Here is a 144,179-nt window from a genome sequence, read left to right on the forward strand (position 1 = left end):
ATATATGTGATTTCATTTATGGGAAGGAGGAAGGAGAGAGAGAAAAGTGACAGGGAGAGAGAGAGAGAAAGAAAGAGTTTTTCAATAGTTTAGAAGACACTTTCTACTGCTTCCCCCAGTGAGTATCTGAGTTGGAGCAGTGGTTATCCACGTGCTGTGTCTTCTGCTGATCAGCAGCATCAGCATCACCCAGGAGATGAAATGCAAATTCTCAGGACCCACCTACATCCACCAATTCAGAAATTCTGTGAATGGGGTCCAGTAATCTGGGTTTTAACAAGCCCTCCAAAATGATTCTGACCCACAAATAGCTGTCTCCCTTGGTGCCATTATGGGATGAGTCTAACGCCATTTCCACATCACATCCTATAAAACATTAATATCCTCATGAATTTTCTCTTTTTCCAGTTAAATATCTTCCATTTAAAATTAACAGTTTTCAAAGGCCTTTTCTCTTCTGGCTAGTAACTTAAAATATAACCAATTGCCTTCTCTCTCTTTAAAAAAAAAAAAAGACACCCAAAACTAAAACAGCTCTGGAAGTATGTTCTATCCGGTACAATTGAAAAAAACATTACTTTCCTCACACTTCCATTTAATAAAGTTTAAAGTCACATTATTATTATTATCATCATCATTTTTTGGCAGCCACTGTTTCCTGATTATTTCTGTGAGCTCACTGTTCTTATAAATTCATCATTGATAGAAACTCCTAAATACATATGGTCCCCGACTTATGATGTCTTGATATACAGTCTTTCAATTTTACAATGGTCCAAAGTGATATCTATTTAGTAGAAACTACTTTGAGTACCCATAGTATCATCTGTTTTTTTTTTTTTTGTTTCCATATAATGTTCAATAAATTACATGAGATATTCAACACTTCATAAAAAAATAGGCTTTATGTTGGATGATTTTTCCCAACTATAGGCTAATGTAAATTTCTGAGCATGTTTAAGGTAGGCCGTGTTAAGCTATAGTGTTTGGTAGGTTGTGTATATTAAATGCATTTTTAACTTAGGATATTTTCAAGTTACAAAGGATTTATTGGGGGTATAATCCCATTGTAAGTTAAGGAACATCTGCATGCATCAAATATTCCACTAAGACAGACTAAATCAATCCTAATTCCCTTTTTTTCTTTTGTTCAGTTTTCCCTTTAGCTCAGTTTTTCTTCCATATTTATATGTGTATGCTTTTTCATGTGTTCATGTTTCCAACAAAATCAATGTACTCTTGACTCATATAGGTATACATACAACTTTCGTAGCTATCTTAGCACTAGAACAGGGGTGGAACACATTGACAAGCATTTATGAAGGCAACTATATACACACTTCACTATATATATTTTTTGTTTCCTTAAGTGATGAACTGATTTCTAATTCTCAAAAAATTGACACAAATCTCCCAACCTTTTCATCAAAACATGCCCAACTTTGGAAGTTGCAATCTGTTTCTAAAACCAGGTGGGTTTTAAAAACTCTCCTAATTAACAGTTCCAGGAACCATGTCATTAAATGTATTTATAAGCAGAAAGCTTTTTCTCATGATATGAACCAGGATGAGAAGAGATGAAGCCCTGGTGTCTATTTCTGTCTCTGTCACTGACTCACCCTTCATTGCAGTGGAAAGCCAATTAACCTCCCCCAGTTTCTCCATTTGTGAAATTTAAAAAACATCACTGGAAGGCTGAGAAAATGAAGGTTGTGGAAACTTTAAATATGTGTAGATAAAGGGTTTTGTATTAATGTAAATTCTAATATTTAAAATAATAGACTAAATTTGGGTAGGAATTACTTATAACTCTCCAAACCATCTTATCAGCACTAGTATTTGTTTGGACTTCTATTAAACCTTTAAACTGAAAACCTTCAAACAAGTTGTATTTATGTAATTACATACCTAACTCTTACTTAACTCTTTAATGAAACAATGAAACTGTGGTAAAAATGTATTGAGCATGACTAGTAGGTGATGTAACAGCATAAAGCTTAAAACTTGGTGAAATTCAGATTGGAATACTTTATTGGCCATCCCTCAATCTACTAAATTCAAAATCATGAGAGTTCTGGCAATGAACTGGCAATTTAACTTACTTAGCATAAATTAAAACGATATTATGATCAAAATATCATCAGAAGACATGCATAGAGCTGTTTGTGTAAAAAAATTTGGTTAAATTTCTCTCTTGCATTTTATTCTTACTAGAATTACATTTTCAAGATGTCTTTGTAGTCTTAGGCCAATGTAGATTCTTTCATAGCATTCTATTTCATTATTTTAATTATTTTCATGATCTGTATGCTTTAATATCTAGATTTATACACATTCGACTAAGTAATCAAGCCCTCATCAAGGGTATCTTCTTTCTGAATATTTCTTCACCCTTTCAAAAATAAACCAAACAAACTCTTTGATCCCTTTATTTCAAGTTAGAGTGATTCTGTGTAAGAATGTGTCTCTTTAAAACACTGCTTTAAAACACTAAGCAACACTTAAAATGTTCATCTGCCTCTAAATTGAAGAAAAAAGTTATAAAATCAAATTCTATGAATAAATAAACGGTAAAGTGGTAAACTAAAAGATTTATCTAAGACCATTAATATGGTGATTTTTTTAAATGAGTCTTTTCAGTTCTAGGGTTTTTGTGTAGCTTCACATAAAAGTTCTAATAAGCTCAATAATTAGCCAATTTCTAAAGGAAAACTATTGCAAACTTATGATAGCTCCTTCTCTTACTGAAAGCAGATTTTTTAAAAAAACAGATGTAATCAATAATATATTTGATTAAATAAATTTCTCCTGGGTCAGCACTCATTTCTCTCTTTCTCTGACACTCCCTTCCTCTCTCCCACTCACACAGGCACGCACAGCTAAAAATGAAAAGGCTGGACAAGCCCTGGGAATAAAAGTCACAGCATGTATGAAACCCAAAGCAATAGCTAATTGAAAATACATATTACTTAATCCTTTGTTCTGAGTAAACTGAATTAGAATAGTTTAAGGATTCAGATCCAAATGGCCTAGGAAAATTTCCCAATGCAGGAAACCCAATTTCCGCCTTGTCTCTTTGAAAGCTCACATAATGGTCTACCAACTCTGGGAAGATTTTCTTGATCAATTTAGCGTGCGAATATTAATAAAATTTGCATCATATTGACTCATAAATAATCACTATTGCCAAACACTACAAAATAAGAAACTCATCTGAACATTGAATAGTCATGGTTTCCGAGCACGTACACTTTTTTTTTTAATTATGTATGTCTTTCAGGTAGAGTGTAGAATAGCATCACATACATTTTAGAAACATTGTAGGTGCTTCCTGTCACAATTTATTTAAACTTTAATTTTAACTTTTGTGAGTCATGGGAATTCTACTCTCATTCAAGATAAGCAATGCATAGGTGAGTACAGTTAAGGTAAGCCAGAGAGATGACAGTATGTATTGTTTTTTGTTTTTGTTTTTGTTTTTAACTTGTTTGTTTTTGGATTTGGAATGAGCAGGAATGATGGCAGGATAAAGTGGAAAGGGATTTGAGAGTAAGAAACAGTTGGACTGATGGATTATTCAGATTCTAGGTTGAGTATGAAATTAAGTGAGGCAGAGATTAAGATACTGGAATGACATATTAAAAAATGAAAAGTTAGGAAAGTATGCTGCAATTTTTTTAAAAAAAGGAGCTAGGGGGCTGAATGCTAGAAGAGTTAGAGATCCTCGTTTTTGCTGAGCCTGGCACACACTTAAAATCCTTCTTTGAAGAGTATTCCAGGCAACCACATCTGATTGATACAAGTGTGCAATTGAAATGAAAAAACAAAACAAAACAAAACTATTTGGTTTCCATGTTTTGATTTAGATCCTTGGATGGCTAAGTCTGCTGCCTTTGAAGGCAATCTGTTGAGTCATTTCTCAGCAATGCATGTCAAGCAGTGGCATATAAGAACTTGAGTGATTATATCTGTATCAACAGCCTTATATGAGGGAAAACAATCTCACTATGAGATCAGCGAAAATCAAGACTGTGGCATTTACGGAGCAGCAGGAACCTACGAGTTTGTGACAACATTTCATTCTGCTGACAAGAACATGCTTAGTTGTGTGTCTTAGACACTTAAATGCCAGCTTATTTATCTTCCTGAAGAAAAAAAAATGTTTCGGGCTGATGATATGAGGTGACATCTACGTTATTGTATCCCACCTTAGTTGTGTCAGCTAAGATGAAATGGTTTTCTACATCACAGCATGGGTCACCATCAGCACCACAAACCACAAAGAAAATGCCAATGCTAATTAGAAACAGGTGCTGTTGTCATAGCATGTGGAACCTCTTATCTGCATGGGCTGGCGTACTTTCATCTGGGGCCACCCTTCACATGGTGCTCGCTCCAAAATGATAGTTTCCGGTGTGACAGGATTATGTACTAGGGTAATATTTCGATGCTTTCATTCAACAAGTATTTCTTGTTTATCATGTGAAAATCCAAGCTAGAAGCTAATATAGGAGACTAAAAGGCAAAGCACATAAAGTTCTTGCCTGAACAAAGTCTATCAGAGGAAATACTTGTATTTATCCATCCTTCATATCTCAACAAAAACGTAATTTCTTCTAGTTTCCTCATTAGTTATCATATGCATTTGTTGCTCTGAGAACTTTTGACAGTCAGAATATCTCCCTCCCACTGGCCCTTGAAACTTATGTGGCTATACTCTCAGCCTGTTTGTTTCACCATTATAACCTGAAACCTAGTAGACGCTCCATAAATAATTTTGAATAAATAAATAAAATCATTACAAAAAGAATAAGTATTTATACTCATTATGTTGGCACAATTCAATGTGCCATTGAAGTTGGAGAAGAAAGGAGTTGTTTCTGACTGCATAGATCATAAAAATTTTTATGAAATATTTTCAAAACATATTTATTGAGGTAGAATTGCTATACAAAGAACTATACATGTTTGATGTGTACAATTTGGTGAGTTTGGACATAGGCAGACATCTCTGATTCTATCACCACAGTCTAGGTAATATCTAATGAAGTGTTGGATATGCTGTGAAGCATTTTAATTGGGCTTTAAAGGTGGAGGTCATGGAATGTGTAGAGATGAGATGACGTGACATGACAGAAAGTGGTAAACAGCGGGTGCAAAGGCAGAAAGAAGGCAAAAGGACCGTTCTATCTATCTGTCTGTCTGTCATCTACCTGTCTCTTTCTATTTATCTGTCTATCTATCATCTATCTGTTTGAATATAGGCTGAATAAGTCTAATGGAGATAGAAACGTGGAAATGTGTATTTGGTCCAGGACATGAACATATGTGGTGGAATGATCAAAGGAAAATTTTGGGCCGAGGAGAAGACATTGTCAGAGCTATGCTTTAGTTGCATTAACCATCGATGGTATCTAATAGGTGAAGACACTAAAGACAATGAAATCAGGTAGAAAGCTATTGCAATATAGACAATGGGTGTCTGGCAATGGCAATAGGGAGAAAGAAATCTCCAGTTCAAAAGATACTGTGGAGGGACTTTGAATTAGTTGAATATGGAAGTGGTGATATAAAGAACAGGGAGGGCTTTAAAAGTATTAGTATATATATATATTTTGTAAAAAAATGAGCAGTTACCATTTGACAAACAACAGAGATTTTAAGCAAGAGCAATGATGTTTACGGTGGAACATTTATAGAAATGGAATACAATAGGGTTAGGAGTGAGGTTTGTAATTGAAACTATAACTTTGTTTAAGATGATGAGGGAGTATTCCAATTGAGATATCACCTGAAAAGGTAGAATGGGATGCCAGGAGAGGTCACAACTAGATAGACTGAAGTGTTAGAGAGAAATTAGTTGTTAGAGAAAAAAGGCAAATAATAAGACATGTTTAAAGTCAAAAGAGGCAACAGAAGAGGATTTAGTGAAAAGATACAAGTTTAGACAGTGACATACTGATTTTCAGGTTCAAAAGAACTACCAGAACGGAGGCTCACATTAGGCTGAATTGGAGTTCAGCAGAGCAGTGGGACAAAGATACGGTCATTGTTGCAGAACATCTGTTACAGAGGAATGTATAGAATCTAAGAAGGGAAGTCAAGAAAGACACACTCCAGAGGATCACCGCCATTTGAAAAGAATACAACAAAGGGGAATGTGGAGAGGTAAATGTGATGGGCTATTCCAAAAAGTGAGGTAACAAAGGGAAAAAATGCATGTTCAAGCAAAAGGAGATGATAATTTCAAGAAAAAATAAGTTGTCATCAAAAGCTTTATTTGATATTTATTTGATATTTGCCATAATAATGTCTACTAAACTAAGGACTCTTCAGTTTCCATTTTAATTGGAGAGTCAAAAGGTCATTGGTATCCTTAGAAGACCATTTTTAAAGGGGTTGTTATTAGCTATTTTTTTGCCCTTTCTTTTTTATTATTATTTTAATTGAAAAATCATAATTGTGTATGTTTTATGAGGTACAATGTGATAGTTTGACTATAGTCACCCTGTTATGCAACAGATATCAAAACTTGTTGTATCTGTCTGAAACTTAGTACCCTTTGACCAATAACTGCTCATTCGCTTCCTTTGCCACCATCCTTTCTTAACAGAGCTCTTGCTGACTAGATACATGATCTTGGGTTTAGGAGAAAGAAGTCACTTTAAAAAAATTTAAAAGGCTAGTGTTTCTTTATTGAGTGTGGTCGTGATGGAAAAACTGATGGCCAGATCGGAAAAGGTTGTGTTTCCCTAGATAGAGCAAGAGTTCACTTTTAATGATGAGGTAAATTAGTCATAACAGAGGGAGAAGTCAGAGCACTGGAGATAGGCAGAGAGACAGACTGAGAGAGAGAACAGTGGCTAATGATGTAAAAAGATGTCTGGAAAGTCAAAATCACTGGCCTCAAGATAGCGGTAAGAGAATTATTTGGAAGAACTTCTATTCTCTCTGTACTCAACTGTATTTCCTTCATTATTGTCTTCAGGAGGAAAAAATGCACATCTCAGAGTTTTTAATCCAAACTCTCAATTTCCTTTGTTAGAAGAAGATAATGTCATCTGCTAGAGAAGAGGCCTGAGGAAACAGAAAGGTCTGAAATAACCTGTCATCTAAAATGTATGTTAGTGCAGTGGTTCAGAGCATGAGCCTCTCAATAATGAAAAGAAAGAGCTCCTCCCTCACCCCCGACATACTGCTTACTTGCTATGAAGTCCTCAGAAAGTTACTTCCCAAACTAAAGCAGTTCTGTTTACAAAACAGGGGTAACAATCACACCGTGTAATATGGTTTCTGTGAGAATTCATTGAATTAAGAGTTAAATTTTATTGAGTAATTTCAATATTTCAGGTTGTATGGCAATATCTTTAAATGTATTTTCATTTATATTTCCATATTTTAATTTCCTAACTTGATTTTAAGCATCTATAAAGGTAGGCACTGTACCTTATATCTCTTTGTATGCTTAATTGTGCTCAGCATGGAGTACTGCACAGAACATATGCTTTAAATATAAAATCATAATAACTTTGAAAATATATCTTTCAGTCTATGAGTTAGTAATACCAAGGAATTCTTATTATAAGAAAGAGGCCAGAGTTGAACCACATATCTCATGACCGTATTTATTTTTAAAGCAATGTCAAAAAATGCTAACTTACCTTTGTCCTCTATTGCAGTTTTATCATGAGCTTATAGTTTAAACTTATGTTACCTTTGCAAAATTTGTAAGGCTTAAAGGCATGTATTTCGACTTAATTTTTATCTGCATAAGATACATATCTTATTTGCCTTGAATCTAAGTTTCCTTGTTTCTATACTTCAACGGTCCTCTTTCTATTAATCCTTGTCCTAATTTTATGAATTCTAATCTTATTCACTCTTGGTCAAAATATATAAACTTAGGCATCCTAACCACTTTAGTCTATCCCCTATGGAATATATTCCATCCGCTTGGATGTTTTTTAGCTACTCTCCCCTAGGTAAGGAAATGAATCATAACTTATGTTGCAATCACAAGAATTGGAGTTGTCCTCCCTCAGAATCCACTGACATTTCTAACAATAAGTTTTTAAAAATAAGTAAGAATTCAGATCCAAATGGCATATGATTCAGTTCTACGGTTTTCTGGGATATTTTCATGTCAAACACAATTAGAATTAGAAGTCTTTGGGTTTGGTGGGAGATACATAGTTTCATTTCTCTTCTAATTTATATATTAAAACATGGCCTATTAAACATATTATAGATGGAGAAGGCCGAAGAGAGCCTCTTTCCCAGTGATTTTTAAAACATTTTAAATAAAATACAACATTTTGGCAAATGAAACATTGGTGGAATCTCAACAAATAAGTCAAAGCAATTCCTCCTTCATCTGTTTTAAGTGGGGGTCACGGCCCTTCCCTTTTAGATTCTCCTTACTCACATTTCCATGTGGAACACTCCATATTTCTGCAGAACTTCAGATGTGAAGAACATAGTTTGAAATCCCCTATCTTTTCCAACCATTTAAATTTTACAGATGAATTAACACGCCCTGAAAAAGGACTGATTTTGATGTACTAGCTCTTGAAATAGTTGGGACCAGAATCCAGATATCCTAACATCTATGTCAGTGTTTATTCCATCCTATCACATGATTCATTGGCTTGATCATCCCCAGTGACCTCTTCTGGTTTGGCTTAAGCACTGGACTCCTATGAACCAGTCCAAGGTTTTGTTAGGAATGAAAGAGAAAACAGGGAAAGATGTTGAGCAGACGACAACTGGCCATGTCTGCAATGAAAAACCCAGAACCCAGAGATGAATCACTCTTGCTCTAATCCATCATTCCAATCTTTTATTATTTTACAACATTTTAAGATTCTCTTCAGTAAAAATATACCTAAATAGCCTAATTGTTCAATTATAATATACGCAAACTAAGTAAAATTTGGTGCAGAGGTTTCTGAGAAATCTTTTGCACTCCTAAGCAAAGTGTATGAATGCAGTTGGCACTGCTGTTTTCTCCCGTACTTCTATCTTAAATATGTATAGGATGGCTATCACCATCACAGGTCTCCTGCAAATACCCTTGCAAGCATAAAGAAGTAGCAAAATAGAATATGTCTTGATCTTTGACATTATTGACAGACATAAGTAAATAATCCTCCTATTCATTTAAACTGTGATAATCCAAGTTTTAATTTTTATTGTTGTCGTTATTTGGATAACTGACAAGTAGCATCAATTCTACTGAATTTTCATTTTTCCAAAGGAAACCTGTACTATAAAAAGATGTTTTTGAATTATCGATTCCTTTCACACTAGTACGTTCTCTATTTAAAAAAAAGAAAAATATATATATGATGTATATTCCCTGCTATTGTTTTAAATTAAAACTTGGCACAGGCCAGACATGGTAGGTCATGCCTGTAATCTCAGCATTTGGAAGGCTGAGACAGGAGGATTGCTTGAGCTCAGGAGTTGTAGCTCAGTGAAGGCAACATAGTGGGACCCTAACTCTACAAACATAAAAATAAAAAACTTACAGCATGGTGGTGAACATCTATAGTCCCGGCTACTCAGGAGGCTGAAGCAGGAGGATCACTTGAGTCTTGGCATTCTACGCTGCAATGAGCCATAATTGCACCACTGCACTCTAGTCTGGGCAACAGAGCAAGACCTTGTCTCTAAAAACAAACAACAAACAAAATAAAACTTGGTATGTCATACATTTGTAACTTGCATCAACTCTGACAACCTCCTGTATTCAAAGCGTGTATGTATTCGTTTCAATATTTTCAAGTATTCTCTATGATCCAGAATCCAGGATACGTGCTGGGAACTTGTTACTGTGGTCAAGGGGGTCATGATCTAGTCAATAATAGATACAGAAAGACAGCATATTAGCTGCAATCTTTGGGAAAATCCACAAACAGTTTTTTAAAGAATAAACTTTAAAACTATAAATGCTAAACAAATATGTAGAGACAAAATAATTCATACTTTTTTTTTTTGAGACGGAGTCTGGCTCTGCCACCCAGGCTGGAGTGTAGTGGCGCGATCTCGGCTCACTGCAAGCTCCGCCTCCCGGGTTCACGCCATTCTCCTGCCTCAGCCTCCCAAGTAGCTGGGACTACAGGCGCCAGCCACCACGCCTGGCTGATTTTTTGCATTTTTAGTAGAGACGGGGTTTCACCGTGTTAGCCAGGATGGTCTCCATCTCCTGACCTAGTGATCCGCCTGCCTCGGCCTCCCAAAGTGCTGGGATTACAGGCGTGAGCCACCGTGCCCGACCTCATACTCCTATATTTTAATGGGTAAGTTAGTACCACCAAGTTTTCTGTACTTCATTGTCTTTGTCCATACATAGGTATTCCTAATTGCATCTAGATTGAGTATATAATTAAAATTTCCATATGTATGGTTTATTAAACTTTTCTTATCAGATAGAGATTTTTGGATCAATTGCAGATCTCTGCAATGGGAGCCTGGAAATTTATGTCTGTAACATCTCTTGGCCAAGTCATCATATTGTAAACCCATAAAATTGTAACAAACTCTTTATGCAGATTCTTCTTTCATTGTATCTAGGAGGTTTGTTATTAATCTATCTTCCTCTCTTAAAAAGTGTTCCTCAGGCACATTTCTGGTTAAGAAAAATTTGGGCACTTACTGAGTCAATTGTATTTCCATTCCCCATTAATCCATGATTAATATATAACAAGTAAAGTACTTTATTTGTTCAAGTGCTAATTTTGATATGGATGGCTCCCCATAGTCTACATACTTTTGCTAGTAGAAAGTCCAAAGCAAAAATAATTTAGCAATAATGAAGATAAACTATAAGTAGTTGTCTCAAAACTGACTGAATAAGGCTAACGGAAGAAAAATTATACATTTTTAACTTATTTATCTGATAGTGACTTCCTCTTATAAAGAATCATGAAAAGGCATATTGTTATGAATATTCAAAAGGATTTTTAATGGCTTAATAATTTTTCTTCCTTTGTTTCTAGGAAAAGTAGTCATAACACATGCCAAAATAGAGTATCACACTTGTCAGAAGCAGATAAAATAATGTATAACTTGACATGTCTATCTTTCATAGCATTGACTAAGGCAGACCAGCCATCAAAGAAAAGCATTACTCCCATCTGGATTTTAATATAGAAATATCATAGAACTTGCATAATATGGACTCCCCTGATTACAGTTAGAATGTCCAAAGTATAAATGTCACTTACCAGGAGTCATCACTATCAAAAGCTTGTCTTAAAATCTATTTGAAATAGATAATATATTAGCTCCAGATTTTCCCAGCATGATGTTAATACTCACTTATATTCTCTGAGTATATAGACATAAGTAGTTGACAAAGTCACCTGGAGGAAAGAGGAAAAAGCTGATTTTGCTCATTTTATTTTTGCTTCACATGGAACAAAGTGATCCTTTTGCTGGTGACACTCCTTTTTCCTCTCTGACACACCCTCTGGTCTTTTCCTGCTCTGTGCTCTAGAGTGCTGACCCCTATAGACATCATTTGGACTTTCTTCCTTGCATTTGGCCAATGGGAGACACTGGCAGGAATTGGAAGGCAGGAGACTGAGACTAGGGTATTTATTTCCTCTCCTTCTTTGTGTGTCATCTACAGCTTTTGGTGGATGCGCTCAACATTTACAGCTTCTAGAGAATGCTTCCTCTTCCATAGTTCAACATTTTCTGAAGGCTCCTGTTGTACAGTTGCCTTCTCTCCTTTCATCAGACTAGGGATGGAAATGACTTTCTTTTGTTGCTAGTCCCACGATGTCACCATTTCCTGTGGTTTAATTAACCATACCTACATCTCTGTAAAGTTATCTTAATAGTTCCCTTTAGAACCAGTAAATCAGTAAGGGTCCCAGCAGGAAGTAGCAAATTCTAAAGGTTCAACTAAATAGCCCCAAGAAAACATTGAAGCCTCTTAATTTTTGTTTATTTTTAAGATATAGTGCATTGTTTCCCTGGAAATAAACAGTAAAAGGATTTGTTACTAAACTAATTATCTTCCCCTTTGAATTTGCAGAAAGCAGAAATATTATATACAGGTAAATTATTTGTAGCCATTTTTTCTTGCCATGACATATACCTCACATAACTGTCACATGTTCAATTCAGAACTATACACTAGATAAGGATAATATTTATACAAATGAAGGATTTGCCCTTTCCTTTCCTGCTTAAAAAAGAGTATCATAGAGCAAATGTGTGAGAATAAGGTTGTCATAAGTACAATCTTGACACTGTACTTCTTTATTTTTAAAGAAAAGAATTTTCAAAGTTTATTAGCAGTATCCTGTGATTTTCAAAACACCACAGATTCTCTTGGTCACACATACCACAGCAAAGGACAAGTTTTCTAGAGACACAGAGGGAAAGATAACTTTTATTCCAAGAACTTCTACTGGGGGATGAGTGACAAATTGTCTTATTGCTTCCACTTGTTAAAATAATCCCTTAATTCCAAGTTAAAGCAATGTGAATTCAGCAACACTGACACGAAGGCAGCTATGATAGCCTTTTCAAAACTATTTTTGAACTATGTTGAGATGATTTAGTTACCTGGAATTAAATTGAAATTCAGAAATCATAAATATTGTTAGATATTTAAGAAGGCAAAAAAAAAACACAGAAAGTAGAAGTGATGTCTTTTTAACCAATCACCCTAAGATTCATCTCTTTAGATATTGATAGCTATCATAACATTCTTTAATTGAAAAGTGTCTATTGATCATCTACGAAAGCCAGGTTCGGAGTAAAATATGCATTCTAATGAGCGACTCATTAATGGCAGCCAGCAAATAATCCGAACATAAATCTTCATTCTCTAAACAGTTTTGGTTCTTAGTCAAGAAATAAGCAAATAAATTTGATTAGTATTATCTTTGTTAGTGAATACCCTCATAAATACAGTCACGTGCCACATAGTGACATTTTAGTCAATGAGAGACCACATATGGGATGGTGGCCCCATAAGACTGTAATGGAGCTGAAAAATTCCTATCACCTAGTAATGTAGCTGGCATAACATTGTAATAATTAGGTCGAGTATTTAGTATTTGATAATGATAATGAATGACTACCTTAGTGATTTATTTTTACCATACTATACTTTGTATCATTATTTCAGAATGTGATTGTTCTACTGATATATAAAAAATAACTATAAAACAACCTCACGAAGGTACTTCAGAAGGTATTTTCGAAGAAGGCATTGCTATCATAGGAGATAATAGCTCCAAGCATATTCTTGCCCTGGAAGGCCTTCTAGTGGGCTAAGAGATGGAGGTTGGGAGACAGTGACATGGGTGACTCTGACCTTATGTAGGCCTAAGCTAATATGTGTGTTTGTGTCTTAGTTTTTAACAAAAAAGTTTAAAAAGTTAATAAAAATAAAAATAAAAATATTTAAAGTAGAAAAAACTTACAGAATAAGGATACAAAGAAAGAAAATATTTTTGTATACTTGTAAAATGTATTTGTGTTTTAAGCTAAGTGTTATTACAAAAGAGCTAAAAAGTTTCAAAAATGTAAAACCTTATAAAGTAAAAAAGTTACAGTAAGTTAAGGTTAATTTATTATTGATGAATGAATAATTATTTTTTATAAATTTAGTATAGCCTAAGTGTACCATGTTTATAAAGTCTATAGTAGTTTACAGTTATGTCTCAGGCCTTTGCATTGACTCACCATTCACTTACTGATTCACCCAAAGCAACTTCGTTTTCCTGCAAGCTCTATTCATGGTAAGCGCCATATAAAAGTGTATCTTTTTAAAAAATCTTTTATACAATTTTTGCTGTACCCTTTCCATGTTTAGATATGTTTAGATAAATAAATACTTACCATTGTGTTATGATTGCCTAAAGTATTCAGCACAGTAACATGCTGTACAGTTTTGTAACACAGGGGCAATAGGCTACGCCTTATAGCCTAGGTGTATAGTAAGCTATAACATCTGGGTTTGTGTCAGTACACTCTCAATGTTTCCACAACACTGAAATCACCTTAAGACACGTTTCTCAGAATGTACCTCCATTGTTAGGCAATTCATGACTGTATATTGTAATTTTTATATTTCAACTTTATATGATATTTCTTTTCTTGATATCACGATACTCTGACATATTCACAAAAGGAACTGTACTTATATCTTTATGTCGTTAAAGGGTTCACATATAGCTCGAGGTAACCATATAGACTTGCACACACTTTTCCCCCACAAATTTAAATTTCACCATCTGTTAACCATATTAAGACTAATTAGCAAAAATCACTGCATGCTGCATCTTCAACAAGAGACACCATAGAGACATTCAGAGTTATTTTAAAGAATCAGCTCTGCAAATAAGACTTTAATGTGAAGGAGTGCATTTATTATAAAGTTTTACACACTACTCACAGTTTCAATATTTCTTGTTTGCTTCTACTTTGGAGAAAAATGAACGATTTTATGGAAAAATAAGTTGGATTGAACCTTCATTTTTCCCTGTATGTTTTCCTCAAAATAGCAGGCAAAGTAACTCAAATCCCAACATCATAAATGCTATAAAACAACCACTTTAAATAAAAGGTATTATTATTAATGAACCCCATTTTCAGCTAAATCAGCTGATGTTTCAAAAGTTTTTGTCTAGCTTATTCATTTACTGAACTAGTAAGTGAGAGAGTCAGGATTTTGAACACCAAATTCAATTCCCAATCTCCTTCAAATGTACTAGAAGCATCCCATCCAACATTATGTAAAAAAGAAAAAACTTTTGACCAATTAAATTGAACAATTTTTTTTTTTATTTTGAGCAAAGAATGATTCATCAATTGGGCAGCCCTCAGAACCAGAAGAGGTTGAAAGAGCTTCTCTCTGAAGGTAGGCAGAGAGTATTTATAGATAGAAAAGGAAGTGAGGTGCAAAAAATAGCATGGTCTGATCAGTTGACAGCCTGTGATTGGCTGAGACTCAACTATTTTTATTTAAAAAAATACTCCTAAATTAGGTTTTCAGTCTGTGTACATACCAAGTTAGGTTGCAGTTCCTTGAGCAGGGACTCAAGGTATGGAGGCAGCCTCAGGCCAAATTCAGTTTAACAATTACACAAGCAAAGGCATGGCAGCATTGAGAGCACTGGCAAATCCTAAAATTGATTTAATAGTCAGCATAACCATATGTTCAGAATAAAATGGGTTAAAGTATGATTTATTTTAGCGCCAGATAACTGCTTTGCTAATGTTAGTCAGCAAAATAATCACAAAAGAGGAATGTATATTAAATGCAGGTTAAAGGCAGATTTCTTCACCCCTTTCCCCATGAATCTGATTAAACGGGTCCGAAATGCAGTCTAAGAATCAGTTTTTAGTAATCACACTGGACAATAGCATGTAAGAATACAAAGACAACTCTGGGAAATATTGACATAGAAAATGAAAGGGTATGTCCTCAGATTTCCTACTGATCACCTAAATAATCACAGTATTTCCAATGCAAACAAATCAGCTCAATAAAAATTTATCATTGATAATGTTTATTACATCTAATCCTAAAATTATTCAATATAAAAATCATTAAATTGAGAAGAGATTGGAGATTTGCAGATTTAATAACCTGGCATTATAAATAATCTTAGATTTGTTACTAACTGAAGATATTACCAGTGAATATTGTCAAGATGATAAAGGAGTGCAGTGTCTGGCAGAGTGCTCCAGAATTCAATGAAAGAAAATTTCTTGTTTAACAAACGAGACATATACTCAAAACTAATCTCTCACTTAAAGAAAAAGTGGATAAAGGAAACTCAAAAAGGTTGGAAAATGTTCTTTGGGTTTCTTTTATCCTTATAAGCTGTAATTACAAATTTCAATAAGTAATCTTCAGGACCCCAGTCATACTTCCAAAAAGAGAGCAGCAGTATTTCCAATATTCTGCACCCCCCACCTCCCCACAGGTGCCATCTGGGGTTACACCCTAAGGGCAGAGGTGCTTCAGGCAATTACTTACTGCCTGTGGCTAGCAGCATAACTGGGAGAAGCTGATCTCATGTATATTACTTCGTATCTAGAAGTCTCTTGAACTACAAAAGAGATCACTAACACACACTAATTTCAGTTACTTTATTCTCCTGGCTTTAAGGACAGGTCATGAAATGCAGGTTATCACAGGATATGGAGGTTAAATAATGGAACTAAGTGATTTATTAAAAAGAAAACTCCTCAGCCTATAATCCCAGCACTTTGGGAGGCAGAGACAGTTGGATTACTTGAGGCCAGGAGTTTGAAACCAGCCTGGGCAACATGGTGAAACCTAGTCTCTAAGAGAAATACAAAAAATAGCCAGGCGTGATGGTGTGTGCCTATAGTCCCAGCTTCTTGGGAGGCTGAGGTGGGAGGATCACCTGAGTCCTGGAGGTTGAGTCTGTGGTGAGCCATGATTCCACCAATGGGCAACAGAGCAATACCCTGTCTCAAAAAACAAACACACAAACAAAAAAAAAAAAACCAAAGAAGAAGGGCCAGGCGCAGTCGCTCACACCTGTAATCCCAGCACTTTGGGAGGCCGAGGTGGGCTGATCACCTGAGGTCAGGATTTCGAGACCAGCCTGACCAACATGGAGAAACCCCATCTCTACTAAAAATACAAAATTAGCTGGGCGTGCTAGTGCATACCTGTAATCCCAGCTACTCGCGAGGCTGAGGCAGGAGAATCATTTGAATCCAGGAGACAGAGTTTGCGGTGAGCCAAGATCATGCCATTGCACTCCAACCTGGGCAATAAGAGCAAAACTCCATCTCAAAAAAAAAAAAAAAAAAAAAAAGAAGAAAAGTCCTTAATAGAGATTAATAGGGATATATTTAATCTGTGTATGTACATGTGTATCATGATGGGGCGGGGGCAGTGACTGGTGCATGTTGCTGACTTAAGGTATTATTAAATAAAACCTATGTCATTTGAGGATCATCAATGTGTAGGTTTGGTCTGAAAAATATTACTTAGCTGTACAGAGCATGAATAGTAAGTTCAGTAAAGCAAAATCCAAATAAATCTGTAAAATCTGTATAGCTAGGGACTATTAGGATTCAAATTGAGTTTGATACTCATTCCAGTGTTGCTGAAAGAGGACAGTTACAGTTGAACTCTCCTTCTCACTAAAAAGCTCCCAGCCTTCAGTAGCATCATCAAATCATCTAGAAACTTTTAATCTATGAAGTTTTGATAATCTAGACTATTTGATGTATAGCCTATTTCCTTACTCAATAAAGAATGTAAATTATAGATAGGGATCTCACCAAAAGTTGACCTAAGAAAGTTAAAAGCCCCTTATTCAACCAGTTTCTTTTAATTTCTGGCAATGTTATCCATACGCAGCTAAGATGAGTTTTAAAAAGTTTAAAAAGGCTTTACTTTAGTGATCAGTCTTTTCCTCATGCACATTCACATTATATCTGAATGAATTTCTAAGTGATACTGCTTTGATTTATTGTTACAAAATAAAAGCCAACATAGAGGGCTGACCATAAATATAAGGTAGAAACACTAAACCTTATTTTGCAGTCCTGTAAAGAGAGTCATGTGGTTTCACATCTATCATATCACAGTGCCTTAAATCCCACTATTGCTCTACCTTGTCACAGTGCCATGAAATCTCACCAGTTCTTATACTTAGGACATCTTCTCCAAAGCTCCTGGATAGAAATGCACATATGAATGGTAACTTATCCAGCTAGGAGCACCCAGTACTCCCCACTGTGAGTAACCAATTAGACTGGAATGAAGCAAAAGTGAATTCTGATTGACAGAATTTAAGGAGGAAGAACAATGAAAGCAGGGATGATCAGAGGCTGGAGTAGAGCAGCCTAAATGGCACACCAGAGCAATATCCTGTGGTGCAGGACAGACAATACAATGGTCCTGTGGATGAGGATAGGGTGTGCAGAGAAAGGGGCCCAGAAAGAACACAAGGTAAGAGATGGAACTAGAAGTACATATAAGTATAATGTAGAATGTTATAGGCAGCCAAATCATGTTGAAGAAGAACATCTAATAATGTGAGCTTGTAATTAAAATATATCAACTGCAAAAAGCTGGTACAAATGACAATGTATAGTCTGATTTTATATTTGTATAAAATAATAAGCAAATTTCTAGGAGATCTTTGGCCAATTAGAATAACAAATAATTGGGTAAGTACGTGTCTTGAGATTGAACTAGAAATAAATGCATATATATATATATATATATATAATACAAATATATATATATATATATATATATCTCATTCTGTTAATTTCTGAATATCTTTTTGGTTCTGATCCCACTATTTAGAAAATAACAAGAAAGAAAGTGTCCAATGGTAGAGTTTAATAATTTACTACTGCTGCAAAGGCAGTGAGAGCACTAGCTCTCAAAAGCAGTGCTGAATTCTGAATGATCATCCAGATCCCGAGGGATTTTTCAGGCTCTTAGGGGCTTTTGATGTCTGTTTTCCTGACATTGAAGCATTTCTTTTATTCTTGTATGGCTGAACCATAGTGTTCAGCGTTCTTAAGTTTACATAAACCCTCAAATGCCTTTTCCCACATACCTCCAATTTTTGATTTCTTGGGTAAATCCCTATTTCATGCACCACAAATTTCAACATAGGTGTGGAGTCAACTATAAATTTTCTCGTTATAGGTAGATAGATGTAGTTTAAAATTAATATACAAATAGAGATAGATGTAGATCTGTAGATCTATAGATATTTAAATAGATATCATATCTATATCTCTATATATCATCAGGTAGATAAGTAGATAGATAGATGTAAGGCAATTAAATAGCTCCAAATGTTGATAAAGATATAGTACAATGAGAACTATTACATGAATACATCTAAATCAGTACAAGGACTTTGAGAAATAATATGGCATATTTTGTAAAGTTGAAACTGCACATTCTCACCAATCATTATTTTCACTCTTAGGTATCTACACTCTGAAAAAACTCTTTCATCACTGCACCAAAAGACATAAAAAAAAATGTTTGTAGCAGCATTCCTTATAATAGCAAAAATCTGAAAACAAACTAAATGTCCACTGACAGAAGGGATAATAAATTACGGTATATTTTGATACAGCCTTGGAAATAAATGAGCCACCTGTATCAACATGAATGAATCACATCAACAATGTTGCTTCATAAAATAACGTCACAGTAGAAGAAACTCAGTCTAACACCATTTATATAAATTTCAAAATGTATAAAACTAAAGAGCACAGTGGCCTTCCCTTATCCACAATTTTGCATTTTACAGTTTCAGTTACCCTTGGTATAATGCAATAAGCTACTGTATAACAGAGAGAAATAAAGGCCTCATTCACATAACTTTTATTGCTGTATATAATTATTACAATTGCTCTATTTCATTAGTTATTGTTGATATCTTACTGGGCCTAATTTATAAATTAACCTTTATCATATGTATGTATGTGTGTGTAGGAAAAACATAGTATATGTAGAGTTCATTCAGTACTATCAGTGGTTTCAGGCACCTACTGGGGATCTTGGAAGCATGCCTCATGGATAATGGGGGCTTACGAGCCCCCATTTCATATGGGAATACTCGCCTATTTTATAATTATTCTTTAAGTAAAAGAATGATGATAATCATACACCCCATATAGTGGCTATCCTGATTGGGAAGGAAGGGAGGATGTGATCAGGGAAAAACACAAGGCTTCAATAGTGTTGTTTTATAAGCTGTGTGGTTGTTAAAAAAATACTTTAGACAAATTAAATTTAGCCAAGTTTATTTGAGCAAAGAAATGATTCATGAATCAGGCAGCAGTCCTGACCAAAAATGGTTTATAACGATCCATCCCACCCACCACATGTGCAGGCTATATTTATATCCAGAGAAAAGGTAGTGACATACAGAAATAATCTAAATGGTTACAGTCGGCATTTGTCTTATATGGTAATGTTTCGTTAGCCTTCAGCCTCTGATTGGCTGGGGGCTTAGCTGCTATGATTAGCTGAGACTTGGCTATTTGTTAGAAGAGTATACTTTCATGTTGCGTTACAGTCTGTTTATACATCAAGTTCACAGTTCACTACCTACAGAGAAACCTTTAGGCCAAACTTAAAATATGTGTGAAGGTAGGTTTAGGCCAAACATATTTCAATTTAACAGTGGTGAAACATATTTGACCATTTTATTATATTTTATAACATATATATTTCATTTATATATTGAATATTTCAGAATAAACAGATTTAAGACATGATAAAATGATTTTAAACCGAGTCAGAAATCTCTGTGCCTTCAAGAGGAAAAAGTACTATATAATGTGAATACTAATATGTATGTCATTTGATTAGGAGACAAATGGTACTATTGACAGATAAAAGTAGAAACTATTTAATATTGCTTATAATAATATGATATAATAATGAGATATATGTCAAATAATCATCATAGTTAATTGTTAATCTCTTAATGTGCCTAATTTATAAATTAACCTTTATCATATATATGTATGTATAGGAAAAAACATAGTATTTTAAACATTTAATGTATATTAACTATTCTCCTCTTGGTCATCATCACAAAATAAGCATTTGGCTTTTGGAATAATAATTATGAGGCCATAGAGCATATGATTAAGAGTGTTTGTGTGTGTGTGTGTGTTAGAGAACCTGGGTTTGAATCTCAGCTTCAGGTCACTAGCTATGTGACTTTTGCTAATTTTCTGCCATGTGACTCAGTTTCTTTATTTTTAAAATTAACATAAGAAATCTTAGTGTGATTGTGAAGGGTAAATGAGATAAAAATAGGCAAATAACATTTATTTAATAATTTTTATTTGCCAGGTACTGTGTTGAGTCTTCATATAAAGTAATACAAATAAGAAAATAACAGCACGACTAATTTCCTGGATTATTCTACTCATGTTTATAAGTAGCTGATCAAGGCATTAAGCTCCCGCAGGGAGATTGTAAAATCACTGCATCTAATATAAGTGACTCTGTGTCTTGAACTCTATTCCAGGCTTTAAAACAAAGCAAAATATACTTAAACCTAAAAGGTATTCACAATATTTTCATATAATCTAAGCAAGTTTTATCAGCTCCTTATCTCTAATTTTGATGTCATATTTCAATCACGCTGGTTCTTGGTATAGTTGCTTTGATACACTGAGGCAAATGCTTTTATGTTTACCAAGAGAAATATGTTAAAGTCACTTTTTAATGTTGTAACTTTTGCTTAAATATTTATAAGCTTGTTATGAGGCTTGTGGCAATATATTAGATATATTAGAATTGATATATTATGAGGTATGTGGCAATTTAGAATTGATATATTATTTTGGTGACTTGTTCATTTTATTGTTATGACATTGCTCTCAATCTATAGCAATATTTCTTACCTTGAAATCGGTTTTGTCTTTTGGTCAGTGTTTGAATGGTATGTTTTGTTCTTTTTCCATAGATTTTATTTCAAAACATTTCTGCCTTTTAATTAATGATGTCTCTTGTAAGCATCATATTGTTGAGTTTTATACTTTATGTAGTCTAATGATTTTCTTTTTAGTAAAATAGTTCGTATACATGTTATGTAATCATCGATCTATTTGGTTACATATCTACCATTTATTACTTTTTATTTGTCCCATTATTCCCCTTTTTGTCTCCTTTCTTGTCTCATATTAGATTAATGAAGTATTTTTTTTTTGCTAATCCATTATCTTTTCTATTTGCAGATTATTTATACTTTAAAAAAATTTCTTTCAAAAATACCCCAGAAATTATATCATTATGTTTCCCCAAGTGGAAACCTAAACTTTATTCTTTTATTACCTCAGGCAATACTGAGATACTAAAATATTTTTATTTCATTTCACCATCACCTGTGGTGTTCTTGTGACATATTTTATTTTTATGTGTATTTTAAACCTGATAGGACAGTAAGAGTATTTTGTACAGTCAACATTAATTTAGATTTACTTCATGTGGTGATATATAGATACTAATTATAATATTCAAGGCAGCCACTAAGATAATAATTAAAAATATGAATAAAAGAAACAATGAGATAATTTAATATAATTACTGATAAATTAGGACTCATGTCTTCTATTTTCCGATTGTTTTCTATATGTCCTGCCTTTTTTGTTTCTCCATTTCTACACTACTGAATTTTTGAATGTCAACTAGGTATGTTCTAGTTTACTATTTTAATTATGTTGTTGTTTCTTTAATTCTGTATATTTTAGTTATTTTCCTAGTCGTTGCCTTGGGTATTACAATTAGCATCTTAACAAAAAAAAATCTAGTTTTATTACTAATTTAATTTCAGTAGTATACAGAATTTTTTCCATATAGCCCCATTCCTTTCAATTTCCTTAGTGCTGTTTCTGTAATACATATTGCAATTTTATACAGTAGAACCCAACAGAGTTTTTATAGTTATTGCTTTATACAGCTACCTTTTAAATCGGACAGAAGAGTTACAAATATATATTTATACTTACTCTCCTTTATATTTATCTATATTGACCTGCAAGAAATTGCCACAAAGTTGGTGGCCTAAAACAACATACATTTGTTCTATCCCATTTCTGGAGATCAGAAGCTTGAAGTCAGTTTCCCTGGCCAAAGTACATTTCTTGGCAGGCCCAGTTCTTTCTAGTGGCTCTGAGGTGAGAATCTTTTTCCTTGAGTTTTTCAGCTTCTAGTGGCCCACCCTATTTCTTGGCTTGTGGCCTCTTCCTTTGTCTTCGTAGCGCATCATTCCAATCTGTTTTCCATCATCGCATTGCCTTCTCAGCCTATGTAGTCGAGTCTTCCTTATAAAATACTTGTGATTATAATTAGAGCCTCTTATAAAAATACTTGTGATTATAATTAGAGCCTACCTAGTAATCTAGTATACTTTTTCCATCTCAAGATTCTTTATTTAAACACATTGCAAAGTCCTTTTGTCAAATAGAGCGACATTTACAGGTTCTAGGGGTTAAGAAATTGATATCTTTAGGGGCTATTATTCAGCCTGCCACACTGATATGCTTAATTTTATCATTTGGATTCAGGCATACTTTCATGTTGGCTTGATGAGATCCCACTAGTATTTCCTGTAGGGAATATCTGTTAGTGGCAGGAATGTCTTAATTTCTGTTTCATTTTCCAAGGATAATTTTGTTTCATTTTCCAAGGATAATAGCTGAGTAGAGAATTCCTGATTTTTAAAATTTTTCTTCATTTTAAATATGTTTTCCCACTTCCTTACAGCCTTCATGGTTTCTGGTTATAAATACCTGCTAATCATATTAAGGATCTCTTGTCTGTGATGAGTCTCCACTTTTGCTGCTTTCAAAATCCTCTCTTTGTATTTGTCTTTGGATAGTGATGATTTTGATGTGTCATATTATTTTGTTATAATTCATTTTATTTTTATAAGATTGGTAATGCCTCATTTTTCAAGAATGCATATTTGGTTCTTTTACAAATTTCTGTCTCTTAACCAGGATTCTCTTTTTGGTGAGACATCATTGTCATATTTTAGGCAATGTTTTCTTAGCTCTTCAAACATATTTATAAGAGTCAAATGTAAAGTCTTGTATACTAAGTCCAGCATCTGGATGCCTGCTGAGACAGTGTCTATTGATTTTGTTTTTAATTTCCTGAGTTGTGAAAATTTTGATTTTGACAATGTTGCCAGAAATTTAATTGCTTTATGAGGAGCTGATTTATAAAGATTTTCATTCCACCATTCCAGAAGTTTTACACTAGGGCCTCATAACTTTTGTATGTGATTCTGAACTATATCAAATTTGGGACATTTTGCATATGCAAACCAAGGTTTTGATGCCTGAAGATATGGTACATGTGACTTCTGGAGACAAATACGCTAGGCAATCTCATTGTAACAATTACTCAAACTAGAAAAGGGAACGGGATTTAAAGGATGCTTCAATCTATCCATTGCTAAGGAACTTAGGGGGTAACTATATGAAGCTCAAGGTTGGTAATATCATCTATCATCATGAGGTTTGAATGTTTCTTCCCTTTTTTCTAATCAGCAATTGCTTTGATTTTACTGAAAATAAGGGTTGGATCTCTGTTCTGCCAACTTAATTTAAAAAAAAAAGAAAAAATCATGGAGAATTTTAAAGAAAGAGCCATCAGAATGATTGGATGCATATTCCTGAAATTAAACAATCTGATAAAATGTCAGGCTAAATTTGACTTGCAATACGTTAAAACAAGAAAAGAGTATTGTAAGGCCAGCTTAAGGTCCACATATTCTTTGCATCTTCAGAGTAGTATCCTTTATCTCAGACAGGACTCAGATATATTCTTGTGTAACAAACAGACCTAATGTCAAGTTCAAAGAGGAATGGCACGCATAAAAATTTCCTACCAGTCAGATTTTGTTTTCTCAAGTACATATGGTACCAAGTACCACCTTTGTTTAGCATTTCAATAATGTAACCCTTTCAATAATATCTTCTGGGAACTGGTGATTGAGTAAACTAATAATTGAAGCAACACATATAATTGTGATGTCATTATGGGTAGTTTTCTTAAGTTCTCAGCTTGGATGCAATATATCTTGCCACCTATTTAGAAAAAGAAAAGGGGAAAAATTAAAATGCTACAAACCAGCAAATAGCCATAAAAGGTTTCCACTTTTTAATAAGTTTTGCTGTTTAACTTTCACATTGACCTGGATATTACCACAATATGGTACATAAGACTTTTTAAATGAGGAAATTTTCACCAAAGTTCTATTGGAATACAGCACAGCTTGAGTGACCAGGCATGTCTCACAGCAGCTTAACATAGATTCACCTATCAAGGGCATCATTTTATGCATTTCCTGGGTCCACAGCCATAAAGACCCAGGGCAAAAAAGCCAATCAATCACATAACAAAATAAAGAAAGAAATAACATAAATAGAAAACAGCACCAGCCTTACTTTGTTTTAAAACTTGTACATTTGCTCCTTGAAGGGAAAATAGAATTGATATAATTGATATCTGATTATAAATTAGAAATAACTTATAACCTGTGAGTGACATATATATGCATTGTATGTACTGATTGTATTGATACATAGGCCCCAGAAGAAATAATCTATTTGCATACCAAATATACTTGCCTCCCAGTCCCTACTTGGTCATTAAGGAGACTCAGTTACTGCTGTTACATCACCTAATAGTCCCAGTTGGTTTTGATTTCTGAAGTTAGAGTCCTTTTCTGGCATGGTATCCATATGTCAACTCTGGTGGGAGCAAAAGTAGCATTAGTAATCAAGCCTGAAAGAACCAGACACACAGAAGCTCCTATTTGACTCAACTCCCAAGTCACTCAGATAAAGCACCATTCCATTAAGAACAGCATCTAGTTTCCACACTCATATCCAGAGAGGCCTGGTGACAACAGCTAGGAAATGCAGCAATTTAAAGCCTTGTGGGTAATTGGTGAGAGAAATGGAAGAAGAGAGCCAAAAAGTATCCCTCTACTTCTCCTCAGCAGATTCTTCAATGTACGGTAGTTGTCTGCTCCAAGTCATCTCACGTGACTGAGTAAACCAATAAGGTCTAATGTGTATGTTTTAATTTTCACTCTGTTTGCAAAGACCCTGATTAAGGCAGATCCAGAACCCTGTGTGTAAGCATATTAGTTTGTACACGATTTTGGTTTCTTGGGCCTATTTTGATTTTAGCCCCAACTGTGGTAGATAGTTTCATGCATATTGAAAGACTTCCATTTCAAATGATGAAAACGTCTCTCTCCTTTTCAACCTCAGAGCATTTTCCTAAAATTGAGAAATTCGTTCAGTTTACATATTTGTTTCAGTCCTAAAATGCAGAGGAGTTAATGCTTCCAGAAGCAACTCTCAGTAGGTGGGTGCTCTCATGCTTATTGGACATATAATACTGGGAGGTATTTTGTATGCTTCTCAGAAGGGCCAGTAGAATTGAGTCCCTGTTACCCTCAGACCTACTTTGAATACTTGTCCTTAATTTAAATTTTTCTTTTTCATTCTCTCTCTCAACTATTTTATAGTTCCCCTCACAAATTTTCTTTCAAGCTCTATAATTGAGCATGCCTAAACAAAGACAGTTGTCCCAGACGTGGTCCTGAAAAACTTATTCTTGAGGTGGGATTTTGGAACTGGATCTCTCACTGCTCAGATATGAGTTCTTACTGGAAATAAACAGAATGATGATAACCTCTGATGTGTAAAGCAATATCACAACCACCAAGAGCCTCACCTATGATGGACTAAAATTAAATACAATTGAAAGAGGACATATTAACTTATGCATTAGTTCTAGCCCTTGAATGGTGTGGGACAATGGCAATAAAAATTAGGAGGTGGGTGGTTTTTGTTAAATTTCTTAAAAGACTTTAAGAAAGAAAGAGAATGATAAGGTCTCAAGTATCAGAACATGATAAAGTCTGAAGATCTTCTTGGCATTGTTAGAGGTCTTTCCGTGAAGTCAGTGCTGTGCTGAAAATTAGGCTCAGAGTTTAATTGCTAGCAGAATAGCCAAATAAATAACGTAAAACCTCGACAGGCAGCCCAGGGTAAAGTCTGGACCTTTATTTGGGACCCTCAGATTTGTGAGTAAAGTAGAAATGCCTGGGTAATTTCTTGGGAACTGTCTAGGTTGTGAGAACTCCTGCTTGGTTTAGGGTGACTGTCCTCTGTACCGCAGGGTTGGTGGTGAGAGAGTTGCCTTGGAGCTTAGTTCCCTAGTGTCAATGGAAATAACAGAGACCATGTGGTGAAACTCAACCATAAAAGGCAAAGTGAACAGTTTTCTTCTAATGACAGCAAGACTAAAGCAAAAACCAAGGTGCTTTTTCATGCAGAGGTCTATGTTAATGGCTAAGAAAACATGGGGTTCTTGGGTAAGATAGAGAAGCAGCTGATGAGCGTATTGCTTGACTTGTAAAAACAGAAAAATGACAGAGCTTGTGAGAAGCCTGATGTCAGCAGTCTTAAGAGAAAAGTATTTCCATCTCCAGTTTTCAGATACAGATCCTGCCATTTGGATGGGAGGCCAATTTCTACTTGGGTAGTAGGGACCATGAAGTGCCATTGAAAGTCAACACAATAACCAACCTGCCAATCCTTCTGCAAGTGGACCTGCAGCCATTAATCACATAACTTATGAGAGGTGACAGATACAGGGTTTGATCTGACACTGACGCCAGGAGACTCAAAATACCATCATGGAGCTCTGATTTGGTGGGAGCTTATAAAATGACAGGTGATAAATATGGTCATGGCGAACTTCCATCTAACAGTGTGTGCAAAGGCCCCTCAGCTACACCCTATGGTTTTTTCTCCCCTACTTTGACTACAAAATTATAATTGAATAAGTATTTTATTGAATTTTTAGTAACTTTTAGTAATTTACTAAAATTTTTTAGTAATTTAGTAATTTACTAAAAATTTTTAGTAATTTTTATTGAATTTTAGTAATTTTTGTGTTGTCCTTTTAGTAGATATCCAAGATGTGTATATTTGTCTAATTATTGCCTTTTTATTAGTGTATTTACCACTTCCAGAACAATGCAAGAAACTTTAAAAGTTTAACTCTACCCCTCCTGATTTTGTGGTTTGGCTATCATATAGTTTTCTTCTATATCTGTTACACAAGACATAGCTATTATTATTGTTTTATACAGTTAGTGTTCTTTCACATTTACTCACATCTTTTTTTAATTTTACTTTATGATCTGGGATACATCATGTGCAGAACATGCAGGTTTGTTACATAGGTATACATGTGCCATGGTGGTTTGCTGCACCTACCAACCCATCATCTATGTTTTAAGCCCCACATGCATTAGGTATTTGTCCTAATGCTCTCTCTCCTTTTGCCCCCCACCCCCCAACAGGCCCGGGTGTGTGATGTTCCCCTCCCTGTGTCCATGTGTTCTCATTGTTAAACTCCCACTTATAAGTGAGAACATGCAGTGTTTGGTTTTCTGTTCCTCTGTTAGTTTGCTGAGAATAATGGCTTCCAGTTTCATTTATGTCCCTGCAAAGGACATGAACTCATTCTTTCCTATGGCTGCACAGTATTCCATGGTGTATATGTGCCACATTTTCTTTATTCAGTCTATCATTGATGGGCATTTGGGTTGGTTCCAAGTCTTTGCTATTGTAAATAGTGCTGCAATAAACATACCTGTGCCTATCTTTATAGTAGAGTGAATTATAATCCTTTGGGTATATACCCAGTAATGGGATTGCTGGGTCAAATGGTATTTCTGGTTATAGATCCTTGAGGAATCACCACACTGTCTTCCACAATGGTTGAACTAATTTGCACTCCCACCAACAATGTAAAAGCGTTCCTATTTCTCCACAACCTCGCCAGCATCTGTTGTTTCCTGACTTTTTAATAATCGCCATTTTAACTGGCGTGAGATGGTATCTCATTGTGGTTTTCATTTGAATTTCTCTAATGACCAGTGCTTTTGAGCTTTTTTTCATATGTTTTTGGCTGCATAAATGTCTTCTTTTGAGAATTATCTGTTCATACCCTTCAGCCACTTTTTGATGGGGTTGTTTTTTTCTTGTAAATTTGTTTAAGTTCCAAGTTCCTTGTAGATTCTGTATATTAGACTTTTGTCAGATGGGTAACTTGCAAAAATTTTCTCCCATTCTTTCTGTTTACTCTGATGATAGTTTCTTTTGCTGTGCAGAAGCTGTTTAGTTCGATTAGATCCCTTTTATCAATTTTTGCTTTTGTGGCAATGGCTTTTGGTGTTTTAGTCATGAAGTCTTTGTCACAACTTTATTCTTTCTGGAATCCTTCATTCTTTCATGTAGTTCAAAGCCTTTATCTGAAATTATTTTCTTTCAGCCTGAAAAACTTTCTTTAGGATTTCACTTATTTTATGCAGCATGGGTCTTCTGATGATCAATTTTCTCAGGTTTTGTCTGAAAAAGTCTTCATTTTGACTTCACTGTTGAAGAATATTTTCACTAGGTATGGAGTTTAAGATTAGAGTTCTTTTTTTGTTCAATGCTTTAAAAAATGTCATTTTATTGTTTTCAGATTCCATAGTTTCTGTTGAAAAGCCAGACACCAGTTTTACGATTGCTTCTCTGAAGATAATGTATCTATTTTCTCTAGCTCCTTTAAGGTTTTCTTTAACTTTGATGTTTAGCAATTTGGCTATGATGCGTCTAAGTGGGATTTTTCTTTGTATTTCTCCTGTTTTGGCTTCACTGATCTTCTGCAATGTGTGGGTTGAGATGTTTTGTCAAGTTTAGTGTATTTTCAGTCATTATTTCTTCAAATGTTGCTTCTTCCTCATTCCCTCTCTCCTCCCTTTATAGGCTGCCAATTATACACGTTAGGCCTTTGACTATGTATCACATACCTTTTACACTCTGTTCTATTCTTTACATTTTATTTTTCTCTGTGCTTCAGTCTAGATATGTTTCTATTGACCTGTCACTGAATTCACAAATCCTGTTTTCTACTGTGCCCAGACTTTTCAACTATCCATTCAATGGGCCTTTGATTCTGCATATATGCTTTAAGTTCTAAACCAGATTTTTTTATTTTGTTGTCTTCAATTTTGATAATCTTTTCCTCTATTTTAATACATTTTAATAGTTAAAATTCTGCTTCAACTCTAATATCTAAACAACTTGTTATTGAGTCACTTTTATTGCTTTTCTTAGTTTTAAAATAACTAATCCTTTTTAAAAAAGTAATCATACTTTTTTTTATTGAATTCCAGTAATGCACAAAATCTAGAGTCCATGAAAGATGACTCTTTCTTCTCTGTCCACTAAGACTGCAACATATTGTTTAAGGGGATTCCCTACTTTACCCCCAAACAGAAAGGCAGGTAAGTATGAAGCTTACCTAGTGCATCTCTTTTTCCAAGAATCGTATTCCTCAGATTTCTTCCTGCTTTGATTCTTCTCCAGTGTCTTCAAATACTTTTTAAATATTTTGTGCAGTATAGAGAGGAGCATAATTGGAGTTGATTTTTTAGCAGCTGCCAGGATTCTCACATTGGTTTCATGATCCCTATATTAATATTACGGTAGGTAGGGCCAAATGTAAGCCTCTAAAACAATCCTCATTCTCACAGTGAAACCTGAAGTATAATGGTACCCTGTAATCCATTACATGTTATAGATGAACACCATTTTCAAAAATTTAAAGAATGTATAACACTTACAAAAATTAGAGGATTGTTTTGGGTGACTAGTAATTACTATAAAAACTGAATAAACTGATATCCTACTTTTCTGATATAGAAGTGGTTTAACTTTTCTGATAGGGATGATTTATTTTTCGGAATACATCAACAATTTGGTATGGAATTGTTTACCTGATAGTATGGTCTTTTCAAACCCCATCAATAAGGAGGATACAATTCAGTTTGCTTTTATTATGTGGGAAAGACAGAAATATACATTCAGTTGACTCAGGGCTAAGGTAACTCTTCTGATCTCCATCATAATACAGACCACAGGAATGTTAATCATCTTCACATTCTGTAGAACACTGTATTTGAACTCTTTATTGATAACTTTATGCTAATAATGAGCAATCTATCATGTGATGAAAATAATACATTTCATTTAGAAACACACACAAGCAGGTCTAGAGACTGAAAGTCAGTTTCATGAACACATAGATCAGACACCCATACTGCTTCAGTAGGTTGCACCAGTGGTCATGGCTATGGCCTTGTGCAGCATTCCTTATAACCAGGTGAATGAGAAGAAAGCATTCAGGCTTGCTGGGTGATGCTTTGTCTAACTATATCAGTGCAAGCTGACAATGTTATTCTGCCCCTCTAAAGCTTGTTCCAGAAGTGGCCCTAAATAACACTAACTGTTTTTAGTGGACAACTTTAAACGTACATCTTTTTTTGCCAGTGTTTTTGGTAAGAGAATTGATATGAGGTTGGGATGCATACGGACTCCTGAAAAATTGCAAATAGCTTCGCTGTGGTCAGTGGACTGAAAAAAAAATACGGGAACATCATATCTAAGGAGCTTTGGGTAGATGTCTATGCATGAATTTACACAAATGGGCATAAAATATATGGGATATTTGTGTATCATATAAATAAACATCAGAGAAATACCACTGCAAAGAAGGTGCCCAATAGCAGGTATACAGAATTACTCATTCAGTGGACTCTAGCCAGCGTTTGTGTTCTGTCACTCTATTGCTTGTGCAATAGGCTTAGAAAAGGTATATTTATCTTGAATGAAGTCAGTGTATGGTCCCAAGAGCAAAGTCTCCTTCTTAAGTAAGCTGATCCAGCTACCGAAATGGCTGAACACCAGGCATATCAGAAGCACAATCCAAGTGTGAGACTTTGATGTGGCAAAATCCCTTGAGGAGACTAGCTTGGTACTTGGTGTGAAGCTGATATTAGATCCTTTGACTCTGGCAATTATGGATCCTTATTAGACTTGACACTTACTCTAGGCATAGGTTTTTCTTCTCAAAGAGATTTTACAGCAGCATGATCATAGTATTTACAGAATATTTGATAATTGACATGGAATATTGTATAACAAGGGTCCACAACCCCTAGGGAACATCATATGGACAGGTACCTGTCCATGGCCTGTTAGAAACAAGGCTTCACAGAAGGAGGTGAGAAGCGGGCAAATGAGCAAAGCTTCATCTGTATTTACAGCCATCCTCATGGCTTGCATTACCACCTGAGCTCCGCCTCCTGTCAGATCAGCAGTAGCATTAGATTCTCATAGGAGTGCAAACACTGTTGTGAACTATGCATGTGAGGGATCTAGGTTACACACTCCTTATGAGAATCTAATGCCTGCTGATCTATCACTGTCTCCCTTCACCCCCAGATGGGACCATCTAGGTGCAGGAAAACAAGCTCAGGGCTCCCACTGATTCTACACTATAGTAAGTTGTATAATTATTTCATTATATATTATGATGTAATAATAATAGAAATAAAGTGCACAATAAATGTAATGTGCTTGAATCATCCTGAAACCAGCCCCCCCAACTCCATGCCCAATCCATGGAAAAATTGCCTTCCATGAAACTAGTCCCTGGTGCCAAAAGTGTTGAAGACTGCTGTTGTATAACATCATGTCAGACTAATTGGCCAAGTTTAAAGTAAAGAAAAAATAACAATTAATGCATGATCACATAACTCATTTATCTTACCATATGCCACCTTACATGAAATTAGTCTAATAGAATGTTAGGCCAATTAAAAGCTCCTCTAAAGTTCAAGAATAGCATCCCACAGATTTGGGTTTCTGTCTTCTAGAATACAATATATGCAATAAACTAGTAGCCAATATATGATGCTTAGTCTCTAGTGGCTAGAATATATATATAAAATAAACAGTTCTGCTGGTCAAGTTGTGGAAGAAAAATTGATCTTTCTCACCATTACTCCTAGTGAGCCACTTTCAGCATTTGTATTTCTCATCCTCTTTTAGAGTAGAGGCCTTGGTAGCCAATAGAGAGAGACAGAGAGAGAGTGAGTGTGTGTGTTGGGAGTGGGAGGTGCTTCCATAAGGGAATACAACAAATTTTCCTTTAAACTTATAACTGCATTCTGATCACCTTGGGACTATTCATACTGTTTTATTTTTACCTTGCTTTTCCTAAGAGCAAGGGTTGCTGCTTCATAATGGGAGGCAGGATAAAACATCTTTAGGACTCAAGAAGTTCACTGGGGGATTTTCTTGATGCTTTTGTGTCAGCAGCTACAGATTACCAAAGCCAAGGAAACCTGGTGCTGGGATCCCTCAGGGATGAGGGCTGAGTCACCTCAGCATGCAAGTAATACAGCACAGCTAAAGGGCTGGCAAAATTGTACTGAATGTACAATTGGTGAAAACAGGAAAAGGAGGAGTTTACATGGTTTCAGCACTGTTTGTAACAGTAGGGCCTGTAGCATGTTCCACTAATCCTTCCTTACTTAAGCTCATTGTAGAGATTGTGTCTGGCCCTATGTGCAAGAATCAATAAGAAATGTACATAATGTTGAGCAAAAGTGAACCTGAGTCATAAAATGATGGGAGTATAGCAGATGCTTTTTATGTTCCTTATCCTTTTTGGTTGGCCCAACTCTAATTTTCGATGCCATGGTGGTGAATATTTCCACGCCTACTGTGTGCCTTTCTCTGCTTTTGTGCTTCCGGGCCTTCTCAAAAGCCACAGAATTCCAATCATCCTAAGTGAAAACATAATGCAGACATAAGAGTTAATGTTCTCAGAAGTGCTGGGGCACAGAGAATGAGACTCTCAAAGTAAGGTGCTTTGGCATGCTGAGCACTGTTGAACTGAAGGAAATTGGAAGGTCTTAGAAGCTGCCTCAGAAACAAGGACTTTCTAACCTTGTCTTGCTTTTCCTCCCCAAGTGCAGGGAGGTGATCTCTCTGAATGTTCCCTTATCTAATAAAAATTTCTTCTAAAAAAAAAAAAAGAAAGCAATTGTCTTAAGACTCTCTCCCTAGGAATCTCATCAAATAACCAGGAAAGATTAACTACAGCAGAAAAGACTAAAACACATTATGCCCCACATACTTTTCATCTGTTCTGAGAGCAGCTTCAAGAGATTACCTGGGAGACTTTATCTGTGTAGTAAGAAAACTTTGTTCACAGTGAAGTTCTTCCCCGCACCTTCTCACCACCTCCCCTAGAGCTCAGAAAAACTTTATTTCAGGCCATGTCTGTTTAGGCCCATTCATTTTCCCCTAAAAATCATTTGCTACCCCTCACAAGTGCCCACCTCTCCCTTTTCCCTCTTCCCTATTTATTAAGAGGGTATTTTTATTAAGAGGGTATTTAAGCCTCAACCATCTGGCTTTTCTCTGAATCTCACATTTTTGAGACTTCCAGGTTCATGTACATGTTTATAAATTTGTATGACTTTTCTTCTGGTAATTTGTCTATTGCCAGTTTATTTCAGCAGGAGGACTTGATCATTGAACTGTCAGCGTGAAAGTTTAAACTTCCCCTACAAGAATCCACCTTTCATCAGTGGGGTATGGGAGCCAGTGAACAACTCTGGGAGGCTGTTGCTATGTTTCTCAGAAACCCCAAAAGAATCAAGCCCTTATTAACAGCAGCAGTAACCCACAGTGACATACCATTATATTGCTTTTTATTCTTTTTCTGCCTCACTTCCCCTTCTCCCTCACTCTGGGTTCTTGGGATGACTTCCTAAGTAAACTGTCTGCAAATACGTCCTTGTCCCTAACTTCTCTTTTCATGGGAACTTAACCTAAGAAAATACACCATTTGAGAACTGAGCCTAACTGCATTCAAAATCAACAGTTTACAATCTCAGGTATACAGTAACCATTTTACTGTGTTCTACAAACACAGTTATTTTAATCTCAAGCCTTCATCTGCTAGGATTGGGAAAATGGAGTTTGATGGGAAAATTGAACCACAGTCTGTCTTTTTAGAGTGCTTCTGGTATTTCAAATGACTTGAATATGTACTGCTCAGGAATTGACAAATGTGAATTTTTATTCTTCTATTCATTGGTCTGCACAGATTGACGGTGCTCTGCTGGCAAAATTTGTCTATCAATCCTCTCTAATGTTTCCCTGCCAATGTTGGGTTAATGGGATTATCTCTACTGCAACTAGGACACACCAGGGATATAGGAATTTCCTGAAGACTTTCTGTGGTCTAATCTGCCTTATATTACAGGACGCACTTTTCAAGAGCTGTTTGTGAGAAAGGCAAAAGCTCCTTTTTCTTCAATCCATCAGTGTCTTTCCTTATGTTACTTTTCTGCCTGCTTCACTGGCTAAGCAAATCTGTTTTTCGTCTAAAATGGCAAGGTCCTTTTTACTCTATGTTTCTCCCCATTATTTCACTGAGATTCTGAAGGCTTTGTTTCTGAAAGGGTTTATAGGCTTTTAGAAACCAAAGCCAGGGGGCTCTGCACATTTTCTATTTTGTATCCCTCCTCTGAGGCAATAAATAAAAAAAAGAAAAAAAGAGGAATAATGGGAAAAATACATACAAACATAGGTAAAAATCTAAAAGAATGTATATGTGAAACACTCATTCGTGTTTTATTTGTTGTATCTTTATTGGAACCCAATCAATCAGAGAGAAAACAAAAAAGTAATTATTCACTATTTCTACCAAACCTGTCTGTCTGTCACTATTCCAAATACAAGTGTATTCCAGTTAAAAAAAAAAAAAAGTTATGCATGCCCATGCAAAGGCACACAAGTATGTGCAAAACTTTGTGTCTGTGTTGAGGAGGAAATTGAAGCACACCTTTCACATGTAGCCCTTCAGACTCCATCTAGATAATCACAAAGCAACCTATTCATTCAGAGAAATCATCAATTTTGTGTTTATTCCAATATATATTCTGTTACCTTTATTTTTACTTTTCAAACTTCTTTTAGAATGATGTACACAAATTACTTCTTCTTTATTTGATCTTCTATCTAGCACTTATTTTCCTCTCTGCCAAATTTTCTTTGCACCTGACAAAGCTATTTTCATCACGGGATGAATCCTGGGAGATGCCTGAAACATTATAAATTCCAGCTTGTGCAGAATTCCAGGTGGTTCTCTTTTGTGGAACTATAAGATGGGATCTCCAACGATTTTGTCTATTTTTACATTCATCTTTATGTGTTTTTTAGATGGCTGACCTCACCATTTATTTAGCTGACTTGGAGCATTGTGGCATTATCTATATGTGATATTTTTAATAAGCTTTGATGAAAAAATAAACAGTGCAAATCTTATAACATCCGAAGGTAAAAGAAACCCTGAGAGGAAATTTAACTGTGCTATTACTCCTGTTGTACTCCTTTACTGAAGGCCCAATTATGAGTGTAGAAAAGATGAAACAGCACCCAATCAATGTTAACATACAAGTATCTCATTACATATAGGACCTTAAGAATCAGAATCATCATGGCAAGATTATGAGAAAGGGCCAGGTAATTATTACTGAATTCAAAATCTTTTAAAGCATTAACTGTACCTTGCAAAGCATTGATAAAATTAGATGAGAAATCATAGTGATACAACAATTAGCACCACTTCAACATTACTCTGTGTGGTAGGTGTTCAAAGCATATATAGGGTTGTTTGGCTTTGCCTTGTTTGTTGTTTTTCTGAATGAAAGCAGTTTGCTGCACAGAAGAAAAAAATGAATGCTATTTGAATTGCAAATTTCTGCTGCAGCCATTAGTTTCCCCCTAATATTTTTAATATTTTCGAGGGTAAATTAAAATTTGGACTGTTTAAGCATTTCCAGTTGAAATACATTGTTCTTAGTCATCCCCTGGAAACTTAGTCATCCCCTGGAAACACAGTAAACAAGATCTTCATAATCTCTGCTCTAGAGTATGTAGTAACCAAATATGGGGGAGGGAGGGGAGAGTAGAAAATTATTGCTAGATTTTATTACTGAATGCTCTTTTGCCACCATCTACTATTTCTCTCCTTAATATCTGTATACTTAAATACATAATAAATCTGACCACTTGTCATTCTGCTTTTACCATTGGGTTAGGATCTGTGAAGTGGAACAGAACCTAGTGCAGTCTATAAGCCTGGTATTTTCAGGAACAAGTTTTCCAAAAGGTACTTTTTAAAATTTAGTACAAAGAACAAAGTAAGAAGGTAACATAAATATTATCAGTCTAATAAACTACTTACCAAGTTATCCAACTGAGTGATTGGTCACCAGAAAGAGCATTATCTTCTTTTGCCTGAAATAATGAAACAATTAAAATGGGAATTAATTAAAGTCCAATGAATGGTTAATAAAAACAACCTGCATTCACTTACTTTTAGATTATTCATCTGTGTTCTCAACGGCTATATAAAATATCAGTGTTTCTTTAACATTTATAGGAACCTTCCACACATACTGGGAAAAGTAGCAGCTTGAGTGAAGGACATACTGCCTTTTAATTACATGGTAATTTAATAAAGCTTCCAGGTATACACATGGTAAATACATTGTAATTATATATTCCTACTGATAGAAAGTGCTGCCCTGTAATTTCATTTCGTACTGTATGTTGGCTGGACAGCATGGAACATATTGAACGACCTGTCAAAGTAAATGTTCATTTATATGCAGCCAGTTAGGGACATCTATAATACAATATCCAAAGCACAAATGTTTAAGTTTTCCCTACATCCACTTTGGTGGATAAAAGGAGAGAGCTTTCTCTTTGTTTGATCATGGATAGTGGGAGGAAAAGGGCACTGCTATGTTTTGGAAAATGATCAGGACTCTAGAATTACCTCCCAGGCATTCGTGATATTTCCATTTATAATAACAATGATGCTTTTCACTTATAGATTTCTTTTCACCTGGAAATCTCAAAACACTTCACAGATACTTTCTCATTCTTGCAGCTTCACTATCAGGTATAGGGAAACAGGCAGAACATGCCATCTGGACTGTCTTTATAAGACAAGTCACCTGGGGTAGGACACAATAGGCCAGACCCTGATGGAGACAGTGTCTTTTCAACGCTGTTGAATTAACCAGGTGATGTAGACATTTTTTAATGGTTATTTTTGGATCAACACACTGAAAACAGAATAGTAAAGCATCCATCCAAAGTTATGTGAAATTTTATTTGTATAGAGTCACAGTGTTCTTAGGTATAGCCAGGGAGTATTTAAAACTCTTGAGAAACATTTAAGTATTTTTGGAAAACTGCTTGTTTTTGGGAATAAAATATACTAAAAAAAATATATAACCTGATGACAAAGACAACAGCTCACTATTAAAGTCCCTCTCTAAGTAGCTCGGAACAAAAAAGGGAAGTCAAATACTTTTATTGATAGAAAATAAATGAGACTTAGAAATAAGACTTAAGATAGTGGTAATAATTTTAAACACTTGGTGTACTTTCCAACATGAATTATATTAATTTTATAACACCAAGATGTCCTATTCCTATTAGATGGAATAATTACACACTCAGCATTTCAAAGTAATAGATGTGGAAATATTATTACATCCATTTTAAAGAAATTATAGTCCCCAGTTTGCTCCTGGGACCTCATGCAAAAGAAGTCACATTGGAGAACAGGAAATGCATCCCCTATTGCTTTACTGCAGAGATTGCCTCCTCTGCGTGCAAATGAAGCAATACAGACTAATGCCCATTATGAAAACTGTGTGAAAGGCGATCAAGAGCTAGAATGTAAAGAGCCATGAAAGTAATATCAAAGACACCAGGGTCATTTAAAGGGCACACCATTAATTAATTAATTTAAAAATGTGGTTTCTACTGTCATGGTTCATTGGTGATTGGCCCAAATATATTGTATCAAGTAAAGTGCTGGTTGGCTTTCTTATTTTACACCACATTACTGATAGACTTCCTACTGTTTCCACTAAGAATATGCAATTTGTAGGCACTAAGTTAATCAATGAGATAGCATGGTAAACTTATTAAGACTGTCTTCATTGGTAGCCCTAAATATTTCATCCTTATCTACTTATTTGTTCCATTATATCTTCACTTTTAATTATCTCATTTCTAATTCAAATCTTCTTCTCTCAGATTAACACTTTTATTTATGTATGCAGGTTAACCCTTGACAATCTTTTTTTTAAAGCTTCTTAATCCTTTAGTATTTAAAATACATACAAGATCACAGAAAATGGGAAAATGCAGAATCTTTTAATGTGCACAAATAGATTTTTGTTTGGTCTTAGACACCTTCTGCTAAGCACACATCTAACTGAAATAATTGGACTTTCTAATTATATGAATATACATCTAACTGAAATAATTGGACTTTCTAATTATATGAATATTTGTGAGTCATTTTAAACTTGAGATAAAAGCAATTGGATAAAATTTGGAGTAATATGCACCAGACTTCTAGTATTAAATATTGGGTAAATGAGTAATGTGTACCCATCTAGTTTGCATTTTTATTCACCATCTTTGGATACCAATGCATCAATTTGGATAAATTCTGCCTAAAGATTATAAAGATGTGGCAATGCACAGAGATACACTGATGATTTCCCAATGACTTAGAATCTACTGGGGCTTTGAATGAGCTCTAAATATGAGAGAACAGTACATTTCTTATGCTCCAATTCCTTTCCCAGGCTATGAAACTGTCAGTAAAGAGGCCAGTTAGAATAAATGCCAGTAGCCATTATTGATTTTAGAACATGATATAGATGAGATACCAACATTGGTTCTCTCTGTCCAAAGACAGGAATAGGAAAATCTAGGGAACTGAGCAAAACCATATTGGAACATTAAGAAAATAATGTGGGGGAGGGGCCAAGATGGCTGACTAGAAACAGCTGTGGTGGAGGCTCCCACAGAGAAGAATCAAAATGGCAAGTGAATCCCGCACCGGCAACTGAGGTATCAGGTTCTTTCATTAGGACTGACTAGGCAGTTGGCATGACCCGTGGAGAGCAAAGAAATAGCAGGGTGGTGCAACAACCTACCTGAGATCCACAGAGGGAAAGGGGAGCTCCTACTGGCAGCCAAGGGAGGCAGTGAGAGGTTGTGCTACCCTGTCAGGGCAGCTTGGCTTTTCCATAGATCTGTACAACCTGTGGATTAGGAGATCTCCCTTGTGAGTCCACACCACCAAGGCCTTGGGTCCCAAGCACAAAGCTGTGCCGATTCCCGGTAGCTGCTCTGCTGGATGCTCCCTAAGACTACCAAGTCCCCAGGGGGAGGGGTGTCTGCCATCACTATGCTGCCTGCTGCCTAAGATGACTGAGTTCCTGGGGAGAGGGGCAGCAGCCATCACTGCAGCTCCAGTCTGCCATGTTTTTCCTGCTGGTGCCAGGGGGACTGGACGGTTTGGACCCAGGAGGAATTCCCCACGAGCGCAGCACAGCAGCTGTGGGAGATCATGGCCACACTGCCTCCTTAGGCTGGACCCTGACCCATTCCTCCTCACCGGACAGGGCCTCCCTGCAGGGATTTCAGAACTCCAGCCAGGGGTTTAGGGACAAAACTCTGATCTCCATGGGACTGAGCCCCTTTAGGGAAGCGTGGCCATGGTCTCTACAGATCAGCAGACTTCGTCTTTCCCCCTGCTGGATCTGAGGAATCTGGGCAGCCCAAATGAGTGGAATTCCCCCCAGAACAGCACAACCCGTCCACCAAGGGGGAGCCAGAGTGCTTCATTAAGCGAGTCCTGAATCTCGTGCCCCTTAACTGGGTGAGAACCCCCAATGTACCTTACACAGTAGTGTTTCCACTGGCATCAGGTCAGTGCTCTGTGTGGACAGAGATCCCAGAGGAAGGAGCAGGCAGCCATCTGTGCTGTTCTGCAGCCTCCATGCGTGACACCTTCAAGTGCGGGAAGGACCAGGCAAATAGGGCCTGGAATGGAACCCCAGCCAACAGCAGCAGCCTTACAGAAGAGGGGCCTGACTGTTAAAAGAAAAACAAACAAACAGCAACAACAACAGCATCAACACAAAAGCCCCCACAAAAACCCCATTCAAAGGTCAGCAGCCTCAAAGATTGAAGCTAGGCAACCTCATGAAGATAAGAAAGAATCAACAAAAAAATGCTGAGAACCCAAAAAACCAGAGTGTTTCTTCTCCTCCAAATGACTGAAATACCTCTCCAGCAAGGGCACAGAAAAAGACAGAGGCTGAAATGAGCAAATTGACAGAAATGGGCTTCAGAAGATGGGTAATAACAAACTTTGCTGAGCTAAAGTTGCATGTTCTAACCCAATGTGAAGAAGCTAAGAACCATGATAAAACATTACAGGAGCTGTTACCATAATAGCCAGTTTAGAGAGGAAGCGATGTCCTGATGGAGCTGAAAAACACAACACAAGAACATCACAATGCAAACGCATGTATCAATAACTAAATAGACCAAGCAGAGGGAAGAATTTCAGAGCTTGAAGACTATCTCGCTGAAATAAGACAGGCAGACAAGATGATTAGAGAAAAAATAATGAAAAGGAATGAACTAAATCTCCAAGAACTATGGGATTATGTAAGAAGACCAAACCTATGACTGATTGGGGTACCTGAAAGAGACAGGGAGAATGGAATCAAGTTGGAAAACATACCAGGATATCATCCAGGAGAACTTCCCCAACCTAACAAAACAGGCCAACATTCAAATTCAGGAAACACAGAGAACCCCAGTAAAATACTCCATGAGAAGATCAACCCCAAGACACATAATCATCAGATTCTCCAAGGTCGAGATTAAGGAAAATAATGTTAAGGGGAGCAAGAGAGAAAGACCAGGGCACCTACAAAGGGAAGCCCATCAGACTAACAATGGACTTCTCAGCAGAAACCCTTTAAGCCAGAAGAGATTGGGGGCCAATATTCAACATTCTTAAAGAAAATAATTTCCAACCCAGAATTGCATGCCCAGCCAAACTAAGCTTCACAAATGAGGAAGAAATAAAATCCTTTTCAGACAAGCAAATGCCGAGGGAATCGTCACCACCAGGCCTGCCTTGCAAGAGCTCCTGAAAGAAGCACTAAATATGGAAGGGAAAAACCATTATCAGCCACTGCAAAACACACTGAAGTACAAAGACCAATAACACTATGAAGCAACAACATCAACAAGTCTGCAAAATAATCAGCAAGCATCTTGATGACAGGATAAAATTCACACATAACAATATTAATCTTACATGTAAATGGGCAAAATGCCCCAATTAAAAGACACAGAATCACAAGCTGGATAGTCAAGACCCGTTGGTATGCTGTATTCAAGAGACCCATCTCATGCGCAAGACACACATAGGCTTACAATAAAGGGATGAAGGAAAATTTACCAAGCACATGGAAAGCAGAAAAAGAGCAGAGGTTGCAATCCTAGTTTTTGACAAAACACACTTTAAGCCAACAAAGATCAAAAAAGACAAAGAAGGGCATTACTTAATGGTAAAGAGATGAATTCAACAAGAAGAGTACCTATCCTAAATGTATATGCACCCAATACAGAAGCACCCAGATTTATTAAAACAAGTTCTTAGAGACCTACAAAGAGACTTAGACTCTAACAAAATAATAGTGGGAGACTTTAACACTCCACTGTCAATATTAGAAAGATCAACAAGAAAAAAATATTAACAAGAATATTCACCGCTTGAACACAGCTCTGGAGCTCTGGATCAAGTGGACCTGATAGATATCCACAGAACTCTCCACCCAAAAACAACAGAATATACATTCTTCTCAGGACCACATGGCACTTATCTAAAATCAATCACATAATTGGAAGTAAAACACTTCTCAGCAAATGCAAAAGAACTGAAATTGTAACAGTCTGTCAGACCACAGTGCAATCAAATTACAACTCAAGATCAAGGAACTCACTCAAAACCACACAACTACATGGAATTGAACAACCTGCTCCTAAATGATTTCTGTGTAAATAATGAAATTAAGGCAGAAATCAAAAAGTTATTTGAAACCAAAAAGAACAAAGAAACAATGTACCAGAATCTCTGGGATGCAGCTAAAGCAGTGTTAAGAGGGAAATTTATAGCACTAAATATCCACACCAAAAAGCTAGAAAGATCTCAAATTAACATCCTAACATAACAACTAAAAGCACTAGAAATCCCAAAGCAAACAACCTCAAAAGCTAGCAGAAGACAAGAAATAACTAAGATCAGAGTGGAACTGAAGGAGACAGAGACACGAAAAAACTTTCAAAAAATCAGTGAATCCAGGAGGTGTTTTTTTGAAAAGAAATTAATAAATACACTGCTAGCTAGACTAATAAAGAAGAAAAGAGAGAGGAATCAAATAGACACAATAAAAAATGATAAAGGGGATATCACTGCTGACCCCACAGAAATACAAACAACCATCTGAGAATACTATAAATGGCTCTATGCAAATAAACTAGAAAATCTAGAAGAAATGGCTATGCAAATAAACTAGAAAATCTAGAAGAAATGGATAAATTCCTAGACACATACGCCCTCCCAAGACTAAACCAGGAAGAAGTTGAATCCCTGAATAGACCAATAACAAGTTCTGAAATTGAGGCAGTAATAAATAGCCTACCAACCATAAAAAGACCAGGACCAGACATTTACAGCTGAATTCTACCAGAGGTACAAAGAGGAGCTGGTACCATTTCTTCTGAAACTATTACAAACAATTGAAAAGGAAGGACTTCCCCCTAACTCATGTTATGAGGCCAGCATCATCCTGATACCAAAACCTGGCAGAGATACTACAAAAAAAGAAAACTTCAGGCCAATATCCCTGATGGACATCTATGCAAAAATCCACAGTAAAATACTGGCAAACCAAATACAGCAGCACAACAAAAAGCTTATCCAGCACCATCAAGTTGGCTTTATCCCCAGGATGCAAGCCTGGTTCAACATATGCAAATGAATAAACGTAATTCATCACATAAACAGAACTGAAGACAAAAACCACATGATTACCTCAATAGATCCAGAAAAGGTTTTCATAAAATTCAACATCCCTCTATGTTAAAAACTCTCAATAAACTAGGTATTGACGAAACATATCTCAAAATATTAACAGCCATTTATGACAAACCTGCAACAGATATACTGAATGGGCAAAAGATGGAAGCATTCCCCTTGAAAACTGGCACAAGATAAGGATGCCATGTCTCACCACTCTTATTCAACATAGTGTTGGAAGTTCTGGCCAGGGCAATTCGGCAAAAGAAAGAAATAAAGAGTATTCAAATAAGAAGAGAGGAAGTCAAACTGTCTGTTTGCAGACTACATGATCCTATATCTAGAAAACCCCATTGTCTCAGCCCAAAAGCTCCTTAATCTGATAAGGAAATTCAGCAAAGTCCCATGATACAAAATCAATGTGCAAAAGTCACAAGCATTCCTATACACCAACAATGGACAAGCAGAGAGGCAAATCATGAATGAACTCTCATTCACAATTGCTACAAAGAGAATAAAATACCTAGGAATATAGCTAACAAAGGAAGTGAAGGACCTCTTCAAGGAGAACTACAAACCACTGCTCAAGGAAATCAGAGAGAACACAAACAAATGGAAAAATATCCCATGCTCATGGATAGGAAGAATCAATATTTTGAAAATGGCCATATGGCCCAAAGTAATTTATAGATTCAGTGCTATTCCCATCAAACTACCATTGACATTCTTCATAGAATTAGGAAAAAAACTACTTTAAAATTCACATGGGACCAAAAAGAGCCCATAGAGCCAACACAATCCTAAGCCAAAAGAACAAAGTTAGAGGCATCTCGCTACCCAATGTCTATACTACAAGTCTGCAGTAACCAAAACAGCATGGTACTGGTACAAACACAGACACAGAGACCAATGGAACAGTAGAGAGATCTCAGAAATAAGACTGCACATCTACAGCCATCTGATCTTTGACAAACCTGATAAAAGCAAGCAATGAGGAAAGGATTCCCTATTTAATAAATGGTGCTGGGTAAACAGGCTAGCCATATGCAGAAAATTGAAACTGGATCCCTTCCTTACACCTTGTACAAAAATTAACTCAACATGGATTAAAGACTTAAATGTAAAACCCAAACTATAAAAACCCTAGAAGAAAATCTAGGCAATCCTATTCAAGACATAGGCACAGGCAAAGATTTCATGATGAAAACACCCAAAGCAATTGCAACAAAAGCAAAATTTGACAAATGGGATCTGATTAAACAAAAGAGCTTCTGCACAGCAAAAGAAACCATTGTCAGAGTGAACAGACATCCTGCAGAATGGGAGAAAATTTTTGCAATCTATCCATCTGACAAAAGTCTAATATCCAGAATCTACAAGGAACTTAAACAAATTTACAAGAAACAACCAACCAAATCAAAAAATGGCCAAAGAACATGAACAGACAGTTCTCAAAAGAAGACATTTAGTGGCTAACAAACATGAGAAAAAGGCTCAACATCACTGATCATTAAAGAAATGCAAATCGAAACCACAATGAGATGACATCTGATGCCATTCAGAATGATGATTATTAAAAAGTCAAGAAACAACAGATGCTGGTGAGGCTGTGGAGAAATAGGAATGCTTTTACACTGTCGGTGGTAATGTAAATTAGTTCAACCATTGTGGAAGACTGGCAATTCCTTAAAGAGCTAGAACCAGAAGTACCATTTGACCCAGCAATCCCATTACTAGGTATAAACCCAAAGGAATGTAAATCATTCTATTATAAAGATACACGCACATGTTATGTTCATTGCAACACTTTTACAATAGTAAAGACATAGAATCAACCCAAATGTCCATTGATGATAGACTGGATTAAAACAAATGTGGTACATAGATACCATGGAATACTATGCAGCCATAAAAAGGAACAAGATCATGTCCTTTGCAGGGATATGGATGCAGCTGGAAGCCATTATCCTCAGCAAACTAACACAGGACCAGAAAACCAAACACCGCATGTTTTCACTCATAAGTGGGGGCTGAACAATGAGAACACATGGACACGGGGAGGGGAACAATACACACTGGGGCCTGTCGGTGGGGCAGGGAGAGGCAGAACATCAGGATAAATAGCTAATGCAGCTGGGCTTAATACCTAGGTGATGGGTTGATAGGTGCAGCAAACCACCATGGCACAGATTTACCTATGTAACAAACTTGCATGTCTTGCACATGTATCCTGGACCTTAAAATAAAATAAATAAAATTTAAAAAGAGAGAAGAATGTGGATACATAAAGGGTCTGAGAAATGAGGAGCCATGGAAAAATAACATGAAGTGTCAAAGAGATCAAATAGTGTTCCTCTACTTTTCAGATTTGTGTGAGGACTAGAGGGGGCATAATAATTAGTATGAGTCACATGAAAAATATAAAAATGAAATATTCTAAAAATAAAATATGGGTGGTGCATTAGTCCATTCTCATACTGCTATAAAGAACTACTTGAGACTGGGTAATTTATGAAGAAAAGAACTTTACTTACAGTTCCACAGGCTGTACAGGAAGCCTGGTTGTGAGGCCTTAGGAAACGTACAATCATGGCAGAAGGTGAAGGGGAATTATGCACGTTTTGCCACAGTAGAGCAGGAGAGAGAAAGGAAACTGGGAGGTGCCACACTTTTAAACAACCAGATCTCCTGGGGACTCATTCACTCTCAGAAGAACAGCAAGGGGGAAATTCGCCCCCATGATCCAGTCACCTCCCGCCAAGACTTTCCTCCAATTTGATATGAGATTTGGGTGAACACACAAATCCAAACCGTATCAGGTGGGTAGTAGGGAGTATTTGGGACAACAGCCTGGGCTGCACAAGAAGGATCCAGGCCCGGGTGCAGTGGCTCACGCCTGTAATCCCAAGCACTTTGGGAAACCGAAGTGGGAGGATCAGTGGAGCTCAGTTGTTTGAGAACATCCTGGGCAACATAGCAGGACCTCATGTCTACTGAAAATAAAATACCTAGCCCGGAATAGTCATTCCTGCCTGTGGTCCCAGCTACTTGGGAGGCTGAGGTGGGTGGATCTCTTGAGCCTAGTAGGTGGAGGCTGCAGTGGGTGGTGACAGTCAGGCTGCACTCCAGCCTGGGTGACAGAGGAGACTCTGTCTCAAAGAAAAAAGGATCCACCTTTACATAATCAGTTAGGATTGACTTTGAGTCTATCTCTGCAATTTTTTCTTTCTCTACATCCTGAGGTAATCCTTCCCATCATAATCCCACATTTCAGAGGGCTTCCTGATCAGCCCTGTTTAGCCTGGACTCACCTAAGTGGGAATAAAGCAAGTCATCAGAGAACAACCCAACAAGCCACCAAAAACCTGCGGTTCCATCCAGGAATGACAATAGGTTCCACCAGCATTCTATACAAGTATGGGATTCCCGGCCACCTGTGCTGTCGCTGCTTCTGTACTTTTTGTTGCTTATGTGTTTAAAGGTCCAGCCTAGTGTCTCCCACCTCACTGATGGAGGCAGACCTGAGGCTTCCAACATGAGAGGCAAAGACTACCACATTGACACTCTGTAAATGACAGCAACTTTCTTTCGAGACTTCTTGATTGTCAGCTGCACAAAGGGCATTCATAGCGTGGTAAAATACAACATCATCTGACCTTCCAGAGAGGCACCATCATTACGGACAGTATTTTGTCACTGCCAGTCATGTCCAAATGGCCAGCATTGTCTGCACTGCCCAACACAGCGGCTGGATTGCTGGGAAGTCAATTGTGTGATATGTCAGGACAAGCAGTACTTATACATCTCTCAATTCATGCCAGAATATTGACATTTCTTTAAAGTTTAAAAATTTATAAAGCAATTCCAAGTGTGTTCTTCTTTACAGTCATAAAATCCCTAACAGATAGATAGGGTGGGAACAATTGTTATGCTTCAAGATCCAAGTTTTTAATCATTACACAGAGTATGTGGAAACAGATCTGATCCTGCAGAATGGATTCTTCTACTCTCCAGTTAGGCTGCATGTATCACGAAAACGATAATTATCCTTTTTCTTTTAATTTTACCTCTATATCATCCCATCAAACAGCTGTCCAAATAATAATTCTGGCTGATATTCAGTCTTGCATAAATTATATTTCTGCTAGTTTTATCTTCATGCATTTTTTTTCAAAATAAGTCATTATTTACCTGGAAAGCCCTGTCATCCCAGTCCTAAATCGCATTTGCAAGCTCACCTTCTACGTTATTCCTAATACCTATTCCTAATACCCCCTCAGTTCCACTCAGAATCTTAATTTGCCTCCTTCAATACCATGTTGGTTGGAACTCATATCACCTACCCCTGTCTACCATCTACAAGTGCTATTTATGTAACCTTCTCCATCCTTCACGAGATCATGAACATCCAGAAGCCAGGGAATTTAATGTTTGAGTCCTAGAGTCTAGCCAATAGCTGATACTTAGTAGATGCTCAATAAATTTTCGATGAATCAAATTCACGCCACTTTGTCATTGTTTTGAAAAAGAATCATAAACCAAAGAATTATTTACTAGATCATGATCCCCTTGAGATCAAAAAACCACTTTTCTGTTCTTTTCTTTTTTGTTGTTTGTTTTTTGATACAGAATCTCCATCTGTAGCACAGGTTGGAGTGCAGTGGCATGATCTCGGCGCACTGCAACCTCCACCTCCACCTCCTGGGTTCAAGTGATTCTCCTGCCTCAGACTCCCAAGTAGCTGGGATTACAGGCACACACCACCACGCCCAGCCAATTTTTGCACTTTACTGTAGTAGAGATGGGGTTTTGCCATATCGGCCAGTCTGGTCTCAGACTCCTGATCTCAAATGATCTGCCCGCCTCAGGCTCCCAAACTGCTGGGACTACAGCCTATAGATAGGTCTCATTAAATTTATTAATTATATAACTGCAGATGCACTGCAAACTTTTCATGATGTTTAAATTCCTATATAACCAGGTGAGTGTATCTGTGTATCAGCTCATTTTAAAAATAATATCGATGTTATATACTAAATAAAAGGGACAGGATTGAGGTGTTCTCACCCGGGAAGGACTGTGTCAGTGCAGAAAAATACCACCGTTTTTAAAAATGCCCTTTCTCATTGTCTGCCTGGCAGTGCACAGAAAGGACATCATTGATAAAAACTACCTTGATGGCTCAGCCTTCAAAATAAATTGCACTGCTCATTGCATCTATTGTTAGTCAACAATGCCTACCCCACACTTATTGGAAAACTTGTAATTATTTGAGCAGTAACAAGTTTAGGTAATACCAGGGGAGTCATAAATAGTATTTAGAGGTTTCTATAAAAGCTTTTTAATTTGTTACTCCACAGCGCATTTACCTTGTATACTATATGTCACAGAAAATACACTTCTAAGATACAGGGACTGGAGGCAAAACGTTATGCATATCATGGTGTATGTTATAAAAATGTACCTTTTCATCCTCACTAAGGCTGCTATAGAAAGCAAGAATCTATGGACGTTAAGGCCATAGTACACAATTCAGAAATATGTGCAGCTCTTCTGGGACTGTGGGTGGCCTACATGTGTTTTAGACAGTATGCAAGAGGTTTTGTACTAGACTTCAGTGACTAATTGAAACAATTCCATAGGCTCTGGTGAACATGAAAATCTGCCGTACTCTAACTGGAAAAAAAAAATCTACTGCTTTCTCTTTCCTTCTTCAAATCCTAATGACAGAATAATTAGTTTTGTGTTCTTAAGATCATGTTTTCCTTAGGGGACCACTCATGTTCTAACTTCCATAGTGGGAAAATAGAAACATAACAAAACAAAAATCTATTTAATATATTTTTGTAAATCATTAGAACTTTTTGTTAATAATAGCTGTATGGATTGCTGGATGTTTTTATTATACCAACCTGTGGGGTAAAAAGATTGTGAATCTTAAAGCCAAAGAGCTTTTTTGTCAATGTGTAAGGAGGATTGTTTTCAAACCCTCCAATTTACAGAGTCTAAAAAATCCCACACTCTTTCTTTAAATCCATCATTCAACCTATAACAGTCTTTCAATTGTTTGACCTTAACTCACTTGCCTTATAATCTAAGCTCCATGTTCTTTTCACTAGTATCTAATTATGCCAGTGTTTCCTTTATTCCATCCATTGTCTCATATATCATTATTTTTAGGTTAAAATCTAAGCAGTTCCTGAAGATTGGACTCAATTCCGTGGCACGTATAAAGTTTTTAGAGTCTACTGAAAAGGTAGTTTGACCCTTTGTGTCTAAAACTACATGCTTGTTAGTATATGCTTACTACTTGGATCCAAATTTTGCATATGTTTTAACATTGCTAACAACAGCTTGATTTACAAATGTTTCTTTTCCAATCTAAAATGATGGCAAATCTGATGCTTTGGTGAAAGATACTTAGAATATAGTGACAATTATATACAAGGATGTAATTAGAAGAGTAATTGGTAAATTCTTAAAAGTTGCAATTGTACCTCCTACTTCAGCTATATTGGATTTAAAGCATATTTATTTACATTCATCAAGCTTTTAAGATTTCAGACATGGCTTAAGAGTTCTCAGAAAGTTTGGAATGAGATTTCTACAGCCCTAACAGGAGATTTACTGAAAAATTACCTAATGTATGACTCAATTTGTTCCAAAAAGATGATAGCAAACAGAGCCATTTAAGTATATATTTTTTTCCTTTTAGTGCAGCTCTAAAAATGAGGGTTCAGATATTGGAATTCTGTTTACTATTCCCCCACATCATGTAAATAGCATATTATATATTTGAATTAGCATTCTTTTATTTTCAGTTAAAACTAAACATTACAAGGTTACATATATTCTATTTCCATGTGTGGGTGTGTGTGTTTACATGAACTGGATGCCCTCAGTGAGTGAGGTCCCTAGAACCATGGGTCTAGTGAATTTTGCACTAAAGATTTGTTTTTTCTAATAAATATTCCCTTAGTAAATATTATTCAATATTTGAAGACAGCGATAGGCAACATAAGGCCTCCAAACCAAATTTGACCATCCACCTGCTTCAGTACATAAAGTTTTATTGGGTTCACGCCTGTAATCCCCGCACTTTGGGAGGCCGAGGTGGGCGGATCACCTGAAGTCAAGGGTTCGAGACCAGCCTGGCCAACATAGTGAAACCCCGTCTCTACTAAAATACAAAAAACTTAGCTGGCATGGTAGTGGGTGCCTGTAATCCCAGCTACTTGGGAGGCAGAGGCAGGGAGAATTGTTTGAACCCGGGAAGCAGAGGTTGCAGTGATCCAAGATCGTGCCACTGCACTCCAGCCTGGGTGACAGAGCGAGACTCCATCTCAAAAAAAAAAGAAAAAAAAAAAAAGAAGTTTTTATTGGAACACAGCCATGTTTATTTGCTTGCACACTATGGAATGTTTTATCCTATAATGGCAAAGTTACATAGCTGCAACAAAAACTGTATGGCCCACACAGCATAAAATATTTACTATCTGACTTCATCTAGAAAGTTTGCCAACCCCTGGTTTAAGTAATTTCATCTAAAGTAGGAGCACCTGTCTCCAAAAGTACCATTATTTTTGTCAAATATTTATAAATACCACCAAAGTCTTCAGATGGTTGGTGCTGGATAATGGAGTACTTTCTGCTCCTCTTCTGATCATCTTCTCATACTTCCCAGTGCAGAGTGAAAGGGAAGAAGACGGGAATTCTGAGAAAGAAGTAGGATAAAGAGTAGAGGATCAGTCAGTCTTTCCTTGGCTGCCTTACAATCAGACAATTTTTTTCTTTCATTTTTTGCCACTGTAGCTTTTCAAACATATACATTTCCACAATGGTCTTTAGACTAATTGCAAGAGGTAGCTTTCCTCACAATTATTTTAATAAAAGTGTATGGGACTGCTGTGTTTTACACTGGCATTTGCAATTTACCCCTGACCCTCAAAAGGTATAACAGCATCTGTTTAAGAATCATGTGATACTTGTGAAACCACATTCCTTTCTTCCCCTTCTGGACTTGTTAATTTCCAAGAAGACCGACACTGTCTTCACTTGAATTTATTCTTGTTTCAAAGGTATATGATTCCATGTATACAAAAAGTCTTTCTTTTTAGGAATTCAATTATATAAAATGCCCACTTTTCAACCCTATCTTTTTTCCAAGTTGAAAATTGTGTTTGAAGTGAAACATTTTAACATAGAGACTAGCTCGCTCACTTCCACTCATGAAGTTTGATGATATAAGATAAACAAAGATAGGTAACATTCTATGCATCACTGTTTTATTTTCTTACATCAGAGTGAATTAATTTCTACATTTAAAAGAATGAAAGAATGAAAGGCCTTGTAATAAAGATGTTTTTCCTCTGATTCCATGTGCAAACTGATTCAGTCATGTTCCCTTTGACCTCCGCCTCCTATGAGGGTTGTCAATGAGCTTGATGCTACATCTGTGGAGTCAGCTGCTCATAATAAAAATTACAGCCATTAATGCAATGGTTTTAAAATGAAAATAGTTCACAGAAGAGGAACATTTTAGTAAAAATATCCTAAGTCTGGAAATGTGTCCTTTTATTTCTTTCAACAATTATACATTAGACACACTTTTAGAATATAATTAGAATTTCATTGTATTATGTTTAATCGTCTCATCGTTGAACATGCAACATAAAAATATAGTAAAAGTTACAAATCCGGAAGGCTGACTGTTAGGATAATCAAGAAAATGAGACAAAAACTAAAGAGATTAAAGAGATTGGGCCAGATAGATCATTACATTAAGAGCCTCCCACTATTACCGTCCTAAACAAACCGTATATTTTGGTTAAAATTAATTGATTCATATTCTCTGAGATTTGGTTCTTCTTTGAACATTTTGTTCCTATCTTGTTTCATTCGAAAGGATTTTAGCATCATGTCTGTCCTAATAAACAAAACTGGATGCAATATCTTTCTTTTCTGAAACCCTATAGTTGTCCATTTCTTTCACATGAAAATTTATATATACATATATATCAAACTTAATATCCACCTAAAATATCTATGTCTATCCCAGCTTGTTGGGCTTGCATGCTAGAGACCATCACTGTCATAATACCTTACGCACACGCACCACATCCCCACTATCTGGGGTTCATTCCTTTCCTTTGATTTTTGTCCTTGATTCTTTACTCATTAATCCTCACTAATAAAAATAAGAATCTCCTCTTCAGCATGCAGTGTCTAGGCCATAATGCAGTTTGAATGAAGCAATGCCAGAACCAGCAGAACCATTAAATTCATTCATATATCTGCTCTCTGACAGCATTTCTCCTAAGCACATCCAAGACTCTCCATCACGACTTGCAGCCTGATGCCCTGCTCCCTCCCCAGGGAGGTGGAGTTCAAGTCCAGCAGGCATTGGGAGGGCAGGCATCTGTAATTCCAGGTCATCTTTCAATCCTCAGTGCAGCAGAGGAATTGCTCTCAGGAATTAGTACAGCCCCAATGGTCCTTAATGCTCATAGCTACTTGGACATATGGAAAGCAGATGCAGTAGAGGCGTGGGTTCCAGAAAAATATAGATTTTAGACTTGCAAATAGGCATCTAGAACATTTTTTTGAGACATGGCCTTACTCTGTCGCCCAGGCTGAAGTGTAGTGGCATGATCTTGCCTCATTGAAGCCTTGACCTCCTGGGCCCAAGTGATCCTCCTGCCTCAGCTTCCAGAATAGCTTGAACTACAGGCACACATCACCCAGCTAATTTTCATATATATATTTTTTTTTTGTAGAGATAGATAGGGTCTTGTTATGTTGTCCAGGCTGATCTCAAACTCCTGGCCTCAAGTGATCCTCCTGCCTCAGCTTCCAGAATAGCTTGAACTACAGGCACACATCACCCAGCTAATTTTCATATATTTTTTTTTTTTTGTAGAGATAGATAGGGTCTTGTTATGTTGTCCAGGCTGATCTCAAACTCCTGGCCTCAAGTGATCCTCCTGCCTTAGCCTCCCAAAGTGTTGGGTTTATAGGTGTGAGCCACAACACCCAGCCAAGAACTTTCACTACCCTGAAGAAAACTGTCAGGTTTCTAGAAATTGAAATTTCATGTGCCACAGTCATAGGCCTGGCAATGGTTTGAATGCACAGTAGGTCCTTAGCAACAAAGAGTTAAAGTAGTGACTGGAAACAAAAACTCAGAATGACTGTTCAGGGCACCTAAGTCAGGATTCAGCAAGAATGAATAAACATTCATGGAAAATACATTCACTCTTTCGTTTCCAAATATATATTGAATATATACTATGTCCCTGATATTCTTCTTGGGCAGCTGGCAAAGCAATGAACAAAATGAAAAGGGTCTTCATCCACAGACAGCTTACATTCTAATGGAAAAGACAACTACAATAATTAATTGAAAAAAAATACATCAGATAATTTTAGATACTGATGAATGCAAGGAAGATAATGAAGCTATGGGCTGGAGGAGTGACTGGGGAGGGGCTACATAGGTAAGGTGTTCAGAAAAGGCTTGGCCCATTAGGGAGTGATATTTGAAATGAAACCTGTCTAATGAGGAGCCAGAGATTTGAAGAGCCAGAGGAAAGGGCATCTATACTAAGCACTAAGGAGAGAATGAGCTGGCGTCATGAAAGATGTACACTACCGAAGCTGCATGAGGCCAGGCCTTGGATGAGGGCCGGTGCATGTTGTCTTCTCAACGGTGAGGATTTAGGAATTTATTCTAAGAGTTGTAGGAATCCAGTGACAAGTTGTCAAAGGGGAATGACACAACCAGATTTTCATTTTCAAAATATCCCTCTGTTACTGCAGTGTATCCTGATTTGGGAAAGTTAAGAGAGGAAAATTGATGACCAGTTAAAAGGCCACTACTGTAAATCAGGTGAGAACTGATAGTGATATGTAGAAGTGACAGTGGAGGTGAAGAAATGTGAACAAATTAAAGGCATATTTGAGGGACAGAACTGATCAGTTTCTCTGAGAAAGTGAAAAATAAAGGGCAGAAAGTAGTTAAGTATAATTGTCTATGTTTTGGAGTAAATAAAGAGGGCAGACTGTAGCTCCATTTATGTAGACAGGAGAGACTGGAGTAAGATGTTTCTGTGGGAAATTGGGGGACATATCAAATTTGAGATTTTTAGTGTGTATCTTGCTTAGTTCTTCAATCTTCATTTTGATGTCTAAATCCAAGCTTAAGGGAGAGTTCATGACTTTAGATTCTAATCTGAGAGTCATCAGAGTATTTCCGCTCTGGAACTGAATGAGGTACTTAAAGACAGACTATATATTATGTCTATATTAAAATATATATAAATGAGGTACTTAAAGACATACATATATATGTCTATATATAAATATATATAAATGAGGCATTTAAAGACATATGTCTATATATAAATATATATATATAAATGAGGTACTTAAAGACATATATATGTCTATATATAAATATATATATAAATGAAGTACTTAATGACATCTATACATCTATATATAAATATATATAAATGAGGTGCTTGAAGACATATATGTATACATATATATGTAAAGACATATATGTGTGTATATATAAAGTTGAGTCTTAAAGACATCTATATACATAAAGATATATGTGTGCATGTGTGTGTGTATATATTTATATATATGTCTTTATATAAGAAGATTCAACTTCTCAGTACTCAAAGAACAAGTTGAGAAGGAGCAGCTGTGAAAAGACACTGAGAAGCAAGAGATACCTAAGAACTAAGTGAGCATGATCTCCTACAATCTAAGTTTTAGAAGAGAGAGAGAGCAAGAGAGAGAAGGAGAGTGAGTCAAATGCTACAGAAAACTGTTTAAAACGCTGCTGCTGAGACTTAAAGCAAGATAAATACAGAAAGAAATGACGATTTAATTTGACCATTGAAAGGAGCAGTTTAGATGGGAGTTGGGACAGAATGGAGCAAATTAAAGAGTGGATGGAAAATAAAGAAGATGAATCAAAAGTAGTATAGACTTGTTAGAAGATGTCAACTCTTTTTAGATCATTTTCACAGAGTCAAAAAAATTAATTTACCCCCTCCTCAGGCAAAAAGAACAAAAAAGGCAAGCAAGCTCAGGAAAAGACAAACCATAAATGTTAGAGCTGATGTTGGCATCTAGGTGGTGTCTGGGACCACTAAACCCTTCTTGATTGGGGGCTAAAGGATAAACAGCATGTTAGAGGAGGAGACTTAATATGATAATATGTGAATTTTTCTTGTAAAAATGCAACACCTTATTGATAATCCAGAGAGGCCCTTGCCTTTGCCACTTATGGGAAGCTACTTGAGCTGTATACTGTCAGTGACAGACACAAGATAAAGCCTTTAACATTACATTCAAGAGAAAAATCATGGAGGGTGAAATTACATAATCCTTAACAAAAATGTCTTTGTCCAAACGAACAACATAAGAGGCATAAGAGGGTGTAGCAGATTTCAAAATCACCTGCTCAGTTGTTTTATGCATTATTTTGTTGAAGCAACAGTGTAAGACCCAAATTGAGAAAGTCTCTACAATCAGACTTTTGGTTTTATAGACGCAATACAGTTTACCACTGCCTTATCTTTATAATGCAAAAACCTCTTTGTAGACTACAGCCACAAACATTATGGGTGTGAGAGTGAAATAATGGCAATTCAAGAAGAAGATACAAACTGACAAATTTAGGTACTGCAAAAAAGTAGGGAAGAATCAAAGGAATTATAGACAATGACTGTAATGTGCAGTAATACAATTTACTATACTGGATTCTGCCAAGGGAGATTCGTGTGTGAAACCAGCAAATTGCCTGCAAAAGACTATAACTTGAGTTGAGCTTTTAAGTAGATTATGACTAAATCTGAATTCTAGAGAGAAGAATAAATTTACTTTAAAAAGTACCTGGATCACAAAAAATATGTGAGAAATAAACAGAATTTATGAACTTGTTTAGTATGGAAGGCCATTTTTCATATAATAAGTGCAATAAAAAGACTAATTTTCCAAAATATTCCTTAGGAATTTATTATTTTCTGGGTCTTTTAAGGAGGGTAAATCTGCTTTGTGTCTGTTAAAGAATTATGAATTAGTGTATACATTATCTTCTCACGAGTCATCAGTCTGTTCCACAAGTAGAATCTTTGATTTGGTGTTATGGATTGAGAAGCTGATTGGAACCACATAGAACACTGAAGAATCGATTGGTGAGGCTGCCTCTGTGGTCAACAGAGAGGACAGGGGTGCTGTTTCTCTGCTGATTGGAGCACACGTTTTTAAATACTTCTTTATGCCTTTATTGATCATGAATATGATATCTGGTGATAAAGATTATGATAATGGTATTGAACTGCTCTCCTTTCAGCAAGGAAAAGATTAATTCCAGATTGATTTAAAAATAATATATTCTTGCAGGAAAGCTTATCTTTGACTTAAAACACACTAAAATTTACTGTATTGCTACATTTTTTTTCCCAGATAAGCCTTTTGACGGAACTTTCTATAGAGAAATCAACAAGTTCATTTGGAGAAACTTTCTTAACATAGTCACAATAATACTGGTAGGTGTCATGTCAATAGGTAACAATTACTCATCATTTACTCTATTCGTCTATGCATGTGCATAAACTTACTTAGTCTTTACAGATACCATCTGAAATGTGTGCCTTTTTTAGCTTTAATTTACACTTGAGTACACTGAGGTTTAAGTGGATTCAGCAATGAACCCAAATACATACAAATAATATAGAGCAGAGCTTACAATTTGGGATACTTTTTTACTTGAGAGCTTATACTTTTAAACTCATTTGTATACTGTGTAGCCATAACTGGACATTCAGGTTTTGGATTAAGATTGTGTGTGTTTGAATCCAAATTTAACCTTTTACTACTTCTGTGACTTTGAACAAAGTAACTAATCTTCTGGTCATGTAAGTCTTCTTATTGGTAGAGGATAATAAAAAGGAATAACATTCCATTAATCTCATAACTTTGGAGATGATTACATGAAATATATGTAAAATAAGTAATATATAAAAATATATGTAAAATATTAAATAATGTATGTAAAATATTAAAGGAAATAATATATGTAAAATATTTCATGGTACTTTAGGAAATGTCTGATGCACAATAGGTTTTAATCACAACACTAGTGCTAACAAAAATACTACCACATAATTTGGAAACATGCCTCAATCATCAAAAAATGAGGGTAAATCAGCAGAGACAATCATAAAAAGACATTTACAGATTTGGGAGTCAGTCAATAACATGAATTATGAAGCTCTCATTGGAACTATTTTGTATGGATCTACTCACTATTCTGCTAAAATAATTTTTAAAGTACAGAAGAGTTTCCCAAATTCAATGTTGTCACCATAGGCCTTTCTAGCTCGTAAGTGATTTCAGCCAAAACCTTTCTACAAGGATTACACTTGTCAGATGCAAAACATGTAGAGTAACGATGGCTTATTCTCTGAATACATTTTGAAGTGGACAAACATTGAAATTCTATGAAAGTAAAGTAAGTCTCCATTCAGAACTCAGCCTTAATCCAAATTAGTCAATTTGTTTGACCATGAAACCGTATAAAATTCCAACCCATTCTTTCTCTACAACCACAGTCTGACTAATTCTTAAAAATTTCCACTGTCAACAAGCATTAAATGAGTGGAGAAAAATTCAGGTTCTCTTTTGTCCTCTCATTCCCATCAAAAGTTTGAAGGTAACTGTCATCTGTCAAATTGATTTTGACTCATATGTATTCAGCGGTAACAAGAGAGGATGAATTCTCCACAGATACTTTATCAACTCACTATCAACTTTGGAAAGCAGAGGAGGATTAGACTTGGGGGTCAATTTCACAGGCTAGATTTCCTTATCTAAAAAGAGATGATTAAAAAAGTATATTCCTAAAGGGTCACACTAGACAAAGTACTAAACTCTCTATAGAAGTTCCTAATAGAAATAGATTAATCATGTATTTATCTAGTGTTGATATAGTATCTATTATGCTAATCAATTGCAGTGAGTGAATTTTGAAGGTAAAGAGAGAGATAAGTTCCCACACAAAATACGAAATATAACAAAATACAATTGCCCACATTGAGAAATACTCGCACAAAGAAATTTTTAAAGGGAAACCATTAAAATGTACAAAGTAGTTTTATGGACAACAAGTTGAAAGTCTGAATATTATAGGTCCCTCTTGAAGTTTCACAATGGTTATTGACAAATAAAATGTTCTTGATAGGTCCAAAATTAAAATAATCTACTTAAATTTTTTTTTAAATACAGCCATTTCAAAATTGAGTTACCATGGAATCATTTTTTTTTCTCTCCACATGACCTAGATTAACATTCTGTGAAATGCAAATTTTATAAAATGTGTTTTAGGAAACGGGGTTGGTCAACAAAGACATTAAGGCAAAAAGGGAGATACACAAATAACACCTCTGTTGCATGCATTTATTGCCATAAGAAAGTGTGAAAAGGCACTCAATGTGCCATTGAAGAAGGATTGCAATTTTGATGGGAGAAAGTGACAGGGCTGAGAGAAAGGATTTTCTTTCCAGATGAAGAGAACAGTGCAAGTTAGGAAGAGTTAGGAGTGACAGAAATAAGCATAGAGCATAATACGAAAACTACCAATCTTCCATTTTGTTTTGCATGCAGAATACTCGTTCATGACTACTGAATGGTTGGGCTAGAAAGGTAGGTTGGCAGGGGAGTAGATATAAAATGAAATAGACCTTGAATGCTAACCAAAAGAGTTATAGCTAAATTATAAAATAAAACATTAATAGCAAAAATAAGTATTATTATACTTATAAAAATAAAATCTGTTCAAAGAAGTTTTTAAAAATAAAACATAAGGAAGAAAATCACTTATAAATTAATCACTGAAAGATTATTTAAAACAATGTATTGTTATTTTCTCTTTCAAAAGTTATAAAATATAGGCTGGGCACGGTGACTCATGCCTGTACTCCCAGCACTTTGGGAGTCTGAGGCGGAAGAATCGCTTGAACCTGGAAGGCAGAGGTTGCAGTGAGCAGAGATCATGCCACTGCATTCCAGCCTGGGTGACAGAGCAAGAACATTTCTCAAAAAAAAAAAAAAAAGGTATAAAATATAAAAACGTAGAGATAGAGAATTATAAAATGTCGTGTAGTCGTTACTCAGATTTACATAATTTATTCGTTGATATATTCTACAAATATTTTGAGCACTTATTAAGTACCACACATTCTTAGATATGGGTGATACAACAGTGACTAAGACAAATTTCCCAACTCTCATGGAATTTATATTCTAGTTGGAGAGAGAGGTAGTAAACAAACATGTTAACAAATAAGTATATAATGTGAAGTAGTGAAGTATATGAAATGAACAGCAAAGAATCCACACATGTATGGGATTACGGTGGGAGAGAACAACAGGAGACAAGCCAATAATACAATCTAGTGTCAGATCATAATGAGAACTATTAGGAGCAATAAAATAGGATAAGGAGATTGAAGGAGGTTGGTGTTGAGGGAGAAGATTGAATTATTTTTAATATGGTGGCCATGAAAGGCCTTTCTAAAGAGGCTGCATTTTAGGTCAGAGACATGAATAAAGTGAGGAAGCAAACTGTTCACTCCTCTGTTGATGATAATTTAGCTTAATTTTAATTTTTTGCTACTATAAAATGATAAAGTAATTTTTGTCTCTGGTATACACATTGAAGTGTTTCTTTAGGGTGTATGATGAGGAACAGGATTACAGGGCTGCCCATCTTCAAGTATGTTAGATATTGTGTTGCATATTGACCTCCAAAATGATTGTACATCCATCCAGGAGCATATAAACTTTGAGGGAGGAAAATCTTCCACTCTAACCAGAGGATCTGTTGTCCCAAGAGAGTGGAGAAAACTCCAATTATATATTTTTTCCTCTTTGTCTTCCCACAGGCCAGAAACCTGAAGCTTCAATTACTATGATCTTCGCTACCCCTAATGTTGACACGGTCATGGGTAGTATATGGCAGCATAGAGTAACCAATGCTCCAGCTTTCTGGCCAGAGGACAGAAAAAGAAAGCACTAGGGAACTGGAAAATACCTGGGAGATTTTAGGGAGAGCTCAGGAATACAAACCCATAAATTTGTTTGTAAACCAACGGGCTCTAAATGATCTAAATATACTAACTAAAAAAGTGAGATGGACAACAAAGATTTTTAAAAATGGATTCAGCCAAGTGCTATCTATGATATACTCATGCCAAATGCAATGATAGAGTTAGATTAAAGTTAAAGGGTTGGAAAAACATTTCCCATACAAATGCTAATCAAAAGAAAGCTAGAATAGCTATATTAGTATCAGACAAAGTAGATTTCAGAGCAAAGAAAATTACCAGAATAGAGACATTACATAACAATAAAAGGGTAAATCCACCAAGAAGCCATAACAACCCTACATGTACATGAATATAACAAAAGAGCTTCAGAACATGAAGGAAAAACTGAAAAAACTGAATGGAGAAGTAGAAAAATCCACAATTATATCAGTGGATTTATTTATCAGTCATAGATAAACTAGCGGACAGAATATTGGAAAAGATACAAAGGGACTGAATACCACCAATAATCAATGGCTTCTAATTGATATTTACATAATTATCCACCCCAAGCAGGAAAATATTCATTATTTTCAAGTGTATATCCAACACTCACCAAATAAGGATATCCTGATTCATAAAACAAATCTTAACCACATAAAAGAATTGATATCATACAAAATGTGTTCCCTGAATGCTGTGGTTTTCCCACCCAAACTCATGCTGAAACTTGATTCTCAGTGTGGTGTTGTTGGGAGTTGGGGCCTAGTGGGAGGTGTTTGAGTCTCAGAGGTGATCCTTCATGAGTAGATTTATACCCTCCTATGGGAGTGAAATTTTGCTCTCCCAGGACTGGACTAGTTCCTAGAGAGTGAACTGTTATAAAAGCAAGATGGACTTCCTACACTGTCTCTTCCTCCCTTGCCATGTGATCTCTTTTCCCATGCCAGTTTTTGACCCAACATGTGGCCCTAGGCTCTTCAGCTTCCCAGCCTGTAGAATCCTGTGCTAAATAAATGCATATAGAAAATAAACTACACAGTCTCAGGTATTCTGTTATAGACACACTAAACAGACTAACACACTGACCATAACTGAATTAAACTATACATAAATAATAGAAAGATAGGTAAATTTCCAAACTCTTGAAAATTAAACAATACATTTTCAAATAGTCCATGGGTCAAAGAGAAGATCCTAAGAGAAATTGGAAAATATTTTCAAGAGAAATAAAATGAAAACACAACGTATCAAAATTTGTGAGATGCTGCAGGAGCAGTGTTTAGTGGAAAATGTATAGGATTAAATGTTTATTTTAGAAAGAATAAAAATAATACAGTCATTTTGAAAGAGAGTTTGTCAATTTCTTGTCAAGTTAAACAGACACTCTATTGCCCAGAAATTCCACCCCACCCAAAAGAAACAAAACATGTGCATACAAAGACTGAATGCAAATGTATATAGCAGCTGCATTAATAATAGTCAAACCTGGAAACATTTATATGGTTCATTCAACAACATAAATAAAACAATATAAGCATTCAACTGGTGAATGTACAATCTAATTATGCTATATCCACACAATTAACTAGTACTCAGCAACAAAGGCAGTGAACTATTAATATTTGAAACAATGTGGGTGAATCTCAAAAGCATTATGCTAAATGAAAGAAGCCAGATACAAAAATGAGATCATACATATCCTTGTCTACTTCCTAAAATCAAAGGACACTATTCAATACTTATTTAACCATGAAGAATTATGCTATCTGATGCCTTTGTGTTGAAACTCTTCACCAGACTGAGAAGGTTTTCTTCTGCTTCAAGTATGTTGAGAGTATTTATTATATGTGTTTAATTATATTAAATTTTCTTTTTTCCATTGAGAAAATCATTATTACTAATAGATTTTAAATATTAAATTATCTTACCTGGGATGAACCCCACTTGGTTATATTATATCCCCAAATCCAAATCCCTTGGCTATCTCCAAGTCAAAATCTCTTTAATATTCCTCATTACAGTAATGCAGTGTTTCCAAAATTCATTGCTTTTAACAGAACATTTAATTTTTCTGTTAAGACATTTTTCAGACTTTGTGTTCCACAGAACAACTATTTATAAATCACTGACATAAATAAGTTAATTAAAACCTGAAGTATATATCTAGCAATCATTAATTTCTTTCATCTTTACCCATGTATTCACCAATGACTTCTAACATTTTGAAATGAAAGACACAAGAATTGCAGTTACTCTTATGCTTACAAATGATCACTTTAAAGCACAATTTCAAAGAAGAGGCTACATATTCAAGTGGGAACAACTTGTGAATAAATCTTAAGATATTATTTGCCACATATTGATATAATAGTTGTAGAAAATGTTTTACTCTGTGGATGGTAGACTCACTCACTGGAAAGCTCTTGTAACTATATATTGATTCCTTAATGCAGTCATTTCCTTGAAATATATTCACTTGTCTTGATCTTGCTCTTTACAGTAATAATTTAATCACAGTTTTTCCCTGGTTAACCACTTAGCCGTCCTTTAAAATTTCAAGAAGTTCTGGTTATCACCTGAAATTAAATAAGGTAACCATTGACCTTCGAAGTTATATAAAAAACTTTTTTAAATTGGAGATTTTTTTCTCTGTAGTCAGAGTTACTATTTTCCCAGGGATGCTAAGTAACATTAATCTATGAAGATAGGTGCATTTTCCCTGCACACCTTCTCACACACACACACACACACACACACACACACACACCAATAGATACTTGAATTAGATACTTTTATTTGGAGAGATGGGATTCTTGAACACCTTGGCTCAAGAAATCCATTTGCCTCAACCTCCCAAAGTGCTCAGATTATAGGAGTGAACCACTGTGCCTGGCCAAAAAATATTTTTTAAGCAGTGACTTAGGTATCAAATATAAAATGAAAAGTATTTTATAAACTGGACTAGAACATTTAGTAAACTTCCTTGTTTTTATTTTTTTATTTTTTTTGAGACGGTCTCGTTCTATTACATGGGCTGGAATACAGTGGGAAGATCACAGCTCAGTGCAGCCTTGAACTCCTGGGCTCAAGCAATGTTCTCTCCTCAGCTCCCAAGTAGCTGGGCTTGTAGGCATGTGTCAGCATGCCTGGCTAATTTTCTTTTTTTCTTTTTTCTTTTTTTTTTTTTTTTTTTTTTTTTTAAGAGACGGAGTCTCATTTGTTGCCTAGGCTGATCTCAAACTCCTGGCTTCAAGTGATCTTCCCAGTGTACCCTCCCAAAATGCTGGGATTACAGGCATGTGGCACCATGCCCAACCTAGTAAACTTATTTTTAAGGTAGCTCAATTTAAATGTTGAATTGCGATAGACAGGAGAGACTAGACATTCTGCATTTGTCTGGGACGATTCAAACCTAAAACTTGGACCTTATCTTATGATGTGAAGGAAGGACTAGAACAAAGGTAATAATCACAGAGAGACCCAAACCAAGAAAGAATCTTTGCTTATGATAATGTTAAGGGAGATCACCTAGACAGCTTCTCCAGCCTAGCTGCTGGGGTAGATTCTGGAGAGGAGAGAGGAGGAGAAAGATGCCTGGGTTTTATCTTTGGTGAGTGAAGAATATTGTACTTTACTTACCATACTCTTTTTCTAAAGGGAGAGAAGAAAGGTAAAATACGGTGGGCTTTCTCCAGTTCGAAAGCAAGAAAAAGAAGACCATGGAAGTGACGAATTTTCCCTTCTATTAGGAAGAAAGGGGAAGGCTTGGGAATAGGAGAGAGTAAGATACTAGAAATTCTTCCTCTGAAGCTCAGTACTATTTTAATACTCTCCACATCACCCCCACTTTTTTTTGACATGTAACTTATTTCAAACAAACAAAGTAAAGTAAGCACTGAACTGTAAATCTATGAATGTGGACCTCAGTTTTCTTCATATGTAAAGTGAGAAGTTTGGGCTAGTCTCTGAGGTGTCTTCTATCCTCGTGTACCTGAAATGACCCAAGCTGCAGACACTGTTCGACACACCTTGTCACTACTGGAGTGGATGGCCAGGTGAATATTCTGGCTTGCTCATCCTGCTTGCAACAGCTGGGGCTGAAACAGCTTGTGGCAAATCTCAGGCTACAGAAGGCCTGGTCAAGGACTTACTCGCTGAGCACTGCTTCCTCTCCCTCTTGCTCAGCTTGGTAACAGTATCAAGGGCATAGAAACTGCAAGCTCCCCCAGGATCAGCAAATGCATTTTGTTCTTTAGGCTTCTCCTCCTGGTACTCTGCTGCCCTTTCTTCTCAGAAGCCCTACTGGGGCATTTAGCAGCTCCTTTTAGTCACTTTTGTGTCCAAGGGCTGATGCCCATGCAGAGCCTGCTGGCTATTGACTGACTAAAGTTTGGTGGTGGCCACCTCATGCCTGCAAACCACCAGGTTTGAGTATCTTGGGAGAAAGCTCTGGGATAATACCCTCCTTGATGTCAGAGTGTATGGGGCCTTGTTGAAGAGTTGCCAGGCAGCCAAGAGAAAGTGTTCCACACATAGAACAGGGGGAGACTTGAATCCTAGAGAAAACAAAACAAAACCTAACAAAACAGAAATGAACCCTTGATGAACCTCTTGCTCTGGACTGGTGCCCTGAAAATGAATGAAATTGTTTTAAAGATTACCAAGAAGATATAAAATATCAAATGCGGCATTAATGTGTGAGTATTATATTTTATTTTATTTTTAATTGTGGCATAACACATGTAAAATTTATCATCTTAGCTCTGTTTAAGTGCACAGTTGAGTAGTGTTAAGTGTATTCACATTGTTGTACAATCAATCTCCAGAACTCTTTTCATCTTGAGAAACTGAAACTCTATGCCCATTAAACAACAATTCCTATTCTTCCCTTTCCTGGATTCCTGGCAACCACCCTACTACTTTTGTTTTTAATAAATGTGACTACTCTACGTATCTCATATAAATAAAACAACACAGTATTTGTGTTTTTGTGACAGGTTTATTTCACATAGATAATTTGCTCAAAATCCATCCAGGATGTAGCATATGTCACAATTTCCTTCCTTTATAAGATTAAGTAAAATTTCCTGGTATGTATACGCCACATTTTGTTTGTCCATTCACCTGCTTATAGACAGCTGAGGTGCTTTCACCTTTTTGCTATTGTGAATAATTATGTTATGATAAAGGGTATACAAATATCTCTTTAGGATCCTGCTTTCCATTTTGGGGGGTATACATGCAGGCATGGAATTGCTAGATCATACAGTAATTCTACTTTTAATTTTCTGAGGGATCACCAAAATATAAGTGCTATTGTCTGAATATGTGTGTCTCCACAAAATTCATATGTTGAAATCCTAACCCCGAAGATGATGGTATTAGGAGGTGGAGGCTTTGGGACGTGATTAGGTCACGTGGGTGTAGCCCTCACGAATGAGATTAGTCCCCTTATAATAAAGAACCCAAAGAATTCTCTTGATTTGGTGATTGACATCATTTCCTCCATGGAAGTGAATATAAAAAGAGACACTGTAGAGGACCCTGAGATAATATATGGCTAATGATGAGACCCTTGCAGGTGGTATAGAAGCCTCTGGTTTGCCAGGGCAGATTCATATCTAGGATCAAAAGGATAACCCTAGTTGCTTAACAGGGAATAGAGTTGCATGAGAATGCAACAGTTTATTATAATGTATAGTTATTATAATAATTACAGGAATAGTTTATTATAATTTATAATTATATTAATTTATAATTATAATTTATAACTTATAATTTAAAAATATCTTTAATTGTACACCAAAGTCATTCATATTATATACATAACATATATATAATACATATATATGAATATTTCTGCAAACAAACCTTTCAAATGTAAAACCAGGAAAGAAGCTGATATTCAAACTGTCAGTTCTACTTCCTTGTCCAGCAAAGATGATATCAAGCAGAGTATATTGGAAATAACCTCATAAAAACTCAGGCACTAGTATACCATATACCTAATCCTAATGTCAATAAATAAACCAGCTGCTTGATAGAAGCCCACCAAACAAGTTCCTACATAGCCGACTTTCATTTCCTTACCAGGATGATAAGGAGGAAAAGAGATATCATTAGCTCTAAGATGGATACTTTAGAAGGAACAGTTCTTTCAATGATTCTAGAAATCTTATCTGGCTTATGTATCTTCTGGCATTCACAGAGAACCTGTAACTATTTTGCATACATTTCTTCTGAACCTATGTCTTATTTCTGCCTGCCACACAAATCCAGAGTACCTATGATTTAGATTACTATATTATTTTCCCAGTTGCCGTAATATATTCAAACAGATCAAGAATGTGAGATGTGCTCTAACTAGACTCGGAATAAAATCCTTCTAGTTCTTTATTAATCCCATTGCCTTGAAAAGCAAACAAAACTCTGCCCTGAGGTATAATACAAACCACTTGCTTTGTTATTACTATGGCTATCCTATTTCTTCAGGAGTGCTGTTGTCAGAAATGATTCTTCTGATTTTGGTGGTTGTAGCCTATATCATCATTTAGAGTTCACAGATATGAGAAAGCAATTGAGATGACACTTGTTTTACTAAAGTCAATATTAGTTAACCTGTTGTTTACCTGTAGTTCAGCCCTACATTTATAGACATGGGAATTTCGATCCATGTCTAGCCTGTCTCTGAGCTCTGTAGGCAGAAGCAGAGATGATTTCTAGAAAAATAATCCAGATAATAAAGGATTTGCTTCAACCTTTGTAAAGTATTTTCTCAAGCCTAAATCCCATTAACAATTACATCTACAAATGGATACCACATTTGTTTCTAACCACAATTTCAATGACTTCTACATAATCTTAATGATAATAACATGGGATAGGATGTTTGTGGCTCCTGATGGAAATCATCACAGATTTTGATGATCCCATGCATATTGTTTTACAAGGGCCTGGAGAAAATATTAAGGCCATGAGAACAGCATCTATGAAATGAACGCAGTGGAGCTAGTGCCAAGGCTAGGGTCTAGGAAAAGTTGACTTACCCCAAATTTGCTGATTGTGCCATTCAGTTGACTCTGCCCTTGCTCTTGGCTTGCTCCTTGGTCATACGTTCCTGGACTGAAGGCTTCAACATGCCTTTAGGAAAGAACAGCCAACATTTCTAGTAGGATATCCAGTACTGGGATCCAAGGCAAAATGCAGGCCACTGAAGAAGCTCACAGCTTCTAGTAAAGCTCAATTATGTATTTGTTGATGAGAGAAAGCCTCAGGGTGAAAGAGAGAATGTTGACTTAATTTATTAAATGAGAAAACTAATGGAAATAGATTCAATCATATATATTTCTACTTACTGTAGAAAATATATGATGATAGGACTACAATTTTCAGATGAGATTGAGAAACCAGCTGCCTTCAGCATCTTCTGTGACTGATTTACTCTAAACTAGGAATGAGATCTGCAAACCAACAGGTTCTACTCAACCACGCTTTACTTCCTGCTTTCTTGTGGAACCATGCAAGCTTAGGGAGACCTGTTAGTCTTGGGCTTGTGAACTACAGTTCTCCAACAGCAAATGTGTCATGCATTCCCTGGGCAGAAGGGTCCATGATCACAGACTGTGGTATCAAACTGTCTCCAACAGCAACCAAAGAGTGTGTAGGATGTCTGAGAAGGACACTAAGCAAGCTAACAGCTGGACTGGGAGAAAAAAATAACTTTCCATGGCATGTTCAAAAATTATGTGGTACCCTCAGAACATGCAAATAAACAATTATATGTGGATATAAGATGGCTACAAACATCTACACACACTGAAAATAAAATCTGCATCCATAATCAACAGAACTCTAGACTGGGTTCATATTCTTAAACATAAAATGCAACTTTTGAAGAAATTCTTAAAGTTTTATTCCTCTCTCCCAAAGAAAATCTTCACAACACTGTAATCTCTTTGTAGATTTTGAAACACTTCTATGAACAAAAATTATAATTTGATTTTTAGTCAAAATATTGTCCTGGATAGGTACCATAGTCCTTTAAGATGTGTTATCAGTACAATTTCCCAAATGGCTAATTTCTAACAATAAAGTCCAATTTCCCCTCCACAGCTAAGTGTCATGTTTTCTCATCTACTAAAAGTCAAGTGGCTCCTCTGGCTTGCAGATTACAAGACAATGTTTCGATGAGGTGTCAGGCTGTACCTGCATATGCTTCCTCTAATGTAGTCTTATCATTATCAAAGTAGTGATTTTGAATTTTGAAATGTTGGCCTGTTTTTACACAACATAATTCACATAACTCCACATAGATATTGAGATTTATGTAGTAGGATGTATTTATCTTAGCCAAGCCCATGTAGGAATAGCATAGGAAACAATATGTCATACTTGCATGCCTGAGTTGCTGGTCCTAGGTTTGGTGAAGTTGTCACTGTGGGTTAAGAATTTTCAGAACATTTTCCAGGGAGTACAGCAAGTTTTGGCATTTGGGTTGATAAAATTTAAAAGATGCTTTCAAGGACTTCTGCATTGAGACAATACGATCAAAAGGCAAAAGTCTGTAGCTTCTAGCTTTCACCTGTTTCAACCCTGAACAATGTTTCAGCCTGGACTCTAGTAAGCATAACCATTTGAAATTTGGGAGTAGAGTGAAAAGGTCATACCTCAGGACCTAAAATGTCGGAAAAAAAATACATGAGTCATTTGCACACAACATTTGCTCGAATGTTGCACAGAGATTGATTATAGAATATTTGGAAACCATTCTATGAACATTTGTAGCCAATGGCTTTCGTTCAGATGAGTTCTAAATTTATTAAGAAACAGAGACTAGATTTTTTTGATATTATTGAAATATTCAGTAACCACTACTCTTTTGAATGTTAATAGCATTAAATTTGTATTTGTATTTTGCCAAGGCACTCTCCATTACCTTACCCATGTTGATATAACTTTGCTTCTCGTAATACATACAAATGACCCTTAAATCTGTAGTAACTATAGTCCAAGAATGTAAATAGCTGAATATATGTGAATGAACACATGAAAGGATGGACAGAAGGATGAATTAAAAATAAAAATAAATAAATGCAGAAACAAATGAATGAATAAAGCCAGCAGAAAGTGAGTATAGTTAGTACCTGGGGAGGTGGGTATTAAACTTATGATAGGAAAGTCAGAGAAAGGGTCTCTGACAAGACAACATGAGTAAAGTAAGATCTGAGCAAAGGAGCTGAGAATGTAAGCCTTGTGCATTCTTTGAAGAAGAATGTTTCAGATAGAGGAAAGAGAATAAAGATCTAGAGGCAGAAACACATCTGACATGATTGAAGAACAAAGAGGCCAGTGTGGTGAGAGCAGAATGAATGAAGGGGAGAGATGTAGGATATGGGTTATAATTCCAGGGGAGACAGATTGTATGGGCCTTTAGAGGCCCCTATAAATATCTTGGCATTTATACCCAATAAATACAAATGTTTACTTAAAAATTATAATGGGAAATGAAATTTAAGTTCAGCTTTTCTGCATCATTCATAATATGTGAGGTATTATTTTTCTAGCAGTGGATGAGTGTTGAACTATACTATTTCTCATCCTTTTTGTTATCAATAGTCTTACTTATTGAGATGTGAGGCTTGTAGCTGTGGAATAAAAGAAAATTAACTGTAATTGTTACTGATTTAGTACCAAACACTAATATCCTTCATTAATGTATTTCTTCAATGAGGAACTCTAAGCAATTTCTATATGCTCAGTACTGTGCTAGGAAATAATTGCAAACTCCAGGAGGACTGGGACATGATTGCTTCAAACTGCTCCTTTTCAGGATTAGCATAGCTCAATAGCACATGCTCAATAATGTGTCCAGAATAAAGAAGTTACTAATAAATGAGGAAATGAGGATACAACAGTGAAGAGTATATAGTTGGTGTCTGATTTCACAGAACATACAGTCGAATGAAAGAGTGATTTTAAAATAAGCAACTATAGTACAGTTATGCACCAAACAATGTTTTGGTGAAGAACAGATCACATATATGATGGTGGTTCCATAAGATTTATTATGGAGCTGAAAACTTTTTATCACCTGATGATATCTTAATCATCTTGATCCTTTGTAGGTCTAGGCTAATACGTGTGTTTGTGTCTTAATTTTTAACAAAAAGTTTTAAAGTAAAATAAATAAATTTGCAATGGAAAAAAGCTTATAGAATAATGATATAATGAAAGAAAATATTTTTGTACAGCTATACAGTGTGTTTGTGTTTTGAACTGAAAGTTATTACAAGAATCAAAAAGTTAAAAAATTAAAAGCTTATAAAGTAAAAAATTACAGGTAAGGTTAATTTATTATTAAAAAATATTTGTTTATAAATGTACTGTAGCCTGATTATACAGTGTTTACAAAGTCTCCAGTAGTGTTCAGCAATGTCCTAGGCCTTCACATTCACTCACTACTCACTCACCCACTCACTCACCCAGAGCAACATTTAGTCCTGAACGCTTCAGTCACAGTAAGTACCTTACATAGGCGTACCTTTGTGTTTTTTAAATCTTTTACATTCTATAATGTTTGCACAATGACAAAATCACCTAAAGAATACGTTTTCAAACATATTCCCACTGTTAAGCGACTCAAGACTATGATGAAGGAAGGATAGTTTCAGAGTGATGGTGATTAGTCATTGCAGAATTCAGTAACAAAGTAACTACTGCCTAAAATATCAACACTAAGAAAAGTCATTGAAATACTGACCAGTGTTGTTGGAGAAAATTGGAAGAAAAAGACTAAGCATACAAATTGCAGATATTTATTTCTTGTTTAGAATATGATTAGGCTGAATGGTGAAATGCACCTAACAAAATTAAGTCAGCTTTATAAATGGTGCCGGGTTGTTTATTAGATTTGCTTGAAAATTTCTCAAAAAATTATCCAAGACTTTGGCAATTTACTACAAAGCCAATTCTATGAATATAATCACTAAAAAAAAAATCTATTGCCTCAGCATCTTCACTAAGAACAAGAGTAGGCACAAAACTCAAGAGTAATTTCAAAGCATGTTGATTTCTCCCATATTCTTCTTATGGATAATTCATTAAGGCCTTGCAAATGTCAATTCACAAATCAAAGACACATTTGTATCTTCAGGTTCTTACATGTAAAAAGAGAAACCATCCATGTTTATGTAAGAGATGTCATTTCAATTTATAATTACCTGTCAGCTTTCAGGAAAAATGAATATTCAAGAACACAGGAAGAATGACCATACAACAAAAAGGAAAACATCATGGATTGTTCTGGAAGTCATTAACTAAATTGTCTATTTACAAACCTTAGCATGACTCTAAAATTACCTAATGCTTTTCTTGTAGAAAATAAAAAAGAAATAGTATCTGACAAACAGAATCTTGATTATTAGAAGGGATTTTTATAGTTTCCAAAGCAGCAGTTGGCAAACCTTTTCTATAAAGGGTCAGACTAAATATTTCAAGCTGTGCAGGCTAAACATTCTCTGTCACTGCTACTCAACTCTGCCGGTGTAGTTGAAAGCAGGCTTTGTGAACAAATGAGCATGGCTGATAAAACTATTTACAAAAGCAGGCAGCATACCAGATGTGGCTCACGGGTTACAGTTTGCAGACCCCCATTCTAGAAGATTTTCAGATTAAAGAAGCTCTGGGGGTGCTTAGTATTTATCTGACCACAACCAGATACATTCCAAAGTCATGAGAGCTATAATATCTCAGGTGATATCAAGCCTGGAGAATAAATCCTATTTATGTAAGTCAACTGAAAAAGCAAATGGAGAACTTTACCTGAACTTGCCTGCAGTTGATACATTCTGGGAGACATGAAAAATACATTTTTTAATGACAGAAATTAACCCATAAAAAGATGTTTGAGGAAGAGGGATGTGTGAACCAAGTGTGTTCAATCTTTTTCAGCAGAACTGCCTGAAATTTACAAAAGCAGAAAATAGATTAAGCTAGATGTCAAGATGTCTGGATTCTATTACGGGCTTTGCTACTAAGAGCTCATATGACCTCTACACTTCAATTTCCCTAACTCTAAAAAAAAAGTATGTGAACTTGATGAACTTTGAAATTATTTCAGACTAGAAAAGTTGATGGTATTATGAATGAAATGAACGTTTTGATAATATTGCCAATTAAAAGAAACCATGACTGAGAGGGCCAATGGTGACTAAGAGGACAGGTGCCCCACCAGGCAGACCTGCTATGAGCATTCAACATCTGAGTTGCCAGGGACTTTTTAATGACAATGAAATCAAGATGATGGAATGCCTCATAGAGTACATGCCATAAGTTCCAGGCAGAGTCTGTTCAGCACCCAGATAATCGGTAGACAAATGTACAGTGTGGAAAAGGTAGAGAGAGACTAGCTGCCAATAAGCCAAAGCATTCATTGCTTGCAAAGTAGAAGCAAATGTTGCTCACATCAGAGCATATGAAGCAAGGCCTCCTATTTCAGTGTGTGTTGGTATCCATACATTTCTTTAAAGAAAAGGTCAATTTATACTCGGTTATATTTGATTATTAAAGGCTAAGATGCTGCATTTGACTGTGAATCTGGAAAACCCTCAATCCAAGAAATTCTCAAGAAAGGTAATCTCAGATTCCCAGGAGCTCAGGTTTCAAAATTCATCAGAAAGAAAGTACTAGTGGAGGACTGCTTGGAGAATATGCTACCTCTTGATGACACTGGGTTCTCTAAAATCTATCCTTCCATTGAGTCAGACCATCTGAGAAACAAACTTGTCCAATCTATCCCTCCTACCTGCTCACCATAGAATTGCTTTTACGGAATCAGAGTTTGCTGCAATGCTATAAATATACACTGATGATACTTACATACAGCATAGCCACATGTTCTGGGGTGCCTGGGAAAATCCTAGTTTATGCCTATTGTCCCAACATAATGACTGATGATAAATGCTTTTCCAAGAACCATTTTTCTCTTAATGAAGGCAACTTAAACAATTCAACCATTTTTTAAAAAAAATCATAGGGAAAAGGAAACAAACAAACAAACACGATTTAGTGGACCCTCTTATTTTTCCTAAATCAAGTGGGAAGAAAGAGAAGCATTCTCAACCAATGGATTTTCACCATTCTAGAGCAGGTATGGCAAATACTGACACTGAAAAAGGAAAATTAGTTAACGTCTTTCTGCTTCTTGGTCACCAAGGAAAGTGGATCTTGACTTGAATCACAAGTGGCACAGTGTTTCTGTGATCAGGGTTCAGCAAATAGATGGCAGTTGTATGACCTGATACATGCTTGCTCTCTTGCCTCAGGTTGCCCTGGAGAAATGACCAAAAGGCCATAGGTCCCTCACTTTTTGAGGACCACGTTTCACTGCAAGCAGCCAAGCATCTAGCACCCAGAAAGATTAGATAAAAACAACTCACCAATCCTTTTCAAATATATCACTTCCCTTTAAAGTACAGCTATTTGTTCCAGGATTCAACTAGCGACACAATATTCTAGTTATAGCATTTCACTATATTTTTAATATACCCAAATTTTAACTAATTTATGGGACACCAAAATGATCAAGTGGAGAGTACAACATTTGTTTTGGAGGAACCAGACTCTAAAATATTATCATCTACATCCTTTTATTTTCTTTAGTTTACATTTATTATAGCTTGTTATTTTAAATCATTGTTGGAACAAGGCAGTTTATAAATAAAGAATAGAAAAGTACGAATGAAATAGTGAGATGGCATGATATTTCCCAGGGTTCCTCAAACCATACTGAGACCTTCCAAGGGAAGAATGATCCTTGTTTATTTAACAATCAACAAATAGCAATGTGCACTACGTTAGGAAAGATAACACTATATCACCCCCTGAATATTCTGTGTAGCTTTAGGTGGTCTTACTTATTTCCTTTCCTTCTCTAGTAGTAGAGTGCAGTTGCACACAATGAGCATCTCTCCGATATGCAGCTCTTTTAATGAACAGCTCATATATTTGCTCAAAAGATAGGCCTGGGGAAATATAAGGCAATGGAAGATTTTGTTCTGCCCACTAATTTATTTAAAAATCCTTTGGATTGAGTGGAAAGACAGTTTTAATGGTCTTTTTACATCCTACAAGAAATATAATAATCACCAGCTAACCCAAACATAACTTTTGAAGGAATCATAGCTAAAGAAGAAAATGGGAAGGTAGTGCTGTGGGTTAACTTGTGTCCTCCGTAAAGATAAACTGAAGTCCTAAACCCCAGTACCGATAAATGTGACCGTATTTAGAAATAGGGCCTTTACAGACATAAGTAGTTAAGATAGTATCATACTAGGTACAGTGAGCCCTATATCCAATGACTGACACCTTTATGGAAGGCCATGTGAAGACACAGAGACACAAAGACTCAGAGGAAAGAAGGCCACATAACAACTGAATTAGATATTAGGATGATAAAGCTACAGTTCAAAGAACAGCAAGAACTGCCAGTAATCGCCAGAAGCTGGAAAAGACACAAAAACATTCTTAAATAGAGTCCTTAGAGGGAGCAGGAGCCTGCTGACACCTTTGTTTCAGGTTTCTAGCCTCCAGAACTGTGAGAGAATACATTTCTGTCCTTTTAAACCATATATTTAGCAGTACTTGGTTACAGCAGCCCTAGGAGATTACAGTAAGGGAAAAACTCCCTTTGTTAGGATCCCCTTATCACTTCCTTTCCAACTTCTTAATCTCCAGGGTAATATGCATTTTAATGAGATTCTATATTTTAAGTTAAAAGATGACAGTATAGTTTGCTAGTGAACAGCGTGAGCTTTGGAGAAAGAAAGATCTGAATTTAAATCTGGCTTTACCATTTAATTAATGAAGCATCTGGGCCAAGTCACTTGATCGCTCTAATATTCAGTTTCATTATAATTAAAGTGGGAATAATTACAATGTCTACTTAGAAATGTGATCATATAAGTAAATAATGAGCATTGACCTTACACGGGATAAAAGGCACAGAAATCAAAGACATTAAAGTCATAAAAAAGAAGTTAAATTGTTTGCAGATGCCATGATATTACATATAGAAAACCCTAAAGATCACCAAAAAACTGTTGGAACTAAGAAAGGAATTCAATAACATTTCAGGATACAAAATCAACATATAAAAATCAGTTGTTTTCTATACACTAACAACAAACTATCTGAAATCTGTAAGATATTGAATAAAGAAATTGAAGACATAAATAAATGAAAAACTATTCTGTGGATTGGACTGGAAGAATTAATATTGTTACAATGTTCATACTACCCAAAGAGGTCTATATGCTTAATGCAATCCTTATCAAAATTCCAGTGACATTTTTCACAGAAATAGAAAAAACAATCTAAATTTGGATGGAACCATTACATAGCCCAAATAACCAAAGCAATTCTTAAGAAAGAACAAAAAAGCTGGAGGCATCACAGTCCCCGATTTTAAAATATATTACAAAGCTATTGTAATCAAAACATCACGGTACTGGCACAAACAGACACATATATTCATGGACAGGAATAGAGAGCCCAGAAATGAACCCATTCATATATGATTAATTACACTTTGACAAGACTGCCAAGAATACACAATGGGGAAAAGATAGTCTCTTCAATAAAGGGCGATGGGAAAACTGGATATCCATGTGTAAAAGAATGAAATTGCACACTTCTTATATACCATATTAAAAAACTAACTCGACATAGATTAAAGATTTAAATGTAAGACCAGAAGCCATAAAATTCCTAGAAGAAAATAGGGGAAAACTCCATGATATTGGTCTTGGCAATCACTTTTTGGATATGACACCAAAAGCATAGACAATAAAAGCAAAAATAAACAAGTGGGACTACATCAAATTAAAAAAAAAAAAATCTTCTGCATAGAAAAGAAAACAATCATCTGGACATGATGTCAAATGCCTGTAATTCCAGCACTTTGGGAGGCTGAGGCAGGAAGATGCCTTGAGCCCAGTAGTTTGAGACCAGCCTCACCAACATAGTGAGACCCCATCTCTGCATTTTTTTTAATTAGCTGGGCATGGTGATGCATGCCTGTAGTCACAGTTACTTGTGAGGCTGAGGTGGGAGGATTGCTTGAGCCTGGGAGGTTCAGGCTGCAGTGAGCTGTATTCATGCCAGTGCACTGCAGCCTGGGTGACAGAGCAAGGCCCTATCTCAACAAAAAAGAAAAAGAAATCAACAAAATGAAAAGGCAACCTACAGAGTGGGAAAAATATTTGCAAACCATGTATCTGACAAGGTATATGGAAATATATAAGGAATCCAAATAACTCAATATATATGACAATATAAAAATACAAATAAACCCGATTTAAAAATGAACAAAAAACCTTAATAGACATTTTTCTAAAGAAAACATACAAATGACCAACAGGTATATGAAAAAGGTGTTCAACATCGCAAATCATCAAGGAAATTCAAATCAAAACCATAGTGAGATATTGCCTCACTCTTGTTAGGATGGCTATTATCAAAAAGACAAGAGATAACAAGTGTTGGCCAGGGTATGGAGAAAGGAAACCCTTGTACACCATTAGTGGGAATGTAAGTTGGCACAGCCATTATGGAAAATAGTATAGAGGTTCCTCAAAAAATTAAAAATAGAATGATTATATTTTCCAGCAATATATACTTCTGGGGCTATATCTTGATAACTTGAAATCAGTATATAGAAGAGATATCTGCACCACATGTTGATTGCATCATTATTCAGAATAGTCAACGGCTACACATAATCGAAGTGTCCATTAATGGATGCCACATGTATCATGGAATATTTATCAGCCATAAAAATAAGGACATTCTGCCATTTGTTACATCATGGATAAACCTGGAGGATATTATGCTAAGCGAAATAAACCAGACAGAGAAAGAAAAATACTATATAATCTCGCTTATGTATGGAATCTAAAAAAGTAAAACTCATAGAAGCAGAGAGTAGAACAGTGGTTGTCAGGGGCTGAAGGGTGGAGGAAGTGGAGAGATATTGTTCATAGGGTACGAAATTTTTAAAATTATTGTTCAGTTTTGTTAAGGTATAATTGACAAATATAAATCATATATATGTATGAACAATGTAATTTTTTGATATATGTGTTGTGAAGTGTTTAAATCAACCTAATTAGCATATGCATCACTTCACGTACTTAATTGTTTGTGTGGAGAACATTTAAGATCTACTTGCTCAGCATGTTTCAGGTATATGATACATTACTATTAACTGTAGTCACCATCCGATCAGACTAAAACTTTGTAAAAAGGGTAATAACTTTTTGTTGTAAGACGAATTGTTGTGAGTACTAATGGATAGCATGGTGACTATAGTTAATAACACTGTATGGTAACAGTGGATTTTAAATGTCTTCAGCCCTCTACACACACAAATGATAACTATGGCTACTGATGGATGTGTTAATTTGATTGTGGTAAGATTACACAGTCTACACATGTATCAAACCATTGCATTATCCATCTTAAATATATGCAATGTTGTCAATTAAATATTTAAAATAAGAAAAATAAAAACCAGTTTAGGATTTAGGTTCATGCCAGCCAGGAGTATGATTGCAACAGATATGGGGTAGAACTGAAATGGACAGCATATGGAAGTCTTTTCTAGCTATGGGGTCTCACGACCCACTTAATAGGGCAGTGGTGGCTATATGGATTCCTGCAGATTTGGCAGGAAACTCAGCAGGACATTGAGACTCTGCTAGAAGCAAGAAGCCCTGTTTTTCTTTCCACCCCCACCAATCTGTCAAGATTTAAGGTTTGGATTAGAAATTAAAACAAAGATGGTAGCAAAAGAAGCACAATGTAATTTTTCATCAAAGGGCCTCAGCTAAACTGCTCTTAAAGATTCAAGCTGGAATATGTCACCCAAACTCTCATTCTGTTCTATTTTTAATTTCTCAGCCATCACAGATGTTGGGGTGTGAGTGTGTTTGTGTGTGTGTGTGTGTGTGTGAACTAATTAACTTTATTTTGCATTATGACACTGCAGCTCTTGTTTTGGCTATATTTCTCCTATAAGTCAAGAAAGAGTAAGTAGAAAACAAAACTGCAAAATCACACGTATAGCTACCACTCCTCTAATATTTATCTAAATCAATATTTACATAAAGGTGTAAAAAGCAAAGAATAAACCAGAAGTTGTGGTGTTCCTGAACCTTTCATGTTGCATAATACTCTATTACTACTTCTTACGTCCTCTGGTACCTGCTAGAGTTTAGAGTTGTGGTCATGGATTTGAGAAAGCAAGGGACATATCTACACATGCAAAAATGACAATGAAGTTCACATCCATGAGTTATTATCTTCCACAGTTATTTAGCTGACCATGGAGAAAAAAAAGAAGTCTTACTAGATGAATAGGGGCAATGAGGAAGTGGAAAATAATTTTGCATTAAGGCTCTACAGTGTATGCTCCCCACATTATTTCTCTTTTAAACATGAAATTCAAAGCACATAAATCATTAAGATATAGCAAAATCCCATGCTTTACTGGAATTTAGGGAATATAAATGTTTAAATACCAAGCATTAGCATTCTTCTTTCAGATGATTTATATTTTGAAGTAATCAAAGTAGTAAACTTGCATTCCTCCTCTCTTAGAAATAATTTTCCAAATAACCCTGTTATATTGATTTCTACCGTCTCACACAAATACACATACACACACACACACACACACAAAACACAATCACAGAAGTTGATGTCACACAAATGTGTTATATATTTTGTTCTTTACTTAATGACCATCTGCCATAACTTATTAAAAATTGTATATATTCAAGGTGTACAACATGATTTGATATATGTATGCAGATAGTTCCCAACTTATGCTGGTTCAATTTACATTTTTTCAACTTTAGAATGGTGCAAAAGTGATATGCATTTATACAGTACTCATAAAACTATTATGTTTTTCACTTTCAGTAAACCACATGAGATATTCAACACTTTATTATGAAATAGGCTTTGTGTTAGATGATTTTCAGACGATGTTATTTTCAAATTGCAATGGATTTATTAGGATGTAGCCCCACCACAAGCCAAAGAACATCTGTGCATTGTGTAATGACTGTCAAAATCAAATTAACACTTCAAATACCACCCATGCTGTACATTAGATTGCCAGAATTTGTCATTTTATAACTAAAAGTTTGTACCATTTGATCAGCATGTCCCCATTTTCCCCAATCCCCAGTTCCTGGGTGACCACAGTTCTACTCTCCATTCCTATGAGTTAGACTTTTTAGATTTCACATATAAGAGAGACCATACAATATTTTTCTTTCATTTCACTTAGCATAATGTCCTCCAGGTACCATGACTCCTCAAGTAAACTGTGTGTTTCTTGGCGGCAGATGCTCTTTCCTTCTTTTATGTCCCCAATAGTTTCTAAACCAAGACTGCACAGAAGTGCTGCAGGAGTGCTACAGGGGATAGAGGCCATAGTTCCAGCTTCTGGTATTTATTTATTGTGTGTACCACAAAATGTAGATCAAGGATTTGTAAAAGAAAATATTAATACTTGACTTTTAGTGGGTAGTTGTCATCTGACCCCATATATTGAAGGAAACCGTAAATCTAGGATGGAGTAGTCTTACAGCATGATAGAATCTCAGCAAGGCTATGGGCTCTTCTGAAACTAAACATACAGGCAGCAGTCAAACATTTACAGTGATGATTTGGGGATGTTAGGATTCAGGACATTTTATATTCTGATTCTGTAATCTAGGCAAAATGCTAAAAATACATTTTGATTGTTTGGAGAAACAATGAATAGAAAGGGCAAGCATCATGAAAACTGAAAGTTTCTAAAAGCTTTCTTCAAATGCAGGAAGGACTCTCACATGGAAGTGGACATGCTATTTCACGTGGAGCCAGAAAATACAAAACAGCAATAGAAGTAAACATGAAATGTATTATAATAACTAAATAACTTTCTTATTAAAAATATGCTCAAAAAGAAAAGGTGGCCTTCAGATACAGGTTACATTTACTAGAATCAGTGAAATAAAATATTGATTGAGCACTGGCCAAGGACACACGGGGATTTCAAGTGTGTGTGTGTGTGTGTGTGTGTGTGTGTGTCACCTAAGTTACCTTCCAATTCTATGATTTTATGAAATGTAGCCACCCATTGCAATTAAAGGAAAATTTTAAGTGACTTAACAAAGATTAGGCACAGGCTCATGGACCATTAAGATATCATCATAAATCTCCAAAGAAAGGAGATAAGTTAGCATCAAAAAGATGCTTTGATTTTTGACCCTATGTCACTTTAAAATTGCAGAGATCCTAAAAGAAACCAAGGAAGATCAAAATTCAAGCTATACACTCTTTCCTGGTGACTACTTACATCTAGACAGTGAAATGTTTCCTGATAAAACACAGTGATTTATGTTTGTGTTTTAATTTTGAAAAATGAAGACAACCGTGGATTTAATTCTGGAAAATCAGTATACACTTGGTCATGCCCCGATACCCACATCTGTATACTATTCATGCTCTGCCATGTTTTACAGTGCTCAAGCCCAACAGATTTATGGTAACTGGGCCTAGCAATTCATGGTACCCTGGAAAAAAATGAAGTGAGACCATTAAACATGGAGAAGAACACTTACTAAGAAATCAAAAATTTATTATAATACAAGTGTATTAAAGGCTATCCCCCTCATTGTGGCCCAACATGACTGTCTTGTTTCATCTGATACTATACATACTTTTGTCTAAGAAACTTATGCTGGCCATAATGACATTGAAGGAAAGAAAAACAGAAAAGTAAGCTTTTCTCATCAAGTCTTCTTTCAGAGCCAGAGATTCTAGACTCTGCGGATTAAGTTGCTCTATATTTTTTCTCTGTTCTAGATTATTGGCCTAAGAAACTTCTAAAGAAGAGTGGGGAATAGGGAAGCTTCTTTAAGATTCTAGGCAAAAATTTTCCTCATGTAGCTCCCAGATCCTAAGAACCAAGGTCATAACATTCTACTCTCCACCAATACTCAGATGATAGATAAAACCAGAATGATAAAACTTCAGAGCCTTTAATATTACCATGACATAAACTCTATGAGGCCAGCGATTGTTGTCTAATTTTTCTGTAACTCTTTTTTAGGGTGTGGGACAGTGCCCATCATGCAGAAAGCATTCAATAAATGTTTGTTGAATAAATGAATGAATAACAAATCAGTGTGTCATTGAATTAAGTTTGATAATGGCATCAAATTATAGAGAAAGTATTTGCAAATCCTGCACTCAAGAAAAGAAAACATTTTATGCATTAACATGATCATTGAGAAATTGATGTTTTAAAATTAGGCTCCTGCAGAGTTCCATTTTACTTCAATTTTATATATATATATCTCTCCAGAAAATCAAACATTATCATTGTTTATATGTTATTGATTTAGCTCTCTGGACTACATTTCAGAGTTGATCCTGCACCATCTCACATTCAGGGCTCTTTGCAGGTGCAGGTGCAGGTGCAGGAACTGCTCCAAGAACTCGAGACAAAGGTTCTTTGGAGCAGGTTTTGATGCTCACATTGAGAATGTGGGAACTTGTCAGATCGTTCCTTCCCACTGTGTTTCATTTGTTTATTTGTCTTTAACTAGCAAAAGTGAGAAACTCTTTATAGGTCAATGGTTATGAGGTTGGCCCCTGGAGTCAGACTGCCTGGGTTTACCATTCACACCACTTAAAATCTGTGTTATTTCTGAGGCTTAATTTCTCCATCTGTATAATGGACTCAAAGCAGTACCTAATTCACAGATTTATTTTGAGGATTGAGTTTGGAGGTGGAAGTTCACAGCACAGTGCCTGGTATACAGTAAGTGTTTAATGATTGATAGATTAATAGGTAGTAAGCATGGTAATAACTGTATCCCACCCTTCCTTTTCATGTTCCCTGCTATGTACCATTCTTCTACCCCTACCCTGCCGCCTTACAGAAGAATCCCCTGAAAACATGCTGGTATTTGAAAATCCTGCATTCCCAGGAAGGGTGTGCACATGGAGGATCCTGACGGTACCTGACTGTGTGCAGATGCAGCAGCCCAAACTCTGACTCTGACCCTACTTCTGTATCTTAAGCCCGGTAGATCCCTTGCAACTATATGATTCCTCTGTCATCAGTTGGTGATAATGGTGCCAGAGAGGGCAGAATTGTTTCAGAATTCAGAGAGAGGATGGCATGTTAAAACTGGAAGAAATATTCTAGATCAAGACCCTTATTCAGTAGATGAGGACAACGAAAGTAGAGAAACAGTGTGCCCGACCCAGGTCTGGCTTACTGAAATTCCTGGTTGATGTCTCTGTGCCCCCTATTCCTGCCCACCTCTCCCACTTCCCGAGAATGTTTAGTCATGACAACCAAAAGAGATTCGTTAATCAGGGGACCCACTTTGGTGAAAGGAGATGATTCTGTATCATTAACTGATTAAATAAAACAAATTCCAATACAACATTTACTTTTCTGTCTGCCACCCCTTGGAGGAAAATTTCAAGAAGAAACAAAACTAACTAGCAAACTACATGTTAAGCATTCCAATATTCTGTTTTTAACAAAATATTTTAGCATTTTAAGAAAAAGAATATGAGGACTTTAACAAAGAAAAACTGGACCCCCATTGTATTTTAATTTTAACTTTTGATGAGCCACATTGTTCTAGCTATATTAATTTGAATCCATCTGGCTTACACAGAGAGACATTTCAAATGCTTTCCATAATAGCGGGAAGGAATGATCTCATGAGGAAAGGATTTTTTCATGCTGCTGGATTCTTGGAGGCTTTTGCTGAGAATCATCATGTAGGGTGAGGTGGAGCATCATGCATTTATTTAACAAATATGTATTGAGTAGGTGACGTGCCAGGTACCGTGTCAGCTACTAGGTTTATGAAAATGAGATTCGGACCTTATTCTCAAGGAGCATAGTATCTAGTAGGAAATACTAGTATGTTAATTAATTACTAATAAAAGTCACAGTAAATGTAATACTAGTGTATATTCAGTGTGCTCTGTTAGTCTTAGAAGTGGCCCCTAGATCATGCTGGGACTAAAATAAAAGATCTCTGAGGTGCTGACTCCTGATGGACAAACTGGGAAAGAAAAACTCTTCGAATTAAAGAATAACAGGAGGCTAAAAGCTTTGATTTTAACTTAGCAGATAACTGGCAAAATCTAATCCAGCCTTACCTCACTTTCCATTGAAGAATTTATTAAAATCATACAAATGATTACACTCTGGGAATACTCATTAAACACCTGCAAGATTCTATGGGAAATTTTCATTAATCAAAGCCCAGATGTGACCCCATGGCCAAATATTTAGAGACTATTGGAAGAAGGCTGATTTTTCCTTATGTCAGTTACCTGCTCCTATCCAGTAACAAGATTTCTGTCTGTGAGGGAAAAGCAAGAACACTGGATATGTCTGTGGCTCTGAGTGGACCTTTCTAATAGTGCTGACTTTCATCCTATCCTCTGCCCAGGTTGTGACCTTAGTGACTAGCAAATTAACCAGCCTCTGCATGTGAGCTCACGTTTCCTCTTTATGGGATTGTTAAAACAATAATCTAACTGCCTGACACTTAAACAATGGGATATTTTTTAATCCGAAGGGCAGTTGTTTCATTAGAAAGAGCATAAATCTCAGCAAAGTTAAGGTTTTAAGCAGTGGTGAGTTTCACAAATAGTCGTAGTTCCACAGAGCACCCTCATTCTTGCCATTACTTCACATTCATGTCAGGTTTAGAACATTCTCTGGGTTTCAGTTAGGAAAGGGGACTCAGGGGCTAGAGCTCTGATTGGAAATTAATATGTGGAATGTCAGACTTTGATTACAAATGTCACAATTATTTCCTTGATTAGATCAGTTTCACAGCTTCATGTCATTGTTCAACAATTTTATTAAATATCCACTTTATGCCATGTACTATTCTATATGCTGGAACATACCAGTAAATAAAAAGCTAGGGGTACCTACACACTGTGATTTCTGTGGAACTGGGAAACTGTCTATCATAATGGCACCAGAGCACTTACATGTTAGTCCAATTGCTTGTCAGTTCTATCACTGCTTAAAAGTGATAGTAAATTCAACTTTTCTTTGACTCTCAAGAAACAGAAAACATTTTAAATCGGTAATTTTATTACAACAATGACTGGTGTAAAAAGTAGCCAATAGAAGAAGAAAGTTAACATACCCAGAAGATGTAAATCTTAAATATAGGGCATGCTTGTTTATAAATATTCAGTATAAGTAGCTTTTGCTACCTATACTTAAAACTTCTCTCTTTCTCTCTCTCCATATATATATATATATATATATATATATATATATATGAAATACAATAAGTGTACAGATCATAAGTGCACATTCCTTGATTAATACCCCATTTCAATTTTTTTTAAATTTTATTTTTTGGATTACTAAATAATACAAATTCCCAATATTCATAAGACTCAGCTGATGTGTATGTCCCCAGCTTCATATATAGAAATAAATATCAGTTTAAGATAATAAATATTAGATTAAAATATGAAAGGCAAATGGCACAAAAATTCCAGAGCCTAAAATACTGATTTCTGAAAAAAAGTGATAATACTTTACAGTCCAGTTTAGGATGTAGGTAGTGGTCAATTCTATACATGCTGCTGTGTTTCTAAAATCTTGACCTTATTTGGTAGAAAAACTAGAAGAGAAATTGCCCACATGAATGCATGTGTGCACACACACACACACACACACACACACACACATATCAACCGTCCTCAATTCAAAAGGGAATAGAGAAAATTCTGCTCATCTGGTATTCCTCCAGAACCTGAGGTGTAAAACTAAAATAAGATATCCCCCATAGAATCCAAAATTGGGATCCAAATTTACACCACACATGGTGCATAAATTACGTGATGAGAACTTATTGTTAAAATAGGTCTAGGCTTATTAAGTTTTGCAAGCTCTTGGCAGAAATAAAACTCCAGATTTAATCAATAAAACAGAAACTACTATAATCCAGCATGAGCAAAACTCTCATGGACAAATAATTCTTGCCAACGATAACCTCTTATCAAAAGTCACCCAATACATGAAGAAATGATTCTATCTAATAGGCAGTCTATTGGCACAACACAAAATAACATCACAGAACTTGATATAATGGTACAATCTGAAATAGGTTCTTAAATAACTATAAAAAATGAGATTAAAAGGATCGAAGACAAAATACAGAAAATAAACCAAAAAATAATAAGAAGCCATGAATAAACAGAAGAGATTTTAAAAAAACAGAATTTCTATAAATGAAGACTAGTCATTGAAATTTAAAACGTAGGAGATGATAACTAGCAAATCAGACATGGCTAATCTGTAAACTGAGGATAAATTTGAAGAAATCATCTGAATCCAGCACAGAGATATAAGAACTAGAGCAGTAAATCTCAAAGTGTAGTCCTCACATCAGAATTTCAGCATCACTGAAAACTTGTTAGAAATGAAATTCTTAAGCTCTGTCCTAGATTTGTGGAATCAGAGATTCTAAGGACAGGGATCAGTAATCTCTTTTAAGAAGCTCTCCAGATGATTCTGATACATGCAAAATTGAGAACTGTACTAGAGAATATAAAAGAGAGGTTAAGAGATATAGAAACATAGAAATTGTACAAAATACTTTAAATATTCTAGGGGAAATTAAATAGGATACATTTAAAAAGAAGCAATGTTATAAACTATATGGCTGAGAATACTACCAAAATGAAAAAGGAGAGAGCTTTCAGATTGAGAAATAAAATGAGCCACCAACATAATAAGTGAAAGCAAGTCCAATTATATATATTATAGTAAGCCTGCAGAGTATCAAAGGCAACGATGTTATTTTAAGGGCAACCAGAGGAATTTGCTATCAAAATAGTGGTGTAAAGAGTATAGTGAACCACATTCCCAGTAGAAAATAAAAATCATTTAGTGAGTGAGTATTTTTTTAAAACTAACCATGCAAAGTCTTTGGAAATTGTCATCTGGGTATACAGTAAATGAACAACCATTTATTCAAGAAAATCTACTAAATGTATGTAAGAACAGCAAAAATATGTGGCACTTAAGCCGAAACTCAGTACCATTTCTATCCTGCCCCTCCTAGATCTGTGTGATGAAAACTCTAGTTCAGTCATTTGAAGACATGGGGCTTCCTCCCTACCTCGCTCTCAGTCAAGGGTTACAGTTTTACTCCAGGAACAGCATGAACATGTCATTCCACTCCAGCCCTGAATTGCAGAATCTCTATTCTGGGTAGCCATGAGTGGGAACACTGATCTCCTTTACCTTCCCCAACACCCACTCTAATGGCAGAAGTTATGCCCCAAGCACAACAGATCGAGGAAACTGGAATCTATAACAGCCCTGCCCAACTTGCTTAGGGTAGAGGTTCAATGTCAACAAGGACAAGTTCAAAAGTTCAGGATCTATTTCCCTGCCCAGAGTACCACTTGTTGAGTAGAGGTGTCACCCTAAAAGAAGTGGGCCACTGCCTTCACCATCAGCCCAGCTAAAGTGGCACAGAAGTTCTATCCAGAGGAGAGGCAGAAAATAAGAACAAAGAGCTCAGATCTCTTCCTAAATGAGTTTACTTAATTTGGAAGAAACTGTGAGTTCATGACTGAGGGCATTGTTGAACACAATGGAGATCACCAAATGAGCAATTAAGAAGAGACTTGTAGCTCTCTGATACCCATAACAAAAAGCAAAATTGTAGATGAGATAGATATTTAATAGAGAGAACCAGAGAATAAGATAAGAGCCTTCATGGGTTCAGAGCAGCCTTCAAGACTGGAAAGATCCTCCCCCCGCAGAGGGGCCTTACTTTTAACTGGATCAAACTGTGGAACAATTTATGCCTCAAAGCATTGCTTCAAAAAAATAGAACAATTAGAAAGCAATTTGTGGATGCTAAAAGCTAGGCATGATATTAATAGAAGCAGAATTTCCCAGGTGCTCAGAGAGATTATGTAGGCCAAGTATGCACATTCTGAGAAGAAACATCAGAAGCTATACACTACTGGGGAAATAGAATTCACTGAAATAGTCCAGTCATCTCACATTACTAAACAAATAGACACACAAACAAGAACAAACAAGAAGTGCCAAAAGGGGTGAGAAAGATAAGAATTCAGAGTTGCTACAGTATATGAAGTAAAATATCCAGTTTTCAATTCAAAATCATGAGACATGCAAAGCAACAGGAAAGTGTGAGCCATATACAGGAATATTGTCTGCTTTGTAGAGGCAGACGATAAAATCTGCCTCTAGGAAGGCCCAGATGTCAGATTTAACAGAATAAAAAGAACTGAGTCAAAGTATCCCTTATAAATATATCAAAAAACTAAAGGGAACCATGCTTAAATATGTTAAAAGAAGCTATGATGACAATGTTTTAGCTGAGAAGATTATAAACATAGCCACATGTAAGTTCTGGAGTGAAAAGTTCTATCATCAAAATATAAAATCCACTAGAGAGGCTCAACATTATATTTGATACAGTTAGCACATTTGAAGATAAATTGATAGAGATTATGTGACCCAAAAAACAGAGAGAAAATCAAATTTTAAAAAATGTATAGAATCTCAGAGAAATGTGGACACCATTAAGCATACCAACATATACATAAAGGGTGTACCTGAAAAAGAGAAGAGAAAGGAGCAGAAAAAAATATTTTAAGAATAATGAGTGAAAACTAAAAATTGATGAAAAAATGATCTGCACATCAAAGAAGCCCATTGAACCCCAAGTAGGATGAATGCAAAAAGATCTACCCAGGTATATCAGAGTAAGAATGCTGAAATCTAAAGACAGAAAATACTGCAAGCAGCAAGTGGAAAATGACTTTGCTTGGACACAGGAAACTTAGTGAGATTAAGATCTTCTCATCAGGAATAATGGCGACCAGGAAAGAGTGGGGTGACATATTCAAAGTACTGAAAGAAGAAATAAAAAACAAAAAAAAGCTGTCAACCAAGAATTATACATCCAGCAAAACTATCTGTAAAAATGAAGATGAAATAAATATATTCTCAGATAACAGAAGCACTGAGAAAATATATTCTTAGCAGACTCATCTTACAAAAATACTTAGAAATTTCGTCAGGCTGAAAGTAAGTGATCCCAGATAGTAATTCAAATCTGCATGAAAAAAGAATGATTATTGGTAATGGTAACTGTGTAATTTAAAAAGATAGTATAAATGCATGTTTTGTCTCTTTTCTACTCTCAACAGATTGATAAAATATTGTCTAACACAATTTGTATATAATTGTACTTTTTATATTGGGCATATACCATGCAGAAATCTAGTATACAGACAGTTCCTAACTTTTGATAGTTTGACTTATGATTTTTAGACTTTATGATGGGTTTACTTGGACAAAACCCCATCCTAAGTTGGGAAGCATCTGGACTTATGATGGTTCAATTTATAAATGTTTAATTTCATAATGAGTTTATAAGGGTATTAAATGCATGTTTGACTTACAATGGGTTTATGGTACAACCCGTTGTAAGTGGAGGAACATATGTATTTGACCATAACAGCACAGAGGGGTCAGGTGGGAACAAAGCTGTATTGAAGTATAAAATGACATCAGTTGTCATTTGAATCCATAGGAACAAAACAAGACAACCAGAAACAGAAAATAAGAATAATAATATAGCAAACTTTATAAATATATACTTGATCTTCTTTCTTTCCTGTTTTTTATAAACATAAAAATATATAAAATATCATTTATAATGTGTTTTTATATTATAACATATAAATATAATATGTAAAATGATAATAGCATGAAAAGAACATGGAATTGAGATGTATAGGAATAAATTTTTATATTTCATTATAATTAAGTTAGTATAAATCTGAAGTAGATTCTGATAACAAACATATGGTAAGCCCTAGACCAATGACTAAGAGAATAAAAAAGTGAAAACAAATGTCAAGTTATTAAAACATTACACCAGAAAACCTCAGCTTAACACAAAAAAGTCAGTAAAAGAGGAATAAAATAGGAGGAAAACACATGAGACATATAAAACACAAAAAGAAAAATGGCAGACCTAAACCCAATTATATCAATAACAACATTACATGCAAATGCATTAAGGGCAGGGTTTTTTAGACTTTATGCATTAAAAAAAATTTCTGACAATATTCTGTTCTCAGGATGGAAAGATACTTTGTATCTTTAGATTCAAATATAGAAACAGGTTGACTGTAAGAGGATGAAGAGAAATATAGCAGGCGCACAGCAATTATAAAAAAACTGACCTATACTAATACCAGGCAAAATAGATTTTGAAACAAAAATATCAATAGAAAGATATTTTATAATGGTAACAGCATCAATAAATCCAGAAGGAATAACAATTATAAATAAATATACACGTAACAACACAGCCCCAAAACTCATAAAGTCTATAAGAGTTGAAGGGAGGAAGGGACAATTCAACAATAGTTAGGTATTTTAATATTCACTTCAATAATGGATAGAACTAGAGAGAATAACAAGGATATAGATGACATGAACAACACTGAACCAACTAAATCTAACAAATATCTATACAGCACTTCACTCAGCAGAAGAATACACATTCTTCTCTGGTACTATGTAACATTTTCAAAATAGACAATATGCTAGACTATAAATCAAGCTTCAGTAAATTTAAACACATTAAAATCATATAAACCATGTTTCCTGACCACAATGATATTAAATTAGAAATCAATAACAAAAATAAATTTGGGAAATTCACAAATATATGGAAATTAAATGACACACTCCTAAATAACCAGAATCAAGGAAGAAATCACAAGGTAAACTAGAAAATTCTGAGATAATGGAAACAAAAATACAACATACAAAAACTTAAACTTATAAGATGAAACTAAAATAGTCCTGACAGAGACATTTATATCTTTAAACATCTATATTGAAAAAAAAGAAGAAATCAAATTGATAATCTATTGCCATAAGAAATTGGGAAAGGAAGAACAAGCTAAACACAAAGCAAGCACAAGACAGGGAATAATTAAAATAAGTGTGTGAACAAATGAAATAAACATAGAGAAAATCAACAAAACAAACACTGGTTATTTTAAAATATTACTTAATTGACAAAAATTTAGAATGATTAAGAAAAATGATAAAAGGTTCATATTTCTAAATCTAAAGGCTGAAATATGTTTGGAACTGCTCTGATTGGCATACAGTTGCAATACTCTTTCCTTATTATTCCTTTATTTCTGTGTGTTTGGTACTGGCATTCTCTTAATCAGTACCAAACACACATAATTTGAAAGAAATTAACAAATAAAGTATATCTGATGCTTTACACAAATAAAAAGTAAATATAAAAATTAAGGAGATTAAATTAATAATTTCAATACTTTTCACAAAGAAGAGCTTAAGATTCAGAGGGCCTTCTTGGTAATTTCTACCAAACATTTGAAGAACAGCTAATACTAGATCTTCACAAACTGTTTTTAAAAAGGAAGAAATTGTCTATGAGGTCAGTATTACCTTGATATTAAAACCAAAGACATCATAAGAAAAGAAATCTACAGGCCAATACTTGTTATGAATATAGACACATAGACACAAAAAATATTGAAAAAATATTGGCAAACCAAATCCAATTAACACATAAAATGATTACACTCTATAACCAAGTGGGCTTTATCCCAGGGTTGTAAAGCTGGTTTAATATCCAAATGTCAATAAATATAAAACACCATATTAATATAATAAAAGGAAAACACTATGCAATCATCTCACTAGATACATAAAGGTATTTGAAAAGAAATACAATCTCATTTCATGGTTGGAAAAAAATAAAACACTCAACAAGATAGGGAAAAAAGAGAACTTGCTCAACCTGATAAAGGAAATCTATCAAAACTCACAGTTAATCTCATATGTGAGGGTGAAAGATTGGATGCTTTCTCCTAAGATCAGGAATAATACAAAAAGTCAACTGAGATTATAACAGATGAGAACAAGGACACAGACATTACTTCAAAATGATATGATTGTCCCTAGAAATAAAAGAAAATTAACTTTAAAACTTTAAAACAATGAAGATATAATAGTGAGAATATAATATATATAAAGCTCTTAGCTTTTTATATTCCAAAACTCTAGGTCATAAAACAAAGTCTAGAACCAAAATCAGGAAACTATAGAAATTCATCATAAAATGTGTAAAAAGTTCAAATAAATGGAGGAATAGATTATTCATCTGGTGGGAAGAAATAAATATATCTAATATTTTCAAAATTCTGCAAATAATATATATGTACCAAACATAATTGAAATCCTGATGACATTTTTTACAAAGTTATCTTACAGTTTACCTTAAAAATTTCACCTATGAACTTTAGAAGATTTGAAAAGGAACACTGAGGGAGTGTTTGCTTTAAATATTAACACTAATATTAACACTATTGTATATCTTTTCCGACATTATGCCTAATAGAAAGATGTATCACTAGATTGTATGTGGCATCTTTATTTATTCAGTGAATAGAGCCAAACATTTCAGAGTACACACTGAGACTGACAAATCACCTTGAATGCACTTATCATCTTCCTTGGGAGAGTAATTGCAAGGGGCTAGTCCTCACTGTCTGGAGAGATGTGTATAAGATGTCCCATGTTTGGGGGATTAAGTGGTTCAGGTAGAGTAGGGAGTGGTTCTTGGCCTGTAGCAGGCTTGGTGCCAAATCCATAAGGTCACTGCAATGTCAAGGCTGGTTTGCACCTAAGAAGTGGCTGTGTAATGGCGAAGACATCTAAAAGTATGGATCTGGTGCCTAAGCAAGATACTGAAATATCTTATTCCTTTAAAGAACCACTCTGAAGGACTCCCATCAGTAACAAAGGTAGCAGGCACAAAAAAAAAAAAAAAAAAAAAAAAGACCTGTACTTTGCCACATCGCTGTAACCTCAGCTTTCAAGACTGTTTTCCTGGCAAGGTCAGTTTATCCCCTTCTAGCTCAAGTCTTCTATGAACAAGATTTCTCTTCATACCTGGAGAGAACATGCATGCTATCTCCACGTTTCTCTCCATGCATCACTTCATGTTTGGGAAGTTCTTGTTTTCTACCAGGGAACCTCAAATGTACCACAGTTTACACTTCCCCATGCTGAGTGGGCTATGCCTTGTTGTCCAACAGAACACCATAGCCAGAACTCTACCATCTTGTTCCCATGAGATAATAGAGATTGTGCCATTCTGTCAAAAAAAAAAAAAAAAAAAAAAAAAAAACACCTCACTAAGTGTCAATTAACCCACTGAAGCTTTCACTTAAAGACGCCTGGCCTTTATGGCTGGGAACCTTAGCTGCTGAGGGAGATGATACCATTTTAGCATCCATAGCTGGGACATGGCCAGAACTTGATTCATCTACTGTACTTCAAACAGGATGTGCCAAGGCGTTTTTTAATCTCAACCACAATTCAAGGCAGAGAAAACCTGAACACTCCCATTCCAAGAACTTGCAGACACTGCAGAACCCCTGACTAAATAACCAAAGATTGAAATCTAGGGGTGGATGATTTTCTGAACTGGAGACTATTACTACCAAGTTAGAGGTCTTTAGAATTTGTACACTTCTACCATGCACATATAAAAATATGTCTTCTGAGTTTTCCATGAAAAGATAGGGAACCAGTGTTTATATGACATACCTTTAATATGTGTATTCTCATTTAATCTCATAATATTTCTATATTGACAACTTAAGTTTTAACTTTCTCTTTTGGTCATATTAGGCTTTCAGGTTTAGGAATGCTATTCTTAAATGCTATTTTGCATCCGCATCAATTTCAGTCCTAATATACACACTTCTCATTTTAGAAAAAATATCTATTTTCAAAGAAATTAAAGCCAATAACTTTGTCCTGCAATTCATAAATTCTGAGAACTTCAGTGAAATTTCCTTGTTTGCAGATCTCCGTATAAAATGTTTGTCAAATGCTCCAGAAATTCTTTCCTAACTTCCAAAGTCCCAAAGAAATAAAAAGAATATTGGCAACAAAAATTTAAAAAAAGATTTCCCCCAGAGCTTTTGCATCCTCACCTAGTTATTTGGTTCAGCCCTGAGGAGGATGCTCAACATGTCTGGGGGTAGAGGTCTCTGACCACATTCATTGGAAAGGACCTGATTAGACCTTCTACTTTTGAACTGTTTTCAGTGGTAGAAAGTTTCCCTTTGTCTTGTGTTGAAATTAACTTCCTTGTTCTTCTTTGTATGAATGTGTCCTCTGGAGTGCTAATGAATGAACTGATACAGTTTCTTGCCTCTGAGTTGCTGTAGTTGCCTTCTATCCCAATCTTGCATATTACATGTCTTTTGTATAGTGACATTTTGAATCTTTCCCTGCAATATTTCTCCCTTACCATTGGCCCAGATTTGGTCACGCCACTACACCCTATCTGTGGCATCAGATGATAGGATACAACTCATAAAACCAGGTGATGCTTTGGGGGCTTTTGTAAATATACCATCAAGTCGTAGACATTGCCAGTAACCAATTCAAGCTATTTCCCTCTTCACCTTTCCTGCCTGTGTACTTAATCGACTACTACAGCCTGAAATATTCATGACTTCTTACTCATAGAATCATTGATCACGTGTGATTTCCCGCAAAAACAAGCAGGTTTAAAGAAGCAGCTTTGTGCCAAAAGTTTGCAGAGTAAAGACTATTTTTTTCAGTCATTTCACAATGCCCTGAGTTATTGCTGTGGTTTATTAATTCTAACTCTGTTTGTTTGACTTCACCTTTCAGTATAAGTTACTGTGAGTCGGTTTCTGCAAGGTAGCGATATGTTCTCAACTGCTAGTTATTTTCCAGGAATGTCTTTTCTTGTCATGTATTCAATTAGTCATTTTAAAAAACACATTTATCGCTACAAAGCAAGGCTAGAATTAATGCTGATCTGCTTCTTTTTCCTGGATTACTGCATTTTCCAACTGTTTGTGCCTCAGCATATGGCCCCTATGTTCTTTTATTAAGAAAAAAAGAAAAACATTTACATTGGCCATCTTCACTGCATTTTGTTAAATGTCATCTAAAAATTCTATCTGCGCTCTGACCATCACTTGTTCATATTTGAAGTGCCCATCGTATTATTTACTAAGACAATTACCTCAGCATTTGGGATCCTTTTGATCTAAACACCGTCACATATTTTAAAATGTGTTTCATCTTTTTAATTTAGTTGGTTCTGGGACTCAGGTTTTGGAATGCTATTCTTAAATAAATCATAGTTGATGACAAGAAGTCAAAGTTACTTCCTGAATTTGTTTCAGAGCTTTGGAATATGGAAAGCAGAATGCATGCTATATTTAGGGTAGTCTATAACGTTTTCTGTGGATTCAAGTTATTTCTTTCCTCTTGTGAGGAACAAAATTGAACAGTCTCATAGATGGCAGAATGGCCCATGTGTGGTGTGGTCCTATTGCTACAAAAAAAAAAAAAAACTGCTTGAGTCTATACTAACAATATCCTATTCACTTTAACCTTATGTGCAATGACTGAGAGATAACAGCTGTTTCAGTGAATATCAAATGTTGCCCAGAGGAACACATGCATTGCTCTTTCTGTCTATATAGAAATTTATCAGCGCTTTTCTGCCCATGCACATCTGCTGGTGTGCCATGGCTCAAAAGGCAGCAACCATTCTCACTGAGCACCAAGGAGAAGTGAAGTTGGTCTTGGGACTATTTTGCATAGAGTCCTTGGTATGGGTTAGAGACAAACGGATAGACCTCCTGAGATGCTCCTGCCAAGGAAAATCAGATGACAATAACCAGATATTTGTATATCACCTTATAGCTATACTATAGAGAATATTCACAAATATCATTTCCTTTTTGTTTCACTGCAATCATGTGAAGTCAAGTAGTAGACTTTTTTTTTTTTTTTGAGATGGAGTTTCGCTCTTGTCGCCTAGGCTGGAGTGCCATGGTGCTATCTCGGCTCACTGCAACCTCCACCTACCAGGTTCAACTCATTCTCCTGCCTCAGCCTCCCGAGTAGCTGAGATTACAGGCATGCACCACCATGCCTGGCTAATTTTTGTATTTTTAGTAGAGACTGGGTTTCACCATGTTGGCCAGGCTGGTCTTGAACACCTGACCTCAAGTGATGCATCTGCCTTGGCCTGCCAAAGTGCTGGGATTACAGGCGTGAGCCACCACACCCAGCCGACATTTTTTATTACCTGCTCACCACCTTCCCAGGTGTTAACCCTTCCCAGCAGCTTCAACTTCTGCTTGGGAATCTCTATAGGTTCAAAGAAGCTGCTTCCTTCACCCACTCTAGGCTGAAACCCATAACTGAATCTAAGCCAATCCACATGTTTAATTTCCCTGGTCACAGTGATTGGTACAGGCATGGACATGGAACATATGCTGATGCAGTCAGGGTGAATCTCAGGAAATTTTCTAAGCACCCTGGAATGAAGACATCACGTCGTTCACATCACCCATAAATGGCAATGCATCTTACTGTGGAACCTTCTGGAACACATCTTGGGACCATGAGGAATAGCAACCATAGGATAAAGCCGGTATATTAGAAGTCTAAGCAAGGTGTTGGAGAGAAATCAAATCTTTGTAATATTGGCACTTTAGTAAAAGGGCAGGAATAAATATTTTCTCTGGGACTTTGAATTGTGTGAATCAAACAAATTTCTTTATCATAACAATCCATTTAAATTTGGTTTTAATTTACTTAGCTCTGAAAGTGAATTCATATAAAGGGCTGTCTTTGCTGAACTCTCCTACAGACAGAGCCTGAGTCAAAGGTTTGGGAGCACATAGTTAATTTAAGGTAAAATTTAACAAGATGATGAGAGTGGAGAAAGAAATTCAGAGCAGGAGAAAAGCCAGTAAAGGAGGTGTTAGGGTAAGGAATCACAGTAGGAGTGCCACAGTAGGCAGAGCAGGAATGATTAACATTTTTCATTTCAATGTATTTTAGAGAGGTTAAATAGACATCTTCAAACTCAAAGACTATAAGCAGTGGTTATGTCACAACAGTGCTAAAACCTGAGATTTATTGAACATTTACTATAAGAGGATTATGCTAAGTTCTTACCATACAGTATCTCATTTAATCTTTAAAACAATCTCTGGAGATAGTTATTATAATGCTTAATTTATTTAAAAAAATGAAATTCTGGGTAGAGAAAATTGTGTAATTTGCTCAAAGCCACATGTCAAGCATGTCAGAGTTATATCCCAAACTCAGGTCATTCTGACCCCAACACTCCATGCAACACTGCCTCCTACCCAGCCACAAAAGGTAAGCCAGCAAGGGAAGGAGCGGTCACCAACATAAGGAAACACTACCATTATTGAAAGAAACACATCTCTAAATTTCCTAGGTGAATTTATAATCTTATTTAATTTTAAAACAAAGATGTCCTACTTTCTCAAAGATTCAATTTTATCTTTCAGTAAGATGAAAGGGTTCAACCATAGTATCTCTAAGAGCCCTAATAATTGTTAGATTATATAATGGTCTGATACAAGCTTTTCAAATGCAAATATAAGTGAGTTTTAAAACATTGTCCATATGTAAGTGCATCTGAGAATACATTTTATTTAATACATAAAATTGCAATGTGTATTTGGGTATTTTCAAGACGAGGGAAAACAAGGGCTATGTGTGGAACAATCAGATATAAACACAGATTAATACAATTCAGTCTTTCAAGGACATTTATTGAGTATCCCCTTTAGGTCAGGTACTATGCAGCCATTGAAATATCAGTCCCTGGAAGCAAATAAAAACAAAAAGACACCTAAGAGTCGTTGGCAACCAATTTCATGCCACCCAACAAAGTCTCTTTTCTTGAATAGGATGAAGGTAGTGCAGGCCGAGAACAGAAAAGATAAAACAAATAATCTAATTCTAATTTGCACTTCAGTTTTTGCCAAATTATAAAGCTGGTTAGAGACTTATTTAGGATATAAAAATTTGTGTGAAAGCCTCTGAGCGCACGCACACATACACACACACACATATACACACACACACACACACACACACACACAGAGGCATCTATAATATGGCAGCATCTCAATATGGTTCTCTCTAAGGAGGCAGCATTAGCTGGTGGAAAGAACAATGATTTGGGAATTAGGCAGATTTGGAAATAAACCTTCCCTCAACCATTTTCTAGTTGGGGAATATCACTTTACCTTTCTGAGTGTTCCTGTCTTTTGAATGACTTAACTACAAATTTGTCAACTAGGGTTGATGTATACATAGTTCCTGGCCTAGGTACTCAAATAGATTAATAATAATAAGAAGAAGAAATAGTTACTATTCATTGAGGTATTTTTAAAATCATTTACAGTATGGGTTTTGAGAAACTGTTTCCTTGAAAAATAAAATCCCCACAGCCTAAATCACAAAGGAAATTAACAGTTTTAAATGTCACAAATGATTGTACATAATTAATGACCACTGGCAAGATTTAAAAAGAAAATCTAATGTGAGTGAGTGATTCTCCCTGGGATCCAAAAATTACTTTTAAAAATATTGGTACGCAAGCTAAATTAACTTAAGTATAGAGACCGTTTTTCTATTTTAGCATCTTTTTTCCTTTGCTTTAATAGAATAAACATGTAAAAATAAAGGACTTAGAAAGCATATTTTTCTGAGTTATCAAACATAGCCGTTACAGTTTTAAATTGCTGAGCTCAAAGGCTGAAGCTTACATTTTGGAAAACCATAAATACTAAAGCAAAGTCTCGATATGCCTATATCATTTTACCTTAGCTTGTGTTAGTTCTTATTATCAGAGTTCAAACAGTTGTATAAAAGTGTGTCCAAGAAATTGATGTGATATTGATTATCTATTTTTTCCTTTTAATGTTGATGATAAACTCCATTTACAGTTATGTGATTTGTCTCTCTGTAACTCTTCATGAATTATGTTGTAAAAATTTTGTTGTATTGTTAATGCTTGTATTAAACCTAACTTTTTAATGTATTTATCTCTTTTCTCCTCAATAAGATTATAATATTATTGGTAAAAGATTCTGTGTTATGCTGTTCCCCTTTGTAGCCTCTGAGGTCAGGTAGCATATATTCTTTGTGTACAGCAGGAGCCCAGTGTGTAACATATTTAGGGCTGGGCTGATATTTCGCTCATCTCTATATTCATATTCATCTCTTTATGCTGATTTGTGTCTGCTTTATAACTCCTGTTCTTCCATTTGACTCCTCTATCATAGTCTCTGTTTTATCAGATTCCCTCCTCATTTTAAATCAAATCAAATCCTTCTGTTTACTTTCCACTTACATTACTGCCTGCAAGTGTCTATCAGGTATACTTATACCTAGATTATTTATGCCAGGGCTGTAATGCTTTTCACAATACCATATGCATCAAAGATGTTTCCCAAAGCAAAACTCCCATTTTATCGCATCTACTCAATTTTGCAAGCCCGTAACTCCTCCCAGTTGTCATTTCCACAATAATACAAGGGAGGACATTGTTTGTATAAAAATTTTACACAGTGCCTCTCTCTGTCTAGTCCATTTTTTAGTTAATCAAATTTTTATTTTATTCTATTTTGCCGGTTCCTTGTAATCATTACCCACTTCACATTCTTCTGTATTTGAAATTTCTACAGGCTCCACCTCCTTTCATTCAAATTGAGTTCATTTTATACATGAGCTTTCCCTCATGGACATTTTAATCAGCTGCTCCATGTACCAAGAAAATGCTTTGAAACATAAGCAGACTGCATCTCTAGTAGAATCATTAGTAGAATGTAGAATTTGTTGCTGATTTATCTCTACCTAGGTAAAAGGCAGAGATGTGGATTGTAACAAATCTGTTACCTTACTCTAACCTGTCTTAGTGACAACCAGTTATAGTATGACTTGCTTTTCTTTTATATACATAAGGGGGTCAGTGAGGGGCGAGATCTCTAATATTCTTATTTGTAGGCACTACCCAGTGTGCACCTAGCAATTGCATGATATAGAAAACATATCATTTTCACTACTGAAAAACTCTTTATTTTATAATTATTCAATGGTAAGAAAAGAGGCTTTATAAAATTCTGACTAAAAAACTAGAATGTAGATCTATGGAACTATTTTTGGGGGATGCTCTCTCTGATTTTTAAGAGTTCAATTTCAAAGGAAGTGTCTCAAGCAAAGGCCATATCTCTTTCCTGAAACAGCTTCTAAGAAAGGCAGTGAAAGCTGATAGGGAGGACTTGATCCTAGGATCTAGCTGCCAGAGCCTTATCTTTGTGCATCCACCGGCCAATGAATAGGACATCTCCCAGGGCCAATATTGAACTTAAAAAAGGACTGAACATCTGTTGTCATGTTGCTAACAGACTCCATGTACACTTGGTTGAGAAGGAGATCAAGACTGTCTTTAATATTAACTATTTTTGAATTTAAAAATTTGGGGCCAGGCACAGTGGTTCATGCCCGTAATCCCAGCATTTTGGGAGGCCGTGGTGGGTGGATCACAGGTCTGGAGATCAAGACCATCCTCACCAACATGGTGAAACTCTGTCTCTATTAAAAATGCAAAAATCAGCCAGGCATGGTGGTGGGCGCCTGTAGTCCCAGCTACTCTGGAGGCTGAGGCAGAGAATTGCTTGAACCCAGGAGGTGGAGTTTGCAGTGAGCCGAGATCGCGCCACTGCATTCCAGCCTGGGAGACACAGCAAGACTCCGTCTCAAAAAAAAAAAAAAAAAAAAAAAAAAAGGAAGACGTTCTCTAGAAATATGAATATCCAGATGTGGTTATTAGAAAAGCCCATTTAAAATTATTTTTGTCCAAAAAAACTGGGGACATGTGGTCACTGCAATCACAGCACACCAGTTCTCTCCATAAACCCCATCCTCTGGGCTGCGCCTGTGTACTTCCTAAGAAGAAATACTGAATAGAGGTGCCTCAAGACTAATCAGATTTAGTAGGGACAATCCGCTTTGCTGTTCATACTGAGAACAAAATCAGACCTAAATTGACTGATCCAGAATTAAGGACTTTACAGATTTACAATATAAACAGTGACATCTTGTAAGGGATCTATGCGATACATTTAACCATACTAGTTTTCCAAACTGCATTTGTGAATTCACTTTGTTTTTTGGGAAGGTTGTTAACAATGAAGGTTGGTTGAGGAAGATTTCTATTTTGATGTATCTTTATTAAAAAGGCTTGAATTTAGACATATCGAGAGAGTGCCACCTTGTGGGTAAAAGGCAGTAAAGTCAGATGGAGAAAAACATATCACGTGTAAATTTTCACTATTTCTGATTGTTCTCTTTATATGTAACTAAGCCTGACAACCCAAATATTTCTTCAATCATACAGAGAGAAAATTATATAAAAGTGATGCAAATTAATCTAAAGATTTCAGAGAAATATTCTGTTTCAATATTATTATACAAGAATAGTGTGTTTCAAAAATATATGTATATACACTGTCATATACGTGTGTGTATACGTGTATATGCATACTTTTGCTGCTGGTGTTCATAAAATATCAATACAAAAAAACAGCAAACCATTTGAAGATAGAAATATTAAATCTACCTTCACATTTTGATTTTTTGGCTCATCCTCAATTCTACACAATTATTAATTCTCAGATGCATGGACTAAAAAACTCGGCATAAAAATTAATTTCTTGATATCGAAGAAAAACAAGGTTATGGACAAAATACAGTACTGCAGCGGGTTTTCATTGATGGCAACCTCTTATTCCATGCACCGTGTTAACATTATGCAGCTTTAATGCGGAAATGGAATACATCTCATTTCTCAGGATACCTGGTTTGAGCCAGGCTTTTTTTGTTTGTTTGTTTGTTTGCTTTTTGAAACGGAGTCTCGCTCTGTCACCCAGGCTGGAGTGCAGTGGCGCCATCTCGGCTCACTGCAAGCTCCGCCTCCCGGGTTCACGCCATTCTCCTGCCTCAGCCTCCCGAGTAGCTGGGACTACAGGCACCTGGCTATTTTTTTTTTGTATTTTTAGTAGAGACGGGGTTTCACCGTGTTAGCCAGGATGGTCTCGATCTCCTGACCTCGTGATCCGCCCGTCTCGGCCTCCCAAAGTGCTGGAATTACAGGCGTGAGCCATCGCGCCCGGCCAAGCCAGGTTTTTATAATCTGCAAATCATGTGTTGTCATTGGTTCTAGAATGATAAGCCAAAAATAGATCAAAGACAAATAATTTCAAATAAATATCAGCATTAATGTTTATGTCTATAGTTGTTTAAAATTTGTCTCATTTGAATAGCTAGAGTTCAATTCCTTGACTGCTTTGAATTGTTCAGAGGAAAGATTTGGATACAAGGGCCTTTTAGTAATTATTATAAAGGAATCAGTTTCTTCCTGGTTTACCAACTTTTTTTGAATCTTGATGAAAGAGATAGTGAATATGTCAGCTGAACTCTATTTCTAACTTCAGATGAAATGAACTGTTCATATATAAAGCTGATTTGTCCTATAAAACTGCTGGTTTAGTTCTTTATTTTCAAAATGTCTATGTTCACGTCCTTTCCTGCCTCATCCCCTGACTCTGAGCCATTGCACATCCATGTCTCCATCTGTCCCAGACAAGTCTCAGAGGTATATGTCACAAGGGAGAAAGTCAGAGCAGGTGGTTTAGTTAGGAAACACCTTCCAGTCCTATTGCTATTTCTCTTTTGTTTCTTTCCATCTCTTCCATGAAGCCATTCTTGACTTTTTCATGCTCTCCAATCTCCCTCCACTTAAGTCTCCTGTAAATCTTCACCACACAATTAAACCCTTAATTATATAATGTGATATTTGTCCTCTAATTGTTTTACAAGTGTTAGTCTTGTTTTTGTGCTATATTGTGAGCAATTTGGGAACAGGAACTATGTATTTTACTTTTTCTAAATCCTGCACAGCATTCATCAGAGTGCAGGCCTCCATAAATATTTTAAAATAAAATTAATGGAGGATGACAGGGCCTTGGCCTTGTCCTGTTTAATATTTGGGGCAATGACTTAGAGGGCTTAAAAGAAATGCTTTTTGAATTTGCAGATATCCTGAGGTTGGGAGTGAGAACTCAGGCTCTAGTGGGAAAGACAGATATGCATTCATTTAGATTACCATGCATTATCAAATATTAGACTAAATATTGTCAGAAAAATTAAATGGAACTTCCTGGAGGAGTCAATAGATACTGAGAAGCAGCATTTGAGCTACTGAGAGGGGATTCTGGACAAAGATGGCATGCACAAAACAACAGACTAGAGAATGATGTGGAATTGCTTGAAGAATGATGTACTCATGGAGGAAGAAATGCATGTGGGTAGGTGAGACTTGTAATCCATTATTGCACGAGTTACAAATTAAGTATAGGTTGTAAAGAACATTATGTACCTTGCAAAATGGCTATGATTTAGATACATGGATTTTGTGCATTTCAGTATTTCTCTCCTTTCTATTCCCGATGCTGCAAATCTAGTTTCTCCTTCTATCTTTAACAAAATAATATAATAACCCCCTAATTAGTATCCCCGTCCCTAGATTCTTTCTAAATAAATCAGGCTTCCACACGGTTGAGTAATATCATAACTTTACATGAAAACCACTTGTAATTTTCCAGTTCCTACAAATTGAAAATAACCTCCCTGTAACAAACTAACCCTGGCAATAGGACCTTGACTTAAGTACCTTGCATTCTCTATGTTATTCCTTATGACACAGTAAGAAGTAAATTCTCTTGGCTCCCAGAGATATACCCATCTTTGGAAATTATCCACACTTTCCAATTATGCATGCTTTGCATTTTTCTTCAAGTACCCTATTATCGGCCTACCAAATTCTATCTCCTTCAAGTCCCAACATGAGGGAAAAATCCTTCATCAGTCATCCTCGGAAACCCACTAAACCATATGATTTCAATCTCCGTTGAATCTCTCAAGTCTTTGCTTATACTATGAGAACCTGACACGTCTTCTGTCCTATGACTATATAATAGTTATTTGTGTTCTTGTCACCACATAATCACCATATCTATCTCACCTTGTTCTCTCCTTGACAAAAAAAGATGTGGAATATAGTAATCTTTGCAGACCCCAAAGCAGTTGGCATTAAGAAGACCTTGCTCATACCAATTTTTAGCACTGTTTGCTCTTTGGTGACCTGCTGACACAAAGAATGTATTGCAGAATCTGACACTCTATGTCCTCTACAGAACCCACAGTCTAGAGGGGGACAGCTTACTAGGTACATACATCATAAAACAAGGTGGAAAAATGAATTGGGGAATATAATGGAATTCCTAAGTATGAATTCAGTATGGAAGTGGCAAGATTCCACCATTCAAATTGAAATAATGTGGTCAGGTATAGACTTCGAATCTTATCTGAAAGTCTAAGTGGTAAGTGGACTAAAGTCACTTCCTGGGCAATCACATGTAGAAGAATACATTTCATGAAAAGGGATGAGGGCATCCTAGATTTCCAGGGATGGGTGGGTCCAGTGACATTCCTTACCAGGATCCTTAGGCTGCATAAAGAACTGCTGAAGCCCTCTTTAACAGCAGAGCAGTTATTGTTTTTATGTCTATAAAGAAACATATATTTTTTATAGAATATTTGGAACGTAGAATTTTGAATAGTTGCCTTTTTAAAAAAATTTATATAAGCATATTATTTGAGATTATATTACATCATGTTTGAATCCTGACTTTTTTTTTTCCACCAAACAATATATTTGAAAGATTTCTCCCATGTCATTATAGAGTCTTTAAAAAGAACAGCTGCCAGTGCTACACTACATCTTTGCATCATAATTTATTTAAATAGTTGAGTGGGACCACTTTGAAATACATCTAGTTGTGTGTCAAAGGGTAAACAATTAGCTAGGATTGAATGGACAGCAGCTGTTGGGGAAAACTACCACTATGGCAACTACTTAGTTCCATCATCTATTGACCTCAAGTTGTTTTAATGTCATTTATGCCTAATGTTCCTCCCCTTGTATTCTGGAACATCACAAAACAAAACACATAGTGGGGACCTAGGCTGATAGACTGTGTCCTCTTCTGTAGTGAGACAACTTTATTAATGCATTTACTTTCAAAGACGAATAATTCAAAGCAGAGATTTCCCTGAAAAGAGATAACCCCTCCTTTCAGTACAAAGGGCCAGCTGCTTTATCAAGGTGGACTTCAGATAGGAAAGCAAAGGACCAATTCCCAAGGAAGTCACCAGGAAAGTGTCCGTTTGTTCTTAATGACATCAACCCCTCTGGCTCTGAGCTTTTCTTCTCCAGAAGGAAGCACAGAAAAGGAGCATGGAGTGGGCTTTGAGTCACGCATGACTGGGGTCAGCTTCATGAGCAGATTCTTTCATCTCTATCTAGATCTCATTTTACAAATGCAGCTGTTATTAATTTTGAATAATTAATGTGGGGTTTGAAAATAAATAATAACAGCAAAAACAATAATAAATCACCCTTAAAATTGATGAGGAAACAATATTCTTGCACAAAGACTGCAAGAGGCAGATGTGTTTTATAGAATGAAATGCCAGATCTATCTACATGTGGATGATAAGGGAGCCTATTTGTAGATGGAAGGGGGTCAAGGAAAGGCTACCCATAGACACAACCTCAAACCTACCTTAATCATGGATTTTATGATTCCTTTAAAGTCCTAAGATATAATCTCATATATGTCAGATAAAGATATATAAATTTAGGTGTAGAGGTATATATACATACATACACACATATATATACACACATAAGGACATATACACACACACAAAAAATTTAGTACTTAGCCATGAACCATAAGTGCTTTATGTACATTATGTTATTTAATTTAGTAACTCAAAAAAACTATTATATCCCTCATTCTCTAATGAAGAAAATGAGTCTCAGATTTGCCATTGATCTTATATCTAGCCTTTTAAAGCTAAAGACCATATTCTCACCATACTACCAGCGCTACAGCTGCTTTTTTTTTTTTTTTTTTTTTTTTTTTTGAGACCGAGCCTCGCACTGTTGCCCAGGCTGGAGTTCAGCGGTGTGATCTCAGCTCACTTTCCACAAACCCCACCTTCCAGGTTCAAGGGATTCTCCTTGCCTCAGCCTCCCTAGTAGCTGGGATTACAGGTGCCTGCTACCACACCCAGCAGCTGCTACTTTTAATAGCACTGATATTATATTTCTTCTATGCCGCATTATTATCATTCATTATATTATTAGCATCTATTCATTGAGTGTTTGAACTACATACTAAGCTAAGCAATTGATATATGTTATCTCCTTTAAACTCTGTGGTACCCTGTGATTAATGTCTAGTGGATAAGTAGATATCTTGATTATTGTTGTTTACTTGTTTTCCTTTTCTTCAGGAAATTCCTCTTCCCTATTCTTTTGGGGCTACCAATAAAACAGACTTGCTCTCCTAGATATAGGGACAGACAGGAGAACAAATAGCGCAACCAGATTCTCTGTCCCAAAAATATGAATCTTAATAAAATACAAATGAATAGCCAGGCATGGTGGCTCACGCCTGTAATCCCAGCACTTTGGGAGGCTGAGGCAGGCAGATCACTTGTGGTCAGGAGTTCAAGACCAGCCTGGCCAACATGGTGAAACCCCTTCTCTATTAAAAATATAAAAATTAGTCAGGCGTGGTGGTGCACACCTGTAATCCCAGATACTTGAGAGAGTGAGGTAGGAGAATCGCTTGAACCCTGGAGGCAGAGGTTGCAGTGAGCTTAGATCGTGCCACTGTACTCTAGCCTGGGTGAGAGAGACTCTGTCTCCAAGACATAAAATAAAATAAAATATAAAGGGAAATGGAACATAGTTGAAGCCCGGCCATCTGTTCAGAAACACCCGGCTCTGCTGTGGTTTTTACTCTTCCCAACAATGCTCCATTGCTCAATTCCTCCTTTGACTCTGTGAACTGCAGTAAATTATTTTTCATTGCATCCTTAAAAAATGTTTTTCAAATATCAGTCACTTCTATTCCTCTTGCTTGCATTCCAATTACTACTCTGATTCACAGATCAGGCTACTGAAGTTCAAAGACAAAATATGATAGCAATGTTTGGAGAAGACAACTGCAGAAACTCATCCAACTGGCAAGTAAAATTAAAATACATTTCAGGCTGACCCCCAAGCCTGTATTGTGCTGTGCAGCTTTGTCTTCTAACAGTGCTTCTAGCTCTTCTCATGGAATCTAAGTTATTCCCAAAGTGAGGGAAGACTGGATGGCACTATAAAGATGAACCCCCTTTTTATTAGAAGCAGAAGTGCTATTCCTAATCTTCAAAACTTGGTCAGGCAGTCACAACTGCTGTCATCTACAGTGTTGAAACAGGTTGACAGACCACCTGTGGGGCCAGATATAAACTTGGATCCTGAAAATCAAGGTTTCTCTGAGTCAAGGTGGCCAGGGAAGCTGGGGAATCTAGGGAGCTCAGGGCATGGCTATTTACCAGCTTGTACGGAAATATTTCTGTTGTTTTTTTAATAAACAGAAAGACCAGACATAGCCATTCTAGTACACAGTCTGAATGTCAGACCTGGATGGAAGGTGATCTTTGAAGGGATATTTGTGAAGAGAATCGTAGTAAAACACATCGGCATGAAAAACAGCAAAATTGGCTCACACATGCGGCTTCCAGTGTCTATAGGCAGATCTGAAGATTTATTTACCTTGCTCCCCAGTACTGTCTGGGCCCAGGTGAGAGGAAACCTGGTGGGTTTTCCCCAGTGTTGTGAACATCATATTTTCACTCTGTTTTCTACACCTCAATTGGAATGGTATGGAATATTTGTAATTATTTGAAGACAAATTTGAAAGCCATCTACATAGTAAAACAAATGAGGGGAAAATTAGAAAAAAAGAAAGAAAATGTTCCAGAGATTGGCAGTGACTAATTAGAAAGCATAACTAACCTACTGGCTGGCATGTCTGTGTTCCTGCTGGCCTGCAGCCAAGGTCCAAGAGGTAGGGAACCAGGAAAGCCATTGCCTCCAGACAGAGTAGATGCAAGAGAGCCTGCCTTAAGACTTCTGCCTCTTAGGCTGAACCTGTAGAAAGGAAGAGGCTGTTGAAGGTGTGCAGAAGCTCAAACTATCCACCCCAGAGGGAATTTCCTGCCTAAGGCTTTGTCTTAACAAAGAAACAGTGCTTTGTGTCCTGTTTGAGAAAAATATTTCTATAGGAATACACATACCCTTTATGCTACACTGATCTCTGGCAAAATAAATTGTCTCTATATGTTTACATCTATGTATATATTTTTAAATACAAAGTGCTTTCCAATGTCCACATAGAGGGCTTGTGTTGCATAGGCTGAAACTCCCCACGCCTCATTAGGCCTATTTAAAATACACAGTTCTTGCATGAAACAGAGAAAGCAGACTTAAGCCCTGTTTCCTTTCCTCATTCATTTCTCTCTTGGAAATAGCAAATAGCTTGTTCCGGCGTGTGGCTCTGCATGAATTCCCACTATTCTATGTGATTTTCCTACATAAAACTGTTAACTGGAGTCAGAAACTAAAGCAGATGAATTGGACCTGAGGGGATAGCACACAATGTGTTGTGCTCCCAGACAACTTCATTACTTTAATTACCTAAAAAGTATAAATAGTTTGGCAGGGTACGAATCTCATTTCTCAGCCTAAACGATAATAGTTAGCTGGGAGAGATCGTCCCAAATGCTGCCACTTATAGATTGCCTTATTTTTTTTTTTTTCTGAAAGCAGATCCATTGACCTTTATGGGTATGCAGTCTATGCCCTTGAAAGTGGCTGAGGGACTGACTTTTGGACACACAGGGAGTTGAGAATGGATATTTACTAAAGCCCTATTATGTGCCATTCTTCTGTTCAATGAATAATTATGATGTAGCTCCATACCATGTACTGTTCTGGGCACAAGTAACACAACAGTGAAAGGTAGTTGAAGTTCTTGCTCTTATGAAGTTTATATTCTAGCTGAAGTAGGCGCAGGAGAAAATAATCAGAAACAAATACATGGATACACTATTTCTAGATGTCAAAAAGAGGAAAAGGTGAAGATCAGGAGGCACAACATTCCAAGGATATAAAAGCAAATGTGAAAATGCCATAAAGTGGACATCGGCTTGGCCTGTTGAAGGCTGAAAAGTAAGTCTGGGCTGAGTAGATGGGGCTGGCATCACATTTGATAGTTTAGCTCTGCCACTTAGTTTTCATTTTCTACTTTAAAGACTTACTCTCATTTCTCATCTTAGGTTTCCACATCATTACATGTGGCTTACAATGCTTCCATTACAAGGTTTTCTACGAATAAATTACAGAATGTATACTGACCACTTAGTGCTTGGCAAATATTAAAATGAAAATAAATATTAGTTGTCACTGATATTATTATTAATTTGTAATATCTTCCCTGTCTTCCACAGTATACCATACTCCAAACTGAATCATTATTCTAACTATTATTATTATTAGCAGTATTAGTATTATTTTGCAGAGAGGGGTTCTTGCTTTGTTTCCCAGGTTTGTCTTTAACTCCTGGGCTCAACTGAACCTCCGACCTCAGCCTTCCAAAGTGCTGGGATTGCAGGCTTGAGCCATCACGCCCAGCCTAAATGTGATGTTTCATTTTTCAGAAATGCCACCCCTCATCCTGAACTCCATGCACTGAAACATTCATCACCACCCTCGCCATCTTTTCTATCAGCCTGTTCAAAAGTTCCAGATGGCTCTTCAATGACTCTGTCTTCACATTTGACCATATGTTAATTGATTCAATATATGCCTGTATTACAGATCCAAGCAAAGTCTATGTTGCCTTCACCAGTGTTCAGATACACCTGGGTAGGTATTTTGTAGGGTTGGGACTCCTGAGGTCTATTTGCATGGGCCTATATCAGGAAAGTGAAACCCATTCCAGGTAGCCAACTAGTAAGGTTTTAAAATAGAAAACTAGCTACAAACATGTGGGAGGAGCTTAAATACCAAACAGTTGATAAAAAGGTAACCCCCAAATTAGCAAAACTAGAAAGTTGTTATCACCCTTAGGCTACAGGAATAAGGGAGGGAATGGAATTTCCAGAGTCCGAGAGACTGGTTACCTTGGTGGGGTAGAAATGGTAGGAGGTGAGGTCAAGGGGAGATGTCCAGCAAGAACGGGAACCATAGGAGACATGCAGTCCTCTCTAACAACACTACCAAAAACAGAGAAAATGAGAACTAACTCAAGTTTTTCTTTTCTCCCTCTGTTCAAACTCTTGTGAGTGTTCACTGTTGCCCAGACCTAGCTGGAAGCCAGAAGGAGAGGGAGTCCTGGGAAACAGAGTTTGCAGGGGTCAATCCCCTATGATATGAAGCCAAGCAGGGGAAATGCAGGAAATGCACCTGAGCACAGACAAGTGAAACAGACAGCACAGGAACAGACACCAGGACCACCATACCACACACTGCACATCCCCACCTGAACGCTCTGCTGTGATATTTGTGCAGCACACACAGGCAGCTTGGGAGTGATCAGACACCTAGGAAACAACTTGTCTTTCAATAAGAGTCAGATATTCATATTTTCCTGAGAAAGGGGACAATGTGTGATAAGCACACATTGCCAGTCACTTAACTTCTCCCTCCTGCCTGAGCTCAAGGACAGTCTGCAAACCAAACCTGAATGAGCTATTTAACGAATACATTCAAGTATAAGGGGTCCCAGGCAGAACTGCCTTGAGTTGTGGGCAACAGAGTGTGATACAAAGGTATAGCCAAAAGATCTCCCACATTAGCAGAAATTACACTGACTTTTGTCATAATAAGCTCAAATCATTCCTGTAGTAATAGGCCTTAATGCTCTCCATAGTTACTTGATGCACCAGATCTTGACTGCTAGACACCCCAGTTCAGGTATCAGCAGACAGCAACAACAACAACAGCACAGCAAGAAGTCTCGTTGAGTCCTAGCTATAAAGCCCACATCATGATACCTGGACCTAAACATTGACTCACCACACTGAACTGGATCAAGAAGGAATAAAAGGATAGAAATATTAACATTGCTGATGCGATTGTCCATGAGCCCATGATAATACATATCATTTATTGTTATATAAATATGTGCTTTATATAATTCTCTCTTTCATATAATTCTCTCTTTCATCACGTTTGAGACATTGTAGATTCTAAATCACATCCCAATTTCAAAGATGCTGAAATAGAAAAAAATGCACTTCAGAGCCAATGAAATATATGATACATAAAACTAGACACGTATTTATAATAAATAACAATGGATCACTTATTTTACATCAGGCACTGTACCACACATTTTTATTCTCATTAATCTTTATAACAAATATGTGGAGGGAGGTACTTTGTTTATCTTTATTTTACAAATGGTGAAACTGTGATTAGGAAACTTGTCTGTGGTCGCAAAACTATTAAGCTGTGTAGTCTGGATTCAAATTCCAAGCTCATGCTGACATCCATTTTTTTACACTGCTTCTATGTGGATCACTTCCTGAGAGCTTTCAAAAAAGTATTATCTTAGGAAAGATACTAAAAAGAGGATATAGAATATATCTGACAATGTTAAGTAGGAGACAGGAGAATTTAGGCTTTTTGTTTTGTTATTGTGAATCAATAACTACATCCATTGCATACACACACATACACGCACACACAAAAACACACATCACACACATATATACACAGTGGTGTGACCTAAGAAAAGCTGGATTACATGTAGGTGCTTAATCATAATGATGTCTGGGTTTTGTGGGTAGACCAGGACTATGTATCTCTTATCACTATATATCCCATGGCATCTGTTTCAGTGATTTTCATTTGAATACTCAACACGTGTTTTCTCAGTGAGTGAATAAATTAATACATTAAGCATTGTGTGTATACAGGGAATATGGGTACAATGATACTGAGTAAAGAGGGTCTAAGAGACTGTTCCTAGCTCGATTAGGGCTTAGCTAATCAATGTCATCTAGGTATAAGCAGAAAAATATGCCAATTGAAAGGTTAGATCTCTTTTAATTATACTGGGGCACTTGCAAAAAAGGGGCTGTCTCATAAATTTTTCACTAGCTAAAATGATAAAATATTGATTCAGAACTCACAATTAATCCTTATAAGTAGACGAGGCTTTTAATAATTCAGTCATGTCTCTCCATGGTCTTGTTTGTTCCCTCCCCATGGCTGGATAGAAGCTGCTTTCTGAAAAGATGGAGACCATTTTTACCCAACAGCATCAGCTCAGATTCTTGTGATTATAACACAGCATGGTAAATATTAACTAACTCTTAAGTGCTTAGCCTCATTCCCCAAACACTTTCTAAAGCAGAAACACAGGTAATTCTCCTTCCATGTGTGCCTACTTGAAATCTGTTTTGTTTTAGATGTTCAATTGGATACCTTCTTCTTTTGACTTCCAATTAACTCTGACACTCTGAGTTATAAAACACACTACAGTTTTGAGAATGTAGATATAAAATGACACATGGACAGTTTCTCAAAGGGTTGCATACAGGGTCACTAGAGACTTCAAGCCCTGGCTCTGTCATCAAGCTGCTTTGAGAAAGCATGGCACTCTACCAGGCATCAGTTTTCTTATTTGGAAAACGTTGGTCCCCTCAAGGCCTCTTTTGACTTAACTTTCTTGAGCTGAAGTACTACCATTCTATGAGTACAGGTACTTTTGGTTCAAATAAATTCTGTAGAATACACTTAGTAAGAGGGGCAATTTTTTTTTCTTTTTTCTTTTCTTTTTTTTTTTTTGAGATGGAATCTCGCTCTGTTGCCCAGGCTGGAGTGCAGTGGTGCCATCTCAGCTCACAGCAACCTCTGCCTCCCGGATTAAAGTGATTCTCCTTCCTCAGCCTCCTGAGTAGCTGGGACTACAGGCATGTGCCACTATGCCCAGCTAATTTTTTGTATTTTTAGTAGAGAGAAGGTTTCGCTGTGTTAGCCAGGCTGGTCTCGATCTCCTGACCTTGTGATCCACCCGCCTCGGCCTCCCAAAGTGCTGGGATTACAGGCGTGAACCACTGCACCCAGCCAAGGGGGGCAACATCTTAGTCAAAAAAAAATACTTTTCTGTTTTAGTAGAAAAGATGCCAGATGTGAGGCTCTTCTATTCCTGATGGTTTAAGGGTTTCTATGATGTTGTTTTTGGTCCATCTCCAAAGTAAACAAATTCCCATTTAAACCATGTGCTCTGATGTTGTCATCCAGATATTATTTTTCTTTTGTTTTTATATTCTGCAAATCTTAGTTGGCAGACATATCTTAGACCCACAGGGGAAGAACAAATACTATAATATCATTTTTATGATTACAATTCATATCAAAGTAGGGAATTGCATAGATACAGTGTTGGAGAGAAGAAGAGGTATACATTTCAAGTAAGGTCTCTAAATCCAGGAGTTTAAAATGTATATTTTTGATCAAACAGAATCCTCTGGCTCTGTTTCCTAAGTTTCTCTAAACTTCTGCAGTTTCTTCTCTTATTTCCCCTAAAAATATAGTTTATTCCTATTCTTTGGTTTTTGTTTTCTACTTTGAAAACAAACTTTCAATTCCAAGTGACAAGGCAAAGTCACTAGGTGAAGACACTTAAATTTGAGACTCTTTAGCTATAAAGAAGTTTAGAAGCAAGTTGAGGCTCAACTATTTAATTGCCATATATTACTTATTATCTTCTAGAAGTCTGCATTCTTACTTTTTCTTATGGCTTGATCCACTAAATTCACCAATGAGTCTGATATTTTTTGCTTTCTTTTCTTATATACATATAAAATCAATCTTGCTATAGATTGCTGCTTCATGCCTTCTGCCATGTGAGGACACAGTGAGAAGATGGACAACTATGAACCAGGAAGTGAGCCCTCACCAGACGCTAAGTCTGACAGTGCCTTGATCTTGAACTTTCTGGCCTCCAGAAATGTAAAAAAAAAAAAAGTATGTTGTTTATAAGCACCTAGTCTGTAGTATTCTGTTACTGCAGCCCAAATAGACTAACACACTAGGTTTTTAACTGTTGATCTTGTATTCTTTTTCTCGTTCAGCTCTTTATAAATTGTGTTCCACTGGAGATAATATTCTGTAATATATTGATCATGTTCCCTATTGTATCTCTCCTTGCAAAAGTAATACAAGAGATAAACTTGCTAAAAATTATATAACTCGACATTGTCATAAATCCTATCCAACTCTTTCCCATGTAGGTACCCCACCACCACCACCCCACCACAAACACACACACACACACACACACACACACACACACGAAGAACACTCAGTAACATCTTAACAGGAATGTTAGTGTTGTAAGAATACAGTTGGAGGAAGTCACATTGACCATGGTCAGAACACTATGAATTATAGTAGTTGTAGTACCCATCGTTTTCTGGAGTGCTGACCTGCCTGCCAGTCCTTGATTCAAAAGTCATACTTCTATTATATACATCTGGTCAACTCATTCAGGTATACTACTTAAAATCAAAGCCTGCTTCTTTGTTAGTAAAATGAGTACAATAAAAACCTTATGTGGTTGTTTTGAAAATTGAATGGAAGAATACATATAAAAAGCCTGACATAGAGTAATAAACCCTATTGGTAATTGTTGTTATTGCTACAACTATCATTATTGCCATCTGCTAGGGCCTCTGACACAGTGCCATGCTGATGTAGGTACTGCTGCCCTCTGCTGGAATTGTTTCAGCCTGTTTTGCCTCCTAAGACAAATGAAGGTCATTGATCTTTTCACAAAACCTCCCAAGTTCTTGTCAGCCCTTCACCCAGTACTGACCTTCTTAGCGGTTGATGCACTGACCTTGCAAATGCTAAGAGGTAGATAATTAGCCATGCTCTTAACTCATACAGCTCGTCATACCAGTCACTTTAATGTGGGGTGATAAAATTTGTAATTTTTATGAGGCTTACCCTGCAGATCTAAACTATAAAATATGCCATGGAAAGATAGTGGATAGCTGGGGGAAGTGCTACCTGAGGTTTAAAATATGACCCTAACAAATTCATCTCAATTCCACCAACCAGGCTTCAGAATTAAAGAGAATGGGTACCTGTAACAACAAAAGCATCCACAGAAAAATGTCTCTTCTTCCTATCTCTTTATTTTTATTTGTGGTTTAAGACATTTCTAAAAGTAGTTTCACATAAGCATTTACAAATGCCATTTAGATATATCACTTCACATTGGGCCAAACAGTGCATATTTAATGAGTTATTTGCTGAAGCCATTCTCTCTCATTAATAATGGACAGATGGACCACTAGCTCAAATCAGTTTTAATGAATGTGGGCTAAGGCATAGGCCTAAAATATCCAGATTCCTGTATTTACATTTTTCTGATATTTTCACCCTTGACATCATAGAACTTTTTCTTTTTCCTTTTTCTCCCAAAGTAGATTTTTTTCACCTGTCTGCTCACAATTAAACTGTAAACACTCACCAGCTTAATCTGTCCTATTTCCTCTCTTCATATCACCTGAGGATTTAAACATGCCTTATTGATTCTCAATCATGCAAATCTTTCCTATAAACAAATCTATTCATTCAGCTCTGATCAGCAGCTATTAGTAAGCAACACACATTGGCAAGGTAAACTAAACACTGCAGATGAGTTAGGAAAAAAATCACTGATGTGCTTATCCAAATTCTGTGTGGCATGTGAAAATGTTTTTTCCTTTTTTTCCATTATGACAGCTGTCTAAGTGCAAGGTTCTAAGGAAAGATTAAGATGCTGGTGACTTAAAACACGATGACTTGGAGCCCAGTAATGGAAGATTTTTATGATTTCAGATTCCTTTTGAGTTGACAAAACAAAACAAATATTTATATTTAAGTTGATTTTTCAACTATAAATTGATTCTGAAGCAAAGTTCTGTTTTTTGTGGGCTAACACAAAGGAACTCAAGACAATTCCTGGAAGCCAAAAGTTACAACATACCTTAAAGATCACCCAACCAATCCAATTACCCACTGTCTGGCAAAGGGACTGTCTTTCCAGAAGAAACCCACTCCTCCTCTTTCTCTTGCATTGAGTTTTAATTCCTGGGTCCTGATGACATCAGAAAATGATTCTCAGCTACGTCCACCCACTGGAAACACCTGGGTCTTCCTCAGATTAATTCAACCAGAATGTTGTCGAGTTTTTGTTGTTCAAAGTCAGTACCTCAAATTGGAAGCATCAGTATCATCTGAGAGTTTATTAGCAATTCAGAATCTCAAGCCCCTCTCCAGACTTACTGAATCAGAATACGCATTTTAACAGGATTTCCAGGCCATCTGTAGGCACATTTAAAAGATACAGATGCTTGGGTTCCATCCTCAGAGATTCCCATTTAATTATTCTGAGATGAGGCCTAGGCAGTGGTTAATCATCATCATTACCTGGGCAGGTGTTAAATGTAAATCTTATGTGAAGGAATGCACATGTTAATTACTCAGTTTAGCTATTTTATAATGTATACATGTTTCAAAATGTCATGTTGCATACAATAAACATATGCAATAAAAGAAAAATATATAAATCATTGGATCTCACACCAGCTGAATCAGAAACTCTGGATGTGGGGCCCAGGAATCTGTGTTTTAACAAGCAATACAGGTGATTCTTAGGATGCCAGAGTTTGAAAACTCTTGCTCAGGGGAATACGCCAAATTTATCAATATATTCACAATCTATTTCTGACAGTTTTGGGTCAGGGATGGGCTTATAACGCAGACCTCCGCCATTGTAACTATCAGGGATAGATATGAAACTGAATGTGGTAAATTTATTGAAACAAACATTTCTTTTGTCTAAATATGAACTAAGATGCATGTAACTCAAGAGCAATGCCAACCTGCAGTCAACATGAGGAAAGCCAGCCTGAGAAATGAAACTATACCTCTGGTGTCAAGGATAGATAACCCTCTGGGTCTTAACTATTCCTGAAGCTTGCCCTATCTCCTGACTTCCATTTACATAAGCTAATGAATTCCCTTGTAAATTAAGCTGGTTTGAGTAGGCTTGGAACACAGAAAATACTGGTGTTAAAGAATTTCACATATCCAATGGAAAAACTGGGAGAGAATAATGCCTCTGATGAGAGGTTGCATAGCATGTTTTAAAACCTTCAGTAATTAGAAATTCACCTATTTCAATGACAATCCATTCCAATGTAGAAGATGATTACGAAAAATTGCTTATCTCAAGCTGAACCCTGAAAAAGTTTTATTTTGTAATCACGCAAAATGCATATTTCCTCCACTGCACGAATATTATCTTCTTTAAATACATAGCCAGATTTCTTTTTCATTATAAATTGATTTTTTGCCTTCACCATCCTAATTGCTTGACCCTGAGTAACAGGCACTTTATCAATTTATCTTAATTAGTGTCTTGCAAATAAATGATGTATTAAAAGTAGAGAACAGACCATGCAGAGAACAGACCAAACATTCTCTTTCTTGGAATATTAAATTGAAGTGGGCATAATAGAAGTCCCCCCTCCATGTTGCTGTCAACAAATGTTTGTGAAACAGTGATTCTCAAATAGGTAAGTAGAGAGGTTACCAAAATCTCAAATTTTATCCTGCCCCCTCCAAATTGCATACAGCTCTCCCGCCTCTCATGATTACTATTTTTTATAGAAAATCAAGAAAGTTTCCCTCTGTCTTATAACTACATCTGACACTATCACTCTTTTGGATAAATTGTTTCATTGACTATTCTCTTTTTGGTTATTTGCAACTTCATAGCAAATAACCAATACAAACTTCTCTACTTATTTTTAGCTATTCTACTTCCCTAAGGCTTAGGTTTTGCATTTATAATGTGTGAATAAGACCACCTATATCTTAGGGATAGTGCAAGGATTGAAATTGATGATTTTCAGTGTCTGTCATCTGTTCAGTGCTCAATAAATCTTGGCCTAAAAATGATGACATGCAAGGCTTTCATGAACTGACTTTTATGTACTTTAGCTATCTCATGAGCCTTCCTTCAGCTTTTGTATCATGAACTCCAACCATTCTCAATAGGTATCATTTCTATAACTTGCAGATTTGATTTCCAATGACTTAGTTTAGAGCCAAATAGAACACTGGCCTTTTCACATATAATTCTATGCTACAATATCTCTCTATTATGCATTTGGGCTCTAGTTTCTGTGAACCAAAAGATAATACAATTATCAAAATTTCACCTCACCAGACCAAGTCCAGGATTTCAGTATTTTCTAATGTTTTTTATTTTAACTCTCTCATTTAATATATTAATGATGTGTTTTTCCACCATCAATATTTAACCCCTAAGTAGAAGATTAATGGAATAAAGCAGGAGTGTCCAATCTTTTGCCTTTCCTGGGTCACATTGGAAGAAGAATTGTCTTGGGTCACACATAAAATACATGAACACTAATGATAGCTGATGAGCTAGAAAAAAAATGCAAAAAAAAAAATCATGATGTTTTAAGAAAGTTCACAAAGTTGTGTTGGGCTGCATTAAAAGCCATGCTGGGCTACACGTGGCCCTTCAGCTGCAGGTTAGACAAGCTTGAAACAAAGTTTCTGATATTAAGAAGCTTATATTCCAAGTAAAAAAGACAATCCCATTCAAGAATAATGGCAAAATAACATATTAGCAAGTTAGAACATATACATGATAAGAAAATTATACGACAATGGTTAGATATGTACTAAACAGAAATCTAGGTAAAGAAATTTTCAGAGTAGGAAAATCTTGAACAGTAACTTGGAGGAAACTAGTTTTGAGACAGAACTTAAAGTAACCACTAAATATAAACTCATAAAAAGGAGCTGAGAAGAGGAAAGTTTTGCATGGAAGTGCATGAGTAAATGGTCAGAAGTAGGGATAAGCAAGGTTTATATGACAGAAGGAAAGTTGATACCAGCTTTCCAAGCTTTATTTCCCTAAGGTAAGTAAATATTTTCATTTAGGTTCTCTACTTATATTTATCTAAAATCATCAGTGAGTTTGAATACATACCACAAATTTACAGGTAAACCTTCAGCTTATGTTTACCATTTTAGAGATGTCTGGCCTGAATAATTATAGGATTGGTCCACACTAGGAATTTGCATTCCAAAGAAAAATACTGCCAATGTGGAAAAATATTTTATCCAAATCTTTGGAGGTGGAGAAAGGAGAGTAGAGTATTAAAGTAATGATTTAAAAAGACACTTACATGTTTTGCTCTTTGGATTAATCTTCTCTGTATTGTATGAATAACCACAATATGCAATGTACCATCTGGAAAACCAAACACTGGAAACCTGGAGGGCTAGTGTTTTATAAATCTCCTGATTCCAATATTCTCTGGTCTCTAAAGTATTATAAAATAGATATAGAACCAGTGGACTGCCTTTTGTTTTCCCTCTAACTCATGAACTAGTTTCTGTTATGAAACTTGGGCTGTACCTGCAATTCTCCAAAACATCCATATTGAAATCTTTTAAGGAATTACTTTAACATGGTGTAAAAAGGATAAAAGATCTTTTGATATTCAATATTTTTCTTATGAAAAAAGATGTCCTGTGCAAATTTCGACTAACTGGAAGTTTATAATGTATTAAGAATCCTAAAACTCATGACACTTAACAAAATTATATGGCAGTATTAGATAAGAGAAAATAAATTTATTTTCCAATCACTGTAATTAAGAAAATCATTAGGGAAAATGTGGAATTTAAACAAGGACTGGGTAGAAAAAATATTTGGTATGGTTAGAATTGGGTAGGACTTGCCAGGAAGTGAAAATTGCAGGACTAAAAAGACATATTGTTACCTACAAAGATTTTTCATAGATTCCTAGCAAAATAAATTTATGTTAAGTTTGGTAGTCTCCCAGACAACAGTCCGTCAGAATTGCCAACTATAGACTTGTTATATTAGGATTTTGGATTTAGAGCATGTGGTGGTTAATATTATGTATCAACTTGCCTGGGCTAAGGAATGCCCAGATAGCTGTACCTGGTAAAATATTGTTTCTAGATGTATCTGTGAGGATATTTCCTGGAGATACTAGTATTTGAATCAGTAGGCTGAGAAGGTCCAGCCTCATCAGTGTGAGTGGGCATCATCCAATCTATTGAGAGCCCAAATAAAACAAAGAGAGAAAAGGTGACTTCCACTTCCTCTTTCTCTCTCTCTCTCTCTCTTTTTGAGCTAGATCATCTATTTTCTCCCATCCTTAGATATCAGAACTCTTATTCTTGTGGCTTTGGCCTGTGGGACTTACACCACTGCCACTCACCCCTTGTTTTCATAACTTTGGAATAAGAATGGTAGTTATAGTATTGGCTTTTCTGGTCCTCAGGCCTTCAGACTTGGACTGAATGACTCCACTGTCTTTGCTAGTTCCTCAGTTTGCATAATAGCATAGTATCTCTCAATAGATAGATAGATAGATAGATAGATAGATAGATAGATAGATAGAGACAGATAGATAGATAGAGACAGATAGATAGATAGATAGATATTGGAGGTATCTATCTATATACATAGAGAGAAGGAGAAAGAGAGAAGGAGAGAGAGAGAAGAGAGAGAGAGAAGAGAGAGAGAGAGAGAGCAAGAGAGAGAGCAAGAGAGAGCCCTAACAAATACAGAGGGTAAGTTTTGTTTGGCAGCACATTTTGATTGTTTGTATTTATTTATTTGCTTTTGGTTATATTCAAGAACTTTAATTTTTTTTCATCTTGAGTTCCAAATGGAGGCATCTCTTTTTTCCCCCCAAGCTTTACTAAGGTATAATTGACAAATAAAAATTGTATTATTTACTGTGTACAATGTGATATTTTGATATGTATAAACATTGTGATTACCACCATCAAGCTAATTAACATATCTGCCCCCTCACATAGCTATCATTTTGTTTTTTGTGGTAGGTATATTTAAGATCTACTTTCCTAACAAATATCATGAATACACTACTTTACTATTTGCTATTGTCACCATGTTGTACTTTAGGTCTCCAGAACTTACTCCTCTTAAAGCTGAAAGCTTGTACTTTTGACTAACATCTTTCCATTTCTTATGGTCCTCAATCCCTGGTAACATTTTTCTTTCTCTGTGTCTCTGAGAGTACATTCCACATGTAAGTGAGACTATTAAGTAATTATCTTTCTGCCTCTGGGGTATTTCACTTAGCATGATGTGTTCCAGACTCTTCCATGTTGTCACAAATGTCAGGTTTCCTTATTTTTAAAAAATGAATAATATTCCAGTGTGTATGGCTATCACATTTTAAAAATCTATTTAACAATGAACAACTACTTAAGTTATTTTCATATCTTGGCTATTGTGGATAATGCTGCAATAAACATAGGGATAAGGATAACTTTTCCGAATAGTGATCTCACTTTCTTTGAAAATATACCCAGAAGTAGGATTGCTGAATCATGCAATAGTTCTATTTTTAATTTTTTTTTGAGGAACAAACATACTGTTTTCCATAATTGCTGTATTAATTGTTATTTCCACAAACAATGTACACAGATCCCCTTTTCTTCAAATCCTCCTAACACTTTTCTCTTGTCCTTTTGATATAGCCATCCTAAGAAGTGAGAGAGATCTCATTATGGTCTTGATTTGTATTTTCCTGACGACTAATGCTGTTGAGCACTTTTTCATGTACCTGTTGGCCATTTTCCAACAGACATTTATTTTAGAATAGCAGGAATTTGTAGTTTTCTTTCTTGCCCTCATAAACTCTCTATACCAATAATACTATAAAATCAGATTAAGTACATATATCTGCAGAGAAAACAAATTAACAAAGAAATTATCATTTACAATAAAATAGTAAAATCTTTACTAAAGAATAGCTAAGAACAAGAATAGGGATTACTAAATATTAAAATTCTAATAACACATGACATAGATTTCATTCAACTTCCTCAGGTGCTACAAAACCATTTTAGGTTAAGATGTATAAAACTGACTATGTACCCCTAATATAGAAAAAAATGTTGATATAGAAACTCACACTTCCCAATGCAGACTTTTTTTCCTGAATTAAACTTGGACAGATCTATTGCCAAAACTGTCAAATACGTTTTTCAAATAATTATATTAATATTAGTTAATGAATTCATAAATACACAATGATCATAAGGAGCTAAATTGGTAACTGATCTCTAGGCACAGAAGGTCTGATAGTAGGTCAGTCTTATAGGAATCTGGTTTTGTATGAGTGGAAACCTTCTCTTTTTGCAACATTCAGGTACCCAGATTGAAGCCAGAATCTAACTTTAGGATGTTAACAGAACATTGTTGTTATATTTTTTAAAGATTAAATAATGTTTTGTATAGTTTTCCTTTGTTGTTCTTTATTCTTATTTCAAAGTATTTGCTCTTTGTAATGAACAATTATGTATTTTTCTCTACATAACTGTAATACTGTGACTTCTCCCTCTTCAGTTCCAACTTGTTGATATAATTGTTTAATATTCTACCTATCCATTCATAATAGTTTTCTATATACATATAAATGCATGTGTTTTTCCTTTATTATTTTCCTTTTTTGATAAGATTAACTTATACGTTTACTTCATTATGGCGAGTAATCACGGGGTTTACTATCCAAGAAGGACAGTAAATGGTTGTTTAAATTTACACTCACATCAGTAGTCTATGAGAATGCAGCTATTCCTAAGGTTTTTTTTTTTTTTAGCACCAACTGAAAATAATCCTTTCCATTTTGTGAATTTAAAAAAATGGTATATTATTGTTTTAATTTGCAATTATCTATCTACTAGTGAAGTTGGATGTCTTTTCATGGGGTTGTTTGATGTTTGCATTTAATTTCTTGTGAATTTCCTACTCAAATTTATTGTCCATTTTCCTTCTGTTGTTTTTTAAAAACAATTTATAGATCTTTTTATATTAAAGAAATTAACATTTTGCCCATTTTTTGTGATGTCAATATTTTCTTCTGTCTTTTTTTTCCTTTTGACTATTTTTGATAATTTTTTTTTTTTTTTGAGACAGAGTCTCGCTCTGTCGCCCAGGCTGGAGTGCAGTGGCGCAATCTCGCCTCTTCCCGAGTTCACGCCATTCTCCTGCCTCAGCCTCCCGAGTAGCTGGGACTACAGGGGCCCGCCACCACACCCGGCTAATTTTTTTTTTTTTTTTTTTTGTATTTTTAGTAGAGACAGGGTTTCACCATGTTAGCAAGGATGGTCTCGATCTCCTGACCTCGTGATCCGCCCGCCTCAGCCTCCCAAAGTGCTGGGATTACAAGCATGAGCCCAAATTTAGCCATATAAAAATTTTAATTACAATGTCATCTAATCCATCGGAGTTGTTTGTTTTACTTATTACTTTATGGCTTCTTGGCTTTTTGCCCCTCTCCACAAAATTATACAAATATTTTCTTCAAAAGTTTTGTCTTTTATATATTATATTTAAAGCTATAACTCATCTAGTGTGTGTGTGTGTGTGTGTGTGTGTGTGTGTTGCATGTGATATGAGATGAGGTATACTTTTATATTCTTCTAATGGAATAGTTACATCAACCAGGATCCTGGTATGAAAAATATCAAACAGGGTAAAAGTAGACAACTTAATAAAAGGATAATTTATAAGGAAGAGGGCAAGGTTGAGGGAAACCAAGAAACAGTGAAGCATCCTTCTCCTTCATTAGACTTGGAGAGGTAAGAGGAGGAGAGATGTGTTATCAGGACCTTGCAGGAGAAGGCCATTAAATGAATTTATTGCCCCAGGAGAGCAATGAAACAAACTCACAGTCCAACAGAGAGGTACATGGAGGAATATATACACAACATCACTCTGCTTTTACTCTCTAAGTCCATCTCTTTGTTGTCTGTCTTAGGCTGAATTCAATAAGAAACCAGATAACAAGGGGACTGATCAAGGTAGTCCACACCTTTGGTCTCAGTGAATGGTGAGGGTTAGAGACAGGATCCAATATGGCAGGCATTAGTTACAGGCAGCTACTGAGTATTTGAAATGTGGCCAGTCTGGAGATGTTCTGTATGTATGAAATAAGTACTGGATTTCAAAGAATTAGTAGGAAAAACAAAGAAAATGAATATGCAATACTCATTTATAATTGTTTATATTCATTGCACTGAAATGGTAATATATTACTTTTTTTTTTTTTTTTTTAGATGGAGTCTCACTCTGTTGCCAGGCTAGAGTGCAGTGGCATGATCTTGGCTCACTGCAGCCTCTTCCTCCTGGGTTCAAGCGATTACCCTGCCTCAGCCTCCCGAGTAGCTGGGACTACAGGTGCCCGCCACCACGCCCAGCTAATTTTTGTATTTTTTTTTTAGTAGAGAGGGGGTTTCACCATGATGGCCAGATGGTCTGGATCTCTTGACGTCATGATCCTCTGGATCTCTTGACGTCATGATCCACCGGCCTCGGCCTCCCAAAGGGCTGGGATTACAGGCATGAGCCACCATGCCCGGCCTCTTTTTACTTTTTAATTGTGGCTACCAGTTTGAAATTACATATGTGACTTATAGCAGCAATACAGCGGGATAAATGGAAAGTATCTAGTTATTCTAGATTAAATAATCGATCCCTTTTCCACTAAATTTAATGGCCATCTTTTACCTATATTAAATTACTTTATTAAATAAAAATGTTTCCTCAACTTTCTGTTTTCTTCTGCTTATCCACTTCCCTATCCTTATTCTAATCACACACCATTAACATGAAAGGGACTTTCTAATGTGAGGTAGATATAAATGCTTCATCACTATTGACCACATTTTTGTTCCTTTTCTTAATTATTTCCATATATTTATTCTTCTATATGAAATTACATGTGGGCCTACATTTTCTTTTCTTTCCAAAAAATGTCTGTCAGCTGGTGATATGATTCAAAGTATATTTTTAAAAGTATAATTAAATAATCTGATGCTTAATATATTTGGTAGGAAACAACATTTTCATGTTAATTGATATCATGTAGTAAAATGATCTGTTACTCTACTTATCAAGATCTTATTTTATGCTCTTCTATAACTTTTTTAGATTTTATATTAGGTGCCTATATATATATGTATATCTATCTATCTTATTAAATTTATTTTTAAGTATTTTATATTTTTGTGGTCATTATTATAAATACTCTTTTTCATTTTCATTCTTGACATTACTTTTGAATAAAGAAAACTTTTGGAATTTCTAGATTTATAATCAAACATCTAATTAACTTATTAATTCCTGTATATTGGATTCACTTGGATTTTTCTAAAATACAAGCATGTAATCAATTCTTCAAAGTTAATTGTATTTTTTTCATGTTATGAAATATTTTGAATTCTATTAATTGGATAAACATTTGTTAAAGTACTGATTAATAGTGGCGATATCGATCATACCTGTTTGGATCCAGATTTCAGTGAAAATGACTTCAACATTTAGCTTTTTAAGATGATGCTTGCTATCAGTTTGGGGTTGATAAATAGGATCATATATAGGTAGTTTCGTACTATTTGTATTTTACTTTCATTGAATTTTACTTAGATTGCATTTTTGTTCTTTTACATTAATATATGTCTCATTTAATATTTTGTGGATGTTACTTTTTACTTTAAAGACAGTGTTCACATTTTGATAGATTAACACTGAATATTTTTGGCACTCCTAGAATAACCCCAACTTGCTGAGAAGTATCTTATTCTGACATATGATTTATTGATATTTTATCTTGGATTTTCACACCTATATTTATAAATGAGTTTTGTCTGTGGTGTTTGTACTATCATCTATTTTAGGTTTGGTTAAGAAAATTTATGCTAACCCACAAAATTAATTGGACTTTTCTTTGGTATGGACCTATAAGAATTATTAATCAGTTTTAACTAAATTTTTATGTAACTCCTGAGGAACTAACAAACTCATCTGAGGTTTGCACTTTTTTTTTTGAGACGGAATTTCGCTCTTGTCACCCAGGTTGGAGTGCAATTGCGTGATCTCGGCTCACTGCAACCTCCAGCTCCCAAGTTCAAGCAATTCTCCTGCCTCAGCCTCCCCAGTAGCTGGGATTACAGGCACCCGCCACCACGGCGGGCTAATTTTTGTATTTAATGAGGCATGAGAATTGCCTGAACCCAGGAGGCAGAGGTTGCATTGAGTCAAGATCCCGCCATTGCACTCCAGCCTGGGTAACAGAGTGAGAGTCTGTCTCAAAATAAATAAATAAAATTCAGTTACATTTATTTAACAAATTTCGAAAACTTTCCTTTGATCATTTTTCTGTTCAGGCTTTATAACTTTCTCAAAGTATTATTTATATTTTGTTACAAAATTATCTATTTTTCATAGTTTCAATATGTTTTCAAAGAGTTCTACACAATGGTATTTTTTAACTTTCTATAATTTTTACAGAAATCAGGTTAATACTTTTCATTCTTAATTTTGGATGTATTTATTTCTTTTCTTTAATCAAACCAACCAATGTTTTGAAAAGTAGCTATTTATTGGATTAGATGTAATTTCTCCACTTTCTTATTTCATTGATTTCTATTTTTATCTTTATTAAAACATTCCTCTCAATATTTTGGTTCATTTTTATTTTTACTTTACTAGGTTCTTGAAATAAATAATTTATTCACAAGTTTATTTTTTAAATTTAAAAATATTTAGAGGTACAAGTGTTTCTCTGAGTACAGCTTTAGCTTAAACTCATATTTTGCTATGATTTATTACTTTGATTCACATCTAGATAATTTATAATTCTAGGTATAACATCACTTGAATTAGGAAATATTTATAATATTGTTTCTTACCTTTGAAGGGGTATAATTTTGTTTTCTTGTTATATGTTTGTTTCTTTGTTGTTATGTAATCTGATTTGACTATGATAAAAGAATTCATCCTATAAAGTACCAAATATTTGGAAGTTTAGATTTTCTGTTACTAATTAATTATATTAGTGGGCTTTTCAGTGAATATTTCATCAATTTAAGAAAAGAATATGTATACATGTGATGATCTCTGTGAAAATACTTGATTATATTTCAAATTTTGACTTTTGACTACTGGATGTATCAAATTCTGTAAAATATCTTCCTTTATGTATTTCCCTTCTTTGAGGTTTGGTACTAGAAGGTAATGACTAGTCTATTACTATAGGTTGTATACATTGGAAAAGAAAGCTATTCCTTTATTATTAAATAATGGAGTTAGCATTGAATGAAACATTATTATTAATAAAGCCAGTTTCTATTTTTGCACTTACATAATGTATTACCATATTTATAGTAAATACAAAATATATATTATAAATGAATGCGTGCATATACATTTCGTTTATTTTAAACACACGTTTAATTAAAACATAACATTATTAAGGGGTAAAAATAAAATCATAGTTAGCTAAACTATTACGAAGTGACCATCCTGCTGTAACCACCACCAAAAGAAATGCTATATATTCAGTTTCAAAAACCTCCCTTGTGCCCCATTTCAGTAATTTCCCCCTGTACAACTTTGTATACATACAAGGCAGAAAGACTTTTAGGGGCTTCCCCCGAAGCCCTACTAATACGGTTTGGCTGTGTCCCCACTAAAATCTCAATTTGAATTGTATCTTCCAGAATTCCCATGTGTTGTGGGAGGAACCAAGGGGGAGGTAACTGAATCATAGGCGCTGGTATTTCTCGTGCTAGTCTCAGGATAATGAGTAAGTTTCATGAGATCTGATGGGTTTATCAGGGGTTTCCGCTTTTGCTGCTTCTTCCTCATTCTCTCTTGCTGCTGCCATGTAGGCAGTGCCTTTTGCCTTCTGCCATGATTCTGAGGCCTCCCCAGCCATGTGGAACTGTAAGTCCAATTAATTAAACCTTTTTTTATTCCCAGTCTCGGGTATGTCTTTATCAGTAGTGTGAAAGCAGACTAATATACCTAACAATAACTCTTCTTGTATTCATGCCTTTGTATAAACCCATCCTACTGAGTATGGGTAGGCCTTGTGATTTGTTTCTAACCAAAAGAACACAATAAAGGTGATGAGATGTCACTCGAGCTTAAATTATGTTATATATGACTTCATTTGCTAGCAAATTGGCTCTGCAGACACTTATTATTGGCTTGATGATGTAAGTGATCATGTTGAGGAAACCACAGGGTCAGGAATTGAGGGCAGGAACTCCAGGAAGCCTCTAGGACCTGCGGGCAGCTTCAGGTTAACAGTCAGCAAGAATTGGGATATCTCGATCCTACAATGCCAAGGAAATGAATTCTGCCAACATCCTGGGTACATTTGGAAAGAAATTCTCAGCCAAACCTGCATGTGACAATTCAACTGAGCAGACACTTTGATCTCTGCTTTGTGAGATCCTACACCGAGGACCCAGCTAAACCATGCCTGACCTCCTAACCCACAGAAATCATGAAATAAATAATGAATGTGTTGTTTTAAGCCTCTACATTTGTTGTAATTTGTTATGCAGTGATGATACATAAGTAATATACCCCATTATGAATTCTATCACCGTAAATTTGCCTATTTAGAACTTTATATTAATAGAATCATTAAGTGTATGGTCATAGGTATTTGGCTTAACTCTATATTATGTGCTCCTGCAGGTTTTTGATGCCTTCTTAATACATATAAAATTTAAACTTCATCTGCTTTTTTTCTTTCTTTCTTTCTTTTTTATTTTTTGAGACAGGGTCTCACTCTGTTGCCCAGGCTGGAGTGCAGTGGGCCAATCACAGCTTACTGCAGCCTTGACCTCTTGGGCTGAAGCGATTCTCCCACCTCAGCCTCCCAAGTAGCTTGGACTACAGGCATGGGCCACCATGCCTGGCTAATTTTTGTATTTTTTGTAGAGACCTGGTATCACCTGTTGCTCAGGCTGGTTTCAAACTCCTAGGCTCCAAGTGATCTGCCTGCCTGGGTCTCCCAAAGTGGTGGGATTACAGGCATGAGCCACCACACTCGGCCTCTATTTGTTTTTATGAGTGTTTTGACCTGTATGTCTGGTACTCCACTAGGCAACTACAGCCAGTTCTAATTATTTTAGGAGTTCAAGTGTCAAGCAGGAAGATGACAAAAAGTGCAGATGAGAAACACATATTTAATCACCCATCTTCCCCAATTCTCCTCTGTTTCATTTTATTACTAAATTATACTAAATAACAAATTATTCCTTATTTCAAATTTTTTGTTTAACTTTGAAAATATACATATAGACTTATCTTTAGTTTAATTCACAATTTAAATATTTTCTTCAGTTATTTTGGGTGAATGCTACTTACAAATCCTGGTGATAAAAGAGTTTTATTTTGCCACTAGCTAATATGGAGTGTTCTCATAGAGCTATAAATAAACTCAATACTCATTATGCAAATGAATAGAACCAGACAAAATTAAATGGGTTCAGCTTGGTGGCATCGTTTCAGAGATCTAATTTGGGGGTTTCAGTCCTCTAGGCTGAGAGAGCTGTGGGAGCCACATTAAGTTGCTCTTAATAAATAATAAACCATATCAAGCAGAAATTGCATTGAGAGGGGTATGACCTTAGGTAGTTCAGGGGAAGAGTTACAGGGAGATGACACTAGGTGCTGATGATAACTTCTTCATACACTGCTCCACGCCTGAAGGTGACTTACTGTGATCAACTCTTAGCCTTCAGTTTTTAAGGATGAAACATCTATTTTTACTAGCTTCTTTCTGATAATCTAGGAGGTATATAATCTCATCTATTTAACATTTCAAAAGATAGGCAGAGATCAACAAGAAAAGTTAACCAATGTGTTGACCTTGAAACTAAATCTAGGTAAGATTCTTGGCTCTGCCAAACACACACACACACACACACACACACGCACATGCGTGCATGCACATATACACACACAAACCCACACACATACACACACCTGTATATATTTGGGCAGATAACTTCAACTTCCTGAGTTTTTATTTCCTTGTTGATTACAACATAATAATAAGGGTGAGAAGGATGGACCAGATAATCTGATAGGGACAACTAAAATGATAGGCAATATAATTCACAGTCCTGGTTTACAGAAGGGTTAAACTAATGCTAGGTAAGAAAATATAGGAACTAATTAGTGAGTAGGTCTCAGTTTCTTTAATTCAATTTCTGATTTTTATTTTTTTTTACTATGACACTAATTTCTAAGTACATTTGAGCTACAAAAAGTATATACATGATTTCACATTCTTGTCTAGACAACATCAGAGTGTCCATAGAATCTGTAAGATAATTGGCAGCTATATTGGAAAACACAGCTGAGACTGCTGTGGTGAGTAAAATAATTTCATCAATGAATAACCACTTTCGATTATAGATGATATGTAGAGAAATCTATATATTCCGTATTCGTAGTCAACAATGTTAAACCATGAAGAGAGACATCAACCCCTGCCCCAAAGAGAAACGGAAGGATAAATTGTAACAATGTGGTCTAATTATGTTAGAGTCAATCCTCATTGTGAAACCTAAATATGGTCTAACAAAACAGATTTCACAATGAGAGTTGACTCTAACATATTAAGACCACATTGTTACAATTCATCCTTTCATTTTTCCTTGGGGCAGGGGTTGATGTCTCTCTTCATGGTTCAACATTGTTGTATAAGAATACAGAATACATAGACCATATTTAGATTCTAACAAAACAAAGACCATATTTAGGGTCTAACAAAACAAAGTTTTCACAATGATGATTGACTCCTGGCCAGCTTCAGAAAAAGAAAGAAATTTGTAATTTTTACCAACTGTATTTCCCATTTAAGAAACAAATGAATGGGTAAGAATAATAAAATTAGACTTTATTTGATGTTTACGAAAATGCTTTATATATGTAATTTGAATATTCACTGATCATCCCATGAGAAGTAGATATTATTGCCACTGCCAGATATAACAATTCATCTGCATTTTTCAGGTGGAAAATTTGACTTGAATTTTGTAGTATAACCAAGAAAAATAGGAGAGCCCTATAATTGGCTCAGAACATCTAAATAACCCCAACTCTTCAAAGAGACCTGTAATTACTTTGATGAAGTTGTCTAAACATCCATCCATCCTGTCTTTGAAGGATTAGATGCAGAAAAAGCAGATATTTCTCTAATACTATCTGCTAATCTCAAAGAAGTGTTTTCAAATGGGAGAGAAAAGGTCAATTTTTTTCTTACAAGCTGCTTTTAAAGTATTATTACAAGATAATTGCAATTTCCAACTAATCAAAGATATGTTTAGGTGCTCAGATAATTTTATATGCAACTCATACTTTCTATAACCAGCCTCATGTGTATAATTCCCCAAATCTACTTGGGAAAAAAATTGCCTTTTTCTGCTGGGCACTGAGATTCTGAAATAAAACCCACAAAGCCATTGCCGGCTTAAACCAGTGGCAGGTCACTAAGGAAGGTCTGCATCTGCCAGGTAAGACTCAATCTCTTCCCCTTAGATCTCACTCCTGGTATTCTTCTAACAAATAACCATTTTCTCTATGCTATGTCTTGTACAGCATCTTCAACAGTCTTAATGCTTACTTGAACCTGTGTGTTACAGTCATTAAGACAGCAGTATTGTTTTAATGAGACATTTCCATTCCACCCAAGCCTTAATGACTACTTTCAGGTATCTTTTACGAGAATCCTGGGCAGTTGTTTTGAAGATCATATGCAAGAAAATAAAGTTACTGTAAGCCAGAGCAAAGTTTGATGGGTTACTAGGATGAATGTCTTATTTTCTTGGGACAAAGAGCAGAAACTAGTGACTAGTGAAGGCTGCAAATTTTCAAGAATAAAATCTATTTCAAAATAGGAAGATAGATAATACTTCCGGTTTTAATGTTCAGCTTATAGGCAATAGAACAGGCTAATAATATTGTCTAATTAGAGTATTATAAAGACATTATTGTGATTTATTTTATAGCGAATGATTCTAAATTCTAAAAAGATAAATGATTTGTTCAAGTCCACATAGCAAACCTTGAGGATCACTCCTACCTAAGAAGATCTTGGGCCAGGCACGGTTGCTCACGCCTGTAATCTCAGCACTTTGAGAGGCTGAGGCGTGCGGATCACTTGAGGTTAAGAGTTTGAGACCAGCCTGGCCAACATAGTGAAACCCCGTCTGTACTAAAAATACAAAAATTAGCTGGGCATGGTGGCACGCAGCTGTAGTCCCAGCTACTCAAGAGGCTGAGACAGGAGAATTGTTTGACCCGGGAGGCAGATGTTGTAGTGTGCCGAGTTCATGCCACTGCACTCCAGCCTGGGAGACAGGGCAAGACTCCGTCTCAAAAAAAAAAAAAAAAAAAAAAAAAAGATCTTAGAGCAGAATAGCGTGGAGCAGAATTGCTGCCATGCTGTTTTATAGTCCACACCCCCTATAATTCCTGCCGAGCACCTGAAGTTCAACTTTTCCTCCTCTGCTCTTTGCTCCGTGACTTCCTAACATGGCAATGCAGCAAAACCTGATCTTGGCAATACTTTCTTCCTGGATCCTCCTTTATCAAGGCTGAACATCTCATTAGCCTATCAGGTTGGTTTCTTCCCTTCGATGATTAAGGTGTTTTTTCCTTTTACTCTAAAGAAATAACAAACAGCTCTTATCTGCACTTCTTATGAAAAGGCTTTTGCTTAAACACCAGCTTGCTGTATGTGAAGTGTATGTATTTTTGAACCTGAGAGTCAATCATCACCCAATTATCATCTTAGGCATTACTTGAGAACTTTGTTTTTCTTGTTTTCTGTGCACCTGATATATCACGAAGAACAAGTTTCTGTAGGGGAATCAAGGAGGCAGTTGCCATCTATTTATCAGAATAATTAAAAACAGTATCCAAATGGAATCAGGCAATGAATACAAAACAGGGAGATGCTAAATTGATTTAGAAAATAAAATTGAATCTTTGGATATCTTGAGGCTTGGAGTCTCAGGATGAGAAGACACACCAAAGGTCATCTCATTCCTCTGTGAAATACCTGGCCCCTTGGTCACTCTGTGCTTAAAAATGCTAATGTGGGAACCTTACTATTGACAAAGGCAACCCATTCCATTTTTACATGCTTCTGACTCTCAATTTGTTATTATATTTTGTTTTGTTTCTTATTTATATATGTGTGTATATATGTATACATACATGAAATGTATATATAGTCACAGAAAAATTGAGCAGAAAGTACAAAGAGTTCCTGTATATTTCCTCCCCCTCCACTCCCCCAGCCTTTCCTACCATCAACATCCCCCATGAGAGTGGTACATTTGTTACAATTGATGAGCCTGCATTGACATATAATTATCATGTATAGTCTATAGTTGACATTAGGATTCCATCTTGGTATTTTACATTCTATGGGTTTTGACGAATGTATAATGACATGTATCCACTAATATAGTATCATAAAAAATAGTTTCAATGCTCTAAAAAATCTCTAAGCACTGCTTATTTATCTCTCCATCCACCTCCCCAACCTCTGGCAACTACTGATCCTTTCACTATTTTGCCTTTTACTGAATGTCTTGTCATTGGAACTCTACAGTATGTCTCCCTTAAATGTATATCTACTGGTCCCAGTTCTCTCATTTGGAGCTATACAGGAAGACAGAATATTTCTTCCTTAGCCCTTCAGCTATTTAAGAAGAGCTACCCAGTCCTTTTAGAGTTTATGATTTTTCAGGCCCAAACCTTGTCATTCTACTGATTATCTTAGGATATGCATCTGTGATTCATCTTAAAACCATGAAAGAAAAGTAGTAAGAGGTAATTATTATGAATGACTTGAGTGAAGTAAATGTACATAAGCTAGTAAGGTAGAGACAAAAACCCATTCAGCTTTCAAGGACAAAGCTAAGGGGCACTTCTTCCAGGACACCATCCATGGTCATCTCAGCCAGTAGAGCCCAGACAATTCTCTGTGGAACGTCAGGTGGTGTCAATTCAGATGCTTATACCTTTATAGAATGGTTGTGATTGATTCCTTTTTCTAGGATGATACCATAGAAAGGAAATTATCCTGGTGGATCCACAGATTTGGATGCATTCTAGCATACCCTCCATGTAATCTGGGGAAATAATCTCCTTTTTACTTGTTAGCTCAACCATGAAGAAGGAATTTGTAATACAACAATAATAATTACCATTTATTAAATATCTAACGTGCTTTGAAGATATTTTCTTGATATTACAACAACCTTTCTTGATATTACCACAACTTTTCTTGATATTACAACAACCTATTCAAGGAGCAACAATTCAGAGAGGTTAAGCCACATGCCCAACATCACCCAACTGATAAGTAATATGATTTTAAACTCTTCGGTCTGAAGCTAAAATAATAAAACTTTATTGATAAAATTATTAAATTATTAAAATATATAGTAGATATCTCAGTTTACATTCCCACAAAAGCAGAAACAGAGCAAAATCTTACTGAGTTGCTTTGTTATTTTCGAGTGCAATCCCAAGGAGCAGAAGTGAGGGACTAGGAGAGCAGAGCAGGAAAGGAGGGTCAGCCTGTGACAAGGACTTACTACAGAGCTCACAGCTCCAAAGGGCAAGTGATTGCTCCGTCTTGTGATCATCTTCCAAGATGTGATGTAAACCATGTCTCATTGTACGTTCTTCATTTTATCCAGCTCCAATACTGCAGTATGAAATTCCCATTTGTAGTAGGGACAGGATGCTTTGTTTTTCCTTGAAAGGTGAATTACAAACCCCATCTATCATAGAATCCCCTTCAAAGTAAGAACAGACACAATATCTGAAAAGATGTAAGCCAAGAAGCCTAGTGAAAAAGCTACCATCCACACTGCTACAGTTTGCGCCAAGATTATCTTCGGTATTTATCATATCTGGCTCCATAATCAGTTTCCCTCACTTTTGGTCAGCACTTCAGTTTATCTGGATGGCTTATCTGGTGGGGTGACCAAGGCACTTATCCCTTCCATATCTGTGTTTTCAATTGTTCTACTTTTTTAAAGTCAAGGTTTATCAAGAGTTTATTCTTATCATGGGTACAGAAACACAAGGTGCCAAGGTGAACCCTGTGCATTCAAAATATACCTTCTTCCCACCCCCAACTATGTAGAACAACCTTAGCTCATTGTGGTAATCAGGGTCTGCTGCCCCTAACAATCTAGTAACTCTTTTGTTTATGCCTGTTCCCTATTTTAAGAATCCCAAAGCAACCAGAAAGTAGCTAAAGCCTAAAATTCAACAGAAACATTAGTATCTCTAAGAGAAACATTCTTTTTCTCAGGATCTATGACCACTGACTTGGCAAAGCCTACAGTCAGGGGGACAGAAATCACAAATTCCACAAGCAGATCATTGGGGTAAGGTGAGAAAAGCCAGCACTATTTCTACTCCTTGGTTGCCAGGCTTATATATACCAGTTATTATGAGCACTCTTGGTCCAGCAAACAGACTGTATTTTGGTGGGCAGTGCCTCAGTGTCACGGGATGTTGATCCCTCACTACCTTTTTAGCTAATCCTTTAACAATGCATTCTACTGCTTCTTCTGGGTGATCGGGTTTATGATAAGAACAATGCAGCTGTTATCATGCAACTTTTTCGTAGCTCCTTTGCTGTACAAGAATCCCTTGTTCCAAAATAATGTGTGGGCTACCATGACAATAAGTTAGGTATTTTTAAGTCCTTAAGCAGTGATGGTGAAAATACAGCGGGTAGGGAAGGAAGCCCCATATTTTGAGTAGGTGTTGATTCCTGTAAGAAGGAATTCTCTCCCTTCTTAGTGGAAGGGATCCAAATTAATTGACCTGCCACCATGGGACTGGCCAGTCTTCTGGAGGAAGGATGCCGCATGGAGGCGTCACTCTTAAAATGAGCCTGACTTTCAGTGCATTCTGTGCTATGGCTTCAGAAGATGAAAGTACCCTTCATAGCTGTCCCAGAGGCTCTTTGGCTTTATAGTGTGCTTTGAGTTAGCAGTTTGGCTGTCCCGAGCCTATCATGTTCTCATTTCAAGTTTTCCAAAAAAGAATAGAACACATTCACATTTCTTATGATTATCATTTCCCCCACACCATCCAAGCCCTCAGCCACTGCAGATCCAGTGGCTCACCTTCTACCTGCCCTTTGTTCCGATTATTAACAACTGAAAGCCTTGATGGTTACAACCACCCCAATTATCACCAGCAATGATCTTATTGACACCAGATCAAAGAGTCATCAAGTTCCAAATTTTCATCTTCTTTCTAGAGCTCTGCCACCTCCCCAATACCAACGGTCTTAATCTGCCTTCTGCTACAAAGCAGAGTACAATGCAAAGATTTATAAGGTACTGCTTTATTCAGGAATGGCATCCCAGCGAGCAAGATAAAGGTCAGGAAAGTGAAGAAGGAAGCAGGTTTCACTATTATGGTCACAGAGGAAAGTCCACCACATGCAAAGCCCCATGTCAACACAGAAGACCCAGGGTGGGAGGCAAGAAGTACATGGCAGAGGTATGAGGCAGACACTGGCAGGTTGAGCCTGAGTGAAGCTGGTCAGAATCCTTTCAGAGTGCATCACTGCAGCCTCTGCTGAAATAAGACTCAGGCAAAACTGAGAGGCTATGCAGTGGTGCATGAACAGTGCCTGATGCAGTGAATAAGATTGGGAACAAGTTAATGCATTTATGACATATTATGTTCTCCCTAATCACTGAAATCATTTGTCTTAGTCACCCAAACTATTTTATATTACTCCCCCTAATAAAAGGAATGAATTTGCCCCAACCTTCCTGGTGAATGAGAAAGGCCATGAGATCAGCTATAAAGTCTTCAATTTATAAGCAGAGTTTCTTCTCTATCTGATTTGTATATGCAAGCATCTCTCCTGTTTATTGCCTGGATAGAAGTGCAAACACAGCAGAGAAACATAATGAATGCCTTATTTTGATTGTCCAAGCTGAAAGTAATGAAAAAGCCAAACTGATAGAAATTAGGAAATATGAATCCAATTTACAAAATTCTGCCAGGGCTAATAAAACAAGGTATAACATCAGTTGCACAACCAAAAGACTGCCATTTTATGGTCATTTTTACGGCATATGATTTTGACATTGACTACATTCCTTTTTTATGTTCTAGTTATATGAATATTCTACTCAATGTTTAAATTTAAAAAGCTGCAGAAACAATGCAAAGAGCATAGCTCTCAATGACCAGAAAACTAAGAGGCACTAAATTATAAAGTATGTATAAACAATGATGTATAAAACAAAGAATTTCAGAGGCCATAGAACTACATCGAACTGCAGCTCAAATGTCCTCCTTTCACACTCCCCAGTGCCTTCTACTTCCACCTGGCATCCTATGCATGCTCTAGGAATATGCCTTTTACACACTGCTGAAAAGAATGGCCCAAAGAAATTTTCCCACAGTCTCAATCTAAACAAATAATGTGGGTGGCCATAAAGTCAATTACTGTGATAAATACATACATATTTAAAGGTTCCTATGTACCAAGCCCTGATCACAAGCAACATAACATTGAATTAAACTGACAAAAATGCCTGCCCACATGATTACATGTTAGATGTGGAAATATATACTAAACATGTGAGCAAGTAAAACAGAGTATATTGTATGCTGGTTGATGATAAATGGTGTAGATGCAATAAATTAGGGAATGCCAGTAGGAAATGAAGGAACAAGGAAGAGCATTCGCAATTTTAAAAGTGGTGATCAGCCGGATGTGGTGGCTCACACCTGTAATCCCAGCACTTTGGGAGGCCGATGCGGGTAGATCATGAGGTCAAGAGATGGAGACCATCCTGGCCAACAGAGTGAAACCCTGTCTCTACTAAAAATACAAAAATTAGCTGGGCGTGGTGGTGCGCACCGGTAGTCCCAGGTACTCAGAAGGCTGAGGCAGGAGAATCGCTTGAAACCGGGAGGTGGAGGTTGCAGTGAGCCAGGATTGTGCCACTGCTTTCCAGCCTCCAGCCTGGCAACAGAGCAAGACTCTGTCTAAAAAAAAAAAAAAAAAAAAAAAAAAAAGGTTGGGGGGCAAGCGTAAAGAGCTGAGACAAAAAAGTTGGTTGGTGCTTCCAAGAAGGCCAGTGTGGTTGAAGCTCAGTGAAAGAGAGGAAAAGTAGGTGGAGATGAGGTCAGAGAAGAAACAGTGGCCTCATCCTATAAGCCACATAGCCCATCATCTTTGAAAGTCCTGAAGAAAATAGGAAGCCTTTGGAAGGCTTTAAGCAACAGAGTAGAATTCTGACTTGCTGTCACTGAAAATAGAACAGATTAAATTCAGCATTTATTGAACATTTAAATGTATAAATCACAGTGCTAAAAAATGCCAGTACTTCAGGACCTTAAGACTCAAGTTCATGAAAAGCACAGTCTGCTCTCTCACTCACTAAATAGAAAAATAGAGACAGAAAGAGAAAGAGAGAGAGAGAGAGAGAGATTTCCTAGACATTAAATAAGGCAGAAAAGACTCCAACTCTATCATTTATCACTTTTCTAGAAAGTCTTCCTTTTTTCCCCACCTCCAAGTAAAACATGATTGAGGTAAGCACAATCAGATACATAATTTTGCCCCTTGGTCATGAATGTATAATTCATAGTTAAATTCTTGGCCCAAAGTGCATAAATGGACACTTCTTTTAAGCCTTTCTTCCATTCCAACCATTTTCCTGCATGTGGGCCAATACAAAAGAGAAAATTGTCTATAATATGAAAGGAGAATACAACAGGTCAAAATGAAACAAAAACAAGAGATGGAAATAGAGAAATTCTGCTTTCCTACAACTACTTCATACATGATTCCAAACAGTGCCCAAAGTCCAGATATTGTAAGACAGGTAGCTTCTTGTCTACAAATTGTTTTTTATAGTGTAAGCTAGATTTAATGGGACTCTAATACTTACCAGACAGTAAGATTCCTAAAAATCTATTTACTACACATGGCTAAAGGTTATCGCCCAGAAAACTCTAGACTTTGGCCTTTTCAATGATATAATATGTTTGGAACTATTCAATGCACCTTTCCAGAATGAGCTTGTTTCCATTTTAGCAAAGTGTAGGACAGATTTTAAGGTGGCCTTCATGGTTCTTGACTCCTATCATTCATACCTTTGTGAAATGTTCTTACCTTGAGTGGGGGGTGGGATCTAGGACTTGCTTCTAATCTGAGTGTGGCAAAGATTATGGTGATTACATAAGTCTCTAGTACCTGTCTAGGTATTGCTAAAGTCTCTTCCTCTCTGTTTCTGGCCTTGAAAAAGTAAGCTATCATATTATAGAAGGGCCTGTAGGGAGGGTAATGTGACAGATTTGCAATTGGCCTCTTACTGCTGACAGCAACCCCTGGACAACAGTCAACAAGAAGCCAAGGACGTACACCTTTTAGCCTCAAGGAAATGCATTCTGCCACTGACCTGAGTAGGCTTAGAAGCAGACTCCTCTCCAATCCAGCCTCCAGATAAGAATCCAGCTTGGAAGCACTTTGATTACAGCCTTACGAGACCCTGAGCAGAGAATCTAGCTAAGCTTTACCAATACTCCTAACTCACAGAACTGTGAGATAATGAATGTGTGTTGTTTTATGCTTCTAAGTGATTGATAACTTGTTATGCAGTAATAGAAAACTAATACATATAAGAATAAACCATTCAAATTATAATATCAGAATGTGACTGTGACCTGAGTCATTGCAGAGGTGTATGATAAACAGTACTAGGGTTAATGGGAGGCAGAGGTTGCAGTGAGCCAAGATTGCACCATTGCCCTCCAGCCTGGGCAACAAGAGCGAAACTCCGTCTCAAAAAGAAAAAAAAAAAAAAACAAAGAGTACTAGGTTAAGATCCTCCCTCATGTTTTCTTGAGTCACTCCTTATAGAAAATACCAATGTGTTATCTCTTTAAGGTACAGATTCAGAACTACAAGAAAGTTCTTTAAAAATGAGACATTTGTTCATCATAACCCTGAAGCTTTTCTTTTGTGGATTCCTCTGAATCTGGAAAAAAAAAAAAACTGTGCTTCCTAGAGTTTAGATCAATAACTAATTTGAAAACTAAATCTCTAGGCCTGGTTAGATGGTTTGTAAATGACTGCAGTGACTAAGTGACAAAAGAAACAAATTGTCCAGCTAAGTGTCCACTCACTCAATTGATTCCACTGATGTCACTTTTGATTTTCATTAGTGGAATTATTACATAAGATATACCCTAAACCTTTATGGCTTATTAAAGTGAGCACAATGAAAATAGCAGTTCACTTTTTCTAGGAGACTTCATTGTGCTAGTAGATAAAATTACACAATTGATGCCTTTGTGTGCTTCTTATTAGAAATGGTACTGAAGTCCTATTGATGGGTTCCAATTCCAGCCTTGTCCTTTATTAACTTTGGAAAACTGGATGAGCTATATAAGTCCCTTAGGCACCTAAAAAGCTAGTTGAATAATGATCAGATATCTGACAAAGCTTAACAGTAAGGATACACATTGGTTAGGATCAGGGCTTTTGACATCAGACAATCTTATGTTTGATTTAGAGCTTTAACTTTTGTTTGTGTCTATGTGACGATCTTAACCCAACAAAATCTCAACTTCTTATGTATAACATGAGCATTCTAATTCCTACCCCATTCATTTGTTATGAAGATTACTTAACGTAATATGCAAAAATTAGATCTAGGGGATGATATGTAGTAAATGTTCAATAAATGTTTTCTATTATTATGACATTTTCTATTATTGCTACTACTATTAATATTACTACATGAAAATACCTAGCATAACATATAGCCAATATTTAGTTTCTTTCTCCATATGCTTTTTATCACCCTTCCCTGTGTCTCACTCCTACCCTGCAATTTTAAAATAATTCTAGGAAGTCATGGGCCTATTTTCTTAAAATAGTTCACTGATTCAAAGAATATAACTGTTCTGAGAAGAATGTCTCACATGGTTATCTACACCCTAAGGTGAATGACAAATATCACACTATCCCATGGCTGCTAAGGTTCTCAAATTAAATGTGTAGACACAAAAATGGGAAAGCATGAAAGGGAAGAAACCCTCCAGGAAGAGAGCCATGTTCTGTGTCTTGGGTTTTGTCCTTGGAGCAGGGAGAAAGCTATTCCTTGGGTAGCACATCGTAGTGAGTCAGAGTACTGTTTGTGCAAAAAGACTGTCTGGGTTCAAATCTTTCCTCTGCTGCTCATGAAATGTATGACCTAACGGCAGAGTGCCTAAATCAGTTGCCTCACCTGTAAAATAGGACTAATGTTATTTATCGGTATGGTATAGTTATTGTGATGATTAAATCAGTTATCCACAGGAATCACTTTGGGCTGGAGGGTTTCCACTCACCTCCATGGGTTTACAATCCACTTTTCTCCCCGCATTTTGGTGCCTGGGAGGCAGGCTTGTGTATTCTGCTGCGATAAAGCCTCCTTCTCTTCTGGTTTCCTATCAGGTTCAGCAAATGCAAGACACCACAGGAGATGGGAGGTCAGAAGGAAAATGAGGTCTGTGTACCTTTCCCTATAGCCCAGCTCCCTGCCAGGCCACAGATAGAGAGTGCTGCAGTTGGCAACCAAAACTGAAGTACTGAGTGGCAGACACTGAGTGGCATTCTTCCACACCTACAGTTTTGCCAAGTTCTGTTAACCTCTCCCACCTTTTGCTCCTTCTAGTTTAGAGGTACCTCACCAGCTTCTATTGGTTTACCTTAATCCTGCCCATATTTTTGTGAATAGCCCCTTAATTAAACTCCCAAATCCTCCTTTTTGAATATGGCATCTCTTCTCTTTTGGGTTACCACACACTTACAACAGTGTCTATCAGGCAGTATCTACTAAATAAATGTTATCTATTACTAAATAAATTGCAGAGGTTAAAGTGGTGTTTTTCTCTAAATACAACCATCACTATAATAACAAATAAACATAAACTTTTATCCAGCAACATAATGATTCAGAGTTTTCAGAGGGCCAGAACTGCTACTACTTCATTCTAGAAGCAGTCCTCAGGAAGACTGCTGTTCATAAAACGCGAGACAGGTAACAATGATTAAGATACGCAGGAAATGAAAATAAAAAATTATGTATCCCACTATACTTTTATTTAAATAAAATATACAATACATGAGAAACAAAATATAGAATATCTAAGGGTGAAATTAAAGATTGTTTTTAAAAATCAGCTAAATTAGAAAATAGGCATACTGGAGTAGGGTTAGTTCTTTTTATTTTATTATTTTACTACCCTAACAAACATTATTATTACTATATATCCAGCTAAACAACTCTGCAGTCATCTTAAGGGAAATACCATAATACTGAGTAGGTTTGAAATTGAGTCTGATCACAAGGTGAAAATATCATGCCAACTAACTTAGAGAGCTTACCAAGAAAAAGATTATGTAAATAAGTGGTTGCCGAGTTTTTCATCTTTCTTATTTGTGAATTGGAGAAAGGTTGGCACGGTGAATAATAACTTTGCTATTTTTGAAGAATAACAAATTGATCATAAAAATATTGATAATATGCATTCATGCTTCATCTTATATCCCATATATTTAAATGGCTAATCCATAGCATATGATTGTATAAACATCAGAAGTTTTATTTACTAGAATTTTTTCTTTCTTTATAAGCAAAGAAGATGCAAGTCCTTTAAAAGTCTTGCCATCTATTTTAATAAGCTGTACTTAATGTTATCAGCAACTTACTTTAGGGAGAGTTCCTATACATAGAAATAAATGCCAGACCAAACATTGCTGCTGATTTGTTCTTGCAAGTCTGCCAAAAGGATAATATATTCACAAATAGAATGTATTCTCTTATTAGTTTTTTTAGTATTACTGCAAAAACTGCAATGATTTTCCATTTAATAGGGAAAAAAACACTTCACATTCCTAGAAAATTGTTTCTTAAGGGGAAAAGGGGGAAAATAAGACTATGCCCTTCTCAGCAGAAATCATTGCCAGGGCGTGAAGGTAATATATTTCATCTCCCAGTCTATTATAATTTTAAAGGTTTTATTTTTTTCCTTATCCTCACTTCTCTTTTCAGCTGCAAGTTGTCTCATCAGCCCTCTCAGCTGATCTGATGTCATGGTTATTTTTCTCTCCTGTTAAAGGTCAGGGATGTTGGTAGGATTTGCCTTTGCTCTTTATGTTTGTGGCAAAGGAAATACAAGCAACTTCTCTTGAATCAAATTGAGTTTAAAGCAAAATAGGGACACGGTTCTACATGCATAGGCAATCGGGATAAGCCAAATGGGATAGACTGATGGTAGCATTTAAACTTACAGAGGCCTGTTTTCATTAGAGCTGTTCAATGAACTGGTAAGCCATCTGTGTGCTAAGAATTCTGTGAACTGAAGTAGCCTTTTTCTGTTACGCCCAATTGGGGAAAAATAAGTATATATTCAATGCTAAGTATATAACACCACCTAATACAATCTTTATCTGCAAATTACTGAAATTATGCATTGGATGCCAATGGGAAAACAAATCTGGAACCATTCCAGTTAGTCAAGCTATTTTAATAAAATAGGGGGAAGGAGCTGTTAGCAAGATACTGGTTGAGAAACCATGTTTATTTGTAGGGGCCTGGTCAATTCTTCTCCGTAACCAATCTCTACTCTATTAGATTCAGATCATTCTCTCCGTGTTTGATATTGAAACTGAGCTTAGGCTCAGCATAGTGAAGTGAAGAAGGAAATGAACTTCGAGTCTTCCTCCATGAAGGCAAGATAATATTTCCTATACAAACACTTGTAATGAAACATGACAAGAAAGATCACAGCATTAATCAGAAGGCTTCAGTTAGAACAATTTGCAGGAACAGATGGAGATAAAGGGTTTGATAATAGATTGGGGGCATCTTAAAACGAGGAAACTAGTGATTAGGAATTCTATTTGGTTTTAAACACATTACTTTTTTGTCTTATCAGCATGTGAAGTGGTATAGTTGCTGTAAGTCAATCTAACCATAGTTTAGTGGCTTACACTATGCACTACAGATTTTCAATGTTGTCAGGTTATGGAGCTTTTCTGTATTTGTGACCAACACATTCCCACATTTTCTCCCTCTCATACTTCCAGGGCAGAAGGAATTCTCTTTTGTTGAAGCCCTGATGCAATGAAAGACCTTCAAAACAAGACAGTGTTCTACCTCATATAAGACTACTATCTCTTATAGATCTAAAGACCCTATAAGAGCTTTGGGATGAGAGAATGAAAAGCTACTGATGGTGATCTCAACTTGAGGGGCACTGAATAAGTCATCGTATCTATCAATATTTGTCCTTTTGACTAAATTTCCAACCTAAGAAGTCCAATTTCAAGGGAAATACAACTGCACCTGTGAAAGGATTCTCTTAATTTGATAAGAGCTTTTAGTTAATTGGAGCAGATATCTGAAAACATGAAGCTTGGGACATGAGCCATGAGACAGGCATAGAGTGGAAAGGGAAATGGGAAATAGGGAACAGAAAGAAGAAAAGCATGCATTCATTCAACATCCAATATGCACATACTG

The 144,179-nt window shown here is 36.1% G+C and overlaps 2 long non-coding RNA genes across 5 annotated transcripts; one reads left to right on the top strand and one right to left on the bottom strand.

Annotated features, from left to right (window-relative positions):
- Positions 1-25,155: 25,155 nt before the first annotated feature.
- LOC105378469 (uncharacterized) lies at positions 25,156-64,786 on the bottom strand. 2 transcript variants are annotated; one of them, XR_007062381.1, is made up of 6 exons: positions 64,710-64,786; positions 51,055-51,164; positions 40,248-40,443; positions 39,501-39,608; positions 36,713-36,765; positions 25,156-25,278 (listed from the first exon to the last, which is right to left on the bottom strand). It is a non-coding gene; the product is annotated as an uncharacterized LOC105378469 (long non-coding RNA). The 2 variants fall into 2 exon arrangements; XR_007062382.1 differs by lacking the exon at positions 64,710-64,786 and adding an exon at positions 64,587-64,670.
- A 307-nt stretch (positions 64,787-65,093) lies between these two features.
- Positions 65,094-113,651, top strand: LINC02624 (long intergenic non-protein coding RNA 2624). Of its 3 annotated transcripts, NR_134330.1 has the most exons (5): positions 65,094-65,255; positions 108,715-108,827; positions 109,476-109,523; positions 111,884-111,961; positions 113,491-113,651. It is a non-coding gene; the product is annotated as a long intergenic non-protein coding RNA 2624 (long non-coding RNA). The 3 variants fall into 3 exon arrangements; NR_134329.1 differs by lacking the exons at positions 108,715-108,827; positions 109,476-109,523; positions 111,884-111,961; positions 113,491-113,651 and adding an exon at positions 86,751-88,683; NR_134331.1 differs by lacking the exons at positions 108,715-108,827; positions 109,476-109,523; positions 111,884-111,961; positions 113,491-113,651 and adding an exon at positions 82,560-83,072.
- Positions 113,652-144,179: the final 30,528 nt, after the last annotated feature.

Source organism: Homo sapiens, chromosome 10 (assembly GCF_000001405.40).
Source record: "Homo sapiens chromosome 10, GRCh38.p14 Primary Assembly".
Taxonomy (NCBI): domain Eukaryota; kingdom Metazoa; phylum Chordata; class Mammalia; order Primates; family Hominidae; genus Homo; species Homo sapiens.